At 49.2% G+C, this 110,105-nt stretch overlaps 1 protein-coding gene across 2 annotated transcripts; it reads right to left on the bottom strand.

The window, feature by feature from the left end:
* Positions 1–10,596: 10,596 nt before the first annotated feature.
* On the bottom strand, positions 10,597–85,353 carry MYH16 (myosin heavy chain 16). Of its 2 annotated transcripts, NM_001431097.1 has the most exon segments (43): positions 10,597–10,992; positions 14,911–15,138; positions 15,715–15,915; positions 17,006–17,176; positions 18,523–18,648; positions 19,927–20,130; positions 22,096–22,288; positions 23,590–23,693; positions 23,789–23,925; positions 24,972–25,188; positions 27,615–27,747; positions 29,263–29,459; positions 30,317–30,444; positions 32,676–32,793; positions 33,969–34,214; positions 35,593–35,679; positions 36,669–36,725; positions 37,179–37,269; positions 38,098–38,243; positions 38,465–38,551; positions 42,874–42,978; positions 44,132–44,359; positions 46,115–46,288; positions 50,478–50,559; positions 52,827–52,963; positions 56,686–56,806; positions 57,997–58,114; positions 58,497–58,584; positions 59,408–59,466; positions 60,243–60,369; positions 62,072–62,251; positions 63,369–63,539; positions 65,126–65,394; positions 66,061–66,199; positions 67,796–67,899; positions 69,654–69,752; positions 70,588–70,651; positions 72,291–72,383; positions 73,403–73,499; positions 74,490–74,517; positions 75,818–75,974; positions 80,749–80,892; positions 85,144–85,353. In NM_001431097.1, coding segments are annotated over 42 exon segments (5,838 nt in total). In that variant the 3' UTR covers positions 10,597–10,992; positions 14,911–14,937.
* Positions 85,354–110,105: the final 24,752 nt, after the last annotated feature.

Genomic DNA, 110,105 nt, shown 5'->3' with positions numbered 1-110,105 from the left:
ACAGTTCAATACAGGTGAACTGAAAAATGCATGTGATTTTTTCCACTGTTCACTCAGCTCATTTCCATAGGACAGAGATGGGACCAGTCACGGGATGTCTAGGGGCATAGGGTAGTCTCAGGTGGTGTGTATGAATAGCATACTATCACAAATACCATACTTGTAAGACAAGCACACAAGCATACTTGGGAATTCCCTGTATTACTTACCTAATTTGATAAATGAAATCTGTAATCCACGAACCTGTAAATCTCCTCGAGGCCAGAGCCACTTAGACATTTTGTTTCCGACACATTTTTCCATGTTAGGCAAAGCTTAGATTATTTTAATAAAAAGGTAGTTTCATTCTGGAGCCATCTAGCACCCTCATCCACCAGTCATTTCATTAGCATAGAGAGACACACTTATCACTCCAGAGATTCCAAAGGTCTTAAAAGCTCCTGTGTGAGGAACTGGGAGCTAAGACCAAATATTATAACAAAAGATGTTTCAGTTACTGATGGACAAGTACGAGGTGTGTGGGAAGGGGCACAGAGCTTCCATATCCTCTCTGGGCGCACCACCCTCCCAGCACCACCACGTGTTCTCTAACCCAGATGCTCTCCAGACCTCATCATTTAAGGTTTTTATGGATGTTCTATAACATAGGCATGATGATTAAATCACTGGCCATTGGTAATTGAAATAAATCTCCAGCTCCTCTCATCCCTGGAGGTTGAGGGGTGGGACTGAAAATTCCTACCCTCTAATCACAGGGCACATGTTTGGTTCCTCAGGCAATTAGTTTCATTCTGGAGCCATCTAGCACTGTCATCCACCCGTCATCTCATTAGCATACAAAAAGACACCAGAGATTCCAAGGGGCTTATAATCTCCTATGTGAGGAACTGGGAGCTAAAACCAAATATTTATAACAAAAGATGTTAGGCTGGGCACGGTGGTTCACACCTGTAATCCCGGCAATTTGGGAGGCTGAGGTGGGTGGATCACCTGAGGTCAGGCATTCGAGACTAGCCTGGCTGACATGGCAAAACCCTGTCTCTACTAAAAATACAAACATTAGCCTGGCATGGTGGCAGGCACCTGTAATCCCAGCTACTCGGGAAGCTGAGGCAAGAAAATCGCTTGAACCCGGGAGGCGGAGGTTGCAGTGAGCCAAGATCGCCCCACTGCACTCCAGCCCAAGGGGTACAGCAAGACTGTCTCAAAAAAAAAAAAAAAAAAAAAAAAGAAAGAAAGATGTTCCTATCACCCCTATTATACAGGACAGTATAACAATTTTAAAAGCTCCGTGTCAGAAACCAAATATATATATATATATATATATATTTTTTTTTTTTTTTTTGAGATGGAGTCTCACTCTGTCGCCCAGGCTAGAGTGCAGTGGTGCGATCTCGGCTCACTGCAACCTCTGCCTCCCGGGTTCAAACAATTCTCCTGCCTCAGCCTCCCAAGTAGCTGGGACTATAGGCGTGTGCCATCATGCCTGGCTAATTTTTTGTATTTTTAGAAGAGACGGGGTTTCTCCATGTCGGCCAGGATGGTCTTGAACGCCTGACCTCAAGTGATCCACCTTGGCCTCCCAAAGTGCTGGGATTACAGGCGTGAGCCACTGTGCCCAGCCTATATTTCTTAGTATGTCACGCTTGGATCATTTTATGTGTCAACTTGACTAGGCCGCAGGGTGGCCAGATATTTGGTCAAACATGATTCTGGGTGTTTCTGTGAGGATGCTTTTGGGTGAGGTTGACGTTTAAATCAGTAGACTGAATAAAGCAGATTGGCCTCCCTAATGTGGGTGGGCCTCATCTAATCAGTTGAAGGCTTGAATAGAACAAAAGTCTGACCCTCACCTGAGTAAGAGAATATTCTCCTTCCTGATGGCGTTTTTTTTTTTTCTCAGTCCTGGAGCCAATCCAAGATCAATTGCTGCACTTAATTCTTTCTAGTCTAATCTGGAACAGTTCCTCACCTCAGTCTTTTTTTTTTTTTTTTTTCCAGAGATGGGGTCTTGCTGTGTTGCCCAGGGTGGAGTGCAGTAGCTATTCACAGGTGTGGTCATAGCTACTATAGCCTCAAACCCCTGGGCTCAAGTGAGCCTTTTGAACTAGAACATTGACCTTTTCTGGTTCTGCAGAAGCTTCCAACCTTCAGATTTGAACTGGGACACTGGCTTTGCAGATTTTGGACTTGCCAACCTTCATAATTGCGTGAGTCAATTTTCCATCTCTCTATATCTCTATATGATATCTCCTATTCTGTTTCTCTGGAGAACCCTGACTAGTATAACAGGTATTTCCCAAGACTCCCCATCCTTGGAGGGCCCCAGACCCCTGAAAGGCTATCAAAAGTACTGCGTAGGGCCAGGTGCAGTGGCTCACACCTGTAATCTCAGCACATTGGGAGGCCAAGGCAGGTGGATTACCTGAGGTCAGGAGTTTGAGACCAGCCTGGCCAACATGGTGAAACCCTGTGTCTACTGAAAATACAAAAATTAGCTGGGCGTCGTGGCGCACGCCTGTAATCCCAGCTACTCCGGAGGCTGAGGCAGGAGAATCTCTTGAATCTGGGAAGTGGAGGCTGCAGTGAGCCAAGATGGTGCCACTGCACTCCAGCCTGGGCGACAGAGTGAGACTCCTTCTCAAAAAAAAAAAAAAGTACTGCTTAGGCTCTCAGCCACCTGTTCTGGAATCAGCAAGTAGCTGATTGGGGCAAAACAGTCCTACTGATGGGCTCACTCTCTTAGGTACTCTGTTCTCTTGGACATTGACCTGGTAGGTATTTACTGCCTCATTATTGCTCGCTTATCTTTGAGTAGATATTTTGTATATTTTGTCCACTTTTCTAATGATCACTAATGGGAAGGTTGTCTGTTGCCCCATGCTCCATTACCAGAATCATTTGGCAAGTAGCCATTTAAAAGAAAAATCCCATTTGTCCATTTCAGTTTGCTAAATCTTATTTGCTTTTAATTATCTATCTTTAACTCATTATTATGTTGTTGTTTACTTTACTGTACACGTTAGTTGTAGATTGGGGAAAATACCTAATTCTCATTCAATAGAGTGCATATCATTGTGTACTATTGCAAACATAATCACCATGGAGTTCATTAAGTGTTAAATAATTAGATAATTCATGTTTAAATGTCTATATTGTGCAGAAATGTTTGGAGGATTGTTTTATAGATGTTTGAGAGGGTTTTAGTGATATTTGGAGAAAGTGGAGTTTCTGGACAGGCTGGGAATATGTTCCTATTTTCTTATTTACAATAACTTCATATAGGCTTATTTGATCTGAGAATTGTTTTCAGGAATGAATTAACCTGGGAGGATCGTAGTTCTAATTGTAGCATATAGCGTACCTCTGTTTTGCATGCTTATATCACAAATATATTTGTAGGCTTCTTACCATATCACGCTCCCCAGGAAGATGTTGACAAAAGCCTCATAATCCCCTACCTGGAGAGAAGTTAACCAATAAAAGAGTGTCTCTAGGAGGAAATGTAAAGTGGTAGAAAATCGCAAGTCTAATGGTTATTTTTATAGGAACCCTGAATGAAATAGCTGGTTTGCTCATGAGCGTAACCATTCTTGCTTGATTCTTACTTCTGCACCCGAACCTTAAGTGTGAGTGAGCCCAAGAATATTGGCCCATCCACACCTGCCCTCTAAGTGATCTCACAGGCTCTTGGCTTCAGCCACCACCCATAGGCTGCCAACCCGCAGATCTGTGTCTCAGATTGTTCCTGACCCCTGTTAATTCTTACTGCTCCTGAGAGTCTCCACCTGGTGTCTCATCACCTCCCACCTCAGTTCAATCCATGTCAAACCCGGTGTTTCCCTCTGCTCCCCACCTCAGATTCTGCTCTCCTCTACCTCTCAGTCCCAGGTATCATCATCCACCACAGATTGATTAATGGCCCCCAGAAAGTTAGTTACCAAGTCATAGCACCTCCACCTCCTATGTATTTCTTTTTTTCCTTAAAAACTTTCAAACCTACAGAAAAGTTGCAAAATATGTGAGAATAATAAATATCAACATACCTGTTTCCTTAAATTTACCACTTGTGAACATTTTGTCACATTTGCTCTCTCTCTTTCTCTCTCATATATGTATATGTTTGATATATGTATCTGTGTAATAGTAATAGTGATATTATTATTTGTTGAGTCATTTGTAAGTCACAGACATCATGAGACTCTTCACTCCTCATACTTCAGTATGTATCTCTGGAGAACACGGAACTTCTCTTTAACAACTGTAATACAATTAAATTTAGGACATTTAACATTAATTCAATGTTATTTACTATAATAATAAATACATTAATTACAAATCTTAATGTAACAAATTAATATGTTCATTAGAAGTTTATATTCAAATTTCACTTGTGCCAATAATGTCTTTTTCTACTTTTTTTTTTTTTCTTTTTCATTTTTCAGACACAGTCTCGCCCTGTCGCCTAGGCTGGAGTGCAGTAGTGCGATCTCAGCTCACTGCAACCTCTGCCTCCAGGGTTCAAGCGATTCTCGTGCCTCAACCACCTGAGTAACTGGGATTACAGGTGCGGGCCACTATGCCCGGCTAAGTTTTGTATTTTTAGTAGAGACAGAGTTTCACCATGTTGCCCAGGCTGGTCTCAAACTCCTGGACTGAGTGATCTGCCTGCGTCAGACACCCAAAGTGCTGGGATCACAGCTATGAGCCACTGTGCCTGGTCAATAATGTCCTTTCTAGCTTTTTTTTTCCCCCTCAATCCTGGAACTAATCTGAGATCAATCGTTGCACTTAGTTCTTGTTTCTTTAGTCTAATCTGGAACAGTTCTTCACCTCAGTCTTTTTTTTTTTTTTTTTTTTTGAGATGGGGTCTTGCTGTGTTGCCCAGGGTAGAGCGCAGTGGCTATTCACAGGTGCGATCATAGCTACCACAGCCTTGAACTCCTGGGCCCAAGTGACTCTGCCTCAGCCTCCCAAGTATCCCAAGTAGCTGGAACTAGAGACGAGGTCCTCAGCCTTTTTTTGTTTGTTTTTTGTTTTGACTTTTGTGGAATTGGGAGTCTTTTTTTTTCTTTTGAAACGAAGTCTGCACACCCAGGCTGGAGTGCAGTGGCGCAATCTTGGCTCACTACAACCTCTGCCTCCTGGGTTCAAGCGATACAAGCCTTCTGAGTAGCTGGGATTACAGGCGCGCGCCACCACGCCCAGCTAATTTTTGTATTTTTAGTAGAGACGGGGGTTTCACCATGTTGGTCAGGCTGGTCTCGAACTCCTGACCTCATGATCTGCCAGCCTCAGCCTTCCAAAGTGCTGGGACTATGGGCATGAGCCACTGCACCTGGTGGAGTTGGGAGTCTTAAACAGCCCATACCAGTTGTTTTCTAGAATGTTCCTTGATGGAGGTAGACACCTTAATCAAGTGATCAAAGTTGACGTCACGAACAGAGTTTAGGTTGACATCATGTGTCTTCCAGTGTGATGCAGTAGGTGAGATACAACTTCACCTACATTATATAGAGGACCTGAATCGGATCATGAGGAAACCATTGGACACATCTCTTTCACCCTTAGAATAAAGTCTGCACTCCATAACAAGTCACAGAGGTCTCTGTGATCTGTCACCTTTGTCTCTGACCACATCGTCTATGTGGTAGACACTGGCTGCCCACACAACACCTTTCCCTACATGGCTTCCCTACTTTTGTTCTGGTGGCTCTCAGGGAAGCTTAGGCCCTCCCCAAGTCCGGGAAATGAACCACGATTGGTCCACGTCTAATGCAGCAAGCCCATTCCCACTTGCTGCTAATTGGTTTAGGGATGGCCCTGTGCCCTATTTCTGCTAATCAACACTCACGAGTTCATTTCATGGGGAGCTTCTGGAAAAAAAATGTACTCCTTGATAAAAGGATGGCAAGTTCAGGCCGGGCACGGTGGCTCACGCCTGTAATCCCAGCACTTTGGGAGGCCGAGGCGGGCGGATCATGAGGTCAGGAGATCGAGACCATCCTGGCTAACACGGTGAAACCCCATCTCTACTAAAAATACAAAAAAATTAGCTGGCTGTGGTGGCGGGCGCCTGTAGTCCCAGCTACTCTGGGGGTTGAGGCAGGAGAATGGCGTGAACCCGGGAGGCGGAGCTTTCAGTGATCTGAGATCGCACCACTGTACTCCAGCCTGGGCACAGAGCAAGACTCCGTCTCAAAAAAAAAAAAAAAAAAGAGGCCGGGCATGGTGGCTCAGGCCTGTAATCCCAGCACTTTGGGAGGCCGAGGCGGGCGTATCACGAGGTCAGGAGATGGAGACCATCCTGGCCAACACGGTGAAAAATAACAGACATTTACGCTTAGTCACTGGTTCTGATTTGAAATAGTATTTTGCAGTTTAGCCTGGGGTGGTGGCGGGCACCTATAGTCCCAGCTTCTTGGGAGGCTGAGGCAGGAGAATGGCGTGAACCCAGGAGGCAGAGCTTGCAGTGAGCCAAGATCGCGCCACTGCACTCCTGCCTGGGCGATGAGCAAGACTCCATCTCCAAAAAAAAAAAATGGAGGATGGCACGTTCTGGACTCACTGCAAGCTCCGCCTCCCAGGTTCATGCCATTCTCCTGCCTTGGCCTCCCGAGTAGCTGGGACTACAGGTACCTGCCATCACGCCTGGCTAGTTTTTTGTATTTTTAGTAGAGACAGGGTTTCATTGTGTTAGCCAGGATGGTCTCGATCTCCTGACTTCATGATCCCCCGTCTCGGCCTCCCAAAGTGCTGGGATTACAGGTGTGAGCCACCGCGCCCAGCCTATATCTTTTTACTGGCTTAAACATGGCAGAGGAAGATATGATGCCTAACGCTGTGGCAATCGCCTTGACAGGCCCAAGGATACTGCAGGATGAAAAGGTGGAGACCTGGTGCTTTCACACTGCACTCATTCTGAAACCATCTGCCAGGGCGGGGTGGGGTGTGTGCGTGTGTGAGATCATTAAATGTCTCTGCCACGTATGCCATTGTTGGCTCAGTGTGCTGCCACCTGCAGCCAAGCACACTCTTAGCTGACACACCCTGCCTACCTCCTCCTGCTCTCCCACTCTCCCTTCCCACAAGCCCTCTCTCCCCTGGATGCCTAACTCCTACTCATCCTTAAGCTTCAGCAGAGACATGACTTCTTCCAGACACAGTCCTTTATCCTCCAAGACTGGGCCGAGTGCCTCTCCTGTAGCACCCTGTACCTACTCCTACAGGAGCCTTTCTGATCACCAGACCTAATTCCCATAATGCATTTCTCCCTTCGGTCTGGTTACTTTATTGCTGCCTTATTTAAAGTTGCTTTTTAAAAATATCTGTAGGCTGGGCGCAGTGGCTCACACCTGTAATCCCAGCACTTTGGGAGGCCGAGGCGGGTGCATCACCTGAGATCAGGAGTTCGAGGCCAACCTGGGCAACATGGTGAAACTAAATCTCTCTAAAAATCTCTACTAAAAATACAAAAATTAGCCAGGTGTGGTGGTGGGCGCCTGTAATCCCAACTACTTGGGAGGCTGAGGCATGAGAATCACTTGAACCTGGGAGGTGGAGGTTCTAGTGAGCTGAGATTGTGCTGTTGTACTCCAACCTGGGCAATGAGCAAAACTCCATCTCAAAAAACAAACAAACAAAAAACATCTGTAGAGGGAAGTTTTATGGAAGTATTACTGCAAAGCTACAGAATACATTTTTTTATTAGCCTAAGCCAGGGCTCAGGAAGAAGTGGGAAGAAGAGTCCCTTATAATAGCTGATAGGTTCCCTGTTAGCCTTTGATTCAACCATAACTCAGGGTTGACCTTTTCATGACAAATCCCTAGCTGGAGGACAAGTGTTGAAGTCCTACGGAATGCTGGAAGAAACTGGGCAAGTGTCTAATTGCAAAGTCACACTGCTGGGAAAGTGGAACCTGTATCTGTCTGACTTCAGAGTGTACAGATTTATGTAATTATAGAGGTGAAGGCTGGAGCAAAGTAAGGGCAAAATGCAGGGACATATATTCTCATTCAATATTAAGTGGGACTTTTTGACCATGATCATTAGTCAAAACTGGAATGGGGCCAGGCACAGTGGCTCACACCTGTAATCCCAGCACTTTGGGAGGCCAAGGCGGGAGAATCACTTGAGCCCAGGAGCTCAAAGCTAGTCTGGGCAACGTAGGGAGACCCCATCTCTGCCAAAAAAAAAAAAAAAAAAAAAAAACCCAAAAAAATCAGCTGGATGTAGTGGCGTGCACCTGTAGTTCAGGTTACTTAGGAGGCTGAGATGGGAGGATCGCTTGAACCTGGGAGATTGAGGCTGCAGTGAGCTATCATCACACCACTGCACTCCAGTCTGGGCAACAGAGTAAGACCCTGGTTTTGGTTTTGTTTTGTCTCAAAACAAAACTAAAAACTGGAATGGGCTGCCTATTTTCACTGGGAAAGTTCACGTAGAAGTTGGATTATCATTTTTTTTTCAGGGATATTATGGAGGGGAATCCCCAGCTGCCTCAGAGTTGGTCTAGATGCCCTTTAAATGCCCCTTCCAGTCCTAGAATTTTGTAATATACAATTCTAAGATTCTGTGATTTGATGTCTCCTGGGAAATCCACATGCAGCAGTCAGAGACCCTGCCACCTGAGGGCAGTGTTACCACATTTGGTTCAATTGCATAGAAGGAACCAAAGCTCCCCCCAGGGCTCCGACTAGTGAACACCCAGTTATTTTTTTTGAGATAGGGTCTCGCTTTGTCACCCAGGTAGGAGTGCAGTGATGCAATCAGAGCTCACTGCAGCTTCGACGTCCTGGGCTCAAGTGATCCTCCCTCTTCAGGCTCCCAAGTAACCGAGACTACAGGCATGCACCACCATTGTTGGCTAATTTTTACATGTTTTGTAGAGACAGGATCTCGATATATTGCCCAGGTTGGTCTTCAATTCCTGGCCTCAAGTGATCCTCCTGCCTCGGCCTCCCAAAGTTCTGGAATCACAGGCATGAACCACCTTGCCCAGCCAAGAGTGCCAAGTTCAAAACCATCACAGGGGTGATGTGCCCTTGTGTGAAGGTAGAGAGGGACCCACCGAAGAAGTAGTGTTCCTCTCTCCACCACCCCACACAGTGATTTCTGCCTGCCAACAGATTGGAGAGAGGTCAGAATGCTGGAAGACACACCATTCCCAGAGAGCCCGTGTGTTCTGAGGGCTGGGAACTGGCAGGGAGCCCTCCCTCATGGCGCTGCCCCCACAGCAGCTCTCCAAAGACTAGGAGGGCAAGGAAAGGAAAGGGTCGAGGAGTATTCGATCACAATAGAAACCCTGCCACACGAGGGAAAGTTGACGGACCCAGGAATATTCAGCCTAGAGAAGAGAAAACTTGTTGGGACCTATCCTGAGAACTGACTTCCATGAAGGTTGTTCTGTAGGGCTTTGGGTAGAAACACCAGGCCAGCGGCTGGGGCCAGTGGCTCATGGCTATAATCCCAGCACTTTGGGCAGCTGAGGTGGGGGGATCACCTGAGATCGGGAGTTTGAGTCCAGCCTGGCCAACATGGTGAAACTCCGTTTCTGCTAAAAATACAAAAATTAGCTAGGTGTGGCGGCACGTGCCTGTAATCCCAGCTTCTTGGGAGGCTGAGACAGGAGAATTGCTTGAACCCGGGAGGCGGAGGTTGCAGTGAGCCGAGATTGTGCCATTGCACTCCAGCCTGGGTGACAGAGTGAGGCTCTGTCTCAAAAAAATAAAAAAAAAGAAAGAAATAGCAGGTCAGCATGCAGATGCCACCGGGGCACAGGTCTCATCTGGATTGAAGGAAGAACTTTCTGGCAGTGTCAGGAAGGACACTACCCTGGGAAGCAGCTCATTCTTTCATTTCCTCTCTATGTGTTTACTGTGTGCACACTTCAGCCCTGGCAGTCTCTAGTTGCTGAGGATACAGTAGTGAACAAAATGGCTAACTGCCTGCCCTCGCGGAGTTGACCCACTGGTGTCTGGACATCCTGGGAGATGAGATGGAACGTGCAGGGGCGATGTGGAGCATTAGCCTGGATGGACTTGACCTGCTCCGGAGATTCCGTAACTTTCTTGGCTTTAAGAAACCTAGTTTGTTTTCATTTCTCTGATATAGACTTTCAAAATTTGGAAAGAACTTCACCAAGACTGTATTGTTTTCATGGTTTCCAGTAGAAACAAGCCTGTGAATTAGTATATAGGGATGCAACAAAACTTTTTTATGTGGCGGTGGTAAAAATTGCCTTTGGATAAGTCTTAGGAAAATAAAATTTCTCCATTTAAAAAGAAGCTCCAAGTCTAGTGTAGTGGCTCACACCTGTAATCCTAACATTTTAGGAGGCTGAGGTGGGAGGATTGCTTGAGCCTAAGAATTCAAGACCTGCCAGGGCAACATAGTGAGAACCCATCTCTAGAAAAATAAAAATTAGCCTGGCAGAGCTACACGTCGGTACTGCTACTGTACTGGACTGGAGGCAGAGGCAGGAAGATTGCCTGTACCCAGGAGTTCAAGGCTGCAGTGAGCCATGATTGTGCCACTGCATGCCAGCCCAGGCCACAGAGCAAGACTCTTTGTCTAAAAAAGCAAAGAAGCCCCAGTTGGTCTATTTTTTTTAATGTTTATTTTATTTAAGCTATATTGGGACATTAACATTGTCAACATGAGGAATTCTTTGTAGAGAACAGCTGGGTCACAGACATTACATATTCCGTCCTTGACATGAACATGTAGGAACTCAACTGAAACAGACCCATCGTTACTGTCATCCAAATGCTTACTGCCGTCCCAGAGAAGCCCCGCTCATTTTCATTTTTCTAATGGCTGGTATTTACGTTCCCAAGTTCATTCTCCACCATAGCACTCTTTATTCTTCACCACCTGTCTCTTCCTGGCTTGCACTTTCTTTTGCATAGTAAACATTCTCAGGATAGATCCAGTTTTCCATTTTCGTATTTTCTCCCTCTCAATGAACCGCAGTTGAGATCTGTATTACCCTGGAAAAAGAGAGAAAGATAGATAGTGAGCAAGGTGAGCAAGTCCATGTGGGTCAGAGCTGGGAACTCTGACATCTTTGCTCCTCTGACATCAGCTCCCTGAGATGCCTAGGAAGCTTCTGCAAAGGCTTCCTTACTAGTAATGGATACTGTTGAGTCATACCTAGCTTGTTCTGCATGAAGTTCTGAGAGTTAAGAGACACATTCTTTGGGCTTAATGTACCCCTACAAGTCATTGGGTGGGCCCAGAGTGCAGTGCCCTGGGATACAGAGCCCTCCCTGAGAGCCTGCCTGTGATGTGTCACAAGGGGTTTTGCTATTGTGATGTGACCATCTTCCAAAGAAAGAAAAGCTACTGCACATCACATTCCCACAAATGGATTTTTAAAATTAGTAAGGTTTCCTTATGGAGTTCATGGAATATTTGCACCCAGTAGAGCCATTCACAGTCTCACCCCTGCCTACCCTACCCTGCTAGCTTCATCCCCCACCACGCTGCAGGTCTCTGGCCTCATCCTGAGCCCATCTGCTCCAGCCAGCCTGTGCCCTTATGTACCTCCCACCTTTGCACTTTTGTGTGTGTTGGGCCTTCTATCTGGAATTCCCTTCTCTCCTCTGCCTGGTGAAGGATCGGTTTTATTTATTCTCTTACATTTCTGTTAAAATATTTTATTTTTATGTTTTTAATTTTTTTCCTTTTCAGTTTTAATTTTTTTTTTTTTTTTAAATTTTTCTGGAGACAGAGTCTCACTGCAACCTCTGCCTCCCAGGTTCAAGCAATTCTCCTGCCTCAACCTCCTGAGTAGCTGGGATTACAGGGACCTGCCTTCATGCCTGGCTGATTAAATAAAAACAAAATGGACAGATCAGGACATGGAGAGTAGACCCCAGAGGCACAGCCTCATCACCTCTGGTGGCAGGATGGCAGCCTGATGGCATGGAAGTAGATCCTTGCTGTGACAGAGCAATTGTACCAGGTCCAGCCAAGCCAGGGCAGGGGACCTGCTTTAAAGGATGTCTAATCCTGGAGCCTAAGACTCCTAGGGGAAGGAGCTGAACTGCCTACTGACTCTTGGTGTGCAGGAAGCCTCATGAGTAGTCCCCACCTAGGTCAGAGCTCACTGGGAAGGATCCCTTTCAGGTGTTTGCCCTGAAAGGAGATGGTTACACATTAATGCAGAGACAAGCTTCTGATTTCCTTAACTTCCTGAGCTAACCATTATTTCAGGGTTAGAGAATTCAGAAAAAGATTCTGTGCCCCATATTTTATCTCCTCCCTAAGCAAATGGTCAGATAAAGCTCAGCTTCACATCAAAGGTCAATGGGGTTATCGCTTTTGGCCAAAACCCAAACTGACCACCATTACTGAAAGATAGCGAATTGTAACTGAGCAGGGAACCTTACCCTCCTCACTAGGGCTGATTCAACAAGATGTTGGTTCAGGGAGGCCAGATATAATTCCGAGAAGCCATGGAGGGTGGTGCTTAGGGTTCAGCCCACCCCACCTCCCAAAGTGAACCAAGTCTTTGATTTTTTGCTGCCCTGGTTAATCCCACACAGATGGCAACCATATCAATCTCCACAGTAACTTCAAATAAAAGATAACTTGCCTTTTCATAGCACAAGGTGTGTGTGACCATGAGGAAGTCACCGAACTTCTCCAAGCTCATTTTCCTCACCTGACAAATGGGGGTAGTTATACCTACCTTGTAGGATAGAAAAGAGAGTGAAAAGCATTTTCCATGCACTTAGCCACCACCACGTTCATTTTTTACATTTTTTTTTTGTAGAGATAGGGCCTTGCTATGTTGCCCAGGCTGGTCTCAAACTTCTGGCCTCAAGTGATCCTCCCACCTTGGCCTCTCAAAGTGTTGGGATTAGAGGCGTGAGACACTGCGCCCAGCCCTTTGAGTTTCCTTTACTTTCCTAGCACTTGGCTCTTGTTCAAGGAGAAACCTCCACACCCTGGCTGCGTGTATCTGGGTGGTTCTCAAACTCAGTCACACATCTGAGTCACCTGGAGGGCTTGCTAAATCACAGATGCTGGGCGCACCCCCGGAGCTCCTGATGCAGTAGGTCTGGAGCCAGGCCTAAGAATAGGCGTTTCTAAGAATGTCCTAGGTGACACTGATGCTGCTGGTCCTGGGACCACGTTTTGGGATCCACTCTTCCAGAATCACATTCTGTGCCTTACTCTTCACTTTCTTTTTGCTTCTGTCCATGGGAAAAGGAGTGATTGATCTTGTTTTTGGAATAAGGAAGGAACCAGGAAGGCAGAGCTGAGCCCCACCTAATCTCTCCTTTTAGATCTACTGCCAGGGATGCTGGGTTCTGATCGTTCCTCTCCTGGGAATAGTGGCTGCTCCCCAGGGATTAAGCCTGCATTTGTTCAGTTCTGCAGTTATCTTTTTTTTTTTTTGAAACAGAGTCTTGCTCTGTCACCCAGGCTGGAGTGCAGTGGCGTGATGTCGGCTCACTGCAACCTGTGCCTCCTGGGTTCAAGCAATTCTAGTTCCTCAGCCTCCCGAGCAGCTGGGATTACAGGCGTGCGCCACCATGCCTGGCAAATTTTGTATTTTTAGTAGAGTTGGGGTTTCAGGTATCTTTAATTTTGAGGCAAAGTACGAGGATGCCTATGGTGGACGCACATTAAAGCCACATCCTCAATCTAGAATTACAGCATAGTAAAACTGGTATTTGGGCCAGGCGTGGTGGCTCATGCCTGTAATCCCAGCACTTTGGGAGGCCAAGGTGGGTGGATCATGAGGTCAAGAGATTGAGACCATCCTGGCCAACATGGTGAAACCTTGTCTCTACTAAAAATACAAAAATTCGCTGGGCATTGTGATGTTCCTCTGTAGTCCTAGCTACTTGGGACGCTGAGGCAGGAGAATCGCTTGAACCTGGGAGGCGGAGGTTGCAGTGAGCCGAAATCGCACCACTGCACTCCAGCCTGGTGACAGAGCAAGACTCTCTCTCAAATAAATAAACAAATAAATAAAACTGGTATTTTGACTTTTTTTTTTGTTTGAGATGGGACCTCGCTCTGTTGCCCAGGCTGGAATGCAGTGGTATGATCATAGATCATTGTAACCTCAGACTCTTGGGCTCAAGGGATCCTCCTGTCTCAGCCTCCCGAGTAACTGGGACTACAGGTGTACACCACCATGCCTGGCTAATTTTTTTACTTTTGTAGAGGCAGGGTTTCACTGTGTTGCCCAGGCTGGTCTTGAACTCCCAGGTTTAAACCATCTTCCCACCTCAGCCTCCGAAAGTACTAGGATTTACAGGCACGAGCCACTGCGCCCAGCCTATTTTAACTTTTATATATTTATCTCCAATATTTTTCATCCTTGATTAGTTCTGAATTCAGGGGAATAAAGACTACTTTACATTGTTTCCTCAAAATCCCACCTGCACTCGGTGTTCGAGAAATGGCAGCTGTGATGATAATTATCATTTTCTTAGCATTAGAGACCTGAACTCAACCAGGATTGATGAAATATCCAGTGAAGAATGATATTGTGGGGAACATGAAAGATGAACACACATTGCCATAAGCTTGTGGATGTCCCAGTGACTGTGTACTAAGCACTAGGTACCAAGGCTAGCGTCAAGTGGCATCACACTTGGGAACCGCCCTTCCATGCAGATGGGGGAACATCAGGTCGGCCAGCACCTGTGATACAGGTGAACAACGCCCCACCCGAGGGCTGTGAGCATCTAAAGGGGTTTTGCAGCTAAACAGGGAGGGGAAGAGCTTTGTGCTTCCTGTTGCATGAGACTGGGTGTGACAAAGACTAGAGCTGGGGAGCAGGGGGAATATGGCTGGGTCACATAGTACCACTGCTAGGAGCAAAGCCAGTGCAGGGAAGGAGCACTCTGAGCGAGGTCGTCCAGAGCAGAGTCCACACCTACCGGCTGTGGCCTAGGACACGGAGGGGCTCACTCCTCAGAAAGGGTTTTCGAGGTGCCTGTCTTGGACACCTGGATGATCTCCACAGAGGTGATGCCCTTGCCGGCCACGCGGTGTCTGGTGCGCAGCTTGTTTAGGGCAGTCTCTGCCATGCCCGCTCGCTCCTCAGCATCATCCAGCTCATGCACTGTCTTCCTGTATCGAGCCAGGGTCTGGTTGGCCTGGTCCTCCTGTGACAAAGGCACGGCAGGAAACGGGGCATAAACATGGCTGGTTCTGGTTAAATGTGCATTTTTTTTTTTTTTTTTTTTTGAGAGACAGTCTCGCTCTGTCACCCAGGCTGGAGTGCAGGGGCACGATCTTGGCTCACTGCAACCTCCACCTCCAGGGTTCAAGCGATTCTCCTGCCTCAGCCTCCCAAGTAGCTGGGGTTAAGGTGCCTCCCACCATGCCTGACTAATTTTTGTATTTTTAGTAGAGATGGGTTTCACCATTTTGGCCAGGCTGGTCTCGAACTCCTGGTTTCAGGGGATCCACCCACCTCAACCTTCCAAAGTGCTGGGATTACAGGCATGAGCCACCACCATGCCTGGCCTCTTTACAAGTTCTTATCTCTGGTATGTAGTGTCTGGTTGCCCCTCCCACTGGATTCCAAGGAGGAGACGCCATGGACATGAGCCTCACAGAATCATCTTAGGGCCTACGCTTGCTTCTTTCCCTGTGGTTAATTCCCAGAAAGGCTGGGGACCTGCACTGAGAAAACAAGCGTCAGGGAAGGAGGAGCAGGGAGGCGCATAGGCACCCACCGCCTCCTCGATCTGCCTCTTGTAGATCTTCAGCTTGTTCTGTAGCTTCTCCACCAGCTCCTGCATGCGCTGGTTGGTCTTGTTGTCCTCCTCTGTCTGGAAGATCAGCTCTTTGAGGCGACGCTCGTTCTTACGCAGCGTCTTGACCGTCTCCGCGTGCTGTTTCTGTTCCCCGTCCAGCTCTGTCTCTAGTTCCTTGATCTGTGGGAGGAAGAGAGGAATGCAGCTGAGCGAACACGTGTGTTTTGTTTTTTGTTTTTTTGACGGGGTCCCGCTCTGTTGCCCAGGCTGGAGGGCAGTGGCGTGATCATGGCTTACTGCAGCCTTGACCTCCTGCGCTCAAGCGATCCTCCTGCCTCAGCCTCCTGGAACGCATGGTTTTGAGCTTCAGAGCTCAGTGGCCTCAGACAGGGGCCTTGTGGCTGCAGTATCCGCCTCCTGCCCAGAGGTGAGGGGATGGACCCTGGACAGGAGAGTCGGGTGGGCTCTGCCTTTTACAGGCCATGCTGTGGTTGTCAAACACTCTTGAGCCTCAAATTCCCTCCTCTGGAAAATGGGGGTGTCAGGGAGTCAGACAAAATGATGGAACTTTCCGGGCCCTTCCAGCTCTGGCATTTCATGGGGTAAAGACTAAGCCTTGTTTTCTTTCAGTGAGTAAAAAAAGGCAAGGAGTATATTGGGGATTACTCTGCTCAAGGCTAAGGACATTCCAGGGAGGAAGGTGACAGGGAGGGAAGGAGGAGAGGAGAACTTGAGAGAAATTAGAGCTCTTTTCTCAATTTCCTTTTCTCTTTCTTACCCTCCCTCCCTTCTTTCTTTCTTTCCTTCTTTTCTCTTTTTTTCTGAGACAGGGTCTGGCTCTGTCACCCAGGCTGAAGTGCAGTAGTGCTGTCATAGCTCACTGTAGCCTCAATCTCCTGGGCTCAAGCTAGCCTCCCAACTCAGCCTCCTGAGTAGCTGGGACTACAGGCATGTGCCACTACACCCAGCTAATTTTAACTTTTTTTTTTTTTTTTGTAGAGATGGAGGGCTCATTATGTTGCCTCAGCTGGTCTCAAACTCCTGGCCTCAAGCGATCCTCCCGCCTCAGCCTCCTAAAATATTAGGATTACAGGCGTGAGCCGCTGCACCTGGTCCTTTCAATTTCCTCTTCTTTCCTAGCACTTGCATAACCCGATTCTTCATCAAACCCAGGACATGTTTTTTGGCAAAAGACAGGCGTCTCACACACACACCCCCCACCCCACCAGATCCCCATTCCTCCCTTAGCAGAGCCCTGCATCGCCCTCACCCTGGCCTCCAGCTTCATGATTGTGCGCTTCCCGCCTTTCAGAGCCAGCTGCTCGGCCTCCTCCATCTTGGCCTGCAGGTCTTTGATGGTGACCTCGTAGTTCTTCTTGATCTTCTCCAGGTGCATGCAGTGGTCCTGCTCTTGCCGGAGTTCTTCTGCCATGCGGGTGGCCTGCAAGTGGGGAGAAGAGCAGGAGTTAGAGCTGGGTGCTACCCAGGCTCGTAGCTCCTTTGAGAGATGTGAGAACTTGTCTCCCTGTCTCTAGGAAACCAACTGGTTGACAGGGGGAGCCCCGCTGACATGCCGCTGGGGTTTGGTGGAAGGGGTGCCCTATGCTCCCTTTTGCCCCCGAGAGGGGTGAGGGAGCCAAGCTCATGCCTCCCATCTTCACAGACTCCCACCAGCCGGGCACACTCAAGCCAAACCCTACTGACTGCCCTCTCCATGAGGGGCACAGCATGGAGGGTGGGAAAAGCACAGCCTCTGGAGTTGGAAGACCCAGGACTGTGTCCAGCCCTGAGTGACCTTCAGCATGTTGCTTGTCCCCTCTCAGTCCCTTTCTCCTTACATTCGTTCCACAGATGTTCATGAGGGTCTACGGTGGGCCAGGCATGGGCCTGTGCTCTTGGGAGGTAGCAACAAGTAAGACCAGCAATGTTCCTGAACTCCTGGGATTTCCATCAAGTGAGAGGAGCCTGATGATGAGAATCTGTATTCCTTCATCTACCAAGTAGGGAGTAAACAGAACCCACCACTCGAGGCTGGTGTGAACACCCGAAGGGATACTGGGCTGAGAGCACTTGGGGGCACATCCTGCCAACGTCCTCCTCTGCGTCCCTGGGCTCATGTCTCTTCCTTTTACTAGCCCTTCCCTCAAGGCGGTTTGATTTTATTGTTTTTGTTATTATTTCATGTTTTGAGACAAGGTCTTGTTCTGTCACCCAGGCTGCAGTGCAGTGGCGGGATCATGACTCACAGCAACCTCAAACTCCTGGGTTCAGGTGATCCTCCCATCTCAGCCTTGTGAGTAGTTGAGACTACAGGCACATGCCACGATGCCCGGCTAATTTTTAACATTTTTAGTAGTTGCTATATTGCCCAGGCTGGTCTTGAACTCATGGCCTCAAGCAATCCTGCTGCCTTGGCCTCCCGAAGTGCTGGGATTACAAGTGTGAGCCACCATGCCTAGCCCAAGGCTGTTTTAATGCATCCCATTGCCAAAAAGCCTGCCCAGATGAACCCACTTTGATGGCTTCTTTGATGCAAGACCCAGGGCGTTGTGCTATAATCTTTCACATGATCACCTAGAGCTTGTAAATCTTTCTTACTTTCATGTGTGTGGCTTTTTAGAAAAGCCTTGGGCTCCTCCAGAGCAGGGCCACATTCTCCCTGGCAGGGAACCACGCTTGGGTCCACAGTGGCCCACGATGGCAGGAGTGGCCTTCCCGCCCAGACAGCCTGGTCCTCAGCAGGCACCAAAACCCTGCCTGCCAGCAGCAAGGGGCACACGCACTTACGTCCGTCATGGCCTTCTTGGCCCTCTCGTCGGCCGAGCGGAACTCACTGATGAGCTCCTCGTGCTCGTTGGAGATGCGTTGGACATCTGACTCCAGCTTGCGTTTGACCACGAGGAGGCTCTGGTTCTGGAGGAAGAAATGGAGATCTCACCATGAGCCAGGAGTCTGCATGGGCCTTCCTGTGTCCAGGAAAGAACACAACCTCTGCCAGACATGCTTGCCCAACCCCAACAGGAAATGGCCCTGGGCCCTCTGCGTGGGGTATGGGTCCCTCTCCTGCATTCTTATTTTATTTTTTTTTAGGCAGGATCTTGCTGTGTCACTCAGGCTGGATTGTGCAGTCATGCAATCACAGCTCACTGCAGCCCCAACCTCTTAGGCTCAAGCAATTCTCCCACCTCAGCCTTCCAAGTACCTGGGACTACAGATGAGCACCACTACGCCCAACTAATTTTTCATGTTTTTAGAGACAGGGTCTGGCTATGTTGCCTAGGTTGGTCTTGAATTCTTGGCCTCAAGCAGTCCTCCCACCTCTGCCTCCCATAGTGCTGGGATTACAGACGTGAGCCACTGTGCCTGGCCAAGATTATATATTTTATTTTATTTTTATTTTTGAGTCAGAGTCTTACTGTGTCGCCCAGGCTGGAGTACAGTAGCATGATCTTGGCTCACTGCAACCTCGACCTCCAGGGTTCAAGTGATTCTTGTGCCTCAGCTTCCCAAGTAGCAGCTAAGATTATGGCATGCATGACTACACCTGGCTAATTATTGTATTTTTAGTAGAGATGGGGTTTCATCATGTTGGTCAGGCTGGGATAGATATCTATTTAAGTAAATATATATATAAATATATAAATATTTATATATATATAAATAAATAAATATATATATATACACACACATTTTTTTTTAGATGGTCACTCTGTCACCCAGGCTGGAATGCAGTGGCATGATCTTGGCTCAGTGCAATTTCTGCTCCTGGGTTCAAGCAATTCTCCTGCCTCAGCCTCCTGAGTACTTGGGATTACAGGTGCCTGCCACCACACCCGGCTAATTTTTGTATTTTTAGTAGAGATGGGGTTTCATCATGTTGGCCAGGCTGGTCTCGAGCTCCTGACCTTAGGTGATCCGCCTGCCTCGGCCTCCCAAAGTGCTGGGATTACAGGTGTGAGCCACCGTGCCCGGCCCAGGCTGGGATATCTTTTATATCCTGGACTTTAAAGTCACAATTTTACAAAAAGCTCTGCAGATGAGTTTTGAGGATTTGCTGAGTGGGGTGCACTGCCTTCCTCTGAGTTTTGATGGGGGCTCACATGGTTTGGGCACCATCCTGGCCTCACCCCAGCACCCCCTAACCCCCAGAGTGTGGGTGCAAGTGGCACTGACCCAGGAGCCCTGTCCTACCTGGATGTTGATCTCGTTGTGCCGTTCGGTGATCTCCACCATTTCCTGCTCCAGCAGCTTTCGTGAACGCTCGCTGCCCTCCAGGGCACAACGCACCTCCTCCAGCTCCGTCTGCAGCAGGCTCAGGCGCCGCTCCTGCAGGTTGTACTGCTCCCGCAGCTCCTCGTGCTGCCTGGCATCCTCGTCCATCTGGACCTGCAAGTCCTGGGGGGCACAGGGACCCAGCCTGAGCCCATACACTGGGCCATGGTATGACCTTGGGGATGGCCAGACCTGAGGGCGCCGTGACCTTTATCGACTGGGTTCAGCAGGAAACTGGGCAGGTGGGGAGGTCACAGAAGAAGAGTGAGGAACAGACCTGGGCTTGGGGAGCTTATGGTGTGGTGGAGCTCCAGCAGGGCCAGGACCCAGGAAGTTATCTAACATGAGGTCAACGTGAAGTCAAACCTTTCCCGATGATAGAGCACCTGGTGTTCCCAGCACAGCCTTCTCCAGGAGGCCTCCCCAGTGACCTCAGCCAATCATATTCTAATCCTGCCTAGGTTGATCCCCAGCTTTCTTCTGTCCTCTTATTTCTCTTTTTTTTTTTTTTTTTTTTTTTTTTTTTGAGATGGAGTCTTGCTCTGTCCCCTAGGCTGGAGTGCAATGGCATGATCTTGGCTCCCCTAGGCTGGAGTGCAATGGCATGATCTTGGCTCACTGCAATCTCCGCCTCCCAGGTTCAAGTGAGTCTCCTGCCTCACCTTCCCAAGTAGCTGGGATCACAGGTGCCTGCCACCACACCTGGCTAATTTTTTTATTTTTAGTAGAGATGGGTTTTTGCCATGTTGCTCAGGCTGGTCTCAAACTCCTGACCTCAAGCAATCTGCCCACCTCAGCCTCCCAAAGTGCTGGGATTACAGGCGTGAGCCACTGCGCCCAGGCTGTCCTCTTATTTCTCCATAGGACTTATCACCAGTTTTAACAATACAGTTTTATTTTTGTTGCTGTCTGCATGGGGATGTTTGTCTGTTTTGTCCACTCTTTGTTTTGTTTTCGAGACAGAGTCTCACTCTATCACCCAGGCTGGAATGCAGTGGTGTAGTCATAGCTCACAGCAGCCTCCAACTTCTGGGCTCAAGTGATCCTCCCACCTCAGCCTCCTGAGTAGCTGGAACTACAGGCACACACCACCATGCTTGGCTCATTTTATTTTTTGTGGAGATGGGGTCTTGCTATGATGCCCAGACTGGTCACAAACTCAAGCCTGGCCTCAGGCAATCCTTTCTCTTCAGCCTCCTGAGTAGCTGGGACTACATGTGAACACCAACTGTGTCCAGCATTGTCTTGTCCACTCTTGGACACCTAAAACAGTACCTGGTTAGGGCACGTCTCCAGTTAGCAAGTGTGGTTCCAGCTCTGTATGCTGTAAAGAACAGTCTCATAATAGAATGATTGTAAAGGGGTCTTCAGCTCTGTTTGTGTTTATTTTTTAAGGCAAGTAGTGGGTATATGAGTTTTGTTGTGTTCTTCATTTCTCTATGTCTGAAATGGTTTATAATAAGTAAAAAATGATTTTACAAATCAAGACAGGACTGGCTGTGGTGGCTCACGCCTGTAATCCCAGCACTTTGGGAGGCTGAGGTGGGCAGATCACCTGAGGTCAGGCGTTGGAGATCAGCCTGGCCAGCATGGTGAAACCCCGTCTCTATTAAAAATACAAAAATTAGCTGGGCGTGGTGGCGGGCACCTGTAATCCCAGCTGCTCAGGAGGCTGAGGCAGGAGAATTGCTTGAACCCGGGAGGTGGAGGTTGCAGTGAGCCGAGATTGCACCACTGCACTCCAGCCTGAGTGACAAGAGCAAAACTCCATCTCAGGAAGGAAGGAAGGAAGGAAGGGAGGAAGGGAGGGAGGGAGGGAGGGAGGGATCAAGATGAGCTTAACTTCCTGTTTCCCTCCTTTGGTCCATCTTTCCAGTTGTCCAGAATTGGGACTTTTGGTGGTTGAGGGCCTCTTCTTTATATAGTCCCCAAGCCTCCTGCTCCCTGGACTGACAGCCACCCCACATTCTCACTCTTATGCCTTTATGCTGGCTGAAGACATGCATTAAGTTAGCCCCCTTTAGGCCTTCAGACTTAACCGATGATAGTGTGCCTTGTACCTCGTTTCTCCTTCTCCCAGATCGCTACCTTGATTTGCTGTTGCAGCCTTTTCAGTGTCTTTACAAGTTCGCTGTTGTTCTTGTTGGCATGGTCCAGCTGGATTTCCATCTCATTGAGGTCCGTCTCCATCTTCTTCTTGAGCCGAAGTGCCTCTGCCCGGCCCTTGGCCTCTGCCTCCAGGCTGGCCTGCAAGGACTCGATTGCCCGCTGGTGGTTCTTCCTGTAAGTCCAAGCAGAGAAGACCTTGACATACTGGGCTAGCTGTTCAGTCTGTGCTAGGCCTCCCTAGAGAAGAGGTCTCAGCATTAGCATGAGTCCAGGCACCATGTTGTGAAATTAAACCCTTAAAAAGGTACAAGACAGGGATGAGGGTTTCATGCTTTGGGGAAATTAAAGGAAGGTCATTTTGTTGATTTAGAGTCACTCTCTGGCTCAGGCTGTAATGGAAAAACCATCACATTCTGTGATGGTGTAGTCGTGTGATGATAGCTCACTGCAGCCTTGAACTCTGCGGCTCGAGTGATCTTCCCATCTCAGCCTCCCCAGTAACTGGGACTACAGGCCATGCCACCACACCCAGCGTTTTTTTTGTTTTTTTTTTTTTTTGTAGAATGGGGGTTTTGCTGTGTTGCCCAGGCTGGTCTCAAACTCCTGAGCTCAAGGGATCCTCCCATCTCAGCCTTCCAGAGTGCTAGGATTACAGGCGTGAGCCACTGTGCCCAGCCAAAATGAAATAACCTTTATGTTTGAATGGATACCTTTAAGAAAGTGACAAGACAACCCATAGAATGGGAAAAAAATATTTGCAAATCATTACTGATAAGTCTAGTGTTCAGAATATATAAAGAACTCTTACAACTCAACAATAAAAAGAAGCAATCCAATTTTCGAAAGGGGCAAAGAACAGACTTTTCTCCGAAGAAGATATACAAACAGCCAGTAAGCACATAATAGATTCTCTGCTTCATTAACCATCATGGCTAAAATACTACATCTAAAGTGTTCATAGGCCAGGCACGGTGGCTCGTGCCTGTAATCCCAGCACTTTGTGAGGCCAAGGTGGGCAGATCACTTGAGGTCAGGAGTTCAAGACCAGCCTGGCCAACATGGCGAAACCCTGTCTCTAGTAAAAATACAAAAATTAGCTTGGCACGGTGGCACATGCCTGTGATCCTAGCTACTTGGGAGGCTAAGGCAGGAGAATTGCTTGAACCCAGGAGGTAGAGGTTGCAGTGAGCTTGGATTGCACTACTACACTGTGGCCTAGGCAACAGAGCAAGACTATGACTCCAAAAAAAAAACCAAAAAACCAAAACCCCCAAAAACAAAGTGTTCATAAACTAGACACAGTAGTGTGAGGTACCGTCTTTATTTCCATTTCATAGATGAGGAAACAGGTTCAGCGAGGTTCACCTGAATTGCCCAATGTCATGCAACTAGTAGGTGAAAGAGACCCAGGTTTCTGGACTCTGCTCCATCACGCTGCCCAAGAGTCAGCCTCCCATCCCACCAGCTCTGTACCTGGTAGCCTCAAATTCTTCTTCTTTCTCATGGATTCTCCGGTCGATGTCAGCTTTAACCTGAGCCAGTTCCAATTGAATTCGAATCACTTTGCTCTCTTCAACCTACCAGGAATATAAACATGAGTCTTTCTGGCCAAGAAGGTGTGCAGTGCCTGGCCAAGGGTCCACAGTCCCCAACGTGATGGCCCTGTGGTTACCTCCAGGGAAGACTCAGCTTCTTCCAGGGCCACCTGGAGTTCTTCCTTTTCCAGCTCCAGTTTTTTCTTCAACTTCTGCAGCTCATGCACACTCCTTCCTCCCTCACCCAGCTGATCAATGAGATCCTTTATCTCCTCTGAGATAGAAATATTCATGTTAATAAGACTCAGCATTCCAGAGTCATGGCAGGTGGCACCATCATTCCTCCATTGGGGTAAGAAGCAGGTCTCCCAGAGTGCCAGGACTGCAGACATGAACCATCATGCCTGGCTATAATCTTATTTCATTGTCATGACAACCTTTTTTTTTTTTTTTGAGACGGAGTCTCGCTCTCTCTCCCAGGCTGGAGTGCAGTGGCCGGATCTCAGCTCACTGCAAGCTCCGCCTCCCGGGTTCACGCCATTCTCCGGCCTCAGCCTCCCGAGTAGCTGGGACTACAGGCGCCCGCCACCTCACCCGGCTAGTTTTTTGTATTTCTTAATAGAGACGGGGTTTCACCGTGTTAGCCAGGATGGTTTCGATCTCCTGACCTCGTGATCCGCCCGTCTCGGCCTCCCAAAGTGCTGGGATTACAGGCTTGAGCCACCGCGCCCGGCCCATGACAACCTTTTAAGGAGGGTAGAATTATTTCCTCATTTTATTTTTTTTATTTATTTATTTTTGGGACATAGTGTTGCTCTATTGCCCAGGCTGGAGTACAGTGGCATGATCTTGGCTCACTGCAACCTCCACATCCTGGGTCCAAGCGATTCTTCTGCCTCAGCCTCCCAAGTAGCTGGGACTACAGGCACCCGCCACCATGCCCAGCTAATTTTTTGTATTTTCAGTAGAGACAGGGTTTTACCATGTTGGTCAGGCTGGTCTCGAACTCCTGACCTCAAGTGATCCTCCTGCCTCGGCCTCCCGAAGTGCTGGGATTACAGGCATGAGCCACCATGCCCAGCTATTTCCTCATTTTATAGATGAGGAAAGTGAGGCACAGAAAGATTGAGCAACTCACCTAAAGTTATACTGCTGAATGCTGAAGTGCTTCTGCAAAGCACTTGCTAGTCAGTCAACAAACATTTATTGAGCACCTACTATGTGCCAGGTACTCAACTGATGATGTGCTCAGGACGAAGGGGACTCTGGCTGTGTCCCCATCCCTACAGGCCCATCCCGTCCACCTGCCCTCAGACTCACCCTGCAGGGTCTTATTCTCCTTCTTCACGGACTCTAGATGCTCCAGAGACTCCTCGTAGGCAGTCTTGATCTTGAAGCTCTCCGTCATGTACATGCGGCACTCCTTCTGTGAGTTATCCAGTTCCACCTGCAGCTCCTCACACTTCTGCTGCCACTCAGCCAGCATCTTGTCAAAGAGCCTCTGCTTCTTGTCCAGGGCAGCGGCTGCCGCATTGGCCTAAGGAAAGTTGGAAATGGCCTCTAGGGGTCCGAACTCCCTGCCTCTGTCCCCTCCTCCCACCCCCCACCAACCTCTCTTCCTTCCTTCCCTTTCTCCAGTAACTCCTGAGACTACGGACTCCTTGGGAATTGGAATGTAATTCAACACCTATGGCAGAAGCACAGAACAGAGAGTCTGCAAAGAGCTGCATGCCAGTTCTAAAACTTCCCCCCGCCGAGAGGTGTGTGGCTTGGGGCGTTCCACCTTATTTTCCCAGGTTAGAATTCTCTCAGGTGTCAAATGAGGAGTTTGGGCCACAGTGGCCTTCCCAGATTTATGACATTTGGCCTAACTCCTCTTGATATATTTCACTGTAATGTAGTAATATACATTACACATAAACTCAAAACAGACTATTCTTAGACTTTATTTTTCTATAGAGTTCATCTTTCTCATAACTCCCTGGCAACTATTTGCTGTTGTGCTATATTAGCTTTTGTAAAGTTTTGCTTTGTTTCTTTTGTGGCGTAGCAAAACCTTTTTGAGTTTCAGGACTTTTTTTTTTTTTAATTGAGACGGAGTCTCACTCTGTCACCCAGGCTGGAGTGCAGTGGTGTGATCTCGGCTCACCGCAACCTCTGTCTTCTGGGTTCAAGCGATTCTCCTGCCTCAGCCTCCTGAGTAGTTGGGATTACACAGGCATGTGCCACCACACCCGGCTACTTTTTGTATTTTTAGTAGAGATGGGGTTTCACCATGTTGGCCAGGCTGGTCTCAAACTCCTGACCTCAGGTGATCTGCCCGCCTCAGCTTCCCAAAGTGCTGAGATTACAGGCATGGGCCACAGTGCCCAACCTTTTTTTTTGTTTCAAGAGATGAGGTCTCACTCTGTCACCCAGGCTGGAGTACAGTAGCATAATCATAGCTAACTGTAGCCTCAGCCTCTTGGACTTAAGCAATCTTCCTACCTCAGCCTCCCAAAGTCCTGGGATGACAAGCGTGAACCACCTTGCCAGAACTTTTTTTCTGAAACCTCTCATATGGATGTGACCTTCTACCTATGAGGCCACTTCATGTGGCACATTCTTGTACTGGGCTGCATATGGCCCCTCACAGCCAGCATGAATCATGGTTCCATCTAGACCAAGACCAGGGAGGTGTAGGCCAGTGGAAATCTTATTTAATTCTCATAGACACTGGCAACTCAGTTTGAACCAGGGATGCAAGTAGGAATAGTTAGCCACGCAAAGTATATGGGATACAGTTTGTGGAAGAGAGAGGGGAACAGGGAAGGTGCATCATGTAACTTGCTTTTCTTTTTTTTGGAGCCAGAATCTTGCTCTGTCGCCCAGGCTAGAGGGCAGTGGCACGATCTGGCTCACTGCAACTTCCGCCTCCTGGGTTCAAGCGATTCTCCTGCCTCAGCCTCCCGAGTAGCTGGGACTACAGGTGCCTGCTGCCACGCCTGGCTAATTTTTTGTATTTTAGTACAGACAGGGTTTCGCCGTGTTGCCCAGGCTGGTGTCGAACTCCTGAACTCAGGCAATCCGCCTGCCTCGGCCTCCCAAAGTGCTAGGATTACAGGCGTGAGCCACTGTGCCCAGCTGCATCGTGTAACTTTCAGGGCAAATTTTACCCTGCTTATGGCCCTATTTGTTTATTTGAGACAGTGTCTTACTCTGTCTGCCAGGCTGGAGTGCAGTGGTGCAAGCATAGCTCACTGCAGCCTTGAACACCTGGTTCAAATGATCCTCATGCCTTAGCCTGCCAAGTAGCTGGGACCACAGGCATATGCCACCACACCTGGCTAAATTTTTATTTTAAAAATTTTGGGGGACTGGGCACAGTGGCTCACACCTGTAATCCCGGCACTTTGGGAGACCGAGGCGGGTGGATCACCTGAGGTCAGGAGTTCGAGACCAGCCTGGTCAACATGATGAAACCCCGCCTCTACTAAAAATACAAAAAATTAGCTGGGCGCGTTGACGGGTACCTGTAATCCCAGCTTCTCAGGAGGCTGAGGAATGAGAATTGCTTGAACCCAGGAGGCGGAGGTTGCAGTGAGCCAATATTGCGCCACTATACTCCAGCCTGGGCAACAAAAGCCAAACTCCATCTCTTTTTTTTTTCTTTTGAGATAGGGTCTCCCTGTGTTGTTCAGCTGGTCTTGAATTCCTTGGCTCAAGTGATCCTCCTGCCTTGGCCGCCCAGTGTGTTGGGATTAGAGGCATGGGCCACTGTGCTCTTAGATCTCGGAAGAGTTCATGAACGCGTGCTCAAGCGGCAGCCGTGTCCAGCAAGCTCCTGAAGGCACCCCTGCGCTGCACCTTCCTGAACCATGTGTTTCTTCCTGATGACCCCAGACGTGTGACAGACTTGCCCTCGCCCTGCTGTGGGCTCTCTGCCCCGGTAAATAGGCAGCTTTAAGCATTTGACCCTCTGACCTTCTCCAAGTCGATGGTGAGGTCCTCAACTTCTGCCTGGAGTCTCTGTTTATTTTTCTCGAGGGAGGCAGCCCGGGCCTGGGCGGTTTCAGCTGCTTCTTCTGCCTCCTGAAGCCTGGCGGCCAGCTTCCTCCTGCAAATGAGGGCCAGAGGGGCTGTCAAGGAAACACAGGCGCTCACAGGCACCACCTCCACATTGCCAGGGTCAGAGTGTGGTGGGCATGGTACTAAGCTCTGGTGTCAACATTGGAAACGATGCAGAGCGTTTACAGGACAGCCACAGCTGCCCATTCACTCTCTCATTTATTCATTCAACAAACACTTTCTCTACTCTGTGCCAAGGATTGTTGCAGGTGTTAGGGATGCAGCACTGAATAAAACAGGCTAGGATACCTGCCCTAACAAATGAAATGTTTGTTCTGGAGCTGGGACGGGGCACGCAATACATGCCCTATAGAACATAAGCACTGCAGTGACAAATAGAGCCAGGAAGAGGACAGGCAGTCCAGGTGGGAGGGGGTGATAGTGTCAAATACAGACTCAGGGGAGACTCTCTGAGAAGGGGACACAGGAGCAAAGGTCTAAGCCAGGGGATGGAGGGGCCCTGAGGGTGTCTGGGACAGAGACAAGCTTAGGGGTTGAGATTTAGGTTTAGCCCAGGAGTGGGAGCCTTGGGGGAACACTAGGTAGTACCCAGCAGCCTCTATAGCAAAGACCTGGAGGACAGAGGTGGAAGTCACAGGAAGGCAAATTTAGGCTCAAGGTAAAAAAGAGCTTAGAGCTTTAGATGAAAGTATTGCATCAGCTGGAAGTCACTATGCCTTATTTGCTATCATATTAGCAGAAATTTCAGTGGATGGACGGGACCAGCCAGCAGGCTGGGATCCCGGAAACACTTAGAGCACATGTGCCATTTTCTGTCTAATTTGGCTTTATACAAGAAAAAATCTGACTATTTTTTCAGAGAATCCAGAAAAGTCTATAGAGGAGTTTGTTAAGTTGACCATGTTCTTTGATTTAACTTGTCATGGATCCCCTCTGCTTCCTGACCCAGGGTGGCTCACTCAGAGGGCTTCCCTGCGTGCATGGGCCCAGGGGCATCCAGGCCAGCTTCCTTTTACACCAGAGAGAGGCCCACTTCCATGTCCCCCCTTATTTCCTCAGGTGTCCACTTCTGTAGTTTTTTTTTTTTTTTAGAGACAGGATCCTTCTCTGTTATCCAGGCTGAAGTGCAGTGGCTCGATCATTGCTCACTGCAGCCTCCAATTCCTGGGCTCAAGCAATCCTCCCACTTTAGTCTCCCAAGTAGCTGAGACTACAGGCACGTGCCACCATGCCTGGCTAATTTTGTAATTTTTTGTAGAGATGAGGATCTCACCATGTTGCCCTGGCTGGCCTCGAACTTCTGGGCTCAAGCAATCCTCCCACCTTGGCCTCCCACAGTGCTGGGATTACAGGCCTGAGCCACCATTTCTGGCCCACAGAGCAGGCTCCTTTGTCCACACACATTGTCCTCCTCTTAAAGGAGCCTGTGAATGTCCTTCTCCTGGGCTTGGCCCTGGCCGTAGCAGTGATTGACATGGTGGTGAGGCCCCCAGCGCCACCTGCCCAGCCCACCTGGCTCTCCCAGCAGGAGGACCACACTCACTTGGTCTCCTCCAGCTCCTCTGTCCTCTGGATGGCGTCGGTCTCGTATTTGGTCCTCCAGGTGGTGACCTCGGTGTTGAGTTTGGATACAAGGCGCTGCAGCTCCGACTTGCCTCCCTGCTCCTCCTCCAGCTGCTCCTTTACTAGGTCCAGGTCGTGTTTGGTGTTGGCCAGGCTCACCACGGCGGTGCTGCGAGACTGTGGGGACCCGCGTGTCAGGGGCCGTGGGGGCTTTCCGCAGCCCACAGGGCCACCACTTAGATACACATAACACTGGAGCAGCAGTGATGGCAGGTGAAAGGGGGAAAAGATACACAATCCCACAATCCAAACCACTGGGGTTTTAATTTTCATCCTGTGACTTCTTCTCATTCTATTATTGTCCACAAGGATATGTAATTTCATTTAGTTGTACACATCACATCCTACAGTTTTGTAGTTAGCTTTTTTATTTGCTACGATATCAAATACTTTTTGTGCTCCTTTGACATCTTCATAATCTGTAACTTTCTTTAGCTAGGACTATAGGTGTACACCACCATACCTGGAAACTTTTTTTTTTTTTCTGAGACTGAGTTTCACTCTTGTCACCCAGGCTAGAGTGCAATGGTGCGATCTCAGCTCCCTGCAACCTCCGCCTCCGCCTGTCTCAGCCTCCCGAGTAGCTGGGATTACAGACACTCACCACCACACCCAGCTAATTTTTATATTTTTAGTAGAGACTGGGTTTTGCCATGTTGGCCAGACTGGTCTCGAACTCCTGACCTCAGCTGATCCACCCACCCTCGCCTCTCAAAGTGCTGGGATTACAGGCGTGAGCCACCACGCCCAGCCAACTTTTTTATTTTTTATTTTGGTAGAGATGGGGTTAGAGGGGGTTGGGGGGGGGGTCTTGCTGTGTTGTTCAGGCTGGTCTTGAACTCCTGGCCTTAAGCGAACCTCCCACCTAGGCCTCCCAAAGTGCTGGGATTACAGCCATGCGCCACCAAACCCAGCTGTAACCTGTAACTTTAAGGAGGCAGCTGTCTCCACCACAACCCTACCCCCAAACAAACCTTTGACTCTTCATCCAGCTGCCTCTTGTAATCATCCACTTGTGACGTCAGAGATGTCTTTATCCGTAGAATTTGATTGAGCCGGCTCTGGGACTCCTCATATTCCCTGCTCAGTTCACTATTTTCAGCTGGGTGAGAAGGGAATGGAAGAAATATTGGATGAAGAACTGGTTCCCCAGCCAGATCCTAAGTTCCCCAGGGCATTGCTCCTAAAGTACCCAATAAATATGGTGACTTGGCCAATGGAACTGGAATGGGGAGCATGGTGGATCACCACTCTAGCCTCCAAATTAAGTGAGCCCAGGAGAAAGACAAGTGCTCAAGGGTTACCAAGATCCAGGTAACCTGCATGGACTTAGGGGCCTCACATAATGAAACCCCCATCTCCTACATGTCAGGAGATGCAGTGGAGGAGTTTGGAGAAACAGTGGGACAGAGACTATTTCCTTTGTAAAACGTATTTGTCACCATTCCAGAACCTACACTCCTGTCAATTGTGGGATGATCACTGGAGCCAGAGGCCAGGAAGAAGTTCATGAGCCCGAGAGAAAAAGCAAGGATTTCCAGTTCTACCCTGTAAGTCACTGAGCTTACTGAGCTTCACTTTTCTTATCCATCAAGTGGGGATATTGATTTTTTTTTTTTTTTTTGAGACGGAGTCTCGCTCTGTCACCCATGCTGGAGCGCAGTGGCGTGATCTCGGCTCACTGCAAGCTCTGCCTCCTGGGTTCACACCATTCTCCTGCCTCAGCCTCCTGAGTCACTGGGACTACATACGCCTACCACCACACCCAGCTAATTTTTTGTATTTTTTTTTTTTTAGTAGAGACGGGGTTTCACCGTGTTAGCTAGGATGGTTTCGATCTCCTGACCTCGTGATCTGCCCACCTCGGCCTCCCAAAGTGCTGGGATTACAGGTGTGAGCCACTGCGCCCAGCCTTTTTTTTTTTTTTTTTTTTTTTTTGTGAGACTGAGTTTCACTCTTGTCACCCAGGCTGGAGTGCAGTGGCGTGCTCTCAGCTCACTGCCACCTCTGCCTTCCGAGTTCAAGTGATTCTCCTACCTCAGCATCCCAAGTAACTGGGATTACAAGCATGTACCACCACGCCCAGCTAATTTTTTTTTGTATTTTTAGTAGAGACCTGGTTTCACCACATTGGCCAGGCTGATCTCGAACTCCTGACCTCAAGTGATCTGCCCACCTCAGCCTCCGAAAGCGCTGGGATTACAGGCACGAGCCACTGCGCACAGCCTGATATTGATTTTTTTTTTTTTTTTTTGAAGTAGAGTTCTGCTCTGTTGCCCAGGCTGGAGTGCAGTGGCACAATCATAGCTCATCGCAACCTTGAACTCCTGGGCTCAAGTGATCCTCCTGCCTCAGCCTCCCAAGTAGCTGGGACCACCAGTGTGCGCCACCACACCCAGCTATTTAAAAAAATTGTTTTGTAGATATAGGGTTCTTGCTATGTTGCCCAGGCTGTTCTCAAACTCCTGGCCTCAAGTAATCCTCCCGCTTTGGCCTCCCAAAGTGCTGGAATTACAGGTGTGAGCCACCGCACCCAGCCAGGATATTGTCAAAGAATTCCAAACGTGAGAAATAAGGCGAAAGGGTGCCTGCAAGTTCTCTTGATGTTACACCGGAGCACTAACAGGCCCACCTGCAGACTATTTAGTTCTCTACGGAAATGTGCCTTTGTTTGACTTACTGTTTACCCCTGTGTTATTAGAGCACAGCTTCTGCAAAGTTAGAAATCGACTTATACATTGATAAATTGCCAATTATTTTTGTTACAGAGATGCAAAGATGCATTTCTATGACAAAGGTGTGTTTCTTCCGGCAGGGGGGAAAACAAACCCTAAACTAAACCTGAGGTTACAGTATTATTGTCCGATAGGATATTAACTAGTTCTGCATCTAACTCAGCAAAGTTATTTTAGCATTTCTTTTCCCAGCTGAAATCTCTGCCTTTCAAATGCTCTTTGAAGGCAGTTTTACCATTTTTTCTGGTTCCCTCATTAAGGAGTTAAATAAACCCTTGACACATGTTCGCTTTCTATTGGTATGTGGGTCATGTTTAAAAATGTTTGAAAATTGTATTTTGTCAGCATGAATGCCTCTCCTGCTGATCTCACCGGGAAGGTGAGAGAACGGATACGAAAATGCATTGAATTGTGTTCCCTGTTTTGCATTGTAAAGATGTTACTTGGAATATTCAGCAGATGGAATAAAATCTCCTCGTCTCATCACGAGGGGTTTGGATGGGAATCTTCCAAGGCCAAGAAAGCTCTGTTTCCTTGAGTATCCCAGTTCCTTTCCATGCACTGCTCCTTAGCAAGCTTCAGGGCGGAGAGGGCTCACCTTGGAGGTGGGTCCTGATGGCATTGATTTCTGCCTGGTTTCGCTCTAGCTCTGCCACCTTCGCATTGGCTTCTGATAAGCTGTCTTCCAGCTTTCTGACGTGGGCCTCGGCATTCATCTGCTCAGGAAGGATGAACTCAGTGGGGAAGTTGCGGGTGGGGGAGGCCAAGCCCTCCCTACTTCCCCATTGATTTTTGCCCTGTTCCTCCTGTGTGCCTCCCAGGCTACCTGCCTAGTCCTTCTAGAATGCCCCTGTCTCAGAAACCCCAAATGGCTCACCATTGCCTTTTCTTTTCTTTTCTTTTTTTTTTTGAGACAGGGTATCACTCTATCACCCAGGCTGGAGTGCGTAGATGCAATCATAGCTTACTGTAGCCTCGACATCCTGGGCTCAAGCCATCCTCTCACCACAGCCTCCTGAGTAACTGGGACCACAGGTGCATGCCACCATACCTAGCTAATTATTTTTATTTTTTGTAGAGACAAGGTTTCACTGCGTTGCCCAGGCTGGTCTTGAACTGGGCTCAAGTGATCTGCCTGCCTTAGCCTCTCAAAGTGCTGGGATTACAGGCATTAGCCACTGTGCCTGGCCTACTGAGCATTTCTTATGTGCCAGAAACTATTGCAGCCCTCACAATAGCACTCTAAGGTGGGGATTATGACAATTGTCTTCATGTTATAGATGAAGAAATTGAAGCACAGGTTATTGTTATTTTTTATTTTTTATTTTTATTTTTTGAGACAGAGTCTCGCACTGTCGCCCGGGCTGGAGTGCAGTGGCACAATCTCGGCTCACTGCAACCTCTGCCTCCCAGGTTTAAGCAATTTTTGTATTTTTAGTAGAGACAGGGTTTCAGCATGTTGGCCAGGCTGGTCTCGAACTCCTGACCTCAGGAAATCCGCTTGCCTCAGTCTCCCAAAGTGCTGGGATTACAGGCGTAAGCCATTGTGACCGGCAGGTTATTTTATTTTATTTTATTTTATTTTAGAGACAGGGTCTCGCTCTGTTGCCCAGGCTGGAGTGCAGTGGCGCAATGATATTCATTTCACTGCAGTCTCAACCTCCTGGGCTCAAGCAATCCTCCTGCCTCAGCCTCCTGAGTAGCTAGGACTATAGGCACATGCTCCCATCCCTGGATAATTTTGTTTTTTGAAGAGATGAGGTCTGGCTATGTTGTCCAGGTTGGTCCCCAACTCCTGGCCTCTCAAAAGCGATCCTCCTGCCTCAGCCTCCCAAAGTGCTGGGATTACAGGAGTGAGCCACTGTGCCCGGCCCACAGTTAGGTTATTCACCTTGGACTTCTGTATCGTCTCCACACTGGCACTGAGGTCGTCAATCTCGGCCTTCATGACCTGTTTATCCTTCTCCAACTTGGACTTGACCCTCTGCAGGCTCTCCACACGCTCTGTCAGCTCGGCCATGGAGTCCATGTGCTTCTTGCGCAGTGTGGAGGCCGTCGCCTCACTCTGCAGGGCGGCCTCTTCCAGCTCCCGCCGCAGCTTCAGCAGCTCAGCCTCCCGCTTGCGGTTCTGCTCGATCTGGGGTAGAAGAGGAGCGGCTTAGCAGAAATGGCCAGTGCCAGCCTTTTTGGGGTGGACACCGCCCAGCTGCTCGGTGGTTCCCTGATTTTCCCGCACCTCGCTAAAAGAAGTCCTGCTTGAAATGCCAATGCTTAGCCTTTGGGGGGCGGGGGTTGCCCACAGGAATTGTTTAGGGAGTGTTGTGTGTTAAATTGTACCCTCCAAAAAGATATACTCAAGTCCTAACCGTGGGTACCTGTGAATGGGACCTGATTTGGAAATAGCGTCTTTGCAGAGGGAGCTAGTTAAGATGTCATACTGGATTAGGGTGGGCCCTAAGCTAACGACTGATGTCCTTTTTTTTTTTTTTTTTTTTTTTGAGAAGCAGTTTCACTCTTGTTGCCCAGGCTGTAGTGCAGTGGCATGATCTCGGCTTGCTGCAACCTCCGCCTCCTGGGTTCAAGTGATTCTCCTGCCTCAGCCTCCCAAGTAGCTGGGATTACAGGTGCCTGTCACCATGCCCAGCTAATTTTTTGTGTTTTTAGTAGAGATGGGGTTTCACCATGTTGACCAGGCTGGTCTCGAACTCCTGACCTCAGGTGATCCACCTGGCTCAGCCTCCCAAAGTGTTGGGAGTACAGGCGTGAGCCACCGCACCTGGCTGGGCTCTCAGATTTCTACTCACTATATTCCTGCCCTAATCACTCCAGGTCCAGGTACCGACAACTAGGATCAGCTCCACAGTCCACTGAGACTGTCCAGACTGGCCAGTCAGGAGCCTGTTCACCCTGTTTCACCTGTTCCTTCCCATGGGAGCCAGAGTAAAGGCCTGTGCCTACATTTCTTCCTGGCCATCTGCCTCCTAACCAGCCTCAGTGCCTCTCTCTGGCCCTGCGTGGCCTGCTGTGCCCTGGCTTCTTGGGAACTGTGAGTAGCAAACTCTTTCTGTTTGTTTTCAAGAGACAGGGTCTTGCTCTGTCACCCAGGCTGGAATGCAGTGGTGCCATCATGGCTCACTACAGCCTCAACCTCCCTGGGCTCAAGTGATCCTCCTTCTTTAGCCTCTTGAGTATCTGGAACTACAGGAATGTGCCACCATGCCCAGCTCCTTTTTTTTTTTCTTTTTAAGAGATGGGCTTTTGCTGTGTTGCCCAGGCTGGTCAGAAACCCCTGGGCTCAAGTGAGCCTTCTGCCTTTGCCTCCCCAGGTGTTGGGATTACAGGCGTGAGCCACTGCTCCAGGCCTCATTTTTAAATTATTAATTGGTTTCTCCTCAAGTCTGTCTCAGGAACCTAGCAAGAATGAACTGGTCTTGATCAAACTGCTTATAGTCCGGCATTTTTTCTCCCTACGTGTGGGCAGGGCTGGGGGTTTCTGGGCCCCCTGGGATGGGTACCTGAGCCGATGTGGCTCCACCCGCTTCCTCCAGCCTGTCACTGAGGTCTTCGAGATCCCGGGACAGGTCACTGCGTTGTTTCTCCACCTGGGATGAAAATTTTTGTTTTGAGATAGAGCCTTCCTCTGTGGCCCAGGCTGGAGTGCAGCAGCACCATCTTGACTCACTGCAACCTTCACCTGCCTTGCTCAAACAGTCCTCTAACCTCACCTCCCGAGTATCTGCAACTACAGACACGTGTCATCACACCCAGCTAATTTTTAAAGTTTTTGTTGAGATGGGTTTTCACCATGTTGCTCAGGCTGGTCTCCTGGTCTCAACTGATCCTCCTGCCTTGATCGCCCAAGGTATCTGGATTACAGGCATGAGCCACTGTGCCTGGCCATGGGATGAGATTTAATGATACCAATGATAATCACCCAGAGCTCCTTTTTCTCCAGTAAAGAGCATGATGACTGCTTCACCTTTGAGAAGCCAGGATTCTGTGCCTGGGGGCCTTGTGCCCTGCCTGTCATCAGTGAAGGACACTGTCTTCCCCACACTGGGTGGGCATTAGTGCCCGTCCTACCCACCACCTGTCCAATTTGGCTGAATTTGGGATTAGGTACACTGTGATTTGTCTCCCACCAGCTTTCTGGGCTCATGCCGTGTAGGATCCCCACCCTCAAGCCTCCCTCCATGCTCTGTTCTTGCGAACAGGTGCTTTCTCTGTTTACACTTTCATCCCAATGAAGGTAGGTGCTATTTTACTCCCTTTGCCCAGCCCTTCCTCCCTGCGTCTACCTGTTGAATTCCATCTTTGAGGTCAAGTGTTCCCTCCCCCATCTCTCCCGGGTAGAACCAGCCTCTTCTCCTCTGGACTCAAGCCACACAAAGCATCTGCCTTTCACGTAATGATTAATGTGAATGTGCAGTTCAGTCCCTGGCACACAGCAGGTGCTCAAGAAGCAACTAGACTTTTTAACTGGACACCTGCCTTCTCTACTGGTTTTCTTAGAGGAGGTTTCTATCCATGGTTGGATGTATGGCTGCCGTTATGTCTTTTGACTCAAGAAGGGGAAACATATTTCATTTACCTTGGCTCTCATGGCCCTCTCAGCTTCTAATTCTTCCTCCAGCTCTTCAATTCGGGCCTAGCAGACAGAGAAGGGAGGGGATTCATCTCTCCCAGGCAAAGTTAGTAAGTTAGCCCCTTAGCCTTTTAGGACGGAAAATAGGGATGTGAGAATATGAGAGCCACTGTCAAAAGCAGAGAGAGGCAGATCCCAGAGAGCACGCACAAAGGCCCCGGGGCAGGGAGGAGGGGGCCTGGCATGCGTGACACCCAGCCAGGAGCCAGCATGGCTGGATAGAGTGGAGGGAAACACTCGGTAATAAGGTCAGGCGGGGAGCAGTTGGAGGGCCTCATAACCATGGTAAGGACTTTGGATTTCACCCCTAGTGAGGGGAACATGGGTCGATCTCTAAGGACTCTGTGGCACTCTCGCTCCTCAGGAAACCTCAGCCACCAAGTAGCTGATGCGAACAAAGGGTTCAGAGAAGTGCATTTCTGACAGAGAGCTCATGCTTCTTGGTCCTAGACATACCTGGTGCTCCTTCAGTTTCCTTTGCAGCGTGGAATTCAGAGACTGCTCATCCTCATATTTCGAGTTGACAGAGTTTATTTCCAAATCCCTCCTGCAAGGGAAGGGTTGGTCTCCTGAGGAAAGGCTCTGAGGGCAGACCAGCGAGCTGGTGAGGGAATGGCGCCTGGGCTGCCAGAGGCCTTGAACCTGCCGAAACGCACGTACTTCCCAGCCCCTTCTGGCCTTCTGTGGTGACAGCCCAGAAGGTCTCACGCTACAGAACAATTAGACCCCTGAATGAGCTCCTCAAGCATTTCATCATTCATTCATTCATTCACACATTTACTAATGTGACACTTTTTTTTTGAGACAGGGTGTTGCTCTGTCACCCAGAATGCAGTGCAGTGGTATGATCATGGCTCACTGCAGCCTTGACCTCCTGGGCTTATATGATCCTCCCACCTCAGCCTCTCTAGTAGCTGGGGCCACAGGCTGGCTCAATCGTGCCCAGTTAATTTTTGTATTTTTTGTAGAGACGGGGTCTTGCTACATTGCCCAGGCTGGTCTTGAGCTCCTGGCCTCAAAGCCATCCTCCCGCCTTGGCCTCCCAAAGTGCTGCGCTTACAGGCATGAGCCACCGTACCCGACCTGGTCACAGGCTTTTATGATGCCTCCCTGCCTTGCTGAGTCCTCAGTGTTCCCTGGGATAGTGGTGCTCGCCTCCTCTCCAGTGCCCACCAGGTATTGTGTGACGTTGAGTGTTGCCTGTGGACAGGGCAGCCCCTACCTCTCTGCATATCTTCCATGCCTGGCAGGTGCTTGGGACATGCATGAATGTATGTGAGGCCCTCCGTACAGTGACTGGCTCCTGGCGCCCTCCAGGCAACTCCATCTATTGCTACAATTGTGACGGACAGAACGAATGAACGACAAGACATACTTTTTCACCACCTCCTCGAGATCCAGCTTGGAACGCTCCATCTCATTGAGGTTGTCGATGGTCATCTTCAGGTCACTCTCAGCTTTGCGACGAGCCTTTTCCACCTCCGCCCGGATTTTCTTTTCCTGCTCCCAGTTATCCTCCAGCTACGGAGACAAGAACAGCAAGAGAAGGTAGACGAGGAGAGACTGAGGTCAGAAGGCAAGAAGGAACCAGACTGGGTCCGATCCTTTAGCTGTGGCATCAGAAGGGCCCTCACGCCCTGGGGGATGTGTTGGTCCAGTTCTCAAAACTTATCTTCGGACCCTGTGCCCCCAGAGGGATCTGGCCTTGGAGTTGTAAAGGCGGCCATGGCAACGGGTATTACCTCGTGGATCTGTGTGCTCAGCTTGCTGTTATTCTTGGTCAGGTGGTTCACCTTGTCCTCCTCAGCCTGTAGGTCATCCAGGGTTTTCTAGAAGGACAGATACACACGTGAGTGCCATGAGGCCCAGTGGGAGCAGCTGAACAGTCCTGATCCTCAGTCATCACTTCTGAGCCATGCAGCTCCCAGGCTTTGGGGAGTTCAGTTGACTTTAGTGAGTAGGTACTGAGCACCTGCTCCTGGGTGTGGGTGAGGCCCGAGCAGATGGACCAGAGCCACCCATCAGGGAGGTCAATTGCGTGAACCAGGAAAGTTGAGGCTGCAGTGAACTATGATCATACTATTGCACTCCAGCCTGGGTGACAGAGTCAGACCCTGTCTCTACAAAAAATGCAAAAATTAGCCAGGTGTGGTGGCACACGTCTGTAGTGCCAGCTACTCAGGAGACTGAGGCAGGACGATCACGAGCCCAGCAGGTTGGGGCTGCAGTGAGCTATGATGGCACCACTGCATTTCAGCCTGAGCAACAGTGGGACCCTATCTCTGGTTCCCCAGGGGGCATATGGGAAATAGGTGGGGTGCTTTTGGTTGTCACAGTGATTGGAGGCCCCTCTGACATTTAGTGGATGACTCCAGCGATGCTGGACATCCCATTTTGCTCTGGACCATCTGGTACCATGAAGAAGAATTCTCTAGAACACATTCCTGATGTCACACCGAGGCACTCATGTCAGTAAAACAACCATTTCTACTCTTCTAAACCTAGAGCCTAGCACCCTTTTACATGTAACTCAATGTTCTTTTTCATTTCATATGCACTACAATTTTTGTTTTTTTGAGATAGGATCTCACTCCATCACTCAGACTGGAGTACGGTGGTACGATCATAGCTAACTGCAGCTTCCACCTCTTGGGCTCAAGCAACCCTCTTGCCTCAGCCTCCTGGCTAATTTTTTTTTCTAGTTTTTGTAGAAACAGGGTCTTGCTGTGTTGCCCAGGCTGGTCTTGAACTCCTGGGCTCAAGCAATCCTTCTGCCTCAGCCTCCCAAGTAGCTGGGACTAGAGGCGCACGCCAGCACACCTGGCTAATTTTTAAATTTTTTGTAGAGACAAGGTCTTGCTATGTTTCCCAGGCTGGTCTCAAACTCCTAGGCTCAAGTGATCCTCCTGGCTCAGTGATCCTCCTGTAATCCTCATGCTAAGATTACAGGGATGATCCACGGCCTGCACTGGCCTGTACTACATTTTATTTTATTTTTATTTATTTATTTATTTTGAGACAGGGTCTCGCTGTGTTGCCCAGGCTGGAGTGCAGTGGCATGGCCCACTGCAACCTCTACCTCCTGGGTTCAAGCAATTCTCATACCTCAGCCTCCTGAGTAGCTGGGACTACAGCTGTGTGCCACCACACCTGGCTACTTTTTGTATTTTTAGTAGAGACAGGGTTTCACCATGTTGGCCAGGCTGGTCTCAAACTCCTGACCTCAGGTGATCTGCCCGCCTCAGCTTCCCAAAGTGCTGAGATTACAGGCATGGGCCACAGTGCCCGGCCTATTTGTAGATTCTCTATTTGTCCATTTACCTACTCCCCAAAACATATTTGCAATCCAAAATCACTACTCGCAACACTTTCTCATGGTTATTTGCAAACATGCATGTGGGGTGGGGAGAAACTTTGATGCGCACATTCTCTGCTGAGGTTGAACAAAGTGCCTTTTTGTTTCAGCCTCATACTGTAAACAAATGTCATTTTTATGCTGTATTTAATGCCATGGCTTTATTTATTTTTTTTTTATGGGGGGTTTTGCTGCTTAAAATGACCCCCAAGCACAGTGCTGAAGGGCTGTTGAGCGTCCCTAAGTGCAAGAGGGCTGTGATGTGTGTGAGAGAAGCTTCATTCAGATGCAAGGTATAGTGCTGCTGGCCCTAAGTTCAGTGTGAATGAATCAACAATTTAAATAAGACATACATAACAAAGTAATGTATTGACCATAGTTGCATGAATTATGTATTGATAGATTGATGAAAATGTTGGTGGGGCATGCGGTGGCTCATGCCTGCAATCCCAGCACTTTGGGAGGCCGAGGCGGGAGGATGACTTGAGCCCAGGAATTCAAGACCAGCCTGGGCAACATGATGAAACCCTACACGAAATATAAAAATTGGCTGGGCATGGTGGCTCACACCTATAATCCCAGCACTTTGGGAGACTGAGGCAGGTGGCTCACGAGGTCAGGAGTTTGAGACCAGCTTGGCCAACATAGTGAAAGCCCGTCTCTACTAAAAACACAAAAAAATTAGCCAGGCATTGTGGCATGCACCTGTAATCCCAGCTACTCGGGAGGCTGAGGCAGGAGAATCGCTTGAACCTGGGAGGCCGAGGTTGCAATGAGCCAAAATGGCGCCACTGCACTCCAGCTCGGGTGACAGTGTGAGGCTCTGTCTCAAAAACGAAGAAACAAAAATTTGCGGGGTGCAGTGGTACGTGCCTATAATCCCAGTTACTCAGGAGGCTGAGGTGGGAGGATCGCCTGAGCCTGGGAAGTCAAGGCTACAGTGAGCTGTGATTGTGCCACTGCACTCCAGCCTTGGTGACAGAGTGAGACCGTGTCTCAAAAAAAAAAAAAAAAAAAAAAGTATTATGACCAGAGGCTTGTAAGAGTCTAACCCTGTATTTTTCCCAGGAGCAGTGGTTCATATTTGCTAATTCAGTATTGAATTATTATTGGTTAATTCAGTGTTTATGGCAACTTTACAGAACATAACCGCTGTGAGGCCGGGCGCGGTGGCTCACGCCTGTAATCCCAGCACTTTGGGAGGCTCAGGTGGGAGGATCATTTGAGGTCAGGAATTCAAGACCAGCCCGGCCGATATGGTGAAACCCCCATCTCTACTAAAAATACAAAAAATTAGCTGGGCATGGTGGCGCGTGCCTGTAATCGCAGCTACTCAGGAGGCTGAGGCAGGGGAATCACTTGAACCTGGGAGGCAGAGGTTGCAGTGAGCCGAGACCACACCACTGAACTCCAGCCTGGGTGGCAGAGCGAGCCTCAGTCTCAGAACAACAAAAACATAACCAGTGTGAATAACACTCATCGACTGTGTTTGTTATGAAAGGAGGCCCTGGGTCTGATATGCTTGAAAATCACATGGCAAGGGCGGCAGTTCCTGAGGCAGCAGGGAGAGGCACTCAGGGGACATGTGGATTCACAGTGTCAGCAAACACAGGGACGAGGGGTCCACTGTCCGGCTCTTTGCTCCTGTTTCTCTGGAGGTCAGCACTGGTGGCCGGTCAGAGCTGGCTCTGCATTCAGGAGCCTGAGCCTGTGACAGTGGCCCTGGGAAAGTCGGTGGGTCTCCCCATGGCCTCAAGAGCTCATGACCTGTTGTTGCCACAGTGTCTTAGGCTTTGCTGGGGCTTTCGAGCTCACGGGGCACTTCCATACACCCCACTCCATCCCTACCACTCCGGTGAGCATACTTTCTCCGGTGTGCATGGGCCCAACCTAACTCATAATTGTTTTGTTGTTTGTTTGTTTTGAGACAGAGTCTCGCTGTCAGCCAGGCTGGAGAGAAATGGCGCAATCTTGGCTCACTGCAACCTGCAACTCCTGGGCTCAAGTTATCCTCCTGCCTCAGCCTCCTGAATAGCTGGGACTACAGGTGCGTGCCACCAGACCTGGCTAATTTTTGTAATTTTTTGTAGAGATGGAAGTTTTGCCATGTTGCCCGGGCTGGTCTCAAACTCCTAAACTGAGGGGATCCTCCTGCCTCAGCCTCCCAAAGTGCTGGGATTAAAGATGTGAGCTGCCATGCCTAGTTGATTCATAATTGTTTTTTTTTTTTTTTTTTTGAGACGGAGTCTCGCTCTGTCGCCCAGGCTGGAGTGCAGTGGCGCGATCTCGGCTCACTGCAAGCTCCGCCTCCCGGGTTCACGCCATTCTCCTGCCTCAGCCTCCCGAGTAGCTGGGACTATAGGCGCCCACAACCGCGCCCGGCTAATTTTTTGTATTTTTAGTAGAGACAGGGTTTCACCGTGGTCTCGATCTCCTGACCTTGTGATCCGCCCGCCTCGGCCTCCCAAAGTGCTGGGATTACAGGCGTGAGCCACCGCGCCCGGCGATTCATAATTGTTAATAGCTCCCCCTCTTGCTCTCAAAACTGTCCTAGTTTGGAAGACAAATTATATTGTCACCCCACTTATAACAAACTTGGAAGGAAGGCAGTAAAAGGGGGCCACACCCATGTCACTCTTGAAACCGAGATATACGAAGAATTCCTTAACTTTCCTAAGGCTCCAAGCTGAGGGGGCAGCAGGGCCAGGATTTGAACTCGGGGCTCCAATGTCCAATGGAAAGCACACTGTGCCAAGCTCCAGCTGCTGGGCCGAGGAAGACGCAAGGGAAACCTACCTGGTACAGCTCCTCCAGGGCCCTCTTCTCCTTCTGGAGTTTGGCGATGGAGTCTTCACGGAGTGAGAGGTCCCCGGTCAGGGTACGGACCTTGTGATCCAGGGCCTAGAAACCAGGGCAGGGAGAAAGGTAGAGCCTTAAAGCTGGAGGGAATCCTCAGCTTGGGTGTACTCTTGAGTCTCCTGGGAGCTTCAGAAATGCCAGTGCCCAGGGCATGTCTCAGACCAACCAAGTCAGAACCGTGGGGGTGAAGGGGAGCAGCAAGAACCTTGGCTTCTCAAAGCATGGTCCCCGGATGTCAGCAGTGGCATCCCCTAGGAGCATGCTAGAAATACAGACTCTCGGACTCCGCTGGGCCCGCCAGAGTCTGCACCTGACAGTATCCCTGGTGGTTTGTGTGTGCAGCAGAGCAGGAGAAGCTCAAGTTTAGGCAGAGCCCCCGCTTACCCTGCTGGAGAACCCCACCTACCTGCAATAGCAGGTAGGGCCCTTGGGCCCAGGGGCCGGCCAGATGGCATCAGGAGCCAGGGCTTCCCCCAGGGAGCTGCTCAGAGGGGCAGCAACTGCTTGTTTGGGCAGAAATTCAACAGCTGAAGGTAGACACTTCAAAGTGATGGGAACACCTCTCAGTCCCCTTAGTCAGCTGCCCTGCCCAGCAGACCTGTCTGTAGTAACGGTCATGTTCTCTGCCTTTGCTGTCCCATGCAGTGACACTTACCGCACATGGCTGCTGAGCACCTGTAATGTGGCTTTGCAACCGAGGAATTGCATTTTAAGTTGTAAATTAATGGATGTGACAATAGCCCCATGTGGGCTGGGTACGGTGGCTCATGCCTGTAATCCCAGCACTTTGGGAGGCCAAGGCGGGCAGATCACCTGAGGTCAGGTGTTCAAGATGAGTCTGGCCAACATGGCAAAACCCTGTCTCCACTAAAAATACAAAAATAGTTGGGCATGGTGGCGCCACACCTGTAGTTCCAGCTACTTAGGAGGCGGAGGTATGAGAATCACTGGAACCCGGGAGGGGGAGGTTGCAGTGAGCCAAGATCGCACCATTGCACTTCAGCCTGGGTGACAGAGTGAGAGCGAGACTCTGTCTCAAAACAAACAAAAAAGCTCAAAAAAAACCAAAAAAACCCAAAAAAACGCCGCATATGGTCAGTGGTCAGGGCACTGGGCGTAGCCACCATAGGGGCTTCAGGTATGGCCCCTGACGGTGGCCTGAGAAAAGCGTGGCAGGGCCCTGGCCTCTCCTCACCTGCTTCTCCTTCTCTGTCTTGGCCAGTGTGGTTTCCAGGCCCTCCAGGTCCCGCTTCAGGTCACTCAGCTCCCCCTCCAGCTTGCGCTTGGCAGCACTCAGCGAGGCCGCTGTGCCCTCTTCCTCCTCCAGCCGCTCCTGCATGTCTGAGATCTGGCTCTCCAGATCCATCTTGGTCTTCATCATCTGTGTCAGGCGCTCCTCTGCATCCATCAGGTTCTCTTGCTCCTGTTGGGAGAAAGAGCCCCAGTGGCAGGCAGGGTCCAGGCAAAGACTACACAGCCTTGAGCTGAACAAATGTGTCCTGGGGGTTGGACAAGGGGCCGGGCTATCTCTGAGCTCCTTTTTTTTGTTTTTTGGTTTTTTTGAGTCAGGGTTTTGCTTTGTTGTTCAGGCTGGAGTGCAGTGGTGTGATCACAGCTCACTGCAGTCTTGACCTCCTGGGCTCAAGCAATCCTCCCACCTCATCCTTCCAAGTAGCTGAGGCTACAGGTACACACTGCAATGCCCAGCTAAGTTTTTTATTTTTATTTTTGAAACAGGGTCTCGCTCTGTCACCCAGGCTGGGGTGCAGTGGCACAATCATGGCTCACTGCAGTCTCGACCTTCTAGGCTTAAGCAATCCTCCCACTTCAGCCTCCTGAGTAGCTGGGACTACAGATGTGCCACCACACTCAGCTAATTTTTAAACTTTTTTGTAGAGATGGGGTTTCACTATGTTGCCCAGGCTGGTCTGGAATTCCTGGGCTCAAGCATTCCTCCTGCCTTGGCCTCCCAGAGTGTTGGGTTTACGAGCATGAACCATTGCACCTGGCCCAGGATGATTCTTCCATCACTTTAGTCTTGCCCAGCCTCAGCCTCCACAAACAAAATGGGGATATCAGTTCAAGCAACTTCTCAGGGGTCTGAAGAGGATACTGAGAAATGATGTTGGAGGCCTTTGGGGACGGTGAAAAGAAAAGGCAAGTGCCACACATACTCATGGCTGCAGAGACAGCCGTGGCAGAGCAGGGAGGACTGAAGATGGAACTGGGCCCCTTCCAGGCCTGGATTTTCTACTAAGGGGCCTGGGACTTTGATCAAATCTCTAAATGTCTGCCAAACTGAGTTTTTCTACCCTGTATGATGCACGTGAAAATCGGGTGTCTTAACAGGGGGGTGGTGAGAGTCAAATCAGGGAAGGAATAGGAAAAACTTTGCAAACCAGAAGGACCCCAGCAGTGAATTCACCACGGGACATTTAGTCAGGCATCCTTCAGAAATGACATCGTTTATTCTTCCCTGCTGTGTTTCCCTGGACAGGTGAGGAAAAGGAGGCTTGGAGAGGGTAAATTGCCAAGTTCGTAGGGCAGAGCCCAGCCCTGACTCCAGGGGACGCTGTTCTCACCCCATCTCGTGGCCACCATCCCTGGACTTTCCCTGCAGGCAGGTCCTGTAGCTGTGTATGCCCAGCCTGCTGCTGTGTGCAAATAAGAGTTTGATGGAGACCAGGCACAAGGGCTCACACCTGTAATCCCAGCTCTTTGGGAGGCCGAAATGGGAGGATCACTTGAGGCTGGGAGTTTGAGACCAGCCTGGGCAACAGTGAGACCCTGTCTCTACAAAAAATACAAAAAATTGGCTGGGCGTGGTGGTATAGTCCCAGCTACTTGGGAGGCTGAGGTGGGAGGATCACTTGTGTCCAGGAGATGGAGGCTGCTGTGAGCTGTGATCAAGCCACCTCACTCCAACCTGGGCAACAGAGCAAGACCCTGTCCCTGTCTGTCTGTCTGTCTGTCTCTCTCTCTCTCTCTCTCTGACACACACACACACACACAAATTGGATGGAGACCTTTTGGTAGTTGGGTCGAGGGTGACCTTGTATGCTGGAGAATTTCCCGTGGTCTGGAGGGACACGGATTTTCAAAAGAGCTCGCCCTTCCTCCCTCCCAGGGTCAAGGCTGTACTGGGTTCCCCACCCTTCTCCCCAGCGACCCCATGTACAGCCTGCAGCTGAATGGTGAGGTCATTCTTCTCCTGGCTGAGCGTGGCTGTCTTCTCCTCCAGTTCCTTGACCTTGTTTACCAGCTCCTGGGTCTTGGTCATGGCTTGCCTGAGCTCCTCCTCCTTGGCCTTCATCTCCTCCTCTTGCCGAGCCACATTCAGGAGCGGCTTGACCTGGGCAATGAGCAACACCAAAGAGCGTTAGGAGAATGGGCTTTGCCGGGGGGTAGACGGAGGGCGGTGGAGTCTCTGCCTCAGGTGTGACCTCACCGCACCACTGTGGTGGGAAGCAGCTTTGCTGTAACTCTGGGGTGGGGTCCCTCTCCACAGACGCCACAAGGCTGAACTTGTGTAAAGCATCCCTGGCCTCAACAGAGAAGGCCCATCCTCACCTAGGACAATTCTTAGGATGCTCTTTAATCCTGAGTGACATGGAGTCAGGTATCCTCAGCATCTGGGTGCCCCATGGCTTACATCTGTTCTGCATGTTGTGTAGACACCAGGAGCCCCGGTGAAATCACAGCCTTGGGATCCCCTCCCTCCTTCCTTCCCTACTGAATCCTCCCACTCTCTGGCGCTCTCAGTTTCTGTCTCTGTCTGTCAGTTTGCTGTCTCTCTCTCACCCACTGTTTCTCTCTCTCTCTGTGTCTCTGTCTTTCTCCTGCCATTCCTATCTCTGCCTCTCTTCTCAGTCTCTCTCTGTTGCTCTGCTCCCTCTCTGTTTTTCTCTCTCCCTGTCTCTCTTTCTCTGTCTCATGCTGTCTCTATCTTTGTCTCTCTCTCTGCCTGTCTCTCTGTTGTGCCGTCTCTCTCTTTGTTTCTCTCTCTCTCATTTTCTGTGCAGTTCTCTTTGTTTTACTCTATGTGTGTATCTCTCTCTCTGTCTCTTACTCTTTCTCTCTCTCTCTGTCTCTCACTTATTTCATCTTCTCTCTAACATGAAGTCCTACCTCTCGACTTGGCCTTGCAAGCCTTCCACCTTGTAGCCCCATCCCTCCTCCTGCACTGTGTGGAGGAGGAGGGCTGACACTTCCCACCCTGGCCGGCGACCCTGCCCCTGTGTCTATAGGGCTGGGCCTTCTTTGCCATTTAGCCAGGAGCATTTGCTCCTACTCTGCACCCGCAACACCCACCGGGACCTCTCTGTGCACTTGACCCTTCTCACCTGCACTGGAGCACCAGGCTCCATCCAGTCCCACCACCCGTATTCTGCCCTGCATCTGCAAGCCCCTCAAAGACCTCCTCCCATCCCTTGAGGGTTCCTAAAACACCTAGCAGAGCTGGTGGGGCAGATCCCCTGGGAACCACAGAAACATTATACCATAGATACTATAGATACATAGTCAATAGATACATTTCCCAGGAGGGAAAATGACCTAGACACGGATTTGGGAGGAGGGACAGCCTGCGCCCCTTTTGAAAGATAACAGATAAACCTCGTTCATTGCCAGCCTGGCTGTTGAGAATCTGAAATGTCACAGTGGCAAAGCTGGCATGAAAAGGTTGCAGTAACCACTATACCTTGCTGCTGTGTAGCACTTTTTATTCAATGGAAACCTACTACAAGTGTTTTTTCATTGACCCAGCCTATCCGGCTTTGTTAAATAAGATTAGAACTTAGTTAGAATACTAAGAGGAGAGGATTAAAAAAATTAAAAAAATAAAAAAAATTAAAAAGGCCAGGCGCGATGGTTCATGCCTGTAATCCCAGCACTTTGGGAGGCTGAGGCGGGCGGATCTCCTGAGGTCAGGAGTTCAAGACCAGCCAGGCCAACATGGTGAAATCCTGTGTCTACTAAATATACAAAAAAATTAGTCAGGTGTGGTGGTGGGTGCCTGTAGTCCCAGCTACTCAGGAGGCTGAGGCAGGAGAATCGCTTGAACCCGGGAGGCAGAGGTTGCAGTGAGCCAGATCGTGCCACTGCACTCCAGCCTGAGCAACAGAGCAAGATTTTGTCTCAACGACAACAACTAATTAGAACAGGACCTTGCTCTGTCAGGTCTAATTAGTAACGAGCAGGGGAGTTCACAGCTGTTGCTACCATGTCTTGCTCAGAAGGAACCTTAAAGGCCATTGGCCTGGGTCTTCCCAGAGTCTAATTGTATACCAAGGGATCTGGTGAGATGCATTCAAGCATAGACACCCTTTGATTTGAGTTGTGAAATAGTTACTTTAATAGGTAATTTAAAAAATGAAAAAGAACTCAAATCCACAATTTTGTGGATAATCTTTGCTTAGGATGAGGTTAAAGCAGGTAAGACTGCAAAGTTTCCTTTTAAAGTAAAATTTGTGGCTGGGAACAGTGGCTTACACCTGTAATTCCAGGAGGCTGGGGAGTATCACTTGAGGTCAGGAGTTCAAGACTGGCTGGGGTAATGTAGCAAGACCCTCTCTCTACAAAAAGTTTAAAAATGAGCTGGGTAGGTGCTGTGCACCTGTAATCTCAGCCATTTGGGAGGGCGAGGTGGGAGGATTGCTTGAGGCCAGGAGTTTGAGACCAGCCTGGGCAACATAGCAAGACCCTGTCTCTTCAACAACAAAAATTAAAAATTAGCTGGGCATGGTGGCACACACCTATAGTCCCAGCCATTTGGGAGGCTGAGGTGGAAGGATTGCTTGAGCCCAGGAGTTTGAGGCTGCAGTGAGCTATGATTGTATCACTGTACTCCAGCCTGGGCAACAGAGTCAGACCCTGTCTGAATTTTTTTTTTTTTTCCAAAATAGAAAAGCGAGGCCAGGTGCAGTGACTCACATCTGTAATCCCAGCAGCACTTTGGGAGGCCAAAGCAGGCGGATCACCTGAGGTCAGGAGTTTGAGACCGGCCTGGCCAACATGGTAAAACCCTGTCTCTACTAAAAATACAAAAATTAGCCAGGTATGGTGGCAGATGCTTGTAATCCCAGATAGGAGGCTGAGGCAGGAAAATAACTTGAACCCTGGAGGCGGAGTTTGCAGTGAGCCGAGATTGTGCCACTGCACTCCAGCCTAGGTGACAGAGTGAGACTCCGTCTCAAAAAAAAAAAAAAAAAAAAAAAAAGTGAATGAATGTAAAGAAAGGTGAGTCATGGAACAGGCGGAGAAAGCCAGGCAGCACCTGCAACGCCTGGCCTTTGAGACATGCTCTTCTAGATTCCTCTCCAATCCCAGGTCCTCCAGGGCCGGCTTGTGTGTGGATACATTTGGGGAAGCAGAACTTACTATTCCTCCCTTTCCGTTTGTGGTGGGTGCTGATTGTTAGCCGGTTCTTTGACAGGAGTGTAAAGAAACTTCCTTGTGAGCTTTGGAGGACTCAGGGCCACCCGAGATGACTCAGAGCCTGTCCCCACCCTCTGTGGGTCCTCCTTTCTCCTGAACACAGCTGCCTGGTGCCTGACTCCCTCCTCTGGTGCCCAGGGACATGTTCCCTCTTAATGGTGGCCCCAGCACAGGTGTGATTGGGCCCATGTACATGGCTGGTGGCCTCCTACCTTGGTTGAGGGTGGCCTGGCTGCTTGGGACTTCTGTGGGTCCTACCGGCTGGCTGACTCACTTACCACACTCACTGCTGTTTCGGAAGAACAGGAGATGAGAGGTCAGACCTTATTTCCCGAGGTTCCTCCAGCTCTAAACCAAGAACTCACTGGAGCTGAAGATACCTCAACATGCCCAGGGGCAAGGAGTCAATAATCAAGCTCACTTTTTTTGGTGGGGGTGGTATGGCGCTCTCTATCTCAAGTGGATTTTATTTTGAGGGATGAGATGGAAGGCAGAAAGACACTTCCTCTCCTCTCCCTTCCTTTCTTCTCTCCCTTCCTTTCCTCTCTCTCTTCCTTTCCTCTCTCTCTTCCTTTCCTCTCTCTCTTCCTTTCCTCTCTCTCTTCCTTTCCTCTCTCCCTTCCTTTCCTCTCTCCCTTCCTTTCCTCTCTCCCTTCCTTTCCTCTCTCTCTTCCTTTCCTCTCTCCCTTCCTTTCCTCTCTCTCTTCCTTTCCTCTCTCCCTTCCTTTCCTCTCTCTCTTCCTTTCCTCTCTCCCTTCCTTTCCTCTTTCTCTTCCTTTCCTCTCTCTCTTCCTTTCTTTTCTTTTGAAATGGGGTCTCACTGTGTTGCCCAGGCTGGTCTCAAACTCCTGGCCTCAAGCAATCTTCCTGCCTCAGCCTCCCAAAGGGCTGGGATTACAGATGTGAGCCACTGTGCCTGGCCCCATGATTTTTCTTAGGGAGGAATTAGTCCCTGTCTGGACAGAGGCTAGATTTTGTCTCTAAGGCGCCCTCATTTTCAAACTGTTCTTGCAGCCTCTCCTGAGGGGCACCTCCATCCAGGATTGAGCCCTCCCCCAGCCCACAGGCAGTAGCAGTCCCCACTGGCCTGGCCCCTTGGCCCTCACCTTGTTATACAGCTTCCACCACCCCCAGAAACGGAGCTGCAGGAACTTGCGCACGTTCCGCTGAATGACTTTCAGGCCCATTCTGTGAAAAGAATCCAGGGTTGAATGGGTTACAATGAAGGTGTTAGGACCTGGCTTCCCTGGGGAAGGAGCAGGGCCTGGAAATAGAAGCCAGCAGATCTTGTCCAGACACCAAAGTGCTTTCTCAAGACCCAGCATTGCCCATGTGGTCTGGGGCAGGGAGATTCACGTTGGGGTCAGAGCTTAGCAGCACGATAAAGGAACTGAAGTGAAACCTGATGGAACCAGGTCCCTCCCAGATGGCACAAGGCTGAGACAGACCAGTCATTGACTCCTGCATTTTCCCTCCTCCACCAGAAATCACCCATTAGTCTCTGAATCCCACGGATCTGCAAAGATGCTGGAATCCACCCATGTCTTGTTCCCTGCAGCTTCATTCAACTGCCATTTATTGAGGACCTCCTGTGCACCAAGGCCCTGGGGTGAATCAGGCCAAGATCCCTCACATCAGCCCCTAACTGATGTCCCTGCCTTCAGTCCAGGGCTGCAGGTGGCCTGCTGATGGGAACAGGAATTCATTACTAATTCTATGGCCACAAAGAAATAGAGTGAATCACAGGTCATCTGGGATGGACCTAACTTTTTGTTTTTGTTTTTGTTTTTGAGACAGGGTCTCACTCTGTTACCCAGGCTAGAGGGCAATGGTGCAATTATGGCTTACTGGAACTTTGTACTCCCTGGTTCAAGCGATCCTCCTGCCTCAGCCTCCAAAGTAGCTGGGACTACAGGCATGCACCACCACCCGCTATCTTTTTTTTTTTTTTTTTGTAGAGATGGGGTCTCCCTATCTACTGTTGCCCAGGCTGGTCTCAAACTCCTGAGCTCAAGTGATCTCCCACCTTGGCTTCTCAAAGTGCTGGGATTACAGGTATGGCCAGACCCGGTCATTTTTAAATTACCAGGTTAGGGAGATGGCTGAAAAACATGATTCGAAGAGCAGGTGTGTGGGGTGAGAATTGCTGAGTTCTAATCCTGGCTCTGCATGAACCTATCCCAGTTCCTTAACCTCTCAGACCTCAGTTTCCACATCTGTAAAGTGGGGGTGTTGGCCCTACCATGCCCCTCTCACAGCATCATTACGTGAATCAAGTAAGAGGAAGGCTGTGAAAGTGACTTGAAACTGTAAAGAGAGGGTTTATATTAGTTGTTTCCTGTTAGGGGTTAAGCTGTGTCCTCTGAAAGGATATGTTGAAGTCCTAACCGCCAATACCTAGGAAGGGAACCTTGTTTGGGAATAGGGTCTCAGCAAATGTAACTAGTTAAGATGAGGTGGTCATAATGGAGTAAGGTGGACCCTAATTCAATGACTGGTGTCCATATAAAAAGAGGGAAGACGGGCTGGGTGCAGTGGTTCACGCCTATAATCGCAACACTTTGAGAAGCTGAGGCAGGTGGATTGCTTGAGCCCAGGAGTTTGAGATGAGCCTGGGCAACATAGGGAGACCTTGTCTCTACCAAAAAAAAAAAAAAAATTAGCCAGGTGTGGTACTGTGCACCTGTAGTCCTAGCTACTCAGGAGGCTGAGGTGGGAAGATCAAGCCCAAGAGGTTGAGGCTGCCGTGAGCTATGATCACACCACTGTATTCCAGCCTGGGCCACAGAGCAAGACCCCATCCCCCTTCAAAAATAAAATTTAAGGCGATGGATATCCCAGTTATCCTGATTTTGTTATATGAATGTATCAAGTTATCATATACAACCCAAAATATGCATATCTATTAGGTATCAGTAAAAAAAGTTTACAAAATTCCTGTCATTTGAAACCACCCAGTGTGTGAACTTGGTTGCAGCAGCTCTGAGAGACTGGGATCTGAGAGACAGGGCTCCTTTTTTTTTTTTTTTTTTTTTTTTGAGACAGAGTTTTGTTTCTGTCGCCCAGGCTAGAGTGCAATGGCACGATCTTGGCTCACTGCAACCTCCGCCTCCCGGGTTCAAGCGATTCTCCTGCCTCAACCTCCCAAGTAGCTGGAATTGTAGGCACCCACCACCATGCCCAGCTAATTTTTGTATTTTTTGTAGAGACGGGGTTTCACCATGTTGGCCAGGCTGGTCTCAAACTCCTGACCTCAGGTTATCCTCCCACCTTGGCCTCCCAATGTGCTGGGATTACAGGCATGAGCCACCACACCTGGCCAGCCACACGGGGTTCTTTGTGCCATCAAAGATGTTGGCATCCACCCCTTGCCTACCACGCGGTGTGGCTAGTGGAGCTGGCCCTGAGTACGTGTGGCTCCTCTGGGCCTTTGTGTCGGTGTTTGTGAGTGCTACCTTCGTTCCAGCATCTTCTTGAACTCCACCCTCATGAGGAAGCCCCGGAGGCGACACTGCAGCATCGTCATGATCTTGGCCAGACGCTCGTCCCTCATGTCCTCAAGCTTGGCCAGGATGCCCGCACGGAAGAACACCTGGGGGAAAGACGGCATGCCTTTGAAAAAGCCTGGCTGTCACCGATGGCAGCCACTTGGGGGAGCTTTAAATCAAAGAAGGGTTTTTGTTTTTTGTTGTTTGTTTTCTTTTTGTTTTTGAGAAAGGATCTCTCTCTCTCATCCAGGCTGGAGTGCAGTGGCGTCACTATGGATCACTGCAGCCTCGACCTGCCGAGCTTAAGCAATCCTCCCATCTCAGTCTCCCGAGTAGCTGAAACTACAGGCACATGCCACCATGCCTGGCTAAATTTATTATTATTATTGTAGAGATATGGTATCCAGACTGGGCCTCCCAAAGTACTGGGATTACAGGCATGTGCCACCATGTCCATTTTTAATTTTTAATTAAAAAAATTTTTTTCTGAGATGAAGTCTGGCTATGTTGCCCAGGCTGGCCTTGAACTCCTGGACTCAAGTGACCTTCCTACCTCGGCCTCCCAAAAGGCAGGAATTATAGACATAAGCCACCATGCCCCGCCTATTGATGTTTTAAAAATCCCCCCAGGCCAGACACGATGATTCACACCTGTAATCCCAGTGCCTTGGGAGGCCAAGGAGGGCAGATCATGAGATCAGGAGTTCGAGACCAGCCTGGCCAACATGGTGAAACCCCATCTCTATTAAAAATACAAAAAATTAGCCAGGCGTGCTGGCAGGTGCCTGTAATCCCAGCTACTTGGGAGGCTGAGGCAGGAGAATCACTTGAACCCGGGAGGCAGAGGTTGCAGTGAGCCAAGACAGTGCCACTGCACTCTAGCCTGGGAAACAGAGTGAGATTCCATCTCAAAAAAATAAACAAACAAACAAACAAAAAAAACTCCCCAGATGAGTCTAGTGTATAGCCAAGGTTGAGAACTTTGTTCTAGAGAAACTCCTGCACAGGACCATGAGCAAGGATGTTCACAGCAGCACTGCAGTACCGTGTGGCAGTGACAATGTCACCTACCAGTGAGGATGAAGCTTAGAAACATGGCGAAGCGATAAAAGCACGTCATGGAGGAATATCACAGAGGGTGTGTCAAGTATGATACTTCCATGAAGCTCAAAACCAAGCACGACCTACAGGCATATGTGCTCAAGCTATTTTTGAAAGGTAACGAAATGAGCCAGGTGGTGTGGCTTCTGCCTGTAATCCCAACGCTTTGGGAGGCCAAGGTGGGAGGATCACTTGAACCCAGGAGTTGGAGAATAGCCTTGGCAACATACTGAGACCGCATCTCTATAAAAAATACAAAAATTAGCCAGGTGTGGAGGTGTGCACCCATAGTCCCAGCTACTCGGGAGGCTGAGGTGGGAGAATCGCTTGAGCCCAGCAGTTTGAAGCTGCAGTGAGCTGTGATCATGTCACTGCACTCCAGCCTGGGCGACAGAGCAAGGCCATGTCTCTTAAGAAAAAAAAAAAAAAAGAATGGTTCATGTCAGAATTCAAGACAGGGTTACTCCTAGGGGTGGGAAGCGGGTGGGGGAGGAAAGACATGTAAGGTTGACATTCTGGGCTTTTCAGTGGGTTCACAGGGTGCTGGTTTTATTATTATGTTTCATAATGTAACACCTTTTTACAGGCTTCAAATAGGACATAATAGAAACTTTTAGAAGGAGAGAAGGTGCCAGGAGACCTGCATTCTGGCCTTAGCCTGCCTTGGATGTGCTGTGTGTCTGACTGTGGTTAAGTCACTATCCCTTTGGGGGACCTAGGCCTCCTCTCCTATCTGGGGAGAATGCCGCCTGCAGGGCCCCTGGGACCTCTGAGCTGCAGGAGCCCAAGATGCCACACGGGGCCAGGGAGGACAGCACCCAGCTGAGCCACTGTGGGCAAAAGATGAGGAAGAATGCTCTCTGCCCCCTAAAAGGCCCCCAAGGAGCTGGACATCGCAAGGTAGAGAAATCGGGCTTGATGTCATAAAACGTTTCCTGATATTTCAAAATTAATTGGCGGTGAGGTTTGGTCTTTGAAACAAGCATGTGGCTGGGGGTGGGGCCCACCTGAGCCACCTCCAAACATAGGAACGCCATTTGCAGTCAGAACCATCCTGTTCTTTGTTCTGCTCCTGCTGCCGGTCTGCCTAGTCCTCAGGGAGCAAAGCTGTCCCCAGCAGCCCTGGGCCTTCCCCTGGAACTGACGTGCCTCATGCAACCCTTGTACAACAGTAGGATGCTGTCTGTTTGGCCAGGTGGTAAATGGGCCAGATTCTGAGCTGTGCCAGATTCTGAGATACCAGCTCCGGCTTCCCTGGCCACACGACCGGCGCCAGTGGGCCCGATGCCGACTAGCTGTGTCCCGCCTCGTTCTGTGAAGTTGGGCATGCCATCTCCACCCCCTCTCCAGGCTTTCTTAAGTTCCCCATCTGTCAAGGGTGGGTGGGGAAAGGAGGGGCCTGCTGGTTTCTAAGATTCTTTCCAGCTCAAGTATTCAACGATCCTGTCTCCAAACCTCGAGTGTCCCCCGCAAGTCAATCGAGCTATTTACAGCACATCTTAATTGTGAAGGAGGCCAAAACAAACAGTTCCGGCAGGTTCTAGGGCAGTGTTACAATTCCACACACACAGTGTTATAAAGCAAGCTCCAGGGAGTGAGGGACTCGTTCTGTTCTCTTCACTGTGTGTCCCTAGAGCCTGGAACCCTGCCTGGCACACAGTAGGCGCACCATAAGTGTTTGCTGAGTGACCAGATGCATTAGAGGCACAGGCATGCTGGAAGCTCTCATGCCAAGCCTGCGTCATGCTTGAGAACTTGGAAGGAGAAATGATCTGCTCCAGGCAGCTCAGAGGTAGGCTTTGAGCCCGGCTCTCCTGACTGCAAAGCCAGTGAACCTCCTGTGTCATGGGGCGATCATGTTGGGGTGCAGTCTGTTGGTGGGGGGCAGGTGGGGCGGCTATGGAAGGACATCTGGCACCACTGGCCTGGCCAGCCTTTACAACCCCACCAGGATGCTGCGGGGCCAGGAAATGGGATAGACCCAGGGCAACTCAGGCCCCATGAGTCAGGAGCAGGAGGCTGCTCTGTCTGAGTCAGTCCCGACTCAGCCGCCGGCTCAGAGCTGGGCTTACAGTGCTTCATTGTCCAGGTTCCGCCCAAGCAAACTTCCCCATGGGTCAGATCCGGGACCTTGATTCTGATTGGCCCTTTTTATTCTTGGAAACTCAAGGCTGAGGCCAGGTGCAGTGGCTTATGCCTGTAATCCCAGCGCTTTGGGAGGCTGAGGCAGGAGGATTGCTTGAGCCCAGGAGTTTGAGACCAGCCTGGGCAACAGAGTGAGACCCCATCCCTACAAATAATTTAAAACATTAACTGGGTGTGATGATGTATGCCTTAAGTCCCAGCTACTTGGGAGGCTGAGGCAGGAGGATCACTTGAGCCTGGGAGTTCCAGGTTGTAGTGAGCTATGATTGTGCCACTGCACTCCAGGAAGACCCTGTCTCAAACAAAACAAAGCGTAGGGTTCTAAGAAATATTCTACCATGATTGACTTCCCCTCTGAGCTGAACTGGGTTCTATGCATGTTGCCTCTAATCTCCCCAAATTCTATGAGACTTGCATGATCAACCCTGATTTTTCAGGAAACTGATGCTCTCAGCAACTGGCAGACTTGCCCAAAGCAGGCCATTGGTCAGTGACCAGGTGGAATCCATACCCCAAAGCCCACCTTCTTGGGAAAAGGCTGAGGGAGGTGTGTAGAGGGAGACCGCCCACCAGACCCTACCTTGGTGTGTCCAATTTTGTATTCGTTTGCATCCAGGTCAATGGCTGCAAGAAGCAGCTCTGAGGCCTTTTTGTTGTCCACGAACCCCTGGGGAATCACGTTGGGGTTCAGCACTTGGTACCTGGCAGGACAGAGATGATTGACAGTCATCACTGTGCCCAAGCCTACAGCACATAAAACATGTTCATGCGGTTATCTGCTGGTCTTTGGGATGGACTTTGGACAGGCACTAGACTTGTTTGACAGATGCGTGAGGCAGAGAGATGAGATCAATAGGAGGCTCTGGAATAAGGGCTCTAGCTTGGGAGTGGACATTGGTGTGGGTTGGGGGTATAGGGAGAAGCTATTTCTAGAAATGAAGACACCAAAATCCCTTCCTGATAGAGGCTGAAGTTGAGAAAAGGGCATTGACTCAGATATCAGAAAACAGCTTTTATAAAAAATTTATTTTTTATTTATTTATTTTTTATCCTGACCTGTGAGCAGCCCTCTTTGTGATCTTGGACACAAAAGTCCCCAACTGGGGACTTCAGAGGGACTTGGATAAGGTGACCTCTAGTGACTTTTCCTGATCCATCAATCTGTGGTCTTATGTTCTAGGAAGTCAGAGAAGGTAGAAGAAGATCATTTCTAAGGTGGAGGTATTAGTTACCCAGTGTTCCTCCAGAAGCCCTGAGGTAAGAATTCAAGTGCAAGTAGTTTACCTGGAAAGTGGCAGAGTGGGGAATGGGCAGAAAGCCAATGAAAAGCACGTTATGGAGGCAGTTAGCACAACAAGCAACCAAAGCTTAATGGTGCTTGGGATCACTGGGAGCCACAGCGTGAGTATTTACACCAAGGAAATGGGCAGACACTAGCAATTAGGGCTTCTTTTTTTGGACCTGGGAGCCCTTGTTAAACATTTACCAACACACTGCTATCTGAGCACATGTGTGGAAAATGTCTCAGACTTAGCTACCTGAAGGGTGAGGGAGCTGAGGTATTTATACACCAGCTCTCCTCAGTCACTGATTGAGGGCTCCTTCCAGGGAGGCATTAATTCCCAGGACAGCTTGCCAAGGAGGGGTAAAGAAGCATCCAGCAGCCAAGAAATGCAAGGGCTGGCAGTTGAAATTTGGGCCAGCATCTATGGCCATACCTCCCTGAACATACCCAATCTCATCTGAAATTTGGGCCAGTGTGTACTAAGGTAGTGACTGACAGTGAGGTGGTATTGACAGAGCACCATTGTGTCTGCTGCAGTGGGATGTGACTTATCAGTTGGTCAACTCCTGGGCATCTAAGCCTTGCACTGAGGGAGATATCACTCACCTCTGTTTGAACTCCGGGTACTGCAGCCTGTTTGGGAAGCCCTTCCTGCAGATTCGGATGCCTTCCAGGACACCATTGCAAGCTAGCTGGTGCATGATCAGGTGGGCATCCACCACACCTGCCAAGGGGGAGGGTGCAAGATGGAGAATCCCTCCTCTGGGGTGGGACAGGCCAGTCCTGGCCACTCAAGGAAGCTGAACTGAGCATCTGTGCCATCATCCCCAGGCTTCTCCTGTCACTGTCCTGGAGGCCCCAGGTCCCCCACCATTTGACCAATGCCCAAAAGCTCCCCTGAGTTTGATTTCTAGCTGGTTGGGCACTATTCTGCTTTATAAAGCAGCTAGAATATGATTCTTGGATGACCCATTGTTGAGATTTCTCTCTGAGCCTTGTTTTGCCCCCATCAGCCTTGGTGATGAAAGGTGGACTTAATTTGGAATGAAAACTAACTTCATAGAACCTCAGGACTTCCAGCAAGGAGCCGTGACCCCACAACATACCCGATTGCTTAAACTCATTGGGGACAATACAGCGGACAAAATGGGGTGCGGTGCTATGGAGGGTGGTCATCAGCTTGTTCAGCTGCTCCTGGGGTTGGAGGACAGAGAACGAGTGAGTGAAACTCTGCATTGATGTTGCAGGACATCTGCACCCAGGAGAGGTATTTTATTTAGAATTTATTCACTTAAAACTGAATTAAAACTCAGCCATATGTGGTTAGTGGCTACCATATTGGGCAGTGCAGAAGAGAACGGTTCATCATTGCAGAGAGTGCCGTTGGGCAGCACCTCTCTCAAGGTCCAATGACTTGCTCAAGGGGCCGTGGTTTGTAAGAAGTGGGGCCCCTCCAGATTAAGAGCGGGTTCATTGTAGAATCTCAGTACCAGGAGGAACTGTAGGGTCTATGTGGGCAAAGCCCTGTCCACTGTTAACTTCCCTAATGGATGCTCCCTCCTCTTCTGCTTGGATATCTCCAATGAGGTGGCCTACTCTGCCTTGGAACAGCCTGATTCTTGAAAAGTGTTGACATCTTGCTTTGTGCAACATCTCTTTGTAGACTGCACTTTGGAAGGTAATGCCCAAACTTCATGGAAGTTGTAGCCAGCCTAAGACCTGCCAGCCATCTCTAGGACACAAGATCTTGGGCATTGCTATCTCGTGTGGTCACACGGCACAAATCCCTTTACTCTCCAGGTTTAAATCCAAAAATGATATAGTTGGACTGGGCCTTCTGTAAAGCTCTCTTCTGCCCAATGGTCCTTTGATTCTGTGGCCTCTTCAGAAGGAAACAGACCCCTCCAGGTAAAGAGGTGATCATAGACAGAGAAGTGAAATCAGGCTGCCCCGGGTCATGAAGCAGCAGCCAGACCACCCAAGATTGAAAGGGAGGGTTGGGGGCACCCCTGCTTACCCTGTAGAAGTTGGAGACTGTCATGAAGGAGGAGCCTCTCTTCTGCTTCTTGCTTCCGGCTGAGGAAGGGACAAGCACGTTTCACGTCAGTACCCAGTGTGGAGAAAGGCAGCCTCATTAAGCACGCTGCACCTAAGCACACCCATTCTTTGGATTCAAAACGGCTTATCTTGGGGCTGGATAAGGGGGACCCTCACATGAGGAAAATGAGATCTACCAGGGAGTGGTCAAATGGGCTGGCTACAGCGTAATTGTCAAAAGAGCTGCTGTGCTCCTTGGGAGGGTGCAGCCTTTTGTGATTTCTGGTGCAAGGTGACAAATTGCTCCCATTGCCTGGGGAAGAAGAAGCACCCATAGACCACGGGAGAAGGTGCACTTTGGTGGTGAGACCAGGGAGACTGGTGTTTCTGGCCCCACTAATTGGCAACCCTATGGGGCAGCATCCACCAGGGCATTCCTCTATGAGCTCCATGACCTCTATTGGATGGGAGGCAGGGCTGAGCTTGGCATTTGCTTCTGACAAGGGAGAGGGAAACAGGAAAGAAACACAGAACATCTGGGTGTCAACTTTTCCAAAGCAGTATCCATCCACCTAGAGGCGAGATGTGCCCAGCAATCAGGTCAGTCATTGGAAGCTCCCAGGTTGCCTCTACATGCCTCTTTTGCAGTATCATCCATGGCCTATCTCAGCCACTTTTCATTCATTCATTCATTGGTTCACTCTCTCACTCATTCCGCCGGAGTTGAATCAGAGAGTTTTGGTTCCTTCTTTCCATTTTGGCCACAAAATGGCATCAGCACAGGGAGACTGGACACAAGAAGGGGTCAGCCCTACCTGCAGCCTCCTCTTCTTTGAAGAGAAGGGCCAGGATTGCCACAGTCGATTTCTGGAACAAGCCCACCACTGTTTCATTCAGGGGGTCTTTGTTCTTCTCCAGCCAGCCTGTGATGTTATATCCCACCTGGAGAGGGCAAACACGAGTGCATAACTTTGAGGTCCAGCCTCCCCCTTTCAGGTGCCACAGCTAGAGCCCCTCTTACAGCTCTCTCCCGTTCTCAGCTCCCAGGACCAAATTTCACTCCCATGTCCTGGGGCTCCAGTTCTTGTCCTGATAACTTGCCTTGTGTCCTGGGATGCCCCTGAAGCCCCATCTGAGTTGGAGGCTCCATCATCTGCCTTCTTGGGCGTTTGCAGTTTGCCCATCTAGGATACCCCAACTCTGAGCTTTGCACATAAACCCAGACTCCCCTGCTACTCTCTCCTGGACTGTGTGACCTTCTCTTGCACAGCTTACTCTGCTGGCCACACTGACCCTCCCTGACCCTTGGGTCTTTTTCTGCCTAGTGGTTTGCTGTCAGTGACTGACCGTGGCTGTAGAATCGTGAGCTACATGAAGAAATCTCTTCGCTTGGAAGCATGCAGACCCTCTTGAAACACTGTAGGGTCTCTTCTTGCTAGGGGAGCATGCACATTCTCTTATACCACTGTAGGGTCATTGGCTGGTGGAAAGGGGGCTCCATCCATCCAGCACTGGGGACTGCATATATCCAGGTAATTGGACATCCACTAATTTCTGCTTCCCATCTTGCCACATGGTCCCCACTGCAAGGGTAAGGAGGAAGGAGTCTTTCAGGTCCTTCCATTGAGCACAGAGAAGTGAGGTAAGTAGAGGAGATGCCAGAACTTCTGGGCTTGCCATCTCCTGTGCAGCACAAAGACATTTGTCATCTCTGTGCCTTATTTTAGGGCCTTCTTGGAAATGCACAGGTCCCACTTGACTTTGAATGTTCCATTGCTATAAATAAGGAACTCTTCTCAGTTCAGTGTGGGAAGAGGGGATGGAGAGCTGCAATTTGGTCCCAAGCCTGCTGTTTGCTCCAAGTATCGGCCAAATCCATTTTACAAGCAATTGGCATTACGGTTATGGTTGATGGTATCATAAAACCTTGGCCCTGATGCCCAATGCCATCATGACTTTCCCGACAGCTCCGTCTTAAGGCTGCTGTTTCGTGGCAGTCAAGCCCATGGAGGCTCAGCAACCTCTGTGGGTAACAGGAACATTGGCACTTACAGCGATAATAAAATCCCGAGGAAACCCAATGCATTCTCATAAGCTGGCAGGACGAATGTCACCTCCCCTATTAATTATGCAAATGCAACCTGAGTCCTGGCTGCACTTAATTTCCCCACTTCCCAAGGATTAAGTTTGTCACGAGTGAAAAAACCACTCTATAAATGTCACCTTGTTGGTTTGGTGGCTACAAGCTGTCAGATAGCCAAGTTATCAGTTGGGAGTAATTAATGGGCTTGTGGAATTTTTTTGTTGTTTATTCTTTTTTGTTCTTTTTGCAAGTATTGTCATTTCTGGCCAAGACTGAACTTCAGCTGTCAAACCAAGGGCCCGGACAAGTCTGGTGGGCCTGGGCAGGGTGTGGCCTGGACAGGTCTGATAGCTGCTCCCCAATGGATATCTCCTTTAGAGAAGTGATGAGGAGGTGTGAGCGGCACTCATTTCAATTGGCTGATCACCCTGTTATACCATGGTTGTGCTAGTGGAAGCGGGACGTGTCTGGAGAGGTATGTCAGCATGTACCTACAATAGTGGCAGTGATGGCAGCCAGCTGGGACCTGAAACACAGAGGGACCCTGAGGCCAGTACTCACGGTGCCTGCGTAGTGAACGAGCTCGAAGTGGGCCTCGGGCCCCTTGCCCTTGCCCCCCTTGGGCTTCAGGAAGTTGCTGGACTTGCCCAGGTGATTGTCATACAGGGCTGCCTTGAACGTGGCATCGGTGGCTTTGGGGAAGACACACTGTTCCTCCAAGATGGAGAAGATGCCCATGGGCTGGGAGGGAAGGGAACAGGGTGATGTTAGAGGAGGTTGCAGGTCCCAAAAGAGGTCAAACTGGCACTGAGCCCAGGGCCAGTGTAGAGATGCATCAGACACCCACGTGGCCATCCAGGAAGCAGGACTCTGTCAGTGACATCTGGAAACAGTGCCTGGTGACATCTGGGAACAGTGCCTGGTGCTCTGTGGCCTTGTCATTAAACACCATGGCCATTAAGACTTGAAAGAGGCTGAATTCATCGAGTCCAACAGAAGGGAAGACTGAGATCTGAAGGGACCAGATAGCTTCCCAAATGCTAATCCCACTAAACAGTGGCCCCTGGCAAGCTTGGCCTTCTGAAAAATGGGGACGTCAATGCCACCTGTGCTCTTTGCTTTTGTTTTTTTTATTTAATTTATTTGTTTTGAGACAGAGTCTCGCTCTGTCACCCAGGCTGGAGTGCAGTGGTGCGAGCTCGGCTCACTGCAACCTCCGCCTCCAGGTTCAAGTGATTCTCCTGCCTCAGCCGCCCAAGTAGCTGGGATTACAGGTACCCGCCACCACACCCAGCTAATTTTTGTATTAGAGATGAGGTTTTACCATGTTGGCCAGGCTGGTCTCAAAACTCCTGACCTCAGGTGATCCACCTGCCTTGGCCTCCCAAAGTGCTGGGATTACAGGCATGAACCACCATGCCTGGCCACAATACACATTCTTGAAGGGGACTATTTGCTGAGACCTTCCATGGATGTGGTTATAGGCGAAACTATTGTATTGCCTGGGTCAGAGCCTGACTCTGCCACTCACAGGTTGTGGGACCTTGGACAAGCGAGTTCCCTTCTCTGTGCCTCAATGTTCCCATCTGTGAAATGGGTGTAATGAAAGTATCCCCTCCCCCACATACAATAGGTTGTGATGATCCAGTGAATGGTGGCATACAATAGCCCAATGAACAGTAGTCATTGCAGTCACTTCAGTACCCATTTTGCAGATGGGGAGCTAGAGGTCATACCAAGGAAGGTCATCAGTGGTGTCACTGACTTCCCTGAAGCCAAGTGCCACCTCCCTGCATGCACCAGTGACATCCCTTGGCCCTGGCCTCTCTCCAAGCCCCTCCTTTGAGAAGCAAGTCACCTTTTCCAGGAGGTCGATGCAGGCCTGCAGGTCGAGGCCAAAGTCGATGAAGACCCACTCGATGCCTTCCCTCTTGTACTCCTCCTGCTCCAGCACGAACATGTGGTGGTTGAAGAACTGCTGCAGCTTCTCGTTGGTGAAGTTGATGCACAGCTGCTCAAAGCTGTTGAACTGTGGTGGCAGGAGGGCAGAAAGAGGGGTGTCAGCACCGGCACAGAGAGAGCCTCTCCTAGGATTGAATGAAGTGACCAAAAGCAACACAAAACTTTGCAGAGGGCCCACTGGTGTCAGGCACTGCCCTAAGTGCCTAACAATGGCCATTTAGCACCCTATGAAAAGCAGCTCTCTGTTCCCTCCTCTACAGAGGCACAAAGTGGTTTAACACATGCCTCCGGCCACACAGTATGATGTTCAGACCCAAAATCCAGGCAACCAGACTTCAGCCCTGGATGGTAGACAGGTAGATGGTAAAACCCTGTCTCTACTAAAAATACAAAATTAGCTGAGCATGGTTGCACATGCCTTTAACCCCAGCTACTCGGAAGGCTGAGGCGGGAGAATCACTTGCACCCAGGAGGCGGAGGTTGCAGTGGGCTGAGATGGCTCCACTGTACTCTAGCCTGGGCAAAAAGTGTGAAGCTCTGTCTCAAAAACAAAACAAAACAAAACAAAAAACACAAATAAAAATAAAAAAAGAGATGAGGTCTCACCCTGTTGCCCAGGCTGGTCTCAAACTCCTGGGCTCAAGTGATCCTCCCACCTCTGCCTCCCAAAGTGCTGGGATTACAGACATGAGCCACTGCATGCGGCCCCAGTCTGAATAGAAATCATTGAAGAAAGAACCATTTTCTTTCCAGGGATGGAAATCACTCGAAATGCTCTATGGATCTGAACCCCATATGCCTGAGGGCAGTTTGTCTTTTTCTCTGTAGTTTTTCTCCTCCTCATCTGTAAGATGAAGGAGTTTAAGGGGTGATATGGTTTGGCTCTATGTCCCCACCCAAATCTCATCTCGAATTGTAATCCCCACATTGGATCATAGGGCCAGATTTCCCTCATGCTGTTCTCGTGATAGCAAGGGAGTTCTCATGAGATCTGATGGTTTAAAAGTATTTGGCACCTCCTGCCTTGCTCTCTCTCTCCTGCCACCATGTAAGACGTGTCTGCTTCCGCTTTGCCTTTCACTGTGATTGTAAGTTTCCTGAGGCCTCCGCAGCCATGCAGAACTGTGAGTCAATTAAGCCTCCCTTCTTTATAAATTACCCAGTCTCAGGTAGTTCTTTATAGCAGTTTGAAAATGGACTAATAAAAGGGGTTTACAAGCTTTTTTTTTTTTTAATGTGGTGAGCTGATAAATCAGCTCTTCTTAAAAACCAAACCCCTGATTTATAGTGTTTGCCAATTTCCATGGTGTAAATATTCAAGCCATGGCTAATTTCAAGCTATCAACATGATGTCAACTGGCTCACAGAATTCCTGAAAATAACACAATCTTGTTAGCCAGTACAGGCTGGCTTCAGCACACCACTCATCCCATCCTTAAAGTTCACACCATTCTTTATGACTTGGAACCATACAAATGAAGCTGGAAATTTCTGGAGTCCAAAAGTCAGAGATCCAGTGGCAAACCGAGATTGGTCTGCCCCAGGTCCAAGGTGAGAAACAAGAGAACTTTATAACTTATACAAGCAAAAAAGTAGCTTACATAAGGAGGACAGCCACCCCAAAGCAAAAACCAAATGCAAGGCCAGGCCCACCTCAAAGATCTCAAAGCCAGCGATGTCCAGCACTCCAATGAAGAACTGCCTCTGCATCTTGGTGTCCAAGGTCTTGTTAATCCTGGCCACCAGCCACTTGAACATCTTGTCGTAGACAGCCTTGCCCAGAGCCCCAATGGAGTTTTGGCACTGTTCCATGTTCTGACCTTTTTGCACAAACTCATTGCCGACTTTGACCCGGGGCCTGGTGATGCCCTTCTGCAGTTCACCAGAGTTGAGACCCATGAGATGGGCGACTTTGTCAGCCACTGAGTAGAGATGGAAAAATGAGGTGAGTGCAGGGAAGATGTTGCCATGTCCAGGAGAAACCTGGCAACATCTCTTGTGGTTCAGGGATGGGGAGAAAGGCAGGGTGGAGGAGATCCCATTTTGCCAATGAGAAAACAAAGACGTGGTAGTTTCTACACTTGCTCAAGGTCAGGTGGCAGCTGGGCAAGGTGGCTTATGCCTGTGATTCCAGCACTTTGGGTGGTTAAGGTAGGAGTTTGAGACCAGCCTGGGCAATATAGCAAGACCCCTTTCTACAAACAGAAAAAAAATCAGCCAGGTGTGGTGGCGTGCACCTGTAGTCCCAGCTACTGAGGAGGTTGAAGCAGGAGGATCATTTGAGCCTAAAAGGTTGAGACTGCAGTGAGCCACAATTGCGTGACTGCACCTCTGCACTCCCACCTAGGCAACAAACCGAGACCTTGTCTCAAAAAATAAATACAAATTAAAACAACAACAACAACACAAAACCAAAATTACGTCTTGACTCTCAATTGTGCCTTTCTGAAAATATCAATGTCTGAACATACATGGTTTGCAGCCACATAGAGCTGGCATATCCCTGAAATGGTCACAAAGCCCTGGAAAGCAGGGAACTCCCCACACTGGCCACCTTGTCTCTGAGCAGCCCCAGCCCCAGCACCCACCCTCAGTGGTGTCCACTTCAGCTTGCTCCTCTCTGGGCTTCTGCTTGAACTTCATGTTCCCAAAGTGCATGATACCTCCCGTCAGCTTATACACGGCCATCTTCTCCTCGGCACTGAAGCCCAGCACATCAAAGGCTTCCTGCAAAGCAACAGAGAGATGAAGTCACATGACCCCTGGCCTCTCATTCTACATAGTGGAGGCCACGCCAAAGGGCCACTGTGGCAAGGCATGGACGCTGGAATTGGACATCCCCTGAACAGGGAGAGTTCTGTTTTCCTCCCAGGGGCCCAGATCAGATGTTCTGCAATATAGTCATTTTATTTATTTACAATAACCTCTCTGGCTTCTGTTTCATCATCTGCAAGATGGTGATGATAAGGATAGATCAGAATGATGTGACAACGTTTAGTCCAGTGCTTGGCACATAGTAAGTGCTCAAGAAAGGGAGGTATTATTATTGTTATTTTATTTTATTTTTTGAGATTGGGTCTTACCTTTTTGCCCAGAGTAGGGTACAGTGGCACGATCATGGTTCACTGCAGCCTAGAACTCCTGGGCTCAAGTGATCCTCCCACTTTAGCTTCCTGAGTACCTGGGATAACAGGTGCGTGCCACCACACCTGGCTAATTTTATTTATTTATTTATTTATTTATTTATTTATTTATTTATAGATGGAGTCCTCCCTCTGTTGCCCAGGCTGGAGTGCAGTGGCACAATCTCTGCTCCCTGCAACTTCTACCTCCTGGGTTCAAGTGATTCTCCTTCCTCAGCCTCCCAAGTGGCTGAGATTACAGGCATGCACCACCACGCCTGGCTAATTTTTTGAACTTTTAGTACAGACGGGGTTTCACCATGTTGGTCAGGCTGGTCTTGAACTCCTGACCTCAAGTGATCCCCCTGTCTTGGCCTCCCAAAATGCTGGGATTACAGCTGTGAGTCACCATGCCTGGCCAGTTATTTTATTTTATTTTTTTTGAGATAGAGTCTTACTTTGTTGCCCAGGCTAGAGTGTGGTGGCATGATCATGGCTTATTGCAGCCTAGAACTCCTGGGCTCAAGTGATCCTCCCACTTTAGCCTCCTGAGTAGCTGGTTATCGTAACAGGTGCGTGCCACCACACCCAGCTAATTTTAAAATTTTTTTTGCAGAGACGGGGTCTTACTATGTTGCCCAGGCTGGTCTCAAACTCCTGGACTCAAGCAATCCTCCTGCCTCAGCCTTCCAAAGCACTGGGATTAAAGGTGTAAGCCACCGTGCCTGGCACTATTATTATTGTTAAGGCTTCATGCCAGGTACTAGGTGAGGGGAAGGCAAAGATAAATCAGGAATTGATTCTGTTGTCCAAGAGGAGAGAGAACCTAGTACACAAATAATCCTAACAGGAGTCATGAGTGCTGAGTGTTGTAAGAGGAGCCAGAGGGTGTGGTGGGGACCGGAAGAATGACAGAGTCACTTCTAGCTGGGCTGGGGAGGAGGAAAAGTTGCATGGGGTTGATGGCCCCTGAAGTCCCCACGGAATTCTAGTTCGACTCTGCAAAGAGAAACTCAGCTTGCTAAAATGGGCTTGGAATAAAACGCTGACTGCAACCCCAGAAATCTCCAGGGAAGATCTGGGCAGCTGTCTGGCAACTCTAAGTGGGCTCTTGTCCCCACCGCCACCCCGATCTAGTGGCCATGCACGCAGAGTCCCAAGCCTTCTCCCCGTCCTGTTCCAGCTCTGCCTGCCCACTCACGTCTGTGATCTGCAGCTCCTCCTTGTCGTCCATGTTGTCCACCGTGGTGACGCCTTGGCTGACCCAATGGTATTCCTTAGGGTTGGGGACCAGCAGCAAACTCTCTGCCAAGAGCAGCAAAGCAGGTTAACCAATGGCGGACATGCGGTTTTCTTCTCTGCCATCTCTAACCTCTCCTCCCTTTCTCCCTCCCTCTCTCCATCCCTTCTTCCTTTCCTTCCTCTCTCTCTCTCTTTCTCTCTGTCTGTCTTTCAACAGGGTCTGGCTCTGTCACCCAGGCTAGAGTGTGGTGGCACAATCATAGCTCACTGCAGCCTTGAATTCCTGGGCTTAAGTGACCTGCCTGCCTCAGCCTCCTGAGTAGCTGAGACCACAGGTACCACCACACCTGGCTAATTTTTGTTATTTATTTATAAAAAAAATTTTTTTTTGAGACGGAGTCTCGTTCTGTCACCAGGCTGGAGTGTGGTGGAGCAATCTCGGCCCACTGCAACCTCTGCCTCTCAGGTTCAAGCGATTCTCGTGCCTCAGTCTCCTAAGTAGCTGGGATTACAGGTGCGCACCACCACACCTAGCTAGTTTTTGTATTTTTAGTAGAGATGGGGTTTCACCATGTTGGCCAGGCTGGTTTTGAACTCCTGACCTCAGGTGATCTGCCTGCCTTGGCCTCCCAAAGTACTGAGATTACAGGTGTGAGCCATTTTTTATTTTTTGTAGAGACAGGGTCTTGCTGTGTTGCCCAGGCTGGTCTCAAACTCCTGGGCTCAAGCGATCCTCCTGCCTTCGCCTCCCAAAGTGTTGGGATTACAGACATGAGCCACTGCACCTGGCTGAAAATTGCATTTTTATGTGAAGTCTCCCAATCTCAAAATGCTGTTAATTTAAAAGTATACTTTGTCCAAACAAATAAAGCCCACCTATGGGTGGGGACTGGTACTCAATGCCCTTATTTCTGGCTGGGTTAGGAGGTGTGTGTGTGTGTGTAAGACTGAGTCTTCATCCCTCCTCCCACTTTATGTCTGGGGAGGTCTGCCGTGGACCATTGAGCATGTTGGCACCTGCACAAGGGCATCCAGTTGAGTGGGTGAGTGTCCTCCACTCTCTGAGCTGTGTGCCTGGTGTATGCTGTGTCTGCCAAGAGGAGAGCCTGTTGGGACTGTGCATGCAAGCACTGGCAGAGCCCATCGTGGTCTTGGGCTGATCCCCGTGCTGCTGCCTGAGCACCAGGCTCAGAGGCAGCAGGTTGCAGACACAAACGGTTTAAAGCCTCACATCTCCTGTTTATATCCCAGATTTTGCAGGTACTCAAAGCTTCATCTGTGAAATGGGCCCACAGTGGTCCTCATCTGGCTACTATGAGGATGCAATGCAATGTGCAAATAGAACTTGGAGAAAGTTCCCTGTAACCCATTCACATGACTTTGTTTGTTTTTGAGATGGAGTCTTGCTCTGTTGCCCAGGCTGGAGTGCAATGGAGTGATCTTGGCTCACTGCACCCTCCTCCTCCCAGGTTCAACCAATTCTCCTGCGTCAGCCTCCTGAGTAGCTGGGATTACAGGCACCTGCCATCATGCCCGGCTAATTTTTTTTGTATTTTTGTAGAGACGGGGTTTCACCATGTTGGCCAGGCTGGTCCTGAACTCCTGACCTCAGGTGATCCACCTGCCTCTGCCTCCCAAAGTCCTAGGGTTACAGGCATGAGCCACCACACCCAGCCCCATTCACATCACTTTAAACTGAAGACATTATCACAGAACCCCAGGAGTGACACGAGACTCCCTACACATGGGAATTCTTTCCTTATGGAAAAGAAGAAAAGCAAGGTCAGGGGCAGGTGGATAGACATAAAGGTCTTTACCAACAAGTTCAGGCTTCTTGTTTGAGAGAATCTGGTAGAAGATGTGGTAGCTTCTCTCGGCTGCTTGCTGTGAGATGACACGAGATTTCTCTAAGAGATCTGAAAAAGGTGTGAAGATCCTGGTGAGTACACAGCTGTTTCCCTGGAGTTCAGGGCTCCGTACAAAGCAGGAATCCCCTCTCCATAAAGCCCAGAACAGGCACCAGTGGTGGTGAGCCCCACGTTTCGCTCTTCCCAGACAGGCAGCCTCCAGGGACCTGACTGTCACGGAGGGAGTCCTGGGAATGGGGCCAGCCTCCTGGGCACTACTAACAGGCTGCAATCAGAAGGACCTCCCACTTGGTTTAATGCTCCTCTGTTGCTGTTTCGAAATTCCTGTATTATTATTACGATTTTTAGAGACAAGGTCTTGCTGCATTGTCCAGGCTGGAGTGCAGTGGTGTGATTATTTATTTATTTATTTTGAGATGGAGTCTTGCTCTGTTGCCCAGGCTGGAGTGCAATGGAGTGGTCTCGGCTCACTGCAACCTCCGCCTCCCAGGTTCAAAGCAGGAATCCCCTCTCCTTAAAGCCCAGAACAGTCACCACTGGTGACTGTTCACTGCAGCCTCTAACTCCTGGGCTGAAGCGATCCACTTGCCTTAGCCTCCTGAGTAGCTGGGACTACAAGCATGTACCACCATGCCAGGCTAATTTTTCACATTGTTTTGTAGAGATGGGATCTTACTATGTTGCCCAGCTGGTCTTGAACTCCTAGGTTCAAGCAACCCTCCCGCCTCGGCCTCCCAAAGTGCTAGGATTATAGGCATAAGCCACCTCGCCTGGCCTGAAATTCTTGGTATTTTTTAACAAGAGCCCTTCATTTTCATGTTGCACTGGGCCTCACAGATCATGTAGCTGCCCAGACAAACCCTCCAAGGAGGGCCTGACTTACAGCTCTCGATGTCGGCTCCAGCCAGTTTCCCTGTGGTTCCAAAGTGGATTCGGATGAACTTGCCCTGAGCAAGGAAGAGAAGGGAGGGATCAGGAGGGAGGTCGGCCATAGCTTTAGAGCAATAAGTGGCCCAGAGTTGGCCAAGGGTTGCTGATCGGGGCCTGCGGGGATGTAACCGGGCTCTATTGCAGTAGTGGATTTCCCACGAAGATAGGCAGAGAAGCACACGGACAGGTCTCGGAGCTAAATCTAGGGTCTGTGGTTTGGGGCATTTGTCAGGGAGAGAAGTGCCAGCAGGAGGGCTGCTACCCTTTGGAATTCTGTGTAGAGACCAGGCACCATGTGAATCTGGAGCACCTCCCATGCTTCTTTATCGGGAGATTTCCGTGTCATTCCTCTCTCTGGCTTGCATGGCAGAGCCATCAGTAAATTCTCCTGGAAACAGGACTCTCTCTCTCTACCTCGGCTGCTCCTGGGCCTGTCTGCACTCACCTCTGTTCCTCCTCTCACCCCCTGCCAGCCCTGTTTTCCCAGGCTTCGTGCAAGCTCACTGCGCTCTGCCGATGGGAAGCCCCAGAGGAGACGTGGGAGTGAGGGAGACCAGGCCAGGGCATCACTCCTCTCTAGTTGGCGTCTCAGGGTGCCTCTGTGACTGCAGCTCCCGCCAGATAGCTGCACTGGTTTAAGAACCCACTAGGACCCTAGGACAGCACCTCTCTTATGTCCCTCCAGCGTGGAAGGAGGTTGCAGCTTCTTGCTGCTGTTAATCTGTCTCCCCAGGTGACCTCCCAGCGCCTCCACCCTTATTGTCGCCAAGGTTCTGCATCAAAGCCACTTGACTTAAATATTAATACTAAAGAGGGTTCTGTTTGCTGATTAGATACTTTTTACCCCCCACCCCCACCCCCGAGACACGGTCTTGCTCTGTTGCCCAGGCTGGAGTGCAGTGGCATAATCTTAGCTCACTGCAACCTCGACTTCCTGGGCTCAGGTGATCCTCCCACCTTAGCCTCCCAAGTAGCTGGGACTACAGGCATGCATGGCCATGCCTGGCTAATTTTTATTTTTTATAGAGATGGGGGCTGGTCTTGCTATGTTGCCGAGGCTGGCCTGGCAACTCTGCCTGGGCTCAAGGGATCCTCCTGCCTTGGCTTCCCAAAGTGCTGGGATTACAGGAGTGTGCCACTGTGCCCAGCCTCCTTCTTTTATGCTAATAGAGATTTTGTTTTTTTCTTTGTTGAGAAATGTAAGACTTGGATACATCAAAGAAAACCAATTTCTGAAGGGAAAAAAAAAATCAAAACAAAAAAAAGTTAACCCTGTCCGGGTCTCTGCAGAACCCAGAGAATGTTTTCGTACCATTGAAAAATTCTACGTGCTTCATAATTGATGTTTTGATACAAAATGACCTGTGAAATTTGCAATTTGTAGTTCTCGGTGTTGAGGCTGATTGGACCGGTTAGGAAGAGTCTTCAAATCTTGCACTGAATTCCACGAGGGATTATTTGTCTTTTGAATTAGTTTTGCCTCGTTGCCAATTTGATTCTGATTGCTGTGCCTTAAACATCTCTGGGAAGGGGATGTCTTCACTTGCCCCACCCCTTTGACCTTAATTTAAACCAGCCTCAATTTCTTTACCTGGGGCGGGGTCGTGACACCTGTCTCACCACCCAGGGGGCCTCTCATGCAGCCCCCATACTTACGAAGCGAGAGGAGTTGTTGTTCCTGGTGGTCTTGGCGTTCCCGAAGGCCTCCAGCACGGGGTTTGCCTGGATGATCTGATCCTCCAGAGACCCCTGACGCAGAAAGAAACCCAAAGTTAGTTGGCTGCTGCCTGGGAGGCCAGGGCTGAGGGACTGGGCTTGCAAATGACAGTGGCTCATGTGCTGGGAACCCAGGAGGAGAATGGCCTTGGGGTGGCCAGAAAATCAGGGCCAGAGGGGCTGCATGTAGTAACCTGGGAGGAGGGCCCCTGCCTGACAGCGTCTGTCCCTCTGTGGCTCCATGACACTGGGACAGGCACCTGGGGACATGGGCCACCACTTGGACTTGATCCCTAGCTACTGTTTCCTCACTCTGCTGTTGGCAGAGAGCCCTCTGAGCAAGTCTGAAACCCCTCCCTACACATCCCCCCGCCCCTTTTTTGACACAGGGTTTTGCTCTGTTGCCCAGGCTGGAGTGCAGTGGCGCTATCTTGGCTCACTGCAGCCTCCAACTCCTGGTCTTAAGTGATCCTCCCACTTCAGCCTCCTGAGTAGCTGGGACTATAGGTACATGCCACCACTCCCAGCTAATTTTTAAAGATTTTTGTAGAGATGGTGTCTTGCTATGTTGCCCAGGTTGGTCTCTAACTCCTGGACTCAAGTGACCTCCCACCTCAGCCTCCCAGAGTACTGGGATTATAGGCATGAGCCACTGTGACTGGCCTCTGTCGGCCTTTTACAGTTGCCTTAGCTGGCTGCCCAGCTAAGGCTCTTTGTGCCCCTGGGGCAGCCAGGGCCTGCAGAAGCCACTTAACAGGCAGCGAACTTTCCCGTTTCTCCTCTGCCAAGTACAAGGGGCTCTGCTACCTGTCCCTCTGGACGCAGACATGGCCTGGGGCAGCAGAACAAGTCCTCGGGGAGAAGATCCTGATTTATGGCCACCTTCTCCCTGTGTGACCCCATCCAAATCACTTCGCTCTAAGCCTCAGTCTCCTCATCTGTAAAATGGCCCTAAGCTGTGAGCAGCTGTGAAGATTGAAGGGTCGCCACTGTGTGTGTCTCAGAAGCCTGAAGACGGAAAATAGACCCTGGGCCCACCCAGTCAGCTCTACCTTCTTATCTGTGGTCTGTTTGCCAGTTCCTCCGATGTTGGCAAAGTACTGGATGACCTTCTTTGTGTTCTCAGTCTTACCAGCACCAGATTCTCCACTGCAGGTGGAAAAAAAGAGCAGACAAGAGAAGCAGGAAGAGGGGGCAGTCAGCCGCAGAGAAAAGAAGCAAGATCAGCCTGGCCAACAAGGTGAGACCCCATCTCTACTAAAAATACAAAAGTTAACCAGGCACAGAGGCTCATGCCTATAATTCTAGCACTTCAGGAGGCCGAGGTGGGAGGATCACCTGAGGTTAGGAGTTCGAGACCAGCCTGGCCAGCATGGTGAAGCCCCGTCTCTATTAAAAATACAAAAATTAGCCAGACATGGTGGCACGTGCCTGTAATCCCAGCTACTCGGGAGGCTGAGGCAGGAGAATCGCTTGAACCCAGGAGGCGGAGCTTGCAGTGAGCCGAGATAGTGCCACTGCACTCCAGCCTGGACCACAGAGTGAGATTCCATCTCAAAGAAAGGAAAAGTGCTCTTTTCTTTTCTTTCTCTCTCTCTCTCTCTTTTTTTTTTTTTTTTTTGAGAGAGTCTTGCTCTGTCGTCTGTGGAGTGCAGTGGTGTGATCATAGCTCACTGCAGCCTCAACCTCCTGAGCTCAAGCAATCCTCCTGTCTCAGCCTCCTGAGTAGCTGGGACTACAGGTGTGCACCACCACACTGGCTAATTTTTTGTAGAGATGGGGTCTCACTATGTTGCCCAGGGTGGTCTCAAACTCATGGGTTCAAACGATCCTCCTGCCTCAGCCTCCCAAAACCCTGGGATTACAGGTGTGAGCCACCACACCTGGCCTCAAAGGTACACATTTCTGTTCACATTTCACCCCCTAGCTAGGACAGACAGGCAGGTGGGGAGGTCCAGGAGACAGGGAGGCCACCCCATCAGTTTAGCAGGTGCAGCCTCACCCGCCCTGCTAAGCCCACTCACTGCCTGCAGAGTTCCAAACAAAGTCCCACAATTAATTCTAGGAAGGCTTGATTATATGTGTAAGACGCAGATCTAATTATATGTGTATAGACTGAGAGATGGAAGAGACACTTACGTGATTAGCATAGACTGATTTTCACGATCTGTAGGGAAGAAAACAAGAAACAGGAAGGTGTAATTAGGAAACATTTAGAAACTAGGCATTCAACAATGCCCCAGCCAGTCAGGGCTTCCCCAGATTCCAACTGGCTTAGATCGTGGCCTTGGCTACACTTGGAGGCCAAAATCCAGGATCCTGTGGGATCTGTGGCCCCGTGCCCATCCCTGCAGTGTACACCCTTGCAGAAAGGATCAGGAATTTATCAGCCACTCTTTCTACCAGCCCAGAGTTGCCATAAAGCTACCCAGCCCTAAGCAACATAAAGAGAAATGAGGACAAAAATCACAGAGGGCTGGACAGCATGACTCATGCCTGTAATTCCAGCATTTTGGGAAGCTGAGGCTGGAGCCCAGGAGTTCAAGACCTGCCTGGGCAAGATGGTGAAACCCTGTCTCTACAAAAAATTAAAAAATTATCTGGGCATAGTGGTGCATGCCTATAGTCTCAGCTACTCAGGAAGCTGAAGCAGGAGGATTGCTTGAGCCCAGAAGTTCTAGACTGCGGTGAGCTAAGATTGCACCACTGCACTCCAGCCTGGGCAACAGAGACCCCATCTCTTAAATACAAATCATGGCCTGGTGCGGTGGCTCATGCCTGTAAACCCAGCACTTTGGTAGGCCGAGGTGGGTGGATCACCTGAGGTCAGGAGTTCACAAGCAGCCTGCCCAACGTGTTGAAACCCCATCTCTACTAATAATATAAAAATTAGCTGGGCATGGTGACACATGCTTGTAATCCCAGCTACTTGGAAGGCTGAGGCAGGAGAATTGCTTCAACTCAGGAGGCGGAGGTTGCAGTGAGCTATCGCACCATTGCACTCCAGCTTGGGCGACAAGAGTGAAACTCCATCTCAAAAAAAAAAAAAAAAAAAAGAAAAAAATCACATAGAGGAATCACTATAATATGCAGCAAAGATCATACAGGTAATAGTTAAGAACATTAACTTGAGCTCTGAGCAAGTTACTTACCTACTTACCTTGGCATCCCATGGGTTTGTGAAGCTTAAATGAGATAGGGTGTGAGGTAGGGCTGGTGCCTAGCAAGTGCCCAGCACACTCACTGAGCCCTGGCACCCAGTAGCAGCAGCTGCTGCTCAACATTTAGCAAAGAACTTCAACTGGTGGCTCAGGGTCAGGGTTAGGATGGGGTATCACAAAGTCTTAATGCGTCTGAGGGTTAGGATGGGGTATCACAAAGTCTTAATGCGTCTGGAGCCACAATGGCAAAGGAAGGCTTGTCTCCCGCCACCCCTGCCCCAGCAAAGCGAGCCCACCCTGACGCACCCATGAGCATGTCGTGGTAGGCGTTGTCAGAGATGGAGAAGAGGTGAGGTGGCATCTCTGTGCGCTTCTTGCCCTTGTACATGTTGGCCACACGGGCCCCATAGATGGGCAGCCACCTGTAGGGGTTGACTGTCACGCAGAACAAGCCCGAGTAGGTCTGGTGGGAGGGAGGGAAGATGGTCAGCTGGTTCTTCCTCCTGGTACCCTTTTCCCCCAGTGAAGTTCCCTTCAGGCCCCAGTTTATCAAAGAGCAAGCTGTGAAGAAGGTAAGCTTTCTGTCGGGTGTGGTGGCTCACGCCTGTAATCCCAACACTTTGGGAGGCTGAGGCCGGTGGATCACCTGGGATCAGGAGTTTGAGACCAGCCTGATCAACATGGTAAAACCCTGTCTCTACCAAAAATACAAAACAATTAGCTGGGAGTGGTGGTGCGCACCTGTAATCCCAGCTACTCGGGAGGCTGAGGCAGGAGAATCGCTTGAACCTGGGAGGCAGAGGTTGCAGTGAGCCAAGATTGTGCCACTGCACTCCAGCCTGGCATCAGAGTGAGACTCCGTCTCAAAAACAACAAAAACAACAAAACTCAGCCCTCTGGAGGCAAAATCTTATGAGTATCTGAGTCTGTTTTCATTAAGCTAAATAAGGCTTATCTTTAATATATATTTGTTTTTGTTTTCTTTTGGTTTAATTACAGACACTCCTCAACTTAAGATGGGGTCACATCTAGATAAACCTATCATATGTTGAAAATATTGTATTAGAAGTCGATTTATGATATTTTCAACATATGATGGGTTTGATCATAAATCGAGGAGTGCATTGAATGTGTATTGCTTTTGCCCCATCATAAAGTCGAAAATCATTAACTTGAACCATTGTAAGTTGGGGTCCATCTGTATTTGAATAGGTAACACTGTCACTGTGGCAACATATATACTGCAAAGTATATACCACTTGCTCCCTGTCCACCCCTACCCTCACCACAGGTAAATGCTGGGCTAGTTTCTTTTGCTCCCTTCCATATATATATATTTTTATTTATATATAGTTTGTGGACGGAGTCTCATTCTGTCACCCAGGCTGGTACAATGGTGCCATCTGGGTTCACTGCAACCTCTGCCTCCCGGATTCAAGTGATTCTCCTGCCTCAGCCTCTTGAGCAGCTGGGAGTACAGGTGCACGCCACCACATCAGGCTAATTTTTGTATTTTTAGTAGAGATGGGATTTCGCCATATTGGCCAGGCTGGTCACAAACTCCTGACCTCAAGGGATGCACCCACCTTGGCCTGCCAAAGCGCTGGGATTACAGGCGTGAGCCACTGTGCTCAGCCTATAGTACTGTTTTATATTTTGCTTTTGCCACTTAATATATCTGGCTTTCCATGAGAGTCCATCGAGAGATGTCTAGGGTGATTCAAAAGCTGTGGAATCTTCACTGTGTGGATGCAGCTCCCTACTTGTGGCAGCTAGGTTTGACCACCTATCTTTTTCTTTCTTTTTCTTTTTCTTTTTTTTTTTTTTTTTTTTTTAGAGACAGAGGCTTGCTCTGTCTCTCAGGCTGGAGTGCAGTGGTACGATCATAGCTCACTGCAGCCTTGACCTCCTGGGCTCAAGCGATCCTTCCACCTCAACATCCCAAGTAGCTGGGACTACAGGCATGTGCCTACTAAGCCTGGATAATTAAAAAGTTTTTTTTGTAGAGATGGGAGTCTTACTGTGTTGCTCAGGCTTGTCATGAACTCCTGTCCTCAAACAATCCACCCATGCTGGCCTCCCAAAGTGCTGGGATTACAGGCATGAGCCACTGCACCCAGCCTTGACCTCCTCTTAAAAAGAGACCCCAACTTTCTTTTCACTCCAAGATTGCAATTTTGTAGGAAATCACCCTGTTTTAAAAAAAAGAACAGGAAGGCCAAGTGCAGTGGCTCATGCCTGTAATCCCAGCACTTCGGGAGGCTGAAGCAGGCAGATCACAAGGTCAGGAGTTCGAGACCAGCGTGAGCAACATGGTGAAACCCTGTGTCTACTAAAAATACAAAAATTAGCCGGGCATGGTAGTGCATGTTTGTAATCCCAGCTACTAACAGGGCTGAGGCAGGAGAATCGCCTGAACCTGGGAAGTGGAGGTTGCAATGAGCTGAGACTGCGCCATTGCACTCCAGCCTGGGCGACAGAGTGAGACTCCATCTCAAACAAACAAGCAAACAAACAAACAACAAAACCCCAGAAAAACCAATTACATCATTAAATAAATGAACAGCAGGAAGAATAAGTGAAGATAGGAAATGGCCAAATCTATGAATCTTAAATTTCCCTTCTCCTTGCTGGACAGTCACATTGACCTCTAAACCCTCCACCAAATACTTGGTTTCAGTTCAACTTTAAACCCTTCCATTTTGAACCAAGTAAGAATAACTGCTCCCCATCCACCCCTCTCCCTGCCACCAGCTTCTCCTTAGCATGACTGGGATATGCTGAATTTTCAAAAGGAAACTTATTAAGTAGAAACTGATCCACAGGAAAAAAGACTAAAGAGATGATGAAGGAAACCCAATGGAACAGCTGAGAGTATGACACACGGTGTCTCATCCCGGGACGCCAGCCATGGAATCACTCTTCCCCTCCAGCCTGTCTCAGCTGTGGGGTGGGGGCAGACAGCAGCCTGGAAGCCAGTTACCTCCCTGCTGTGGTCAGGAGGAATTGAGAGAGAAGCAGCTGGGAGCAGCCCTTGCCAGCTAGCGTTGTTGCACTAGTGGCTCTATCGAGGCGCTTTAATGTAGGAGGGGACTCCCTGCCCTGGTCTCTCAGGCTATACTCCACAGAGCCTGCAGTCCCTTGGCCCAAAGTCATGATGTGGTCACCCAGGAGGAACAAGGGCTTGCATGCAGAATAGCCCCAGGTAAGCCCTGGCCCTGAGCTTGACCTTTGAGCCTGCATCTTGACATTCTCAGCCTAGGCTCCAGGCTCCAGGCTCAGCCGGGAGTGGGTGTGACTCTTTCTCTCTCTCTCTCTTTTTTTTTTTTGAGATGGAGTCTCGCTCGGTTTCCCAGGCCGGAGTGCAGTGGTGCAATCTCGGCTCACTGCAAGCTCCGCCTCCCGGGTTCCCACCATTCTCCTGCCTCAGCCTCCTGAGTAGCTGGGACTATGGGCATCTGCCACCACCCCCGGCTAATTTTTTTTGTGTTATTAGTAGAGACGGGGTTTCACCGTGTTAGCCAGGATGGTCTCAATCTCCTGACCTCTTGATCCACCTGCCTCGGTCTCCCAAAGTGCTGGGATTACAGGTGTGAGCCACCGTGCCTGGCCGGGTATGGCTCTTTCTAGACCTGGGGTCCAAGGATGCCCTGCTAACCTCCAGACTTAGCAAATATCTTCAAGAGCTTTTCAGAGAACTTCCACCACCACCTGGGTCTATGGTGCTGCTGGGGCCTGAATCTAGAACCACAGTAGTATTAAAGCAGGATGAATCTGGGGTCACAGAAGCCCTCTTGGCTATAACCATACGCCCAGGGAGGGTGAACTCCCGGCAGGCCCTTACCTGGGAATCAGGCTGCACCTTACCTATTCCTACCAGATAAGCCTCTTTCCTTTTTAGTAAAGACATCTAGAGAGGCAAACACCAATACATCCTTAGACAACCCATTTTGGGAGTTAAGCTGCAACACCTTCAGAAAATCATCTTTCTGTCTTACGATTTCCAAGATGCTCAAAGGACTGATTGTAACTCACTCTGGTCATCATGTCAGACAAAGTGAAACTGAACTTCTTCAAGGATGCAGTCTGTTGTCCTTCCTAAGTGCCTCAGGCTACAATTACATCACATTTCCTCAATGTTTGTTGGATGGATGGGTGGATGAGTGTTTTGATGAATGATTGAATGGATGGATGGATATTTGGATATTTGGTTGGGTGGATGAGTGGATGGATGGATGAATGGATGGATGTTTGGTTGATGGATGGAGGGATGGATGTTTGGGTAGGTGGATGAATGTTTGGATGTTTGGATTGATGGATAGATGTTTGGATGGATGGATAGGTGTATGGATGTTTGGATAGGTGGATGAATGTTTGGATTGATGGATAGATGTTTGGATGGAGGGATGGATGGATGAATGTTTGGATGTTTGGGTTGATGGATAGATGTTTGGATGGATGGGTAGATATTTGGATGGATGGATGGGTGTTTGGATGGATGGATGGGTGTTTAGATGGATGAATGTTTGGATGGATGTATGGATGGATGAATGGATAGATGGATGAATGGATAGATGGATGGATGGACTTCTAATAATGGCACATGAAGTCACTAGGGGAAAAGTGATGTTTTGATTTGAGTTTGAGGAAGAGGGGTGGAGCCTGAGGAGGAAGATTTTTGGGTGACAGCCTCAGCAAAATGTGTTTCAGCTGCTCATGGATATGGTGCCATTACTGAGATGCCGAAGGCTTTGGGTGGAAATTCTTTTTTTTTTGAGACGGAGTCTCACTCTGTCGCCCAGGCTGGAGTGCAGTGGCCAGATCTCGGCTCACTGCAAGCTCCGCCTCCTGGATTCACGCCATTCTCCTGCCTCAGCCTCCCGAGTAGCTGGGACTATAGGCGCCCGCCACCTCGCCCGGTGGCGAGTTTTTTTTTTTGTATTTTTTAGTAGAGATGGGGTTTCACTGTGTTAGCCAGGATGGTCTCGATCTCCTGACCTCGTGATCCGCCCGTCTCAGCCTCCCAAAGTGCTGGGATTACAGGCTTGAGCCACCGCGCCTGGCCTGGGTGGAAATTCTAACATGTCAGAAATGTGGTCCCTGTGCCTTTGTCTAAGTCGTAATGTGTATTGAGAGCTGGGCAGGGTGGAGTAGCCACCCCCCTCCTCATCAAAAGAAGAGCAGAAGATCTGCAGTCACTCCTTCCTCCCCATGCTCACCCCATCCCCAGCACTCACGTAGATCCTCATGTTGGTGTAGCGTTGGCGCAGATTGTCTAGGACACTGGCCTCATTCAGGAAGGTCATGTCTGCCATGTCGCTGGCCTGGTAGAATTTGGGTGGGTTCATCTGCTGGATATCATCCTTCTTCACAGTGAGTGTCTGGGGAGGGTCAAGACACAGCAGCACAGGCATCAGGAAATAGTGCCGTACCAGGCATGGGGCATCTGGCCCAGGTCACCACACACCCTCTGGAGTCCCAGAAGGAGATGGAGCGGAGCATGCAGTGGACCCAAGTCCTGGTCCAGCCACATCCCCCTGCGTGTCCTGTGATGGGGAGGCACTTCTGAGGCCAATGCAGCTTCAACTGCCTCCTCTCTGAAGTTGAGATGACAGTAGTCTCCTTGGCAGGTTGCTGGGAGAATTATATGAACTGAAGTAGAATCATGTAAAAATACCTTATAAACTATGACGTTCCCTCCCTATGTTACAGAGAACCTCTGGGCTGTGCTTCTTTTCCAGCCAAATCCATCCTGATAGATGATCAGAGCTTACTCTTTGATCCCATGAACACTTTGCAAAGATGTGACTCTTGGCTCTCTGCCTTGAGAGTTAGCGGTGATTTCGAAATAGCAATGAGCTTTTCCATTTCACTTTTTTTTTTTAAAGACTAAGTGCAGTAATGAGAAGGGTGGGTGGAAGAGTGGAACAAGGATTTTGATCTGTAACTGACCATGAACAATTAATTGAGATAACTCACTACCTTCAGACCAGCCAAACTTCTCCATTTTTAAATTTTTAATTTAATTTTATTTTTTGAGACATAATCTTGCTCTGTTGCCCAGGCTGGAGTGCAGTGATACAATCATAGCTCACTGCAGCTTCGATCTCTTGGGCTCAAGTCATCCTCCTGTCTCAGCCTCCCGATTAGCTGGGACTACAGGTGCACACCACCACGCCTGGCTAATTTTTAATTTTTTTTTCTAGAGACAAGGTCTTGCTATGTTGCCTATGCTGGTCTTAAACTCTTGGCCTCCAATGATCCTCCCATCTTGGCCCCCAAAAGTGTTACAGGTGTGAGCCACCACATTGTAGCCACTGTTCCTTTTGAAAAAAAGACATTCCCTTGCTCCCTCCAAGCCACCTTCAAGGATAAAACCGAAAGCAAGCAAGAAAAGAAGAAAACAAACAAAACAGCAATGAGTGTTCATCAGTAGGTGTGTTCGCGCCTGTGCCATGTGGGCAGATCTCTTCCCCATGCTGCACCCCAATTTCTTCATCTATAAATGAAAACTAGGCCAGGTGCAGTGGCTCATGCCTGTAATCCCAGCACTTTGGGAGGCCTAGGTGGGTGGACCACTTGAGGTCAGGATTTCGAGATCAGCCTGGCCAACATGGCGAAACCCTGTCTCTACTAAAAATACAAAAATTAGCTGGGCGTGGTTGCGCACTCCTGTAATCCCAGCTACTTGGGAGGCTGGGGCAGGAGAATTGTTTGAACCCAGGGGGCGGGGGTTGCAGTGAGCCGAGATCATGCCGCTGCACTCCAGCCTGGGTGACAGAGCAAGAAAAAAACAAAACAAAAAAACAAAAACTAGTGCCAGCTCTTAAGAAGCTCCAGCATCTGGGATCAAAGCTGAAGACACACAAGCTGGAAAACAAGGATCTTTTGGCTGCCTGCAGCCTTAGATGTGAGGCCTGAATCCATACTGGGATTTCTGGGACTTTTAATAATTTATTAGTACAATAGGCAGATAATTTGAAATCTTGACAGTTCTGGAAAATCCACCCCCACTCCCCGTAATGGTTACCACACCCTTAGTAAATCAAGCTGTTTTTTGTTTGTTTTTGTTTTTCTGAGACAGAGTCTCACTCTGTCACTCATGCTGGAGTGCAGTGGCATGATCTCAGCTCACTGCAACTTCCACCTCCTGGGTTCAAGCAATTCTGCCTCAGCCTCCCGAGTAGCTGGGATTACAGGCGCAGGCCACCATGCCCGACTAATTTTTGTATTTTTGGTAGAGATGGGGTTTCACCATGTTGGCCAGGCTGGTCTGAAACTCCTGACCTCAGGTGATCCTCTCTGCCCGGCCTCCCAAAGTGGTGGGATTACAGGCATGAGCCACCGTGCCTGGCCTCAAGCTGGGTTTGGGGTTTCCAGATCTCTGGTCCTCGTCCATGTGCAGACACTTCACTTTCAGTAGAGGAATGGAGAACTCGGCCTTTATTTTAGAAGCCAGGGAAGTCAGCGTCGTAGGCTCCATCTTTTCTGTCCCAAACCCGGCTGGCCAGCCCTGTCTGCTGCAGATACTCAAGGAAATTATGTTGTCCCTAAATGTGCATCCAAACTTGGATGCACTCTGGGTCTCCACTATCATCACCCATCATTTCTCACAACACTGCAGCACTCTCCTCTCCGAAAACTATGTTTCTCCTGGGAATCAAGCTTGACTTTCATTCAAACCCATTATAGCCGCATCTTTTCACCACTGCTCCTCTCAAAGGCAGGAACAGATAAAAATATAGCTGTTGCCGGTTCTGATCACTGAGGTCTCTGGCTTCCTTTTTTTTTTTTGAGACAAGGTTTCTCTCTGTCACCCAGGCTGGAGTGCAGCAGTGCAGTCCTAGCTCACTGCAGCCTCAACTTCCTGGGCTCAGGCGATCCTCCTGGCTCAGCCTCCCAAGTAACTGGGAGTACAGGGATGCACCACCACACCTGGCTAATTTTTTGTAGAAAGGGGGGCCTCGTTATGTTGCCCAGGCTGGTCTCAAACACCTAGCCTCAAGCAATCTGCCTGTATCGGCCTGCCAAAGTGCTGGGATTACAGACTTGAGCCACCGTGCCTGGCCTCTGACTTCTTTTAATCGAGAAATTAACCAGGGAATGGACCTCGCAGGTGCTAACATATTTATTGCTGAAGACTCATTGCTTTGTGTGGTTTTTTTTTTTTTTTTTTTTTTTTTTTGTCTTCTTTGCTTGCTTGCTTTCAGTTTTATCCTTGAAGGTGGTTTGGAGGGAGCAGTGGAATGTCTTTTTTCTTAAATGGAAAAGTGGCCGGGTGCGATGGCTCATGCCTCCCTCTTGGCAGCCCACCATGGAGAGATGGAATGGTGTCATAGAGGGGGCATGGGCATATGAGCCAGATACAGTGGGTTTGAATCCAAGTTCATCATTTGCTATTTTTTCAACATGCACAGGTCACCTAAAGTGCCCTTGATCCTCATTTTTCCTTCTCTGCAAAATAGGGTCAATAAATCCTACCACATAAGATTGCCAAAAGGATTAAACAAAGTGTCAAGTGCCTCACCAGGGGTCTGCCAAGAATATAAGAGACCCCTGCCCTTACCCATTTAAGATAAACCAAATTTTTAAAATTCTAATAAATTTTTTTTTTTTTTTTTAAATAAAGATAGGGTCTCACCAAGTTGCCCAGGCTGGTCTCAAACTCCTGAGCTCAAGTAATCCTCCTGCCTCGGTCTCCCAAAGTGCTGGGATTACAGGCGTGAGTCACCATGCCCAGCCTAATAACCCAAATTTTCTATCCACTCTCTCAAGTCATATCTCACAGTCAGACGTAGTGTGGGCCAGCAGAGAGAAGGGTGGGTTGGTAAACCACCTGTCTGAGGGGAAGCATCCCTGATTTACAGCATGTGCCCATTTCCGTGGTGTAAATACTTCCATCATGGCTGATAGCAAGCTACCCAAGGTTTAACAACTGGCTGTAAAGTCCCTCATTGTTTAGTGTTGGGGTCCTTGCAAACCATCACAAGCCAGGTTGGATCCCTGCAATCCAAGAGAAGCCAGGTTGGGTCCTTGCTAGCCATAGTAAGCTAGGTGGGTCCCTGCAAGCCATCACAAGCCAGGTTGGGTCTTTGCAACCCATTAAAAGCCATCACAAGCCATCGCATCCAGCACACCACCGCCATGCTCCAAGGGACCTAGGAACCACCATCTGTTCTTCATGCAGCTGAAGAGCTCAGCCAGTGAGCCAGGGTGTTCTGTACCCTCTCTAATGCCCCTCATGCCACCAGGGGCCATGGCACACAGTGACATGATCATGAGTGACATGCTCACTCTCATGCTTAGAAAATAGCTTCCACTTGAGAGCCGTTTGAGACATCAAAGGTAAGTAACTCTCATGATCATCCCTTATGCACAGTACTGCTTTAGAGTCTATGAAGTGCTTTCATGTGTCCTGTCTCGGAATCTCTATTGTGATATAGCTCAGAGAGGGAATGCATCTTGCCCAGGACAGCACAGCTTGAGTGTAGGCGAGTCTGGATTTGACCCCAGCACATGGGACTTGGAGGCACCTGCTCTTTCTGCCACCCTGCCTTCTGGGCAGGAGCATGCCTAGAAGAGGCCTGGGTGCCTGCCACTTGGTTTCATCCTGGAGATCGAGACCCACTCACCTGGTTGGTGATTGTCTTCACGGTGACTTGGTCACCCTGTTCAGACTGGATCTCCCCAGCGACGAAGCCTTCTTTCTCATCTTTGACCCAGCAGGACCTCTTAATGTCATAGGGCTTGTTCATGGCTTCAATCCTCTCCTTTTCGGGAGGTGCCAGGAAAGGCATAGGATCCACATCGTCCCCACACTCCCCTTTGTACCCACCAGGCATGGTAGCTTGGTTGAAGATGGAGCAGGAAGGAACTGAGGGCGGGAACCAGTACTTCCCTGGGTGCTGTGGGGGGAAGCAGAGACAAGCTGCTGAAGCTGGTGGACAGGCTGGAGGCAATGTCCCGAGAAAGATAGAGGCTTTCTTCTCTCATGTTCCTTGTCTGTCTTGGTGCCATTAGGCTTTCATAACCAAGAATAAGAAAGAAGCTAATTGTTCAGCCACTGTAGAAAGCAGTATGGAGATTTCTCAAAGAACTTAAAACAGAACTATTATTCAACCCAGCCATCCTATTCCTGGCTATATACCCAAAGGGAAAACTAAGTCATCCTACCAAAAAGACACATGCACCTGTATGTTCACTGCAGCATTATTCACAATGGCAAAGACATGGAATCAACCTAGGTGGCCATCAGTGGTGGATTAGATAAAGAAAATGTGGTACAGGCCAGGTACAGAGGCTCACACCTATAATCCCAGCACTTTGGGAAGCCAAGGTGGAAGGACAGCTTGAGCCCAGGAGTTTGAGACCAGCCTGGGCAATATAGCAAGACCCCATGTCTACAAAAACATTTAAAAATTAGCCAGGCATGGTGGTGTGTGCCTGTAGTCCTAGCTACTCTCAGGGCTAAGGCAGGAGGATCGCTTGAGTTGGGGAGGTCAAGGCTGCAGGAAGCCATGATTGTACCACTGCACTCCAGCTTAGGTGAGAAAGCGAGAACCTGTCTTTAAAAAAAAAAAACCTCAAAAAACAGAAGGAAAATGTGGTACATATACACCATGGAATATTATGCAGCTGTAAAAAAGAATGAAATCATGTCCTTTGCAGCAACATGGATGCAGCTGGAGGCCATTATTCTAAGTGAATTAACATAGAATCAGAAAACCAAATACCACATGTTTTCATTTATAAGTGGGAGCTTATAAGTGGGTACAGACAGACATACAGATAGAAACAATAGACAATGGGGACTACTAGATGGGGGAGAGTGGGAGGGAGGCAAGGGTTGAAGAACGACCTATTTGATACTATGCTTACCACCTGTGTGATGGGATCATTTGGATCCCAAATCCCAGTGTCACTCAATATACTCACGTAAAAAACCTGCACATATACCCCCAGAATCTAAAATAAAAGTTGAAGTTATATTTAAAAATGAAACAAGCTAATAAATCCTCACAGTTAAGTGCCCCCAACTCCCAACAACACAAATGCTTCTGCCTCTGTCATCTCATATGTTCCTCACACTAAGGCTGTGAGGTAGGGATCAGGAAGCCCATTTTATGAAGGAGAATACTGGGGCATGGAGAGGTTAAAGGTAGGGTTTCTAACCAGGATCTGTGAAATAAATGGGACAGGAAATCAATTGCCACTTGGTTTTCTCTTTCTATCTGATATGAACAGAGGCCATAGACCGCAGTAGCACCATCACTGCCTCTGTTTTCTCCTAGCAAAAATCAAAGCTCTTCACTTCTCGTTAGGGTGGCTGCAGATGTCTCAAAATACTGTTTATCTTCATGTCAACTTTAAAATTATGGTCTCTTTAAACCCTCATTTTGATATCATTCTTTAAATTTATTAATAAGGACATTTATTATTGCCTTACTGCCATGTCACAAATTAGTTTTTTAATATATTTTTTCTTTTCTTTTTTTTTTCAGAGGCAGGGTCTTATTCCATCACCCAGGCTGGAGTTCTTTGGTACAGTCATAGCTCACTGCAGCCTCCAACTTCTGGGCTCAAGCAATCTTCCCACCTCAGCCTCCCAAAATGCTGGGATTACAGGCATAAGCTACTATGCTCGACTAATTTTCAAATGTTTCGTAGAGATAAGGTCTCACCATGTTGCCCAGGCTGATCTCAAACTCTTGGCCCCAAACGATTCTCCCACCTTGGCCTCCCAAAGTGCTGGGATTACTGGTTTTTGAGCCACCGCACCCAGCCAGTATTGCAATACCATTGGTTTCCTTTGTAGCTCTGTGTATTTTATTTTACTTTTTTTTTCTGAGATGGAATTTTCTTCTGTTGCTCAGGCTGGAATGCAGTGGTGCAATCTTGGTTCACTACAACCTCTGCCTCCTGGGTTCAAGCAATTCTCCTGCCTCAGCCTCCTGAGTAGCTGGGAGGTGCCCGCCACCACGCCCAGCTAATTTTTTTTTTTTTTTTTTTTTTTTGTATTTTTAGTAGAGACAGGGTTTCACCATGTTGGCCAGGCTGGTTTTGAACTCCTGACCTCAAGTGATCCGCCTGCCTCAGCATCCCAAAGTGCTAGGATTACAGGCATGAGCCACCATGCCCAGCCTATTTTATTCATTTAAAAACACTAATCTGAGCAGGGTCCACAGGCTTCACCAGACGTCAAGCAGGTCCCAGGTACAAAGTGATTGCCTGGGTCAATCATTGTCTCTCCTAAAACGAGGACAGTCTGGGTCTCTCAATTCCCAAACCCCAAACGGTTTCACTGAATCCCCAGGAAGGAGGGGAACTGGAGGCTCAAGGGAGCAAAAACAGAAATCAGGGGCCTCCCCAGTTCGTCTTGGGGATGAAGAACCTTCTCGAAGGTTCAGGGAGGGTGTGGTTCTGAGCCCCTTTGCCAGCAGTGCATTTCTCAAGGCCAAGGGTACAGCCTCAGCCTTTAGATGAGGGACTCCTAATTGTGCGCTGGGCAACCGCTGTACTGCGCCTGCAGCCTCTCCTGCCAACACCCCCGGTTTTTCCAAAAGAAGCTGAGTCACAACAGGCAAGCCACTGAGGCACAGCCAGGCGCTTTCTCCTCCTCTCGCCTCCCTGTGGGGCCTGGCGTAGAGAGTTCTGGCTGGAACTTTTTTTCTGCGTCGTCCACCCCCGCTATCCTAGCACCGAAAGCTCCGCTGTTGCACAGAAAATAAGAAAGGAGACGAGGTGGGCAGGGGTCTTGTGCCCTCACAGGCCAGGAACCCCTTTGGTTGTCTGGTGATACCTGTGGTCCTATTGGACAAAATATTTCAAATTCAAGCAATAAATATGTAGGATTACCAGGGAAACACATGCCATTAAAATATAATTAATAAAATATTAAAAATGCATGATCTAGTAATAGATGTACCTCTTTATAAATGCATCAAATAACATAATCTAGCAGCAGGTCTCACAAGCACTGTAGTTTTGGAGCAGCAGTAAGAATTAATTATATTTTGAGATGTCTGCAACTACTGTAATTTGATATGAAAATACCGGTGATTGACTGGGTGGAGGTGGCTCACGCCTGTAATTCCAGCACTTTCAGGAGGCTGAGGCAGGAAGATTGCTCGAGGCCAGGAGTTCAAGACCAGCCTGAGCAACATACCAACACCCTGTCTCTATAAAAATTAGAAAGTTAGGCAGGGTGACACGGCTCATGCCTGTAATCTCAGCATTTTGGGAGGCCAAGACAGGTGGATCACTTGAGGCCAGGAGTTCGAAACCAGCCTGGTCAACACGGCAAAAGCCCATCTCTAACAAAAATACAAAAAAATCAGACAAGTATGGTGGTGTGTGCCTATAGTCCCAGCTACTCGGGAGACTGAGGTATGAGAATCACTTCAACCTTGGAAGCAGAGGTTGCGGTGAGCTGAGACTGTGCCACTGCACTCTAGCCTGGGGGTCAGAGTGAGACTCTGTCTCAAAATAAAATAACATAAAAAGAATTAGAAAGTTAGCTGGGGGTGGTGGTGTACGCCTGTGGTTCCAACTACTTGGGAAACTGAGGCAGGATTGCTTAAACTGCGAAGGTCAAGGCTGCAATGAGCTATGATTGCACTTCTGCACTCTAGCCTGGGCAACAGAGCGAGACGCTGTCTCAAGAAAAGAAAATTTAAAAATACCAGTGACTGGCTGGGCGCGGTGGTTCACGCCTGTAATCCCAGCACTTTGGGAGGCTGAGACGGGTGGATCACGAGGTCAGGAGATCGAGACCATCCTGGCTAACATGGTGAAACCCTGTCTCTATTAAAAAAAAAAAAAAATGAGCCGGGTGTGTTGGCAGGTGCCTGTAGTCCCAGCTACTCGGGAGGCTAAGGCAGGAGAATGGCGTGAACCCGGGAGGCGGAGCTTGCAGTGAGCCAAGATTGTGCCACTGCCCTCCAGCCTGGGCAACAGAGTGAGACTTCGTCTCAAAATAAATAATAAGTATTAAAAATAAAATAAAAAAATACCAGTGACTTCCACTGTAGAGAAAGTTGCAAGTACTGTTAATGAGACTGGGATGAATAAGACCATGTTACAAAAGGGAGAAGATGAAACCTTTTGGCTAAAGGCAGTGAAAAATCACAATGGAATTGTTTTCCCACTGAAGACTCCCAAGCGCCAGGTTAAGAACTCCTGTCTAATCCTTCCTATGCCCTGTCAGCAGGGAGCACTGAGCTGGAAGTTCTGGCTTCTGCCATAGCATCTAGGAGTCTGTATCCAGCATCCGGGAGACCTGGTTCCTGGGCAGCTAAGCTGCCTTGTCCAGCCTTGCCCCTGCCCCTTCTGGAAGCTACAATAGCTCTACGTAAACTTCCTTTTGTCATTTGCTGCCTCTGGTGGCTCAATTGCATCATCTTTTTGTTGCCAGTTTCCCTGGTTCTGCTTAACATAGATGGAAACCACCAGGGAGATGAGACCAAAATCCACACGAAAAGGAAATGTGATCGGGTGCGGGTACTCACGCCTGTGATCCCAGCACTTTGGGAGGCTGAGGTGGGGGGGGATCCCCTGAGATCTGGAGTTTGAGATCAACCTGGCCTCAAGCTCGGGATGATGAAACCCCGTCTCTACTAAAAATACGAAAATTAGCTGGGTGTAGTGGTAGGTGCCTGTAATCCCAGCTACTTGGGAGGCTGAGGTACGATAATTGCTTGAACCTGGGAGGTGGAGGTTGCAGTGAGCCGAGATTGTGCCACTGCGCTCCAGCCTGGGTGATAGAGCAAGACCCTGTCTAAAAATAAAAAAGAAAAGAAAAAGAGAAAAGAAATGCATGTGCCAGCAGTCAGGTGAAGACGCATTCTACTTGTCACTAAAATGAAACATATGCCCACATCTGAGAACTGAGTTTCTTTTCAATTGCTCTAATGGGGGTAGGGGAGGTAAGACAGTTGCCTTTGTTTATACCAATTAGGCTGCTTGACTTTATTTATTTATTTAGAACAGGGTCTCATTCTGTCACCCAGGCTGGAGTGCAGTCATGCAATCATAGCTCCCTGAAGTCTTGAACTCCTGGCTTCAAGCAATCCTTCCACCTCGTCCTCCCAAAGTGCTGAATTTGCACGTATAAGCCACTGTGCCAGGCACTTGTATTTTTTTTTTTGAGAAGGAGTTTCGCTATTGTCACCCAGGCTGGAGTGCAGTGGCGTGATCTCAGCTCACTGCAAACTCTGCCCCTCCCGGGTTCAAGCAATTCTCCTGCTTCAGCCTCCTGAGTAGCTGGGATTACAGGCGCCCACCACCATGCCCAGCTAATTTTTGTATTTTTAGTAGAGACAGGGTTTCACCATGTTGGCCAGGCTGGTCTTGATCTCCTGACCTCAAGTGATCCACCCACCTCAGCCTCTCAAAGTGCGGGGTTTGCAGGTATAAGCCACTGTGCCAGGCCTTTGTACTGTTTTTTTAATGATGGTTCTGCTGTAAACAGCAAGCTAAGGTGTCACTGCTGTTGCGTGGGTCTGGTGGTTTAGGGCATAGGCCCTCCAGCCAGGAGCTGCCCTGAGGGACATGCAGGTCTCTGACACCAGGTTCCATCCCTTTCAGTGGCTACCAGCCTCCTGCTTGCTAATGACTCCCCACTTCCAGGCCCCCCCCCGAATCCAAAACCCTCCTGTCCCTCCAGGCAACGGCTCTTCTCAGGTATCTTTGATAACTAAGACCGACTTCAATAAATCATGAACCACAAAACGTACAGACAATGTAGCTCGTGGAATGAAAAAGCTAAGAGTCTTCAGAGGGAAAGATGATGCTTTGCAGACCAAGGGAAGGGCAGAGTGGGGATCGAACCCAGGAATCTGGCATCACGCACCAAGGAAGGCAGGTGGTGCAGGGGAAGGAGGCTGATCTGGGTTTGAATCCTGGCTTCCCCGGTCTCACTTGTGGATATGTGGGAGTCCCAGCAGCTCTCCAGACTAGTCCCTTCATCTGTACATCCAGCGGGTGTGCAACACAGATCACTTGGGGGAGTTCCTTTTTTTCTTTTCTTTCTTTCTTTTTTTTTTTTTTTTTGAGATAGGGTCTCACTCTGTGGACTAGGCTGGAGTACAGTGGTGCGATCATAGCTCACTGCAGCCTCCAACTCCTGGGCACAAGCAATCCTGCCACCTCAGTCTCCCAAAGAGCTGAGACTACAGGTGCACACCACCATGCCCTGCTAATTTTTAATGCTTTTGTAGGGACAGGGCCTTGCTATGTTGCCCAGGCTGGTCTTGAACTCCTGGCCTCAAGAGGTCCTCCTGCCTCAGCCTCCCAGAATGGTAGGATTACAGGCGTGAGCCACTGCACTGGGCAATTTGGAGGATTAAATGAGATGCTGTCCCTGCAGCCCCTGGGGCAGGCAGGTGCTGGCAAAATGCTCATCCCCTCCTTCCCCCTGGCTCATCTCTTATCATCACCTCTACTCTCCTCCCGCCAGTTGTCCTCCACTGCAAGCCCTCCCCGTTCCCATCTTCCCCAGCATCCCGTAGGTTCCTACCTGAGACCACACTGGAAGAGTCCGGGTGCCTGGCCGAGCCTGGCCATTCCCTTTTATACCTGCCTAACAGGTCTGGGTCAGCAAAACCTTAAAAAAGAAGAGACGCCCTCAGGGGTCCAGGAGCTTAGCTGGCCTCTCCTTCCAGGCCCTGAGTGGGCACTCCTGGGTCCCTCAGGGGGGATCTGTGAATGCCCTGCATCTAAGACATTCACCTTCCTCCCATTACCCTTGTGGGGAAACTGATGACCTCAGCCCAGCGGTGAAGGCTGTGGGCAGAAATAGAACAGCTGGGTAATGAGTTTTCCTCTTAAAGTTACACCTGCCTTCGCGGAGGGGCTGACGGTCAAGGAAGACCTGGGATGACTCATACAGAGCCTTTGGCGTGGATGAACTGGGATAACCAATCGGTTGATGACACTGTCTCTTTCACATGTTCAGGCTGGAAGGCCCATGTTAGCTTGGACTTTACTCTTCTGATCACAGCCATAGGCCCCCTGCAGCCCCCGTGGCCATGCAGTGTCATGGGCGCAGTGTCAGCCTCAAGCCCCTAAAGCCCTCACTCTAACTCCTCTATGGCTTCCCATGTGACATGTAGCCTTGAGCAAGTCCCCGCTGTCTCTGGCCTTGACTTTCCCATCTGTAAAGTGGGTGGCTGGGTGGGTGAACCCTAGGAGTCCTTTGTGTTGTCCTTGAGTTCAGAGATGGCCTCTGTATCTAGAGGGAGAAACTGCCTTGGGGATGTGCTTCCTGGCATCCATCATCCCCCTATCTCTATACTCTACATCCCCAATTCACTTTTTAAGAATTGACGTGAAATTTACATTTTTGTTCACTTGATACCAAGACCATGTGTTGTATAAGCCTTTTATTTTTATTTTTATTTTTATTTTTTGAGTCAGTCTCACTCTGTCACCCAGGCTGGAATGCAGTGGCGCGATCTCGGCTCACTGCAACCTCTGCCTCCCAGGTTCAAGCAATTCTTCTGCCTCAGCCTCCCAAGTACCTGGGCTTACAGGTGCATGCCACCACACCTGGCTAGTTTTTTGTATTTTTAGTAGAGACAGGGTTTTACCACGTTGGCCAGGTTGGTCTCGAACTCCTGAGCTTGGGTGATCCTCCCGCCTCGGCCTCCCAAAGGGCTGGGAGTACAGGCGTGAGCCATCTCGGCTGGCCTGTTTAAGCCGTTAAGCTCAACTGTATGTAATCCTATGGCGAAAATAGGGACTAAACTCCTTCATTAATGATGCGTATTTAAATGTCATTGACTTTTTTTTGAAAGATATTAAGCCTTACCTAAGTGTAAATAAATTGAGGTGAAATTTATATAACATAAAATTAACCACTTTAAGCCGACAATCCAGTGGCATTTGGTGCACTCACAATGTTGTGCAACTGTCGTCTCTATCTAGTTTCAGAACGTCTTCATCAGCCCAAAAGGAAGCCTACTACCCAATAAGCAATTTCTCCCCTAGCTCCTGGTTACCACTGATTGGCCTTCTGCCTCTCTGGCTTTACCTATGCTAGAGATTTCATATGAATGGAATCATACAATGTGTAACCTTTTGCATCGTTTTCAAAGTTCATCCATGCTGTATCTTGTACCAATACTTCATTCCTTCTTAAGGCTCAATAATAATCTGGTCGGGTATGGTGGCTCATGCCTGTAATCTGAGACAGAGGAGGGTGGATCCCTTGAGGTCAGGAGTTCAAAATCAGCCTGGCTAACACGGTGAAACCCCTTATCTACTAAAAATACAAAAAATTAGCCAGGCATGGAGGTGGGCGCCTGTAATCCCAGCTACTCGGGAGGCTGAGGCAGGAGAATCACTTGAACCTGGGAGGCAGAGGCTGCAGTGAGCCGAGATCGCGCCACTGCACTCCAACCTGGGGGACAGGGCCAGACTTTGTCTCAAAAAAATGAAAAAATAAAAAAATAAAAAATAAATAAATAAATAGAATGATAATCCATTGTATGGATATATCACAATTTCTTTGTCCATTCATTCGTTGACGGACATTTGGTTTGTTTCCACCTTTTGGCTATTGTGAATAATGCTGTTATGAACATATGTGCACATATATTTTGTGAGGGCCTGTTTTGAATCCTTTCGCATATTTATCTAGAGTGGACTTTCTAGGTCATATGATAATTCTACATTTAGCTGTTTGAGGAACTGCCGCAAGGAGTCTAATTTCTCCACCTTCTCACTGACACATATTATTTCCATTTGTAAAAATTGTAGTCATCCATGTAACCAACCAAAACGCCCATCAGTGGTAGACTGGATACAGAAAATATGGTGCGTATACACCATGGAAAAGACAGGCCGGGCGCGGTGGCTCACACCTGTAATCCCAGCACTTTGGGAGGCCGAGGCAGGCAGATCATGCAGTCAGAAGATCGAGACCATCCTGGCTAACATGGTGAAACCCTGTCTCTACTAAAAAATAAAAAAAAAAAATTAGCAAGGCGTGGTGGTGGGCGCCTGTAGTCCTAGCTATTGGGAGGCTGAGGCAGGAGAATGGTGTGAACCCAGGAGGCGGAGCTTGTAGTGAGCCAAGATTGCGCCACTGCACTCCAGCCTGGGCGATGGAGTGAGACTCCGTCTCAAAAAAAAAAAAAAAAAAAAGTGAGCAAGATCATGTCCTTTGCGGTAACATGGGTGGAGCTGGAGGCCATTATCCTAAGCAAGTCTATCTATCCTAATGCATTTCTATCCTAATGCAGGAACAGAAAAACAAATACTGCATGTTTTCATTTATAGGTGGGAGCTAAACATTGAGTCCACATGGACACAAAGAAAGGAGCAATAGATACCGAGGTCTATCTGAGGGTAGAGGGCAGGAGGAGGGTGAGGTCCAAAAAATAGAACCTATGGTGCCAAGCGCGGTGGCTTATGCTTGTAATCCCAGCACTTTGGGAGGCCAAGGCAGGTGGATCACTTCAGGTCAGGAATTCGAGTCCAGCCTGACCAACAGGGTGAGACTCCGTCTCTACTAAAATGGTTACAAAATTAGCCAGGCATGGTGGTGCATGCCTGTAATTCCAGCTTACTTGGGAGGCTGAGGCAGGAGAATTGCTTGAACCCGGGGGGCGGAGGTTGCAGTGAACTGAGATGGTGCCATTGTACTCCAGCCTGGGCGACAGAGGGAGACTCCATCTCCAAAAAAAAAAAAAAGTACCTATGGGGTACTATCCTTAGTGCCTGGGTGACAAAATACTCTGTACACCAAACCCATGTGACACACAATTTACCTATGTAACAGACTTGCACATAAACCGCTGAACCTAAAATAAAAGTTACAAATTAAAAAAAGAAATGGGATATGGTACTTGTAAATGTTTAGTACATAGTTGCTTAATAAACATGTTGATTGGACTAAAAAAAAGTTGTAGTCACACTAGTGAATGTGAAGTGGCATCTCACTGTGACTTTGATTTGCATTTTCCTAATGACTGATGACGCTGAGGACTTTGCCATGGGCTTGTTGGTACTTGTTTATCTTCCTTGGAGAAATGTCTATTTAAGTCTTTTGTTATTTATTTATTTATTTATTTATTTATTTATTTTTGAGACATGATCTCACTTGGTCACCCAGGCTGGAATGCAGTGGCACGATCATGGCTCACTGCAGCCCCTCAACCTTCCAGACTCAAGCGATCCTCCCATCTCAGACTCCCAAGTAGCTGAGACAACTGTCAGGCACCACAGTGCCTCCTTAATTTTTGTATTTTTTGTAGAGATGGGGACTTTTCATGTTGCCCAGGCTGGTCTCTAACTCCTCGGCTCAGGCAATCCTCCTGCCTCTGCTTCCCAAAGTGCTGGGACTACAGGCATGAGCTTGGCACCGCACTTGGTTACTTTTTGTATTTTTAGTAGAGACGGGGTTTCGCCATGTTGGTCAGGCTGAGCTCAAACTCCTGACCTCAGATGATCTGCCCGCCTCGGCTTCCCAAAGTGCTGGGATTACAGGCGTGAGCCACTGTGTCCAGCCATGATAATGTTCTTTGATGCACAAGAGTTAATGTTGCTGAATCCAATCTATCTGTTTTTTCTCTTGTCGCTTGTGCTTCTGGTGTCATCTTTAGGAAACCATGGCCACATTCGAGGTCTTGAAAATTTGCCCCTGTGTTTTCTTCTAAGTGTTGATCGGTTTTAGCTTTTATATTTGGATTGTTGATCCTCCAATTCATTCTTAAGGGAAAAAGGAACCTATCTGAGCACAAAACTGATTTCCTTTTTAAAATCTCTCTAGTTTTGAAAAGCAACTGTTTTAAACCCAGAGAACCTTTTAAGTTCATATAGATGTTTTCAAATGCTTTCTATTATCATCTGACCCTGACAGCAATCCATTTACAAACATATTATTGTGTTCTCACAACTGGAATCCAGCAATGAAGAATCATATTAATAAGCAACCATGGGTTGGATGAGGTGGCTCATGCCTGTAATCCCAGCACTTTGGGAGGCCGAGGCAGGTGGATCACCTGAGGTCAGGAGTCGAGACCAGCCTGGCCAACATGGTGAAACCCCATCTCTACTAAAAACACAAAAATTAGCCGATCATGGTGGTGTGCGCCTCTAATCCCAGCTACTCGGGAAACTGAGGCTGGAGAATTGCTTGAGCCCGGGAGGCGGAGGTTGCAGTGAGCTGAGATCGCACCACTGCACTCCAGCCTGAGCAACAGAGCAAGACTTTGTCTCAAAAAAAAAAAAAAAAAAAAAAAAGAGAAAGTAGCAACCATGACATCAACCAACACTGGCTCTGTCAGAATACTTCACAATAGAGGATGAACCTCACTTCTTCCATGCTGGGCCTCAGATTCCCCAAAATTGAAATAAGATTTTGGCTTGGAGGGCCTCCACACATGGATGCTGTCAGTCTCTGGGTATGGGAAGCTCAGAGCTTTGCCTTCTGAGATGCCATTCCCCCAAATCTGACCACCTGACACGTTTGTTTTTATTTTTTTATTATTTTAAAATTAAACTAAATTCAATGTTTGAGACAGGGTCTTGCTCTATTGCCCAAGCTGGAGGGCAGTGGTGCAATCATGGCTCACTTCAGCCTTGAACTCCCAGGCTTAAGCAATCCTCCCACCTCAGCCTCCCAAGTAGCTGGGACTACAGGCATGCATGCCACCACACCCAACTAACTTTTTAATTTTTTTTTTTTTTTGTAGAGAGTGGCGGGGAGTCACTATGTTGCCCACACTGATCTTGAACTCCTGGCCTCAAGCGATCGTCCTGTCTCAGCCTCCCAAAGTGGTGGGATTACAGCTGCGAGCCTCCATGCCTGGCCAGGTCTGTTTTTAATATCTTTAGCAGCAGAGCTTTTAACGGGCAGATTCCTGTGCAGAGTTCTGGTTTGTAAAGAGAAAAGTGGAGCTTCTCTGGGCAAAGCGGGGGAGGTTAAAATGGAGGTGAAATTTACATTGTTCTCCACCTGATATGAGGATTATGTGTTGTACAAGTCTTTCAGCTCAATTGTGTGTAATCCTATGATGATCCACGTCCCATCCCCTCCTGGGCCTTTTGACGGCAGTGTCCAGAGATCCAGGAGAGGCTGCTGGTGGGAGCTGTCACCTGGCAGCCGGGGCCTGGAGCCCATCCGTGGACCACCCTCCCAAGCCTGGGTCCTGAGGTGCTTCTAGCTTATTCCCATGTGATCACCATGCTCTGGCTGATGGGGGTAAAGGCTGGTGAGAATAAACGGGCCTCTGCCCTACCGGGATTCTGGGAAGGTCTATTCTCTGGCCAGAGGTTTTCTTTCTGCCCTAGTCCGGGTCCCAGCAGGAAACAGCACACTCCAGGGGGGCCACTGCAGAGCGTTTATTTATTTATCTATTTGTTAGAGACAGGGTCTTGCTCTGTCACCCAGGCTGGAATGTAGTGGTGCGATCATAGCTCACTGCAGCCTCAATCGCCTGGGCTCAAGTGATATTCCTGCCTCACACAGCCCCACAAGTAGCTGAGACTACAGGCGTGCACCACCATGCCAGGCTGATTATTATTTTTTTATTTTTGAAACGGAGTCTTGTCTCGCTCTGTCACCCAGGCTGGAGTGCAGTGGCGTGATCTCAGCTCATTGCAACCTCCGCCTCCCGGGTTCAAGTGATTCTCCTGCCTTAGCCTCCTGAGTAACTGAGATTACAAGCACCTGCCACCACACCCAGCTAACTTTTGTATTTTTAGTAGAGATGGCGTTTCACTGTGTTGGCCAGGCTGGTGTTGAACTCCTGACCTCATGATCCGCCTGCCTCGGCCTCCCAAAGTGCTGGGACTACAAACATGAACCACTGTGTCCAGCCCAGGCTGATTACTTTTATTTTTATTTTTTTAGAGATGGAGGTCGATCTTGCTATGTTGCCCAGGCTGGTCTCGAAGTCCTGGGCTCAAGTAATCCGCCCGCCTCGGCCTCCCAAAGTGCTGGGATTACAGGCATGAGCCGCGGTGCCCAGCCTCACTGCATAGGGTTTAATGAAGAGCCAATTTACTGAGGTGGGGCAGGGTTCAAGAAAGACAGTAGGTACAGTAAAGCACCCCCTGCTCAGGCCACAGGCGAAGCCCCTGCACCCTGGATATGGCTGCGGGAGAAGCGTTGGCCCCCAGGGGCACAGAGCAACTCCAGGGGGACAGTGCAACTGCTGACCAACCAGACCCAGCAGAGCCGGGGGTGCGTTTACCGCTCCCCTCCTGTGCACCCATCTCCTCCTAGCATCTCCTTCGGCCAAACCCAACTAGAGCCAGAAAGCAGGAACCCAGGCAAGTACTCGGGGGGTCAGCCTCCTGGACCCAGGACAGGGTAGAAAAGGATGGCAGGTGGATCTGGAGCAATGGAAGCCATCAGCTCCTGGTCCTGTGCGGCAAGAGCTGCCCCTTGGTCTCTTGTGGTTTGAGCTTCTCATGGGGGTGGGGAGGTTTAATGGTTAATATTCCAGAAAGTTCCATCTCAGATAATGTTGCTTCTCCAACCGGGGCAATATAGCAAGACCCAGTCTCTACAAAAATAAAAAAAAATAATAAGCTGGGCGTGGTGGCAGGCACCTGCAATTACAGCTACTCAGGAGGCTGAGGCAGGAGGTTTGCTTGAGCCCGGGAGCTCGAGGCTGCAGTAAGCCGTCTTCACACCACTGCGCTCCAGCCTGGGTGACAGAGTGAGACTCTGTCTCTAAAATAAAAATAAAATAAAATAGGCCAGGCGCTATGGCTCATGCCTGTAATCCCATCACTTTGGGAGGCCAAGGCGGGTGGATGACCTGAAGTCAGGAGCTCAAGACCAGCCTGGCCAACATGGTGAAACCTCGCCTCTACTACAAATACAAAAATTAGCCAGGTGTGGTGGCAGGCGCCTGTAATACCAGCTACTCGGGAGGCTGAGGCAAGAGAATAGCTTGAACCCAGGAGGTGGAGGTTTGCAGTGAACTGAGATCCCGGCACTGCACTCCAGCCTGGGTGGCGGAGCCAGACTCTGTCTCAAAACAAAATAAACAAATGAAAGAAAGAAAAAGAGAGAGAGAGAAGGAAAGAAGGAAGGAAGGAAGGAAGGAAGGAAGGAGAAAAAGAAAGAAAGAAAAAGAAAAAAAGAAAAGAAAGAAAAGGAAAGAAAGAAAGAAAAGAAAAGAAAGAAAGAAAAAGAAAGAAAGAGAAAGAGCTTGCTTTGGGGAAGGACTCAGGTTAACTGTCAGGTGGCTGCCACTGCTCAAGAATGAGTGGGCACACACAGTGCTCTGCCTTTAAAAATTCAGCAAGAAGTGCATTGGATGGAATCATTAGCTCATGGTATCTGGAGAAAGTTTAATGGGTTTTTCTATAGAACTCAAGCGGGCTTAAATCCTCTGGCTGCAAAAAATTCCCCAGAGTCATGGGTTGACATTGGGACAACAACAAAAACAGACATCCCCTGAGTCCATTATCTAATTTTGATCCTTCCAACAGCCTGGGCAGGTGGGTGGAGCAGATGAGTAATGGTCTCCTTTCAGCAGGTGAGCAAATGGGCTCAGAAGGATGAAGCAATTTGCCCAAACACACACAATGAGTCAGCATCTGAGATATGGCTCCATTTCTCTTCTTTTTCTTTTCTTTTTTTTTTTTTTTTGAGATGGAGTTTCACTCTCGTCACCCAGGCTGGAGTGCAGCGGTGCGATCTCAGATCACGGCGACCTCTGCCTCCCGGGTTCAAGCGATTCTCCTGCCTCAGCCTCCCGAGTAGCTGGGACAACAGGCACATGCCGCCACGCCCGGCTAATTTTTTGTATTTTTAGTAGAGATGGGGTTTCACAGTGTTAGCCAGGCTGGTGTCAAACTCCTGATCTCATAATCCACCCACCTCGGCCTCCCAAAGTGCTTGGATTACAGGCATGAGCTGCTGCGCCTGGCCCCAAATCCCGTTGTTAGAGGAATTAAATGAGTTCCTATATGTGAAGTGCCTAGCACCTATTAGACGACGAAGACATATTTATTGAATGAATGAAAGCCAGGTCTCTGGGATGGGAATGACGACTCCCAAGCACCACGCTCCATTTGGGGGGTGGTGGAGATGGAGACGTTCTTGGCATTCACATCCAGAAACCCCCGGACTTGACACATGCAGAGGGCTTGGATCCTGCCCTCAAACAGCCAGATTTAGGAAATAGGCCCCTAAGTTCCAATCTCTCCCCTCCCTTTTCCTCTTTCATTCTTTCCTCAGTTCCTTGTGGAGTTCTGTGATGGCAGGTGAGCATCACCAAATGCCTCACGAGCTGCATGGCTGTGGGGAAGTAGTCACTGTGCCTCCACATTTCCTTCCTCCCTCCTTCCCTCCCTCCCTCCCTCCCCCCTCCCTCCTTCCTTCCTTCCCTCCCTCCCTCCCTCCTTCCTTCCCTCCCTCCCTCCTTCCTTCCTTCCCTCCCTCCCTCCTTCCTTCCTTCTTTCCTTCCTTCCTTCTTTCCTTCCTTCCTTCTTTCCCTCCCTCCTTCCTTCCTTCTTTCCTTCCTTCCTTCCCTCCCTCCCTCTCTCCTTCCTTCCTTCCTTCCCTTCCTCCCTCCCTCCCTCCTTCCCTCCCTCCCTCCTTCCTTTCTTCCTTCCTTCTTTCCTTCCTTCCTTCCTTCCCTCCCTCCTTCCTTCCCTTCCTCCCTCCCTCCTTCCTTCCCTTCCTCCCTCCCTCCCTCCCTCCCTCCTTCCTTCCTTTCCTCCCTCCCTCCCTCCTTCCTTCCTTCTTTCCTTCTTTCCTTCCCCTCCCTCCCCCTCCCTCCCTCCTTCCTTCCCTCCCTCCCTTTCTCCCTCTCTCCTCCCTCCCTCCCTCCCTCCCTCCTTCCTTCCTTCCTTCTTTCCTTCCTTCCTCCTTTCTTTCTTTCTTGCTTTCTGGCTTGCTTTCTTGCTTGCTTTCCTTCCTTCCATTTTTCCCCTTCCTCCTTCTTTCTCTTTCTTTCTTTCTTTTTTTTTTTTTTTGAGGCAGAGTCTTGCTCTGTCACCCAGGCTGGAGTGCAGTGGCAGGATCTTGGCTCACTGCAAGCTCCGCCTGCTGGGTTCACGCCATTCTCCTACCTCAGCCTCCCAAGTAGCTGGGACTACAGGCACCTGCCACCACGCCTGGCTACTTTTTTTGTATTTTTAGTAGAGACGAGGTTTCACTGTGTTAGCCAGGCTGGTCTTGATCTCCTGACCTCCTGATCTGCCCGTGTTGGCCTGCCAAAGTGCTGGGATTACAGACGTGAGCCACCACACCCTTCCTTCCTTCCTTCCTTCCTTCCTTCCTTCCTTCCTTCCTTCCTTCCTTCTTTCCTTCCTTCCTTCTTTTCCTTCCTTCCTTCCTTTCTTTCTTTTCCTTCCTTCCTTCCTTCCTTCCTTCCTTCCTTCCTTCCTTCCTTCCTTCCTTCCTTCCTTCCTTCCTTCCTTCCTTCCTTCCTTCCTTCTTTCTTTCCTCTTTCCCTCCCTCTCCCTCTCCTCTTTCTTTTCTTCTCTCTCTCTCTTCTTTTTTTTTGAGACAGGGTCTTACTCTGTCACCTAGGCTGGAGTGCAGTGGTACGATCAAAGCTCACTGCAGCCTTAACCTTGTGCGCTCTAGCAATCCTGCCACCTCAGCCTCCCAAGTAGCTGGGACTACAGGCATGTGCCACCATACCCAGCTAATTTTTTTTTTTTTTTGTAGTGACATGGTCTCAAACCCCTGGGCTCAAGTCATCCTCCTGCCTTGGCCTCCCAAAGTGCTAGGATTACAGGTGTGAGCCAGCCCATATAATGGAATATTTAAAAAACTGAGGCTGTAAATGTATATGTATATATTTTTAAGGTTCTAGAACAGCTTAACCCCTTTTTTGCAAAATGGGTGCCACTCTGATCATCAAGATAAGATCAGATCAGATCATGGTGAGCTTATCTGGCTGGTGGGATTTCAGGTGATTTTTTAAAAACCTTCTTTACATTTATAAGTGTTGCCCGAAGTTTTTTTTTTTTTTTTTTTTTTTTTAATGAATGAGGACTATTTTAAATCTGAAATTATTTTTACTATTATTTTTGAGACAGGGTCTCCCTCTGTCTCCCAGGCTGGAGTGCAGTGGCATGATCACAGCTCACTGTACCCTCTACCTCCCAAGCTCAAGCGATCCTCCTGTCTCAGCCTCCTGAGTAGCTGGGACCACAGGTGTGCACCGCCATGCCTGTCTAATTAAAAAAAATTTTTTTTTTTTTTGTAGAGACGGGGTCTCACTATGTTGCCTAGGCTTGAAATCATTCTTAATGAAAAGGAGGAAATAAATGCCCATCAATGTCAAGAGGCTCCCTTTGGGCCCTCGCCTTGGGGTAGTGAGGGGTGAGGGGAGTCCTTTCTGGCCAGCTTTGGAAGCCACATTCCCAGCTGTTGTTTGTTGAGGCTTTGGGGGAGGAAGGAGATCCGTGCCCTCCCAGGAGGGCGATGGGATGAAGCCTTGGCAGGTTCACCACGTGCTCCTTGAAGACCAAACTTGGACACAGAGCCTGGGCCCAGAAATAGCCCCTTTGGCTCCAGAGACCCTTGGAATTTTGCAGGTTCATCTCAGGGAGGGGAGAGCCTGAGCAGGCTACTGCTGAAACCTTTCTTGCAGACCCCGAAATGGAAGATGGGACCTGGGACAGGCTCCACTGAGCACGACAGTCCTGAAGTTGGGCAGAGATGGAACCGCGACCTGGACAAAGAGTTCCCTAGAGTCAGCCCAGGCCAGACGCTGTGGCTTATGCTTATAATCCCACCATTTTAGGGGGGTGAGGCAGGCAGATCGCTTGAGGCCAGGAGTTTGAGACCAGCCTGGCCAAATGGCAAAACCCCATCTCTACAAAAAAAAAAAAAAAAAAATTGCAATTAGCTGGATGTGGTGGTGCATGCCTGTAGTACCAGCTACTCAGGAGCCTGAGGAGGGAGGATGGTTTCAGCCCGGGAGGCAGAGGTTGCAGTGGGCTGAGATCATGCCACTGCACACCAGCCTGGGTGACAGAGTGAGACTTGGACTCTTAAAAAAAAAAAAAAAGCCCAGCTAGAAGGGCTTCTATTTCCAAGCCAACAGGAGATTTCCTAATAAATGTGAATTCATTTTCGTTTGTTTGTTTGTTTGAGAAGGAGTCTCGCTGTCTCCCAGGGTAGAGTGCAGAGGTGAGATCTTGGCTCAGTGTAACATCTGCCTCCTGGGTTCAAGCAATTCTCCTGTCTCAGCCTCCAGAGTAACTGGGATTACAGGCCTCTGCCACTATGCCTGGTTACTTTTTGCATTTTTTAATAGAGACGGGGTTTCTCCATGTTGGCCAGGCTGGTCTCAAACTCCTGACCTCGGGTGATCTGCCTGCCTGAGCCTCCCAAAGTGCTAGGATTACAGGCGTGAGCCACCGCACCCGGCACCTAATAAATGTGAATTATGTGAGATCCCAGAAATATGAAACGTGGCAGTCCAGGCTGCTGAAGACAGGTTTCTCCAGGGGTTCAGCTGTATTTCTTTCTTTTTTAATACTGTGTTTGGATTTATATCTCAACTTGATTTTATTTGGCGCTAAAGTGACATTTTTATTTTATTATCTTGAAAATATTTCAAAAATCTTTCTGATTTTTCATCCTCCTTCTTCCCTCTCCTTCCCACCTCTTCATCCATCATTTCTCTTTGTCAAGAAGTATTTGGGCCGGACTCAGTGGCTCAGGCCTGTATTCCCAGCACTTTGGGAGGCCAAGGTAGGAGGATCACTTGAGCCCAGGAGTTCGAGACCAGCCTGGGCAAGATAGCAAAACCCTATCTCTACAAGAAATACAAAAACTAAGTGGGTGTGGTGGCAAGTGCCCGTGGTCCCAGCTACTCAGGAGGCTGAGGTGGGAGGATCACTTGAGCCCAGGATGTGGAGGCTGCAGTGAGCCGTGACTGCACAACTGCACTTCAGCCTGGGCAACAGAGCAAGACCCTGTCTCAAAACAAGATTTAAAAAAGAGTAAAACCCATTCTCCCGGGATGTGGTAAGTGCTGGCACTCACTGAGGCCGTGTGACACCTGACCATGCTTCTGCCCATGTCCCTCTCCTCCTTGCCTGCCCCTGTAGGGCAGGATGCGGCCCCAGGGCTGCGGAGCAGGAGCCCTGGATTGTTCATCTTATTCAAGGCTGAGAAGCCTCAGGAGAACAGCAGGATTGTAAACGACCCGTCTTTTTATTACGATGCTCTGTGAAGTCAGTTTGGGCAAGAAAATCAATTCTGCCTCATGCACCTTCTCCGTCTCATTTATTCTCCACAGATGACAAGACAGAGTGGAATGACCTGGAGTGATGGAAACCAGGCCCCGTCACTGTCATTGCAACCCGGGAAGGCTGGTTTACACGTGTTCCAATTTTCATTTTCTTCTCTTTCTTTTTTTTTTCTTTAAACAGAGTCTCACTCTGTCGCCCAGGCTGGAGTGCAGTGGAACGATCTCTGCTCGTTGCAACCTCTGCCTCCTGGGTTCAAGCGAATCTCCTGCCTCAGCCTCCTGAGTAGCTGGGACTACAGGCGTGCACCACCATGCCCAGCTGATTTTGTGTTTTTAGTAGAGATGGAGTTTCACTCTGTTGGCCAGTCTGGTCTCGAACTCCTGACCTCAGATGATCCACCTGCCTTGACCTCCTAAAGTGCTGGGATTACAGGTGTGAGCCACTGTGCCCAGCCCAATTTTCATTCTCTTAGAGTGCGAACCAGGGTGCTTTATAAGAAGGGGACCACTTCCCTCTCCTCCCCATCATCTGTCCCTGGGCAAAAAACTCCACATGGAACCCCCAGATTCCTATGAGCTTCCTCCTTTGTAGGCTGGGTATGGTCTGAACCCCGGCAGATCATAAGCCCTGTGGGAGGGAAGAGGTTGCTCTGTCCCCCCATTTTATCCTCAGTGCCATCACATTTGTCTAAGACAAGGTTGAATTAATGAAAAGGTGAACACGCCCGGCGTTGTGGCTCATGCTTGCAATCCCAGAGCTTTGGGAGGCTGAGGCAGGAGGATTGCTTGAGCTCAGGAGTTTAAGACCAGCCTGGGCAACATAGTGAGACCCCATCTCTACAAAAAATTTTAAAATTAGCTGGGTATGGTGACTCATGCCTGTAATCTCAGCACTTTGGGAGGCTGAGGCAGGAGGATTGCTTGACCCCAGAAATTCGAGACCAGTCTGAGGAACATAGCAAGACCCCATCTCTACAAAAAATTTAAAAATTAGCCAGACAAGGTAGCACGCACTAGTAGTTCTGATGATGTGTGAGGCTGAGGCGGAGGATTGCTAGAGCCCGAGAGTTCAAGACCAGTCCAGGCAACATAGTCTCTATCTCCCCACAAAATTTTATGGCGGAGCCTTTGGTTTCTGTTTGCTGCCTTTTCTCCCCCTGCGCCTCTTTTTTCTTCCCTTAACACACCGATTTTCCTCCTCACCCCCGACCCTGTGCCAAACAAAGTCTACCAGGAACCTCAGCGGCACTCCGAGGGGTCGGCATCCGGACGAGGGGAGGTCCCCTCACCTGGGGACGTCCTGACATTTGTGCATGAACACACACGACATACAGACACACACACACACACACAGACACACTTAGACACACACACAGACGCAGAGACACACACAGACACAGATACACACAGGCACACACAGATACACACACACAGACACACAGACACACACAGAGACACACAGACACAGATACACACAGACAGACACACATATATACACACACACAGATACACACACACAGACACACATATACACACACAGACACAGATATATACACACACAGACACACACAGACACACATATATACACACACACAGATACACACACACAGACACACACACACAGACACACATATACACACACAGACACACACAGATACACACACAGACACACATATATACACACACACAGATACACACACACAGACACACATATACACACACAGACACACACAGATACACACACAGACACACAGACATACAGATGCAGACACAGACACACACACACAGACATACAGACACACAGACACACACAGACACACACACAGACACACATAGACATACACACACACAGACACACACGGACATATACACACACAGACGCACACATATACACACAGACACACACACAGACATATGCACACACAGACACACACATAGACACACAGACACAGACACACACAGACACATAGACACACAGATACACATAAGCACATACACAGACACATACAGACACACACAGACACATACATGGGCATGTGTCAGGAAGACACACAGAGAGACATGGACACACACACACAGACACACAGATGCACACAGAAACAGACACACACACAGACACACACACAGACACACACACACACACACACAGACACACACAGATACACAGACACACACAGACACACACATATATACGCACAGACACACGCGCAGATACACACACACAGACACACAGACATACAGATGCAGACACACACACACAGACACACACAGATACACACAGAGACACACAGAGACACAGACACATAGACACACACACACAAATGCATACCTAGACACCTAGACATACACACAAACAGACACACACAAAGAGACACACATGGACATACACAGGCATACACAAACACAGGCATACAGGTACACACAGACACATAGACAGTCACACACAGACACGCATACACATAGACATGCACATAAATACAGACATAGAAACACACAGACACACACATATAGGCACACACAGAGAGACGCGCAGCACACACACAGACACACACAGAGGCCAGGCCTGCCGACAGCTGCGTGCATCGGAGCCAGTGGATTCCCGAAGACTGACCTCAAGCGCAAAATCCTCCCTGAATCCCCTGAGGGAAGTGTGCTGTCAACTCTCCAATTGGGGGTTTGCAAAAAACCCTTCTTCTATTAATAACGAAATAAATATGTATTGATACATGAATGACCAGGGACATGCCAGCCTGGGGGACAGTGGGAACAACTGGCCAGGGCTGTGGCAACAAGGGGATCAACTACAGAGGATTTAAAAACAACAATAAAATCCAAATAGAAATCAGCCCCCTTTCATGACTGCCCTGCCCTGGCAATGATACACAATGCCAATGAGAAATGCTCCCGGCTGCTGGGGAGGGCCGCTCCCCACACCCCGCCTTGGGATGCCACCGTAAACAGCAGTATTAATGATACTATAGAAACAGGAAGATGTGCTTTGCTTTGAAGAAATGAATCAGAAGGCAGAAAATTCTGACACACACTGCAACATGGAAGAGCCTCAAGGACATTACCCCGAGTGAAATAAACCAGACACACGGGGACAAACACCACACGACTCCCTTTCCGTGAGGTCCCTGGAGGTGTCAAACTCACAGACACAGAAAGTGGAACGGTGGCTGCCGGGGGCTGGGGTTGGAGGGGAAAATGGGGGGTGAGTGTTTGATGAGGATAGGGTTTCCACTTGGGAAGATTAAAATATTCTGGGGTCCGATGGTGGTGACAGTTGCACAGCGATGTGAATGTGCGTCACGCCGCTGAGCTGTGCATTGAACTAGTCAAAATGGTAAATTTCATGTTATATGTATTTTACCACAATAATAAAAGCAAAAGAAGGAGGGAAAGGAAAAAATGAGGGAAAGGAAAGAAAGAGGGAGGAGAGGAGGGAGGAGGGAGGGAAGGAAAAAAAGAAAGAAATAGATAAAAGAAAGGAAGGAGGGGCCAGGCCCGGTGGCCCTCGCCTATCATCCCAGGACTTTGGGAAGCCGAGGGAGGCGGATCACCTGAGGTCAGGAGTTCAAAATCAGCCTGGCCAACATGGTGAAACCCCATCTTTACTAAAAATACAAAAATTAGCCAGATATGGTAGCAGGCACCTGTAATCCCAGCTACTCGGAAGGCTGAGACAGGAGAATCGCTTGAATCGGGGAGGCAGAGGTTGCAGGGAGCTGAGATCACGCCACTGCACTCCAGCCTGGGTGACAAGAGTGAGACTCTGTCTCAAAAAAAAAAAAAAGAAAGAAAGAAAAAGAAAAAGGAACGAGAGAGAGGAAGTGAAGAAGAGAAGGAATGAGGAAAAGAGGGATGAAATGAAGGAAAGAAAAAAGAGAAAGGAAGGAAAGGAGGCAGGAGGGAAGGAAGGAGACAGAGAGAGAGAGAGACAAGCACAGCCTGACACCAGGCATGAAAGCATCAGGGGGAAGATGAGGTCACACTGATCAGAACTTCCCTCATCATGTGACCTTGGGTAAGTCACCTAGATGTTCCCAGCCTCAGTTTCTTGCTCTGTGAAATGAGATCGGCGATTCCTACTGCATCAGAAGAATCAAAGCTGGTTCAACAAACCAGGCAGACATACCCCTCCAGGTAGTTTAACCTCGAGAATTTAACGTGAGAGTTTGTTGGAGAGGAGAGGAAGTACCACCAGACCAGTGAGCGAGTGGCCCTCAGGGGTCAGCAGAAGCTGGGAGGGCCGAGGAGATGGGCTCCATGGAAGGTGGAGCTGGTGGTGTGAGGAGGCAAGATGAGGATGGAGACGGAGTGAAGGAGACCACAGAAGCTCCCTGCCAGGGTGGACACGGCCTCACACAGAGTGGGGCTATGGAGCTGGGGAGGGCTCACGGCTTCCACTGATGTCCAGGTTTCTCCCCACAGTGCTGCTTCTCCTGCCTTCCTGAGACCTTTGGGGACCTCCTGTGAGCACCATGGTGGTTGGCTAATTAGATTTAACCAAAGAATGATTATTGGATTCCAAAGCTTGATGTGGTTGGGTGTGGCGGCTCATCCCTGGGAGGCCAAGGCAGGAGGATGGCTTGAGGATGGTTGAGTTAGAGACCAGCCTGGGCAACATAGTGAAACCCTTTTTTTGGTGCAAAAAAAAAAAATTTTTTTTTAATTATCCAGGCATGGTGGTGTGTGCCTGTAATCCCAGCTACTCAGCAGGCAGAGGTGGGAGGAATGCTTGAGCCCAGGAGTTTGAGACCAGCCTGGGGAACATAGGTAGACCCGATCTCTACAAGAAATAAAAACAAATTAGCCAGGCATGGTGGCACACAACTGTGGTCCCAGCTACTTGGGAGGCTGAGTTGGGAGGATGGGTTGAGCCTGGAGGTCAAGGTTGCAGTGAGCTGTGATCGCGCCACTGTGCTCCAGCCTGGGCAGCAGAGCAAGATCCCATCTCTAAAACAATTTTTTTTTTTTTTGAGATGGAGTTTTGCTCTTGTTGCCAGGCTGGAGTGTAATGGCACCGTCTCGGCTCACTGCAGCCTCTGCCTCCCGGGTTCAAGTGATTCTCCTGCCTCAGCCTCCCAATTAGGTGGGATTACAGATGCCTGCCACCATGCCCAGCTAATTTTTTGTGTTTTTAGTAGAGATGGAGTTTTGCCATGTTGGCCAGGCTGGTCTTGAACTCCTGGCCTCAGGTGATCTGCCCACCTTGGCCTCCCAAAGTGCTGGGATTACAGGTGTGAGCCACCACACCTGACCTGAAACATATATATATATTTAAAATCAATAATCCCTTATTAGACAGTGCAACCCTTTATTGCCTGGCCCATTGTGGATGGCTCCCACTGCCCCCTCCGCTGGGCACCAGACCGTCTTCGCCTTGGCATCTGACTCCCTCGTCC

Source organism: Macaca mulatta, chromosome 3 (assembly GCF_049350105.2).
Source record: "Macaca mulatta isolate MMU2019108-1 chromosome 3, T2T-MMU8v2.0, whole genome shotgun sequence".
Taxonomy (NCBI): domain Eukaryota; kingdom Metazoa; phylum Chordata; class Mammalia; order Primates; family Cercopithecidae; genus Macaca; species Macaca mulatta.
Note: the sequence above shows the minus strand (reverse complement) of the source record. Positions and strands in the feature narration are given on the sequence as shown.

Bases quoted from the DNA above. Each gene is read 5' to 3' on its own strand.
- MYH16 (XM_077995050.1), bottom strand. From the start codon at position 50,558: ATGGGCCTGAAAGTCATTCAGCGGAACGTGCGCAAGTTCCTGCAGCTC. The intron at 38,244-38,464 runs GTAATACCCGTT...TTGTCTCCGTAG, and splicing joins TGAGCACACAGATCCACGAG to CTGGAGGATAACTGGGAGCA. The intron at 32,794-33,968 runs GTGAATAACCTA...CTTCCTGAGCAG, and splicing joins AGACGATACAGAAGTCCAAG to ATGAATGCCGAGGCCCACGT.